Source organism: Scyliorhinus canicula, chromosome 1 (assembly GCF_902713615.1).
Source record: "Scyliorhinus canicula chromosome 1, sScyCan1.1, whole genome shotgun sequence".
In the NCBI taxonomy this organism is placed as follows: Eukaryota; Metazoa; Chordata; class Chondrichthyes; order Carcharhiniformes; family Scyliorhinidae; genus Scyliorhinus; species Scyliorhinus canicula.
The window spans coordinates 220,663,632-220,807,810 of record NC_052146.1 but is presented as its reverse complement, the minus strand read 5'-3'; the positions used below and the strand labels follow the sequence as shown (position 1 = coordinate 220,807,810).

Here is a 144,179-nt window from a genome sequence, read left to right as displayed (position 1 = left end):
GTATGAATATACACGTTTGCCTCTTGGAGTATCCTCTGCCTGCGCTACTTTTCAACGCATTATGGAGAGCATTTTGAGACGTTTACCGCGTGTTGCTGTTTACTTAGATGACTTTTTGATCACAGGGACGTCGGAGCAGGAACATTTAGAAAATTTGGAGGCTGTCCTTAGACACTTTTCGGAGGCTGGAGTGCGTTTACGTCGCACAAAGTGCGTTATTCAGGCGAAGGAAGTAGTCTACCTGGGTTATTGGGTGGACCGCGAAGATTTGCACCCCATCGCAGAGAAGGTGCGCGCAATTCAACAGGCCCCCGCCCCGACTGACACTTTGCGTCTTCGTTCGTTTCTCGGCCTCGTAAACTATTACGGAAAGTTCTTCCCCAATCTGCCAACTACACTGGCCCCGTTGCACCTTCTGCTAAAGAAGAATCACATCTGGGTTTGGGGTCAGCCGCAAGAAACCGCTTTCCGGCGGGTAAAACAACAATTGTCGTCGTCTGGGTTACGAACCCACTATGATCACATGTGATGCATCCCCGCATGGTATTGGGGCCGTCCTGACCCACAAGATGGAGAATGGGGCCGAGTGGCCGATAGATTTCGCCTCCCGCACACTGACTGCAGCGGGAAAAAAGTACGCGCAGATCGAGGAGGGGGGCCTGGCAGTGGTCTTTGCGGTGAAACGTTTCCACCAGTACGTGTATGGCGACCACTTCACTATCGTGACTGATCATAAGCCTCTCCTGGGACTTTTCAGAGAGGATAAGCCAATACCGCCCATTGCTTCCGCACGGATCCAGTGCTGGGCTTTGTTGCTCGCTGCATAAGAGTATTCTCTGGAGCACAAACCAGGAACCCAGATAGGGAATGCCGACGCACTGAGCCGATTGCCTTTATCGACCAGCCCCATGTCGACCCCCACGACCGGTGAGGTGGTTGCAACCCTAAATTTTATGGACACCTTGCCTGTCACGGCATCACAGATCCGTGAGTGAACCCAGACGGAGCCAGTCCTATCAAAGGTTCGGCACATAGTCCTGTATGGAGGGCAGCATAGACAGCTCCCAGGCGAGTTGCGGGCATTTTCCTCCAAGCTGTCCGAATTCAGCGTGGAAGACGGCATCCTTTTGTGGGGGACGCGTGTGATTGTCCCGGAAAAAGGACAGGAGCTGATACTGAGAGACTTGCACAATGGGCACCCAAGTGTGACCAAAATGAAAATGTTGGCCCGGAGTTATGTCTAGTGGCCAGGCCTCGACACCGACATTGAGAAGGTGGCCCAAAACTGCTCCATTTGCCAGGAGCATCAGAAGCTTCCGCCGGCCGCGCCCCTACATCACTGGGAATGGCCAGGGTGGCCTTGGGCACGCTTGCATGCGGATTTTGCCGGCCCTTTTCAAGGATCCATGTTCCTTCTATTAATCAACACCCAGTCTAAAAGGTTAGGGGTGCATAAGATGAGAGGCACAACGTCCTGCGCAACAATCGAGAAGATGCGTTTGTCTTTCAGTACACATGGCCTCCCCGAGGTGCTGGTCACGGACAATGGCACTCCATTCACAAGTGAGGAGTTTGCGAGGTTCATGAAGATGAACGGCATGCGCCATATCCGCACTGCCCCTTACCACCCGGCTTCAAATGGGTTGGCGGAGCGCGCAGTGCAGACATTCAAACGAGGCCTAAAGAAGCAGTCTTCCGGGTCGATGGACACGAGACTGGCTCGTGTTTTGTTTTCATATAGGACCACCCCCCATGCGGTGACTGGGGTAGCTCCCGCAGAACTCCTAATGGGCCGGAGACTTCACACCCGCCTTAGCATGGTTATCCCGGACATTCCCGCATACAAGAACGGCAGGGACATGGTTTTTCTCGGCATCGGCCGATTCGGCAGTTTACGCCCGGTGACCCAGTATTCGTTCGGAATTTTGCTGATGGTGCCCAGTGGGTCCCTGGCATAATCTTTCGCCAAACGGGCCCTATCTCTTACCAGGTGCAAGCCCAGAGTCATCTCCAGCGCAAACATGTAGACCATGTTCGGTCCAGAAGACTATCCCTTCCAAAGATTCCCCGCCCCAGGAGCTCATTTCTACAGCCACAGAGACCAGACACAATGGAAAGTATTCCTCACAATCTTCCTCTGGTGTCTCACTCAAAGCCTGCGCAGGCCGTGACAGAACCGCGTGGAGATAAAGACGCTGAGATGACGGAGGCAGCAGACTCTGACTCCGAGATGGAGACACAAGACACCTCAGAGGGGGAATCCCGGGACCCACAGGCCGTGGATGGACAACCGTTGTGCCATTCATCACGGAAGCGCCGGTCTCCATCTCGTTACATGCTGCCCAATCCAGCGCCTCGTGCAAATGGTGTCCGGTCTGCGGCAAAACGAGTCCGACGCCCTCCTTCGCCAGGGTCTTCGGTGGATTCCTTGGACTTTGGGGGGGAGGGATGTTATAACCTGCCTGCTTACCACTGGCTGGGGACTAACGACAATCCCACAATCCTATGGGAGTATGAGCTTCCCCAATGAGGGGGGCGGAGAAATCATTAGCAGACTCCTTGCATAAATAGAGCTGGCCAGTTTGGAACCAGCAGTGAGAGAGGAGTGAGCAGCAAGGGAAGTTGCTGCTGCTGTTGTGTGTGTGTGTTATTGTAAATAAATGTTAGTTCTTTGTATCCTGAAAACTCGTGCTGGATTCTTTGTGGCGCTCACAAAATCTCCCTTGGTTGTTCCTCCAATTGGGGGGGGGGGGTGCCAGGTTATGGAGAGCACAAGCAGCGACCACCATGAGGGACATTCACAAAGGTTATCCCAGATTCATCCCACAGAGCAGTCAAGGCAGCTAAACCTCATTTTTTTGAGCATACCAATTGCCTGCTCTCTGATAGCCCTGGCTGTTGCATGACTCTCAGCATATCAATACTCAGGTTCAGTTCCGAGACCTCAAACAGGTGTCAAGAGCCACTTCTTCAGTGGGTACCCTCTGCCCCCCCCCCCCCCCCCCCCAGCTGCCAGCCTTCCAAACATCCCCAGCACCTTAGAGCTCCTCAGGATGGACAAATGATGGTTGCTCTCTGAGTACCTTGCAGACAGCTACCTGGTAAACTGCTGGTGGTTGCAGACTATCTGGCTGCTAATTAAATGGTACCCGTTCCTATTACCAAAGGCTTCTGGCTGCTCTGCTGAGGCCTTTATGGCAACAGGGCTTCCATCAATGAGACTTTTTACCCTTGGAAAACTATCAATAGCCGCAAAGGTTTTTGTTCTTTTCATTTGTGTGGTGATAACCACTGTATGCATACTTGCAGTAGGAGATGTATGGCTGTACCTGTAATACAGGTTCCTCCGGTAAGCCCCTGCCGGCTAGCTCCGCCCACAGGGAGCTTGTGTATAAATATGCGTGTGAGTCACTCAGACCCTAGTCTTCAGTTGCAGCCGGAGGAATAGCATCACACAGCAATAAAGCCTCGATTGTACTTGTCTCTCATCTTTGACTGCAATTGTTGCGCCACAATTTGGCCATTGGGGAAGGTAATTCATTGATTTACACGTCAAAACATGGGTATCTGTAAACACATTACTAATACAGTGGTATGCTGCAAGCTGGGTTACACCACTCAGGTCTCCACACATTGCCTGAAATGACGGTGAAGCAAAAGGATTCAGTGCCACTCTGACTTTCAATGCCACGGGCATTGGATGGCCCCCACCCCACCCCAAACAGTTGGGCAAGATATCTGCAGCCATAATGACACACATAGATGTTACTGTGACTCTAGAAAGGCAAAGCCTTCTCAGGCACTGTCTCTTAGTTATTTACAGGTAAATCATGTGGATGCGGCCTCCATCTGCACCTCTGTGGCTACTGCCCTCAGCAGCCCCTTACTCCTCAGTAGGTAGGGTTCTCTCATGCAGTTGGTGTGGCTCCTGCCCATGTTCATTTGGCTTCCTCCTTAATTCTCCTCTCTTTCCCCACTGCAGGATCTATCTCCTACAGAATAAACTATGCCCAGAATGGACACAATATCAATGTTGCAGTAATCTTACATTGCAGTGTCTACCGTTTTGAATAGTGTTATGATCAACACCCCAAATGCTGTTTGGAGATTTACGCATTTTGAAGATTTGCAAATCAGCAGCCTCTCCTGCTAAAGTCAGACAGAGATCCACCTTTATGTCTGTCCTTGCAACGGACAGTGAGAGAAAATGAGGTATCCACCTGCCATGTTTCATGTGCTGGGAAAATGTTTCTAGCATCTGGGACTTATTTTTTCAGAGAATTTACAGTGCAGAAGGAGGCAATTCGGCCCATCGAGTCTGCACCGGCTCTTGGAAAGAGCACCCTACCCAAGTCCAGACTTCCACCCTATCCCCATAACCCAGTAAACCCACCCAACTCTAAGGGCAATTTTGGACACTAAGGGCAATTTAGCCTGGCCAATTCACCTAACCTGCACATCTTTGGACTGTGGGAGGAAACCGGAGCACCCGGAGGAAACACAGGGAGAAAGTGCAGACTCCGCACAGACAGTGACCCAAGCCGGGAATCGAACCTGGGACCGTGGAGCTGTGAAGCAATTGTGCCAACCACTATGCTACCGTGCTGCCCCGATTATTGCAGTCGATTAGACTGCTAATAAACGGAAACAAGTTCATTGCTTGATTCAAAATGACAGATGGGCTCCTGATTTAAGAGCTGACTCGCCCACATTGTTATTGCCGACTGGTATAATAATGTCAGGCTCACAAGCCGAAGTCATCACCCTGGATATTAATACAGCCCCGTTTTCAACACCGGAATATAATAAATATATTCCAAACATTTTCATGGATTGTTCTAACAAACATTATGCTCAGTTACAGCTCTCAAGACTCAACATTGGGTTCAACAACTTTAGACCTTTCTCCTCCACCTTGACCGCTTTTTAATATCCAAAACAATTTTTGCCCCAATGCAAAATAAACTACCCTCCGGAGCCGGGCCATCTGTCACTTGTTCTTAGGTTTTGCTTTCACTGAACTCTGACATTTATTTTCCCATGAACACATTCTGATACCTTACCTTTCTGCACTAACTAGCACATCCTCCTGCTTGTGGCTTACACATCTTTGCTGCAATCTCTCCTATCTCCCAACAACCACTGACCAACTCTACTCGAGCTACTCTACCCCCTTTTATACTGTGTGTGATCCATCATATTTCTCCCTCCCTTTGGCTCTGAGGAAGAGGCATACTGATTTGGAACAATAACTCTGGGCGTGATTTAACGGGAATGAAACAGAGTCCTCTGTCGGGCGTGTTTAGCCGGGTGTTTCCCAGCACTGGCAGTGCCGGGAATGACTCCATTATTAAACTCCGTTTCTGGGCCTTGCCGAGAAACAGCCCGCTGAGACCACACTGAGGCCCATTTATCGCATGATCGAGCTCGGCTCGCCAGTGCAGGAAGAGATTGGGAGGCCATTTTTAAATGGCTCCCCAATCTCTAGACACACCACCACGGCACCCGTGGGCCTGATCCCCAGCCCGGGCAAGATGCTACCTGGACACCTTGACATTGCCAGCCTGGCACACTGGCAGTACCAAGCTGGCATTTCCTGCGCAACGGGGATCGGGCACCAGGGTGCCCAGAGTAGGTGCGGGGGCTGTGGGTGGAGCCGAGGACCCCCTTAACGGTGAGTGGGGGCTTGGGGGGAATTTGTGGGGGGCGTATCAGGGGGTAGAGAGATCAGGAGGTCATTTAAAATGGCGTCCTGATCTCTACCCGCACTGAGGAGTTCTGGCGAGCGGAGCCAGAATGGGATTCAGTGTGGTCTCGGTCATTTGATAGCGTGGTGTTTCTCGATGCTCCACGCGCTGGAAAACACCCGGCTAATGCCACGTTATGGGATTTGTTATGGCAGTCTGGTAGATCACGCCCCAGGCTTCTTTGACATGTAACCACTTCAGTCCCAGCACACAAAGCATCCCAAATGAGTTTGATTTACATTGCTCCTACTACAATAACATGAATCATAATTTCATGTTATATTAAATATAATCATATAATTTCAGTCTATGCTGTGTGGAGTGTTATTTGGTCTCTGGATCTGATTTTATCTCTCAAAGTGTAGCCTTTCGTTTCCTGTCTGGAGTACCTTCTGAAAAACATAAGATTGGAGCATGAGAACTCGAAAATCAATGAGGCAAAGGCAGATTCCTTCTTGCTGAACATTCAAACTAAACCTGAGCTTAACAGGAGAGCAGCAGATCAACAAAGCTGGGTCAGAACCCAAGTTGAAGTTTACATTGCAATTTGGCACAACCTCGAACTATTCATAAAAACATTCATTGCTCCCTGTAAACCTTTGTAATAAATTTCTAGAATTCTGCAAAATTTCTCTCACAGTACAGGATAAAACATGTGAAGTTATTTATAATCTACTTGTGGTGATCGTAAAATAGTTGTGGCCTCACTTCGTGCATGGGCTTTTAAAATGTGGCACTTATGAGTTATAGGGAAAGCCCAGAGTTGGGTATCAGTATAACACGTCTTCTTTGGCCTTAAAATTCTTACAAATGTCTGAACTGCCGCATGTGGGTAGATTGTGATTTGTAATGTTGTTCATTCATTCCACAACTCACATCACGCCCCAAAGAGCATGTTTGTATCAACCCCGGCCTCCCACTGTACAGCGTAAGAAAGGTTTGAGTGGGCAGCTTTGGGCGGCATGGTGACGCAATGGTTAGCACTGCTGCCTCACGGAGCTGAGGACCTGGGTTCAATCCCGGCCCCGGGTCACTGTCCGTGTGGAGTCTGCACATTCTCCCTGTGTTTGCGTGGGTCTCACCTCCACGATAAAAAGATGTGCAGGGTAAGTGGATTGGCCACGTTAAATTTCTCCTTAATTGGAAAAAAACTAATTGGGTACTCTAAAATTTTAAAATAAAGATGGGCAGCTTTGAACTCGGTAATTTAGAGAAAGGCATCCATTCATTACTCTTCACTAATTATTATTTCTAAATACGCCAAACCAAATAAAGAGATTAAATCCGTAGCCATTTCGCCAAAAGGTAGAAACCTTTGTACAAATCAGCTATGATGCATTAAATATGGCCCTGAATTTCCTTGGCTCTATTGGAGCTGTGGAATCTGTTTGCATTATATTGTAACCTGTGTACTTTCTGATGGTGATTGTTGTCGATGTGGGGAGCTGCTATCAAGGTAGGCTTGATGAGCTGGTGCTGTGCACCATGTAGACTGTGCATGATACACAGTGGTTCAGGAGGTGAATACTGAGATCAGTGGCAGAGCAGGGACAATAATCAAACAGAATGCTTTTATCTGGCTCACTTTGATTCTGTCTAAGTGAGTGGTCAGTGTTTTATTATATTCCTAAATCAGTGATGGAGATGCTTTGAGGATTCATAGGATGAGCCACCCAGAGTTCCAGTCAGTGGTTGGCACTGCTGCCTCACAGCACCAGGGACCCGAATTCAATTCCGGCGTTGGATGACTTTGTGCTGAGTTTGCACGTTCTCCCCGTGTCTGCATGGGTTTCCTCCGGGTGCTCAGGTTTCCTCCCACAAGTCCAAAGATGTGCAGGTTGGGTGGATTGGCCATGCTAAATTGCCCCTTAGTGTCCAAAAGGTTAGGTGGGGTTACTGAGTTATGGGGATAGGGTCAGGGCATGGGATGAGACAGGGTGCTCTTTCTAAGGGCCGGTGCAGACTCGATGGGCCAAATGGCCTCCTTTGGCACTGTAGGGATTCTATGATTCTACCCAGCCTCTGCCTTTCTCTTGTACCATGGTATCGCTATGGTTACCTCTATTCTGGATTTAATAAAATTTTGAGACATAAACCCTACAGCGAGGATCCTCCATGACATGTTTTACGGCAGCGGAGGCGATCCACCAAGGGCCGGTGGTGGCATCTTCCAGTCCCGCCATTGTCTATAGAGTTTCCTGTTGCTCACACCCTCTGCCATCGGGGAACCTGTGGCTAGGGGCCACCAGTGGCAGGACCAGGGCATCCCGCCGGCTGGAACGGCAGGAAAATACCACCCTCTGCTTCTGGTCAGGGGTCACTCCCAAGAGGATTATCAAGGGGACTCGACAATAATGCTGACATTGAAGATCAAAGAGTGGCCTTGCACTTGGCCTTTTCGGAGATGGTAGTGACCTGGCACTCACATGAGATGAATGTTAATATTTCCCTGAAGAACCCCTGTGTTAATGCGGCGGATCCATGAGAATTGACCTCTGTCAACCACAGCCATTTTCCTTTGTGTGATGCATAACTACAGCCAATGATGGTGTCCTGCTTCATCCACACTGATCGGTTTGTTAGGGCTACTCATGTCTCGCTTGGTTGAAAGTGCTAAATGCAGCTAACCTCTCCTCTCTTTGGTTATATCCACAGAAATAACCTTCAGGTATCTTTCCGTTGATCAGTTCCATTACTCTCCAAAACATCTTACACTGAATTCCTTCCAGTGATAGCTGTCGGTCCCATGTTTATTCTTCTAAACGGAGTTGGATCTCTGCTATATTATATATAATCTATCTCTGGAGATAAGGATGTTGCATGGGCTGGAGAGTTTCAGTAATGAAGAGAGTGTGGTGATATGCATCCACACATAAATGTATATAGTTGTATCAATGTATAAAGTTGCATATCAGTGCATGTAACCAGTGGTATGACCTCCGACCAGCGGGTGGCGTCAGACATCCATCACGTGACTGGAGTGACCCGCCAGTTGGTGGCAGGATGTACAACAGGACAGCTGCACTTAGAGTACCTCACGAGGAATTCGAGCCACTTTGTCTGTACATGAATCTGTTAGTTATCTTTCCACGTGTTTGACAAGAAATTATCGTTCCAGTTAAACACATATATGTTTTGTGTTTATCCTTGTCAACAGTGGCACCACATAACACAGCAGAGAGATTGGTAAACTGGGATTTCCTTTCTTTGAGCAGAGGACACTGAGGGGTGACATGATTGAGATGTATAAAATTACATAGATAGAGTAGACAGGAAGAAACTTTTCCCCTTGGTGGAAGAATTAATGACCAGAGGGCATAGATTTAAGGTAAGGGGCTGGAGGTTTTGACGGGATGAGAGGGGAAAACATTTTCACCCAGAGGGTGGTGGGAGTCTGGAACTCATTGCCTGAAAGGGTGGTGGAGGCAGAGACCGTCATAACATTGAAGAAGTATTTAGATGTGCACTTGTGATGCCATGGGCCAAGTGCTGGAAAATGGGATTAGAATACTTAGATGGTTGTTTTTGACCAGCGATGGGCCGAAGGGCCTTTACTGTGCTGTAGCCTACTATGACTCTATGATAAGTTCGATCCTAGCCAAAAATGGTTCCACAAAATTGGTGGTATTATTGGAACTGTCAAGCTCACAGAATGATTTCTTCGACATTTCTTACTGTGGGGTAATGCAATGCCAGTGCTCTCGTCTTTTGGTGGGACATCCTCCCCAAGCAGAGCCAGCGAAAAGAAAAATTGAACAAAAAAATGAAGTGCAGACATCTGCACAGAGTAATGGATAAAAGGGAAAGGTGGAAAGATTTTTTAAAAATCTCGTTGTGGTGAAAAGTCTCATAGAAACATAGAAACATAGAATATAGGAGCAGGAGGAGGCCATTTGGCCCTTTGAGCTTGTTCCACCATTCGTTATGATCATCCAACTCAATAGCCTCAGCCTGCTTTCCCCCCATATCCTTTGATCCCATTCGCCTAAATGCTATATCTAGCTGCTTCTTGAAACATCCAGGGCGGAATTCTTTGGTCCGCCAGCCGCATTATCCGACGCGGCGCGTTCCACTGGCAGCGGGATTCTCCGTTCCCGTAGCCATCAAATGGGGATCTCCCATTATGGCCACCCCACGCCGTTGTAAAACCTGCAGGTGTGGGTGTGCTGGACCAGAGGACTCCGCCGATGGGGAAGTCTGCTGACAACGTTTTGGTCTCCACTATTTCCTGTGGTAAGAAATTCCACAGGCCGACCACTTTCTGGCTGAAGAAATTTCTCCTCATCTCAGTTCTAAATGGTTTAGCCCGTATCCTCAGACTGTGACTCCTGGTTCTGGACACACTCACCATCGGGAACATCCTTCCTGAATCTACCCTGTCTAATCCTATTATAAATTTATAGGTTTCTGTAAGGCCTCCCCCCTCATTCTTCTGAACTCCAGCGTGTACAATCCTAACCGACTCAACCTCTCCTCATACGTCAGTCCCACTATTCCAGGAATCAGTCCGGTAAGCCTTCACTGAACTCCCTTTAGAGCAAAAACACCCTTCCTCAGATAAGGAGACCAAAATTGTACACAATACACCAGGTGTGGCCTCACCAAGGCCCTGTATAATTGCAGCAAGAAACCACTGCAACTGTACTCGAATCCGCTCGCAATTAAGGTCAGCCTACCTTTTGCCTTCTTTACCGCCTGCTGCACCTGCATACTTACCTTCAGCGACTGGTGTACAAGGACACCCACGTTACGTTGCACATTCCTCTCTCCTAAATTATGCCCGTTCAGATAATAGTCTGCCTTCTCGCTTTTGCAACCAAAGTGGATAACCCCACATTTCTCCAAATTATACTGTATCTGCCGTTCATTTACCCACTCATTCAACTAGTCCAAATCACACTGAAGGATCTCTGCATCCTCCTCACAGCTCACCCTCCCATCCAAACTATGGAGATATTTTTCCAAACTGTGCAGCCTGTTGAGTAATTCTTTGTTTCTATTTTTTTTAGAAATGAAAAGTATTCATATTTGACCTAAGTATGTCCTTCTATTCAGATGGAAACTTGAACAGTAATCATTAAATGTCGTTGAATCAACAGCAATAAATTTTGTTTAGCGAGAAATGAGTTAAGTTACCAATTCAACTGAGTAAAAGACAGAAAGATTAAAATGAATAGTATGATTTGGTGACTCAATTTCCCATCGTTACTGGTGTATGTGCTAAGCAGAGACATGTGTGAATGATACAGTGTTGGGGAATCTGAAAGATGAGCTGGAGGTCTTGTGCGAGCTCTGATCGGCCCACTCATTCACGCTGAGTGTCTTTTCATTGTAAATCCAATTGGGAACCTTTGAGACCCGCAGCACTGGAAAATACAATTTCTTCGATCAACAATCCACCAATAAGTGATCTTTAATCAGGGTAACTTCCAAAGAAGTTTTCAATCTGCAAAGGGGGGTTTTGTGTATGAGACCTTGACATTTTGGTGGCACATGTAGCCAGTCTCACCGAAGAACATCCTTTGTTAAAGAGTTACTTACGGTATAATGTTTGCCCTCTGACTGGGGAAACCAGCGCAGTCTTAACAACAGAAGCAATTTTAAAATTACTCGGTCACCAAAAATCTCACTTTAACTTTGGCTGTTTCAAAACCACCTGCATTGCTCCAACTGCTGTGGGCTTAGGAGCCTGATCTCCATGACAACCTCTGATGCATAACTAAAGAATGTAATAAACAGCCATGTGCTTTGCCTACTGTGTAATTTTCCTGCGTTACTCAGTTATATTCAAGGTTTAGCATTACAGAAACCGTCAAAAAGCTGGGCTTTGGTTTATGGGCCCATTAAACTGCCTCAGAGGCTGAATATTCCTTCATCCTGAACTGACCTTACTGTAAACCACACTTTTCTTTCCAACATATATGTTCATCTTTTTTCCATATGCGGCCAGCAAGGGCCAAAGCATACCAAACAATGCATTTAAACAATTTGTACCACACTAACTTCAATAGTATTTCTCAAATCCACAACTCCACAGTCTGGACGGACAATGGCAGCAGTTGCAGCTATAGAATGTGGCAATTAGTGCAAAATGTTTTCATCGACGGGTTCCATGCCATACCGCTGGTGGGATAGCCTCTGATTTACCCACCCCGCCATCCCCTCAGTGCCGCAAGGCTACCCCACGGCACAGCAGCCAAACTTCGCTAGTCACCAGGAAGTGTTGGCTGCCAGGAAATCTGCCCCAGGTTTTCAGACACCTCCCTGGAGAGACTCCTGGATGCTGTGGAGGCCCGCTGTGATGTACTGTTCCCACGCTCAGGAAGGAACCCAACTGGCAAGGTCACCAACCCAGCATGGGCGGCGATAGCAGCGGTCTTGAGTGCCAACACCCTGCAGAAGAGGACGGGCATCCCGTGCCATGAAAGGATGCCAGGGTAAGTCACTATTCTCATCACTCACAACTCACACTTGCCACATTTCCACAAGGGTCACAACCACTGCCAGCTCAATGGACACCACCACTCGCTCTCCCACACACATTTTAATCTTCCCTGCGGACCTTGTCTTCATCGCCTCGCTGTCACAATCTGGTGAACCTTTCACATTGTCAGGTCCACAGCAGGCAGAGGCAGGGACGTTTCAGGGTCCTGGAGGTCGGAGGGTTGCTAGAGGTCAGGAATCTGCTGAGTGCCAGCCAGATGTTATGCCTCTGGATTCAGTCATGCCTCAGTTGCTGGGGCTCCAAAGGCAAACACTGTAAGATTAGGGAGAGTTGTCTGGTACACTCCTTGGATTGAAAGGCTGCATTGAGGAGTCCATCCACCTCATGTCTGAGGTGATTGTGCTGACAGTCCAACGCAATGAGGTTAACATAGCTGGGTTGGGGGCGGCTGTGGAGACCTCGGTCCAAGGTTGCTGTCCTGCACTGGCACATGACATGCACTCCATGGTGCAGGCACTTGCTGGAACCCACCAGTGTCAATCCCAGAGGAGGAAGCCATGGACACTGGAGCACCCACAGGGAGGAAGATCAGATGGTGCACAGCCTGGGGCCATCCACCCAGCTGACTCCAGGAGTGACTCGCCCATCCAAATCTAAACTTCCTCTGACCGCTTCAGCTCCAGCTCCAACTCCATTGACTGGAAAAGGTGGCACTGCCAGAAGCTTGAAAGCAGAATGGGGCCTCCAATGTCTTGGTCCTCCAGAGCAGTGCTTCTCAAAGTGTGGTGCACGTACCGGTGCCGGTACGCGAGCCATCGTCTGCCGGTACTTGGAGTGTTTCCAGAAAAGAAAGAGACAGTAATCCTGGATTGGCTTGTTTCGCTCACCAGTCCCTGGCACATTGAAAAAAAAAAACTGCCGGTCCGCCACATCAGATAGTTTGAGATGCACTGCTCCAGAGGACGCTCGCCAAGGTCATCATAGACAACAGGGCATGGCAGACAGCCCCCACCCCCACCCGACTTACTCACTCTTCCAACTTCTTTCATGGTGCAGGAGATACAAATGTCTTAGAATACGCATGAATAGATTCAAAAACAGCGGGCTGAATTCTCCAATTCTGAGGCCATGTTCCCCACGCCGGTGTGGCAACGGTGGCATTTTTGCGACAGAAACAATGGCATAAAATGGCAACATATCATCCATTTGGCCAGGGGCTAGCATGCCGGCAGCACTTGGCTCTAGCTGACGATGCAGCCCTGAGTATTGCCGGGTCTGTGGCCGTGCATGTGCATGGCGGCGGCCGCTCGCGGACCCGGCGCATAAAATAGTCCCCCCTACGGTCAACTCGCTCGCCCCAGACCACATCCCCACAGTGCCCCCAGCCCTCTCTCACTGTTACTGTCCCCACTGCTCCTCTCTCTCTGTTACTGTCCCCACTGCTCCTCTCTCTCTGTTACTGTCCCCACTGCTCCTCTCTCTCTGTTACTGTCCCCACTGCTCCTCTCTCTCTGTTACTGTCCCCACTGCTCCTCTCTCTCTGTTACTGTCCCCACTGCTCCTCTCTCTCTGTTACTGTCCCCACTGCCCCTCTCTCTCTGTTACTGTCCCCACTGCTCCTCTCTCTCTGTTACTGTCCCCACTGCTCCTCTCTCTCTGTTACTGTCCCCACTGCTCCTCTCTCTCTGTTACTGTCCCCACTGCTCCTCTCTCTCTGTTACTGTCCCCACTGCTCCTCTCTCTCTGTTACTGTCCCCACTGCTCCTCTCTCTCTGTTACTGTCCCCACTGCTCCTCTCTCTCTGTTACTGTCCCCACTGCTCCTCTCTCTCTGTTACTGTCCCCACTGCTCCTCTCTCTCTGTTACTGACCCCACTGCTCCTCTCTCACTGTTACCCCACTGCTCCTCTCTCACTGTTACTGTCCCCACTGCTACTCTCCCTCTGTTAATGGTCCCCGTGGACACTAACGCAAACGCCATCTGGAGTCTCTGTCTCCTCTTCAACAACCCCTTCTCCAGCGCTACTTGTACCTCCTGTCCACCCTCAAGATCTCATCTACCAGCCTTGCCCTCTCCTCCTGCTCCACCCTTTCTCTGCGCAGCCGAATCAAAACTACAGCCTTGAGTGCCTGCCAATGCGTGGCTGTGACCTCCCCATGTTGTTAAACGCCACATAGCCCGAATGGCAGCCCGCACCCGCTCGCACACCCCCTCATCCACCAACAGCCCACATCTAACCTCCATTACGGCCATTGGGCCTCCCCCTGACCCACCCACAAACCCACCCAATGCGGCACATGGTCAGAGATCACCATTGTCGAATACTCCGGGTTGGCCATCCCTGGCAGTAGCGCTTTGTCCATCACAAAAATATCAATCCTGGAATACACCCGGTGTACATGGCAGAAGTATGAAACTCCTTCGCCTCCGCCTCCCACACCTCCATGTGGCTTCCACCCCCATGCACTCCATGAACCCCCTTAGCACACAAGCTTCCGCCTACACCCTTGACAACTTTGGATTTGACTGGTCCAGACCCGGGCCGAGGACTGTATTGAGGTCACCCCCCCATAATCAACTGGTGTGTGTCCAAGTCTGGAATCATTCCCAACACCCACCTCAAAAACCCATATCATTCCAATTCGGAGCATAAACGGTTACCAGAACTACCGGCATCCCCTCCAGCTCCCCACAGACCGCCACACACCCACCCCCCGGATGGCCACACTGCTCCCCACCTCAAATGCCACCCTCTTGTTAATCAACACTGTCACTCTCCTCGTCTTTGTATCCAGCCTCGAGTGGAACATCTGCTCCCCCCTCCAACCTTTCCTCAGCCTCGGCTGATCCCCCAACTTCAGGTGTGTCTCCTGTAAAAACACCACATCCGCCTTCAGACTCCTCAAATGCCTAAACACACATGACTGTTTAACCGGCCCATTCAGTCCTCGCACGTTCCACGTGACCGGTTTGGTGAGGGGGCTACCCATCACCCCCCCTTCCCTGCCGATCAGTCATGTTTCTATTTGAGCCAGGCCCCGGCCCGCGTCACGCACCCCTCCAGACCCGCCCTCAGATGTCCGCCGCCATCTCTCCTTTCCCAACTGCGCCACACCAATCACATCCATATCTGTCTCCATACAAGGCCATCCAATCCTCATGCTCCCCCACCGCCTCCTCCGCCATCTCCATCATCAGGCCCTGAGCCTCCAACCTCTGTCCCTCTTTCTCAATTGCCGCCCTAAGTGGCTCCACCACCTTCACCATGTCTTCCGAAGCCTCCTTCAATCTGCTGCTGGCATTTTCCGTTTAAAAACTCCACCAGCTGCTCTGTCGACCACGAGGTGGGCAGCGCTGCCCCCTTGCCCTCCGCCATCTTCACCTGGAGCAACACGGAAACCTTCTTGCTCCAGCTGCTCTCTCTTTCTCGTGGCACTTCTATTTCTCTAATCCTAATCCATACATCAATCTCCCCAGAGGAGTATTACCTTCCCTGGGCACTCACACACCTTTTGCTTGGAGATTCCAATTACTTCAAGCTGTTGCAGGGTAGTGTGGTGCATTGGGAAGGTCTTGGTTCTCACTTCAAGGATTCTGCTCAAACTATTTGCTCCCAGTCATGAGTGATACAGATGCTATCCTTCTTGGCCTTCAGGAGGAAGAGGGGAGAAAGATTCTCAGCAAGAATCTATACCCACCCAGTGTCTCCCGGGAGAAATTCCCTGGGCTGGATTCTCCATCCTGCGGCTATGTCCACAGGATCTGTCTGGTCTTACGATCCTCCGCCCGGTGGGGGCTAGCAGCTGCGGATAAGTCCATGGCGGCCCTGCTGTGCAACATGACACTGGCTGTATGCGGAGCAGGCCTGACAAATACTGCCCCCTGTAACCAGCCTCGTCACCCCCGGACTACCCCCCCACAGGTTCCCCCAGCCCCCGCCAAAGCCCTCCCTGCCAGCAGAACAGCTCCCCCCCCCCCCCCCAGCCCCAACTGTGGTGGCGCTGGACTCAGTCCACAGCCACCATGTGAGGTCCTCGAGCGGTGTGAGCACACACGAGCCACGCCGTAGGGGACCCGACCCATCAAGGGCGGAGCATCGGGGGAGGGCCATCCATACGGCGTGCGGCGTACTTCCCAAGTACACCATTTTTGAGGGAGCGAAGCATCGCAAAAACAGGGTAAATGGGGATTCTCTGGCCAATTTCCGAATGCGATTTCGGTGTCAGTGACCGGAGAATCCAGACCCATACCTCAATCTGAGTGAGGAACAGTATGTAACGTCTCTATTTAACCAAGGAGGTGTTCACGGAAATGACCACCTTTGTGGGTAGACCTACATTCTCAGAGTAGGGTGAGGATACCATGGCCAGTGACTAGAGAGGTGACCATGGCCTAGAACTGCTCATCAGTTTCCTTCCAGGCTTGAGCAGGACATAACCAACATTTCAAAGAACAAAGAAAATTGCAGCACAGGAACAGGCCCTTCGGCCCTTCCAGCCTGCGCATATCCAGATCCTTTATATAAACCTGTCGCCTATTTTCCAAGGATCTACTTCACTCTGTTCCCTGCCCATTCATATATCTGTCTGGATGCATCTTAAATGATGCTATCATGCCCACCTCTACCACCTCTGCTGGCAAAGTGTTCCAGGCACCCACTACCCTCTGCGTTAAAAAACTTTACACGCACATTTCCCTTAAACTTTCCCCCTCTCACCTTGAAATTGTGACCCGTTGTAATTGGCACCCCCACTCTTGGAAAAAGCTTGTTGCTATCCACCCTGTCCGTACCTCTCATAATTTTGTAGACCTCAATCAGGTCCCCCCTCAACCTCCATCTTTCCAACGAAAACAATCCTAATCTACTCAACCTTTCTACATAGCTAGCACCCTCCATACCTGGCAACATCCTGGTGAACCTCCTCTGCACCCTCCCTAAAGCATCCACATCCTTCTGGTAATGTGGCGACCAGAACTGGACGCAGTATTCCAAATGTGGCCTAACCAAAGTCCTATACAACTGTAATATGACCTGCCAACTCTTGTACTCAATACCCTGTCCGCTGAAGGCAAGCATGCTGTATGCCTTCTTGACCACTCTATCGACCTGCGTTGCCACCTTCAGGGTACAATGGATCTGAACTCCCAGATCTCTCTGTACATCAATTTTCCCCAGGACTCTTCCATTGACCATATAGTCCGCTCTTGAATTGGATCTACCAAAATACATCACCTCGCATTTGCTTGGATTGAACTCCATCTGCCATTTCTCTGCCCAACTCTCCAATCTATCTATATTTTGCTGTATTCTCTGACAGTCCCCCTCGCTATTTGCAACTCCACCAATCTCAGTATCATCTGCAACTTGCTAATCAGACCATCAATACCTTCGTCCAGATCATTTATGTATATCACAAACAACAGTGGTCCGAGCACGGATCCCTATGGAAAACCATGAGTCATCTTTCTCCATTTTGAGACACTCCCTTCCACCACTACTCTCTGTCTCCTGTTGCCCAGCCAGTTCTTTCTCCATCTAGCTAGTACACCCTGAACCCCATGCGACTTCACTTTTTCCAACCTGCCATGGGAAACTTTACTGAAGTCCATGTATATGACATCTACAGCCCTTCCCTCATCAATTAACTTTGTCACTTCCTCAAATAATTCTATTAGGTTTGTAAGACATGACCTTCCCTGCACAAAACCATGCTGCCTATCACTGATAAGTCTATTTTCATCCAAATGCGAATAGATCCTATCCCTCAGTATCTTCTCCAACTCTTCAGTTTGCCATTCACCGTCATATACGGGATGTCAACTACACTCCATATGCAAAGAGGGGCGAATCCATTGTTTTCTCGATTTCCAGAAAGAAGCAGGCGGACCATGCACATGGCATTGTCCATGGCAGGCTTCCCCATTTTGCAGGCACTAGTTGAATGCACGCATGTCCTTTTGTGGGCACCACAAGTAAATTCAGAGATTTAATTCAGCTGCAATGTGTACCACTCCCTCCATGTGGCGCTGTTACGTGACCATGCTCAGTGCATCATGCACTAGCCTGGCAGCAGCAACATTGTTCCAGTCTTGTGGGGGAGAGAAAGATGTGTCACTGAGTATGTTGCAATGTGTTTAGGTGATGCATCTGTCATGACTGAATAGCAGACACTGAGGTGTGGGTGTGAGGTTTACAGCAATGCAAATGTGTGAACACAAGGTGAACCAATGAATGTGAGGTATGAGTCATGATTAACACCAACGACTGGAAAGTGAGTTAGTGCAATGGAGCACTGTGTAAGGTCATTGGTACAGCTGTAAGCATGTGATATTGGTAAGTGCATTCAATGGCCTTGACCCCTCATGTGAGGTCACGGAACCCTTGCGTTCAGTTCCTTAGGTTTACATCGCTGGCATAGGAACAGCACGGTAGCACAGCGGTTAGCACAGTTGCTATACAGCTCCAGGTTCCCAGGTTCGATTCCTGGCTTGGGTCACGGTTTGTGCAGACTCTGCACGTTCTCCCTGTGTCTGCGTGGGTTTCTTCCGGGTGCTCCGGTTTCCTCCCACAGTGCAGGTTAGGTGGATTGACTAAGCTAAAATTGATCCGAGTGTCCAAAAAATGTTAGGTGGGATTACGGTGATGGGGTGGAGGTATGGTATGAAGTAGGGTGCTGTTTCCAAGGGCCAGTGCTGACTCGACAGGCCAAATGGCCTCCTTCTGCACTGAAAATTCTATGATATGATGTCTATGATTGGCAACAATGGTTCTCTGCTCCCATTGCTTTCAACGTCTTTTGGAGGGCATTATATTTCCCCTCTAGAGGGGTAGACGACCGCTCTCCTCTTGTCCACTTCATGCATCAAGGTGTCCAGCTGCTGTGTTGGATAATCTTGGAGCCCACTCTCTGTCACATTGTGCCCTCTTTCCCAGGTAAAACCTTTTGTGACTTCCGAGCAGCTGATCAGTCAAAATGCAATTCCCCTTTGAGTGTTTCACACTGATTTCAAGCAGTTCATGCCAGCTTGAACCTGTGCTGGCCTCACGTGATTCTGTTTCTCTGCCTCAGAATCAGCTTGGCTGCATGCACAAATCATCGCGGAAATCTTTTGCCAATTCTTGCACTGCCTGCCTCGTCCTACCCTGCCAGATAGCCATTTAGGGATTAAAATTCACCTGTGGCAGTAGTGCGAAATGCATGTGCAGTAGTTAATCGGTTGTCTGAGTTGGGAAGCAAATCTGGCTTTCCCACTGGGTTCTCCTATTGGGAAGAGGATCCGGATCTGTTAAGTCCCAAGAGGCTTTCTTTAAAACATTTTTTCAACTTTACCTACAAGTTCAAGAGGAATAATAAAGTCCCAGGCTCCATGAGAAAAGATTAGGCCTCCCACACCCTGATGCTCCTGCCCCCACACTTTCCCCACTCCATCATGAGGCTTCCCTGAAATATGTTTCCCAAAACGTAACATGTGCGAGGATTGTTTGGGTCTTGGCAGAGCCTCCTGGCGCCCAACACACTTATTTTGGTCATTTGCCAGTACCCACCAGTTTCAGTGGGAAAAAGTTTCAGAACACGACTGTTATGGAAATCTTTGATGTGCAGATGCGGCATTGGACTGGGGTGGACACAGTAAGAAGTCTTGCAACACCAGGTTAAAGCCCAACAGGTTTGTTTGGAATGACTAGCTTTCGGAGCACTGCTCCTTCATCAGGTGAGTGAAGAGGTAGATTACACAAACACATATAGACAAATTCAATGATGCAAGATGATACTTTGAATGTGAGTCTTTGCAGGTAATTAAGTCTTTACAGGTCCAGACGGTGCGACCGGAGAGAGGGATAATAACAGGTTGAAGAGGTGTGAATTGTCTCAAGCTCAGTTGGTAGGATTTCGCAAGCCCAGGCCAGATGGTGGGGGTCAATGAATCAGTGAGACATGAATCCAAGGTCCCAGTTGAGGCCGTAGTCATGTGTGCGGAACTTCACTGTCAGTTTCTGCTCGGAGATTCTGCGTTGCTGCGCATCCTGAAGGCCGCCTTGAAGAACGCGTACCTGAATATCAGAGGCTGAATGCCCTTGACTGTTCCCTGACTGGAAGGGAGCATTCCTGTCTGGTGATTGTCGCACGATCTCCATTCATCTGTTGTCGCAGTGTCTGCATGGTCTCGCCACTGTACCACGCTCTGGCACATCCTTTCCTGCAGCATATGAGGTAGACAACGTTGGCCGAGTCGCAAGAGTATGTACTGTGTACCTGGTGGGTGGTGCTCTCACTTGTAATGGTGGTATTCATGTCGATGATCTGGCACATCTTGCAGAGATTGCCATTGCAGGGTTGTGTGGTCGCTGTTCTCCTGGAGGCTGGATAGTTTGCTGCAAACAATGGTCTGTTTGAGGTTGCGTGGTTGTTTGAAGGCAAGTAGTGGGGGTTTGGGGATCATGACTTTGGCAAGATGTTCGCCTTCATCGATGATGTGTTGAAGGCTCCGAAGAAGATGTTGTTGTTTCTCCGCTCCGGGGAAGTATTGGACGACGAAGGGTACTCTGTCGGTTGTGTCCCGTGTTTGACTTCTGAGGAGGTGGGTGCGGCTTTTTGCTGTGGCGCGTTGGAACTGTCGATCGATGAGTCGAGCGCCATATCCCGTTCTTACGAGGGCATCTTTCAGAGTCTGTAGATGTCTGTTGTGCTCCTTCTCGTCTGAGCAGATCCTGTGTATAAGGAGGTCTTGTCCATAGGGGATGGCTTCTTTAATGTGTTTAGGGTGGAAGCTGGAGAAGTGGAGCATCGTGAGGTTATCCATGGGCTTGCGGTAAAGCAAAGTGCTGAAGTGCCCGTCCTTGATGGAGATGAGTGTAATGGAGATGCCACCGATTTTGGAGAGTAGTCCATGGCGAGTCTGATGGTGGGATGGAATTTATTGATGTCATCGTGTAGTCGTTTCAGTGATTCTTCGCTGTGGGTCCAAAGGAAAATGATGTCATCGATGTATCTGGTTAATAGCCCTCTGTTGAAGGTCCTGTGCGGTGAAGAGGTCTTTGTAATGCTCTGTATTTTAACAGCAAATCTTTGCTATTTGTAGCTCTATCTGCATTAAAGGGTACAGGCAAGATGCTATCTCTATGTCCAGATCTTATCACATCTCTGGTCAACACCACACTGAGCCTAACTCTGGGTCTTGTGTCTTCATACATCACTGTGTTGGCATAACTGTACTCGTACAGAAGGCATACCAGACACGAATACTACAAAAATGGCCAAGGAACTGCAGACAAGGCCCTTGGGGTTAAAATTGGCTTGACCTCACACTGTCAAGATCAGGACAATTCTCTGCATATTTTGGCCCCTGCCTACCTGATTCCTGTCCTAAATTCAAATTGGGGCTTAAGTTTCTTTTCCTCTTCTGAGCAAGGAGCGTTCAACTCCTGTTGCATTCGCATGATCATAGGAAACAGGATGTTAACATGTAGGGCAGCTGAGGGCAGCTTATCTCTTCATCCTTTTTGGTTAGCTTTAAGTTTCTTGATACAACCAATTGAGCAGATATTCTCAAAGTTGAAGTGCAAAAAGAAAAGTAAAAGATTGGAATTGATTTTCATTTTGAAGGTACCGTGACATGTGGAGATAACATGCAGATTTGACCGGCTGAATCTGATGTTGAGATAGGACATGTGGGGAACATGTACATGCTGATTCAGTCCTTTCATTAGAGCCACAATCGGATTTTATATTCCTTTATTTTTATCGGTTGCCTCAGGGTTTTGACCAACACATGTGAAATTTCTATCACTATTCCATTTTAGTAAAATTATAATCTATATAGGCCCAATCCTAATTTCAAGCAGGTATCAGGCTCCCAAAAGGCTGCTGCTAGTGGGCAGCCCACTAAAGAATCAATGTGAGGCTTGAGCAATTTTAATTTCCAATCTCATTTTAATATGGGCGGCACGGTAGCACAATGGTTAGCACTGTTGCTTCACCGCTCAGGGTTCCAGGTTCGATTCCCAGCTTGGGTTACTGTCTGCGCTGAGCCTGCATGTTCTTTCCATGGCTGCATGGGTTTCCTCCGGGTGCTCCGGTTTCCTCCCACAGTCCAAAGATGTGCAGGTTAGGTGTATTGGCCAAAAAAAAGGTTAGATGGGGTTACTGGGTTACGGGGATAGGGTGGGGGCGTGGGCTTAAGTAGGGTGCTCTTTCCAAGGGCCAGTGCAGACTCGATGGGCCGAATGGCCTCCTTCTGCACTGTAAATTCTATGATTCTATGACAAACAGCTGCTAAATTGCGTCAGTTAACAGATAGTTCCACTTCACACCCACACTATTTGCCATGCAATTTTTGACAGGTGTCCAAAAGCCTGTTTACAGCAGGGATGCACGTTTTAGAGTAAAGTTGCGAAGCTGGGTGGGCAAGTTCAAAATCACCCCTTAGCCCCAATTTTAACTCACGTAAGGAGTTGTGCAGATCAGGAAAGCAGGAAATCATTTGGCCCTCTACAAAGCGAGGCCCAGAAGACTTTAATTCCCAAGCTTCACCTGTAAGACCCTTGTTAGTCTGCCATATAAACCTTTTGGGAAGTGTAAATTGGCCAGTGGCTGGGAGCAAGAACTTTAGCAACATTGTTGGAGACCCAATAGGAGAGTCCTCGGAGGTCAGCTGAGTGGTTAAAAGGGAGGGTTGGAGGCCATCATGGTTGGGAAAGATGAAGTCTAAAGTCTCCTTATGAGATGCAATACATTCAGTCCTGATCCACTAGAAAACAAGAAAATATCAAAACAAAATCTGAATTTTTCTTGATGTTTTTCTGGCCCCAGTTCAGTCCCATGTTTTACTATGCTGTGTGAAGGTCTAATTCTGGGTTAGAATTAAGAGGATACTACAACCTGAAGCTTGTCACACACACACACTTGGTCGGGTCCGAGTTGTGCATTATTATTATTTGTTTCTGTTTGTATAAAAAAATTATATTTTTATTTATTCGTTCATGAGATGTGGGTATCACTGGCTAGACCAGCATTTATTGCCCATCCCTGAGGGCATTTAAGAGTCAACCACATTGCTGTGGGTCTGGAGTCGCATGTAGGCCAGACCAGGTAAGGATGGCAGATTCCCTTCCCTAAAGGACATTAGTGAACCAGCTGAGTTTTTACGACAATCGGTCAATGGTTTCATGTCACCTTTAGATTTTTAATTGCAGTTTTTTTATTGAATTCAAACTTCACTATCTGGTGGGATTCGAACCTGGGTCCCCAGAGCATGACTCTGGGTCTCTGGGTTACTATCCAGCAACAAGAACACTGCCTCCCCTGTTTAAATGCCTATCTTAATTATTTACTGAAAAAGAGATAATTGAAACAATTCTTCCCATCAGCATCAGAACCTGTTTTCCCAACCCTGACCAGACGGAAAAAAAACACCCACCGACCTTCCTCTGATTTTTCTGGACTATCTTCCAATGGAGAATCCTGCAGATCTCAGCCAGTGCAGGAACCCTCGGAGGGAGCATCGGAGAGACTCCTCCGGAAGCTACGTGCTCTTTATATGGCACTTTCTACTAGCTTTTCCATAAACTGCCAACTGTTTAACTGGTCCAAAGCAGACGTTACGTGGGTAAGGAGGTGGGGGTGTGGGGGAGGGGGGGGGGCTGAATGGGAGTGCGGGAGGGGGGAGGGGTATAGGGGGTAAAGGTATAGGGTGGGTGAGATAAGTGGGTCTGGGAGTAGGGTGAATAAGGGGGCTAGAGTAGGTAAGGTAATTGGATACATGGATGACGTAGGTGTGCAAAGGGGTATATTGTGGCACGAGGTGGGGGTAAGGGGTGTGGTGGGGGGAATGTTTTTTCATTCATTTATGGGACATGGGCATCGCTGGCTGGGCCAGCATTTGTTGGCCATCCCTAATTGCCCTTGAGGGGACAGTTAAAAGACAACCACATTGCTGTGGGTCCGGAGTCACAGTTAAGGACAGCAGATTTCTTTCCCTAAAGGACATTAGTGAACCGGATGGATTATTATGACAATCGCCAATGGTTTTATGTTCATCATTAGACTTTTAATTCCAGGTTTTTTTAAATTGAATTCAAATTTCACCATCTGCAATGGTGGGATTCGAACCTGGGTTGCCGGAGCATTACTCTGGGTTTCTGGTTCACTAGTCCAGTGACAAAACCATTATGCCTCTGCCTCCCCCGAAGTGGGTAAGAGTGTAAAATGGGTGATGTAAGTGGGAAAGGGAGGATGGTGGTTAGAGGGGTAGGGTGGGTGATATAAGTGGATAAGGGGGTGTGGTGTGTAAGGAGACAAGATGGATAAGGTAAATGGATTAGAGAGGATGGTGAGTAAGGGGGTGGGATGGAAAGGTCAGTAGGTAAGGACCAGAGAACTATTGTCTCTCACTTTTGGGTTAATTCAAAAAGAATGCAGTGCCTAGCCAAGTTCCTTTTACTTTTTTAGAATTAAACAAAAGAGTGGAACCAATAATTCCCTGTTGCATTTGCCATGGCAATACCTCAACCAATCAGAATCGACTTGCCAGCCAATTAGCACCTTTTTCTCATGCAGTATAAACTATTCTCCCTTTCAAATTTGGCATTATTCTGACTGTCTTGATGAGTTCAAGATGAAAAGCTTTGACAGCATGCCTCTTTTCTCAGAAATACTCCTGTTCAGTACTATCAACCTACTATGTGTTCAATCTTGACTTTTTCAGCGTTACCAGTATTCCCCATTTTGGGCAAGGGATATGATTGTGAATCTTCTGTGGGACTGGTAATATCATGACAATATTAAATAAGTGATGACATCCTCTGTTATAGGAGGATTACCATTAACTGTCAAATGCTTTCAGAAAGTTAATTTCTCTTTGATATTGAAACCTATTTTGAATGGTGATAAGTCATAACTAACTGCATTTTGATATTTTTATTTTCCCAATAGTTAGTTTCCTTAGCACTGGAAAACTCCAAACAGGCACTCAGTCAGGTTGATGCTAAATTATAAAAGACACATATAGGATGGAAGAAATGACTGTGATAAACACTTTCAACCCACCACAGGAAGTGTTTGTAATAGGTATGTATTCCACAGCAGGGCTATTCGAGAGGAGGAAGCTTCATAGTAATGCCTTCGTTCTGATCTGCTCGGCAGGTCACACAATGGCAACTATGGCTTGTTGAATACAACCTGACACGAATAGTGAAGGGACTCTCCTTCCCCCACAAATACAACAACTAATAATAATAATCACTATTAGTGTCACAAGTGGGCTTAAATTAACACTGCAATGAAGTTACTGTGAAAAGTCCCTAATCACCACATTCTGGCACCTGTTTGGGTACACGGAAGGAGAATTCAGAATGTCCAATTCACCTGACAGCACGTCTTTCGGGACGTGTGGGAGGAAATCCACGCAGACACAGGGAGAACGTGCAGACTCCGCACAGACAGTGACCCAAGTGGGAATCGAACCTGGAACCCTGATGCTGTGAAGCCATAGTGCAAACCAATGTGCTATCGAACTGTTAGCTGCACTATGCTTACTTGAGGTTCGAAAATAGTTACTGAGTTCCAGGTGCAGTATGTTCCTATTGCTTTGCTTACCTATTAGTTTGTGTCCTCTCCATCAAAGGTGTTGACAGAGGTTGAAGTCTGAATTTGAAAACTGCTCCAAGCACCCGGGTTCCACAGGCAAGTGGTCATCCTTTCTGTTTCGGTCTTGGCAATGAGTGGCTGTTTCTCTGTGGAGGCAGAACAGTAAAGCTCATTGCTGTCTTTAACGAATTGACACACACACAGCCATGAAAGTCAATAAGGCCTGACGTGAGATTAACGTGAGGTTCCCCCAGTGCAGGCAGCATGCGACCTCCATTTATAAGGTTGCATGTGCAGCGCGAGCTCAGCTCTCTGATGAGTTCCAGCGCACTTCAGCACGGGATGAAAGATTGTGAAAGGTTAGGATGAGTTTAAGGTAGCCTGCACCACATTAAAGGGAGGTACATTTTGACTGGAGCAAGCTCTGGACGTGCTTGGCCAAAAGTTTCTGACCAGTGAGAATGTTGTCTCTGGTGCAGGTTCCAAGGTTCTTCAGCACACCACAGTAGGCCATGGTGCCAGAGGTGGACAGGAGAAGACATTTTCCATCTATAGTGCACCTGGAGACCTTGCAGGCAGATATTAGAAATAGCTCTCATGGTCAACACCAACTGTGTAATACTAAAGACCTGAATGCAATGCCATGAGACATTCAGTGACCTCGCACAAGTGTTCAAGCTCAGTAAATACACATTCAGATGCCATATCCCACCAACTACCCCACACAATTCACTGCACCACTCCTCCATCATTCACTCTCAAACAGTACGCACCAATCCCAACCCGTACCTCTCATTCATAGATTCACCTCATCCTTCCATACTTATCACTAGTGCAAAGCCTCACAGCTGGAACACACTGCCAATTACTCAACCATGACAAGCACATCACTCAAACACATTGCACCATGCTTATTGACACACTTCCCTCTCTTTGGTAGGGTAAGACACTGCACACACTCAGGCAACGAAACCAACTGGAGAGAGACACACAAGGCTCTATGTCTTCACCTTAATGAAAATAATGGTGCTTCCCATCATTGGAATGGGCATGACTGAGGCTGTGGCTAGTGGATGGGCTAAAAACATTGAAGCTGAAAGAAACAAAAAGGTTGATGTATTCCGCATGTCAGAGGTTTGCCATTGAGTAAGGAGTTCCAAAGAATGGGATAATGGGAATATTATTGAACTAGGAATTGAAAAGCAATAATGAATCAGTATTCCTCCATGTTGGATGACATTTGGAAGAAGCACAAAGGGTGGTAAGGGCACAGGATGTACACTGGATGGGGCTCCAGTGTCCATCGCCAATTTGACCTCAATATCACCTTTGCTGACAGAATTGATTGAATGCTGAAGAACCTGTCTGACAGACCAGGCCTGAGGCATGTAGTCAGAGAACCAACAAGAGGGGAAAAAAACCTACTTTATCTTCTCCTCACCAATCTACCTGTCTACCTGATACATCTGTACATGCCAGTTCTGTTAACAGTGACCACAAGGTCCTTGTGAAGATGAGATCCATCTTCACACTGAGGTCACTCTATTGTGTTGTGTGGCGCTACCACCATGCTAAATGGAATAGATTCATATGAGATCTAGCAGCTCAAAACAGGGCATCCATGAGCCGCTGTGAACTATCAACAGCAACAGGTTGTATGCAACCACAATCTGTAACCTCATGGCTTGACGCACCTCCGACTGTACCATCATCATCAACTCGGGTTCAATGAAGAATGTAGGAGGGCATGCCAGGAGCAGCATACCTAAAAATGTGATGCCAACCTAGTGAAACTTCAACAAGAACTCTGTGCTTGCTAAACAGTGGAAGCAGCATGTGACAGACAGAGCGACATAATCCTACAACTAGTGGATAGGATCACAGCTCTGCAGACTTGCCACATCCAGCTTTGAATGGCAGTAAGCAATTAAATAACTAATGGGAGGGGGATGTTCTACAAACATCCCCATTGTCATAGATGAGAGAGCACCTCACTGTAAAAGACAAGGGGCGGGATTCTCTGTTTCTGAAACTAAGTGTTGACGTTGAGGCAGAATTTTTGGGCTTTCACGACAGCAAAACTGTGGCCCAACGTGGACCGATTCAGCGACTGTTGAGGGTCTAGCATCAGGTCACATGGAACACAATCAATTCCAATGAAAAACGGTGCTGGATTCGTCGAGTCCGTGATTGACACTCGGGAGGCTGACAAGCTGCAGCCGCATATACACATTACAACCCCCACACACACTCAACCCAGCCAACAATACGGCACTGGTTGTGCTTGAGCGTGCCCATACAGCTGATGGGTCAGCTGGGGCCAGAGGGCACCTGGGGGGGTGGCCTGGAGGGACATTCATATGGCCTGTGGCCTTAAGTTCACAGTGGACCGTTAGCGGTGTGCACAACTGCATGGCTGCCTTGCAGACTGCGACTATGGTGTTCCGTGCCAGTCCACCCCGACCCCATAGCCCACCACCTGGCCACCCCCCGCTACTCTCCTCTGCCCTGGCAGAAGCCCCCCCCCCCCCCCCCCCCCCCCCCAGCCAGCGGCACAACTATCAGCACACTACGGCGATGTTGGACACTTTCCATACTCCCTCTCACTCCCTCAGTAGCCACGATGCCGGTTTTACAATTTTTAAAAGCACAAGTAAAACGCGCCGTTGGGAACTCGGCCAATCGGAGGCGGAGAATCGCGGAGGCCCCAGAGAATACCGGGTCAACCTCCTAATGACATGGAAATGGTGTGCACTGTATGTGCGTTCCGGACCGCATTGACGCAGCTGTCAAGGTGATGGAGAATTGTGATTTGGCATCAAATCGGCGCCCACATGATTTTGGCATCAGAACCTATTCTCCGCCCAATCTACTTTCACGATTTTGGCGTCAACTAATGGAGAATCGCGCACAAGGTTAATGCATTTGCAACAATTTTCAGCCAGAAGTGCCTAGTGAATTATCCATCCTTAAATCCCCAGCATCACAGATGCCAGTCTAAAGCCAGTTCAATTCAGTCCACGTGATATCAGCAAACAGTTGAAGGCAATGCATATGCAAAGGCTGTGGACTCAGACAACATCCAGTCTGTAGTCCTAAAGATCTGTGCTCCACACCTTGCTGCGCCCCTAGCCACTGCTACAGTTCAGTTGCAACACTGGCACCTACTCAACAATGTGGAAAATTTGCCCAAGTATTTTTTGTCCAATCCAATCTGGCCAATTACTGCCCATCGGTCTATTCTCGGTTATCGACAAAGGGACAGAAGTTGTTGTCAACAGTTCTATCAAGTGGCACTTGTACTGATGCTCAGTTTGGGTTCTGCCAGGGCCACTCAGCTCTGGACTTCATTAAAGCTTTGGTCCAAACAAGAGACAAAAGAGATGCATTCAAGAGATGAAAGCACAGTGACTGCTCTTGACATCAAGTCAGCATTTGACTGAGCGTGGTATCACAAAACCCTAACAAAATTGGAAATAATGGCAATCAGGGGACAATTATCTCAGCCCCAGGATATCTTTGCAGTAGCTCCTCAGGGTAGTGTCTTAGGCCCAACCTCCTTCAGCTGCTTCCCTCCATCATAAGATCAGAAGTGGGGATCTTACGGTAGCATGGGCAGCACAGTAGCATAGTGGTTAGCACTATGGCTTAACAGCCCCAGGGTCCCAGGTTCGATTCCCACTTAGGTCCCTGTCTGTGTGGAGTCTGCATATTCTCCCCGTGTCTGCGTGAGTTTTCTCCGAGTGCTCCGGTTTCCTCCCAAAGTCCAAAGATGTGCAGGTTAGGTGGATTGGCGATGCCAAATTGCCCTTAGGTTAGATGGGGTTGCAGGGTTACGGGGATAGGGTGGAGGTATGGGGTTAAGTGGGGTGCTCTTTCCAAGAGCCCGTGCAGACTCGATGGGCTGAATGGCTTCCTTCTGCACTGTAAATTCTATGATTCTATGCTGATCATTCTCCTCAAATACTGAGGCAGTCTGTTATTGCATCCAGCAAGATATGGATAACATTCAGACTTGGGTTGATAAGTGATTCATGACAAACGAGTGCCACACAATGACCATCTCTAAAAAGAGAGCGTCTAACCACCTTCCCATAATATTTACAGCATTATCATCACTGAATTCCTCACCATCAACCTTCAAAGCTACCATTGACCAAAACCTAACTGGACCAGCCATATAATTATTCAGTGAATGGGAGTTCTACAGTGAGTAACCCACCTTTTGCCTCTTCAAAGCCTGTCTACCATCTGCAAGGCACAAGCCAGGCACAAGTCAGGAGTGTAATGGAATAGAATCCACTTGCCTGGATGAGTGAAGTTTCAACAACAATCAAGAAACTCAATACTATCCAAGACAAAAGAGCCCATTGATCAGCATCCAATCCACCACATTAAATATTCACTCCCTCCATCGCCAATGCGCAGTAGCAGCAGTGTGTACCATCTACAAAATGCACTGCAGCAACTCAGCAGGCTCCTTCAACAGTACCTTCCAAACCCACAACCTCTGCCCTCTAGAATGACAAGGCCAACAGATGCATAGGAATGTGACCACTTGTAAATTCCCCGCCAAGCTACACACCATCCTGACTTGGAACTATGTTGCTAATACTTCACTGTAGCAGGGACAGAAACCTAGACACCCTTTCTAACAGCACTGTGGGTGTACCTACAACAGATGGACTGTGGCAACTCAACAAGACGGCTCATCAACACTTCAAGGAAAAGTAGGGGTGGGAAAAAATCCAGACCTTACCAATGATGCTCACATCCCATGGACAGATCCCATGAGAAAAAGAGCAATCTCCATTAATGCTGGGCCGAGTGCAATGGCACGTGCTCTCCTGCTAATGATGCCGCCTCCATCATGTTCCTGGCACTCCTAATGCTTGGCCCTCAACAATGCTGTAATGGCTACAGGCGTCCTTGTCGTGGGCCACACTCTTTCCTTCTCCAGCCTCCTGAATTCAACCAGCAGCTCTAATTGTACAACAAATGAATTGGGTGCCTCTTGTTCTGTTTTGGTAGAAGGCATACTGTTTCATTGATTGAGGTCTGGACCTCAAAATCATCCAACATTGGCTCCATAACCCTCCTGGTAAAATTCAGCTCATTGTCTGTTGCAGCCTGAACACTGCATGATGGTATGTGGTTCAAGGCCTAGGTCATCGTTCTAGCCAATGAAATCCTCAGCACACTGGGAGGCTGCAGGTCTGCCTGTAACTGTTGGTGGTTTCTGTGACAATCTCCTCAGTGAAAAGGAGATGTCGCATACCCCCCTCGCTGAGGATGAATAGGAGAATCACTCTCTGGATATGGCCTCCAGCTGAGAGCCCATCTGTCTCTCCGTCTTCAAGCAGCTTGTCTTCCTGTCTGTCACCCATTCTCTTTCTCCAATCTTGCTGCAAACCAAGAAACATCAGCATCTATGCCTGGGAGCAAGCAATATGAGCAGAACCCTCAAAGTTAGAACAAAGGCCTTCCCCATTTGTCATGCCACTTCCTGTGAGCTTCAGCAACTTAAAATTGCAGTACAAGCCTCCAAGCACTTCCACAAACTCAGCTGCAGCCAGCAGAAATCGATTAGAATTTCACCAGAAAGCAGATGACAAATCTTTTAAATGGTGTTGATGTAGGGGTCCTCCATGCTGCTGAATACAGGTTCAGCTCTCTGAGCTAACAAAGGAAGTTAGCTCCTGTGTTGATGTTGAAAATGGCACTGTTGATGTCAAACCAACTTTACACACTGTTCTGCCTGCTCTGCATACCCCCGACACAAACTCCCAGAAGAGCCAACCTAAAATTGACTCCAAAGTTTCCCTCGCTGGAAGTGTGCACATGTGACATGGATGCCATTTTAAATGTAGAATGGGCACTCAGCAATGGGCACTCAGCACCCTGAAAATACACACTACAGATCCAAATTTTGACATGGCCTCACATTCCCACTCCTCCCCCTCCTCCTTTTTCTTTAATTCTCTCTCTTTCAACTTAATCTATCTCTCTCTCTCTCCTCTCATATATCAGCTCTAACTCCATCATCCGCTCTCTGCAAAATCACCGTTGTCCATTTCACGATACAAGGTCTAATTTCACTCCAATATCCCTTTCTTTCTCTCGGCTACTCCTTCATCTCCGTCTCTATTCGATTTTCCTATTTTTCACCCACATCTCTATTCCTCTGTCTCTCACTCTTCCTTTCTCTCAGCCATATTCTCTCATCTTTCAATCTCCCCTCTCTTTCAACTCCATCTGTCGCCTCTCGCACTTGCTCTCTCACCCTTTCTTTCCTGTTCTCTTTCTCGCTCTCCCTTTCTGTCAGGCTATACCGCTCTCGCAATCCACATTCATTCCAGCTGCAATAGCTGAATAATGACCAGGGATTTGTTTTTTTCTCTCTCTCTCTCTCCCTCAGCAGCCCTGGGTTCATGTCATTCATAACTGAACACACCTTCAGATTTCACGGTCTGTGGCTATGATCATCAAAGGTGTGTGATCACTCCGCTCAGCACAAAATGTTCCATTTGCCTTGTAGGTGTATGCTATTGCAGTGGAACAGTAAGTGGCCACAAAACTGACGTCAATACCACCTGGATATTTCTTGGTATTTCCCCACTCGACTCGAACTTCAAATGAGATGCAAAATATTGTGATGTCATTATGTTGAAGTGGATGAGGAAGGGAAATCCTGGATAAAACTTGTAAATTTTAATCCTCTGCTGCAAAAGATTCACAAGTTTTAATATATCACACATCAATGGGTTGCAGACACATTTTGAGGAACTGATCAACTAAAGTTTGTCACTGAATAAACTAACTGCAGAGTGGTAACCACAAGCACCACACAGCCAAGGGAAAGAAGTCTGTCATGTTTTATGTCTACATGTTGTTAGTTTTCTTTTGCAGTTTAAAGGGGAGGCAAATGTGTTTGGCAAACCCATACTATTTTGACTGAGAAGGCAGCTGCGTCAGAAGATCACAATAACATAGGTAATGGAGGGTATTCAACCCATCATAATTCATTTGTTTGGTTAGATCCTACCACCCACGCACCCCTTCCCAAACCCACCACTCCTTATGGTAGTATTTCATTGTCTCTTAATTGATCGACGATTTTATCAGGAGCTTCACTCCACATCGTGTTGATTTAATTAAATTGAACTTTTTGATGGAATAATAGAGAGGTTGATGATGGGACTACAGATAATGTCGTCTATATGGATTTTAAGAAAATGTTTGATTAAGTGCTACATAAATAGGCATGGCGTCATGGTGGCACAGTGATTAGCACTGTTGCTTCACGGTGCGAGGGTCCCAGGGTTCGATTTCCGGCTCGGGTCACCGTCTGTGCGGAGTCTACACGTTCTCCCCGTGTCTGCGTGGGTTTCCTCCGGGTGCTCCGGTTTCGTCCCAAAGTCCAAAGATGTGCAGGTTAGGTAGATTGGCCATGTTAAATTGCTCTTAGTGTCCAAAAAAGGTTGGGTGGGTGTGCTGGGTTACGGGGATGGGGTGGAGGTGTGGGCTTGAGTAAGCTGCTCTTTTCAAGGACTGGTGCAGACCCGATGGGCCAAATGGCCTCCTTCTGCACTGTAAATTCCATTATTCTATGATTATATGAAATGATCTCTCATACACTTCATGCCAACCAATGGCCCCTCATACCCTCCATAAAATCCAAGCCTCATTATGCATTCTTGGCTGCGAGCTCAGGCATCCAATAGTCTTTTGAAACAGTTGCATCCAAGGGAAGCCATTGTTTGATCAACAGCCTTTTCTCTTTAGATCTATTTCTCAATTATTCAATATGTATTTACATGTGGTGTGAGTACTTGCAGTTCTGCAATTGATACTGTATAGGTCTGGCTGAATGACATATTATAGGGTTGTAGTAAAAGCAGTTTTTGAATAAAGTTATAAATTAATTACTTTTTGTGACGTTTTTTCACACATCATTGTTACTATATTAAGACAGAAAGGGGAATAAGAAAGAGGAATAAGAAATCAAGGGCCAGAATCAAACAGGCCACAGTGAAAAATAATGGGAACTGGACAAGTCACGTTAAAAAGACAAGCCTCAAGGCTTTGTGCCTTAATGTGCGGAGCATTCACAACAAGTGATTGAATTCAATGCGCAAATAGATGTAAACTTGTATGATACAGTTAACGGCTAGAGACGGGAAGGGCCCAGCGCCCCAAATGGAGGTTGGACGGTGCCTTACTAGCTGACAAGGCCTTCAGCGAAAGGATAGCGCGGGCCATAGCGGAGTACACTGAGATCAACCAAAACGGGGAGGTCTCACCCTCCACGTTCTGGGAAGCGCTTAAGGCCGTACTAAGAGGGGAAATCATAGCCTACAAAGCGCAAAGAGATAGGGAGGAAAGGGTGGCTAGGCAGAAGCTGGTCGACTCCATACTGGAGGTAGACCATAAATACTCCGAGGCCCCGACCGTAGAACTCCTGGCGGAGAGGAAAGAATTACAAAGGAACTTTGACCTGCTCTCCACCAGGAAAGCAGTACACCAACTCCGCCAGGCACGCGGGGCCCTATACGAACACGGAGACAAAGCCAGCCGCCTGTTGGCCCACCAGCTGAGAAAGCAGGCAGCCAGCAGAGAAATTGCGCAAATCAGAGATACCAGAGGCACGTTGGAAACAGAACCAGAGAGGATTAACAAAACCTTCAAGGCCTTCTACCAAGAGCTGTACACCTCAGAGCCCCCAACGGGGAAGGCTGGGATGAACCGGTTTCTTGACGGACTGGACATACCAGTTGTGGGAGAGGGCAGAAAACGGGATCTGGAAGCACCACTAGCACTGGGAGAGATCATGGACAGCATTAGCTCCATGCAGGCGGGGAAGGCGCCGGGACCGGACGGATTCCCGGCGGACTTCTACAAAAAATTTGCGACAGCGCTGGCCCCGCACCTGCGGGAGATGTTCACAGACTCGCTAGCTAGGGGCACATTGCCACCCACGTTAGCACAGGCCTCAATCTCGCTGATACCTAAGAAAGACAAAGACCCAACGGAATGTGGGTCATACAGACCCATATCTCTGCTGAATGCAGACGCCAAAATACTGGCCAAAATCCTAGCCAAGAGGCTAGAAGACTGTGTACCTGAGGTGGTCACAGAGGACCAGACGGGCTTTGTCAAAGGTAGACAGCTTACCGCGAACATCAGGCGCCTGCTGAACGTGATAATGACCCCCTCCGGGGAGAGAACACAAGAGGTGATCGTCTCCCTGGACGCAGAAAAGGCCTTCGACAGAGTCGAGTGGAAATACCTCATAGAGGTACTGGAGCGGTTCGGGCTTGGAACAGGGTACACCGCTTGGGTAAAGCTCCTGTACAACGCTCCCATGGCGAGTGTACAGACCAACAATACCAACTCCCAATACTTCCAGCTGCACAGGGGCACCAGACAAGGATGCCCACTGTCCCCGCTGCTGTTCGCACTAGCAATTGAACCGCTAGCAATCGCGCTCAGGGCAGCAAAAAATTGGAGGGGGATCCGAAGGGGAGGTAGAGAGCACAGAGTCTCACTCTATGCGGATGATCTGCTCCTCTATATCTCGGACCCACAAAGCAGCATGGACGGAATCATCGCGCTCCTGAAAGAGTTTGGAGCCTTCTCGGGCTACAAACTCAACATGAGCAAAAGTGAGATCTTCCCAGTACACCCGCAAGGGGGGGGGGGGGGGGGGCAGCACTAAAGGGGCTGCCGTTCAATCAAGCCCGACATAAATTCCGCTACCTGGGGATCCAAATAGCCCATGACTGGAAAGGGATCCACAAATGGAACCTCACCAGCCTGACGGAGGAAGTTAAAAAGGACCTGCAAAGATGGAACACACTCCCGCTCTCCCTCGCGGGGAGAGTTCAGACGATCAAAATGAACGTACTGCCCAGGTTCCTCTTCCTGTTTAGATCCATTCCGATCTACATCCCCAAGGCCTTTTTCAAAGCGCTGGACAAACTCATCATGGCGTTCGTATGGGGGGGTAAAAATGCTAGGATCCCAAAGAAGGTCTTACAAAAAACAAAAACCAGGGGAGGGCTAGCCCTCCCGAATCTACAATTCTACCACTGGGCAGCAACAGCCGAGCGAGTAAGGGGATGGATCCAGGAGCCAGAGGCTGAGTGGGTGCGTGCGGAGGAGGCCTCCTGCATGGGAACCTCCCTCCAGGCCCTCGCCACGGCAGCACTCCCATCCCCACCCAAAAAACACTCCAGCAGCCCAGTGGTGACAGCCACCCTCCAATCCTGGAACCAACTGCGGCAGCAACTTGGCCTGACCAAAATGTCGAACAGGGCTCCCATCTGCAACAACCATAGGTTCACACCAGCACTGACTGACGCCACCTTCAAAAGGTGGAGGCAGGACGGGGGGACACTGACAGTCAGGGACCTATACACGGACGACAGGATCGCAACACTGGACGAACTGACAGAGAAATTTCAGCTAGCTGGGGGGAACGAGCTACGGTACCTGCAGCTCAAAAACTTCCTACGAAAGGAGACAAGGACGTACCCACAACCGCCACGACAGACACTACTGGAAGACCTACTGGACGCAAGTATCCTAGAGAAAGGGAACTGTAGTGACATGTATGACCGACTGGTAGATAGGGACGACACCGTACTGGACGCAACAAGGAGGAAATGGGAGGACGACCTGGGGATGGAGATAGGGTGGGGACTCTGGAGCGAAGCACTGCATAGGGTCAACTCCACCTCCACGTGCGCAAGGCTCAGCCTGACGCAACTAAAAGTGGTACATAGAGCCCACTTAACAAGAACCCGTATGAGTAGGTTCTTCCCGGAGGTGGAAGACAGATGTGAACGGTGCCAAAGAGGCCCGGCCAACCACGCCCACATGTTCTGGTCTTGCCCCAGACTCGTGGAGTACTGGACAGCCTTCTTCGAGGTTATGTCCAAAGTGGTGGGAGTGAGGGTGGAGCCATGCCCGATAGTGGCGGTCTTCGGGGTTTCAGAACAGCCAGATCTATTCCTGGGGAGGAGGGCGGACGCCCTTGCCTTTGCCTCCCTGATCGCCCGCCGTAGAATCCTGTTTGGCTGGCGGTCAGCAGCACCGCCCAGAGCTGCGGACTGGCTGTCCGACCTCTCGGAATCTCTCCAAATGGAGAAAATCAAATTTGCCATCCGAGGGTCGGACGACGGCTTCCACAGAACGTGGGAGCCATTCATGCAACTGTTCCGGGACCTATTTGTGGCCAATGTACAAGAGGAAGAATAGTCGGGGGAAGGTAGCGGGAGGGGGGGGGGGGGCTACAGGTTCGGTACGTGGGTTCGATGGCTAGCTGAGGCCCAAAACCAAACTAAATAAACATGTTGAGGGGGGGGGGGGGGGGGGGGCGGGCGCAGTTACCACTACGAAGATGCTTACCTGTAAATATGTATGTTAATTTTTGCGTGTTTGTTTGTTTTTTTTTGTTCTTTTTCTCTCCTAACAATTTGTAATTTGTTCAATATAAAATATGAAAACTGAATAAAAACATTTATAAAAAAAAATGATACAGTTAAGATTACAGAGAAATGGCTGCAGAGTGACCAGGGATGGGACTGAACATTCAGGGGTATTCAGTGTTTAGGAAGGACAGAAAAAAGGAAAAGTTGGTGCAGTTGCATTGCTGGTTAAAGAGTAAATTAATGCAATAATTTGCATGGGCAGCACGGTAGCACAAGTGGCTGGCACTGTGGCTTCACAGCGCCAGGGTCCCAGGTCCGATTCCCCACTGGGTCACTGTCTGTGTGGAGTCTGCACGTTCTCCCCCTGTCTGCGTGGGTTTCCGCCGGGTGCTCTGGTTTCCTCCCAGAGTCCAAAGACGTGCACGTTAGGTGGATTGGCCATGCTAAATTTCCCTTAATGTCCAAAAAGGTTAGGAGGGGTTATTGGGTTACGGGGATAGGGTGGAAGTGAGGACTTAAGTGGGTCGGTGCAGACTCAATGGGTAGAATAACCTATTTCTACACTATGTTCTATGTTCAATAATGAGGAAGGATATTGGGCGAAATTCTCCGACCCCCAGCAGGGTCGGAGAATTGCCTGGGGCAGCCGAAAATCCCGCCCCCACCGTGGCAGAGATTCTCCGCCACCCGGGAAGTGGCGGCGGCGGAATCACGCCACTCCGCTCGGCGAGGCCCCTGCGGCAATTCTCCGGCCCGCGATGGGCCGAAGTCCCGCCGCTGGGAGGCCTCTCCCGCCGCCGAGGTTTGAACCACCTCTGGAATGGCGGGATCAGCGGCGCGAGCGGGCCCCGGGGTCCTGGGTGGGCACGGGGCGATCGGACCCCGGGGGGTGCCCCCACGGTGGCCAGGCCCGCGATCGGGGCCCCCCGCTCAGGCTCCGGGCCAGTGCCCTGGGGTGCACTCTTTCTCCCTCCCCTGCGGCCACGGCCTCCGCCATGGCGGAAGCGGAAGAGAAACCCACATCGCGCATGCGCCGGTGGTGACGTCAGCGGCAGCTGGCCGCTGACGTCACCGCCGACGCATGCGCCGACCGCCGAAAGCCTTTCGGCCAGCCCTGCTGCCGGGCGGCGGGCTTGAAAGGCCGCTGGCGCCGGTTTTTTGCGCCAGTCTTCTGGTGCCAACCGCTCCGGCGCGGGGTTGGCCCCCAAAGGTGTGGAGAATTCCCCACCTTTGGGGAGGCCCGACCCCGGAGTGGTTGGCGCCACTCCCCTATGCCGGGACCCCCCGTCACGCCGGGTAGGGGAGAATCCCGCCCATTAGCTCCAACAATGTGGAATCTGTATGGGTAGAGCCAAGAAACACCAAGGAGCAGAAAACAGATATTTTCTCTTTAGGTAAGCATGCCAAACTGGGAAATATCCCAGATCCTGCTCCCGGCCTCGAGAGTGAAAATCCAGCCTGACATTTTTGCTGTAGTCTACTATAATGATGCAGAGGGTGCAGATGGTAAACATAAGATAGGTTTATTTACGAGTATATAAAGGGTCCGCAGAACACAGCATCTCATTCCCAGTGTAATCTGAGCTGGGCGGGCGTCTCTCACCAGGCTCTATTCTCGGCCTGCTTTTAACCTCTGCTCATAACAAGCCTCAGGTGGTAGGCCTCCACCCCCTACCTGGAGAGCTCGTCCTCCACAAGTCCCATGGGGAGATCAATGAAGGTTTTCCCATGGTCCTCATGGGAGTTATGTCATCTACGAACATGTAGCGTGATCAGATTTTCAAAACAGGGACCCACTTACCTGCTCCCAGTAGTATTGAGTTTCACATTAACCGAGTCTGAGAGTCTGCGTGATCGTGCCCTTCCTGTGTAATAAAGAGCAATTTCTCGCTGGTCCCTTCACTCAGCACTTGAACCAGGCGGTGCACCACCTCGGCCATCAGCGAGCTCACAGATGGTAAGAGATGCTGCCGTTCACCACATCTGGGCAAGTGGCCCAACATGAGCGCTCCTGAGTTCAAGTCCAGATGGGGCTTCCTTCCTTGGGTTCAGCTGTCAAACATCGTGGAGTTCCCCCTCCCCACCACTACTCCACACCTGCTGTCCATTCTAGTTGCATTAGTGTTTTTACCCCATCTGTTTCTGCTCCTAAATATAGAATTTACTTTCACCATAATCTGTTCCTTTTGCATACTTGCAAAAACTCTTGCAATCTGCTTTTAAAATTTATCAATTTCTTGGTGACCCTTTGCTAAATTTTTAAGTCCTCCCAACCATCTCAAACACCAAGGGTCTTCACATTACTGGCTCCCTCGCCGTCTGATTCGGCAGAATCATGCCTCAGTCTCTCTCCACAAACAAGAGGAAGCAGCTTTTAAACCCTCCCATACCACTCACTCCCAGTCGACACACCAGCAGGGCAGCTCACTGACCCACTCCTTGGTTTGGCAATGCCAACCTGGCCAGGCTTCTCAATGCTGTGGATAAGAGGGGGAGTCAGAAGACCAGCAGCAGGGTTAGCAATGCCACCTGGGAGGCAATGGCATTGGCTGTCAATGCGGGCAGCATGACCAGGAGAACCGCCATCCAATGTCAGAAGAATAGTGGAGAACCTACCAAGCGATTTTTCACAGTGCTCAGCAAAGGTTTATACCGGGGTGGGCAAACTTTTCCGTGCAAGGGCCACATTCAGAAATTCACAATTTTAAAGGGCCGCATAGTATATTAAGTAAAATAATTAATATTTAAAATAGCCAAAATAAAAGGTTTTTAAAGAAAAAAAAGCAATTAATTTTTATTAATTAATATTTTAAAGTAGAAACTTTACATGAAACACATTTATTTGAAAAACAAAGTAACTCAGTTTAAAGAAAAAAAAGCAATTAATTTTATTAATTAATATTTTAAAGTAGAAACTTCACATGAAACACATGTTGTGCTGAGCAATGATCACCCTACTCAAGTCAACGTATCCACCCTATACCAGTAACCCAACAGCCCCCCCATTAACCTTAAAATTAAAAAAAATAAAACAAATAAAAAAAAAAAAAAAAAAATTTTTTATGACTTGATCTTGGTGGGCTGCATAAAGACCTTTGGCGGGCCGCATGCGGCCCACGGGCTGTAGTTTTCCCACCCCTGGTTTATACCAACAAAAAGGAAGGACGGTAGAAAGAGGGAAAATCGACCGTGGATCTAAGGAAATAAGGGAGAGTATCAAATTGAAGGAAAAAGCATACAAAGTGGCAAAGATTAGTGGGAGACTTGAGGACTGGGAAATCTTTAAGGGGCAACAGAAAGCTACTAAAAAAGCTATAAAGAAGAGTAAGATAAATTATGAGAGTAAACTTGCTCAGAATATAAAAACAGATAGTAAAAGTTTCGACAAATATATTAAACAAAAAAGAGTGGCTAAGGTAAATATTGGTCCTTTAGAGGATGAGAAGGGAGATTTAAAATTGGGAGATTAGGAAATGACTGAGGAACTGAACAGATTCTTTGGGTCGGTCTTCACAGTGGAAGACACAAATAACATACCAGTGACTGATAGAAATGAGGCTATGACAGGTGAGGACCTTGAGATGATTGTTATCACTAAGGAGGTAGTGATGGACAAGCTAATGGGGCTAAAGGTAGACAATTCTCCTGGCCCTGATGGAATGCATCCCAGAGTGCTAAAAGAGATGGCTAGGGAAATTGCAGATGCACTAGTGATAATTTACCGAAATTCACTAGACTCTGGGGTGGTCCCGGTGGATTGGAAATTAGCAAACGTGACACCACTGTTTAAAAAAGGAGGTAGGCAGAAAGCAGGAAATTATAGGCCAGTGAGCTTAACTTCTGTAGTAGGGAAGATGCTGGCATCTATCATCAAGGATGAAATAGCGAGGCAGCTGGATGGAAATTGTCCCATTGGGCAGACACAGCATGGGTTCATAAAGGGCAGGTCATGCCTAACTAATGTAGTGGAATTTTTTGAGGACATTACCAGTGCAGTAGATAACGGGGAGCCAATAGATGTGGTATATCTGGATTTTAAGAAAGCATTTGACAAGGTGCCACACAAAAGGTTGCTGCATAAGATAAAGATGCATGGCATTAAGGGTAAAGTAGTAGCATGGATAGATGATTGGTTAATTAATAGAAAGCAGGGCAGCACGGTGGCGCAGTGGGTTAGCCCTGTTGCCTCATGGCGCCGAGGTCCCAGGTTCGAATCCCGGCTCTGGGTCACTGTCTGTGTGGAGTTTGCACATTCTCCCCGTGTTTGCGTGGGTTTCGCCCCCACAACCCAAAGATGTGCAGAGTAGGTGGATTGGCCGCACTAAATTGCCCCTTAATTGGAAAAATGAATTGGGTATTCTAAATTTAAAAAAAAAAAAAAAAAATTAATAGAAAGCAAAGAGTGTGGATTAATGGGTGTTTCTCTGGTTGGCAATCAGTAGCTAGTGGTATCCCTCAGGGATCAGTGTTGGGCCCACAATTGTTCACAATTTACACAGATGATTTGGAGTTGGGGACCAAGGGCAACGTGTCCAAGTTTGCAGACGACACTAAGATGAGTGGTAAAGCAAAAAGTGCAGAGGATACTGGAAGTCTGCAGAGGGATTTGGATCAGTTAAGTGAATGGGCTACGGTCTGGCAGATGGAATACAATGTTGACAAATGTGAGGTTATCCAATTTGGTAGGAATAACAGCAAAAGTGATTATTATTTAAATGATAAAATATTAAAGCATGCCGCTGTGCGGAGAGACCTGGGTGTGCTAGTGCATGAGTCACAAAAAGCTGGTTTGCAGGTGCAACAGGTGATTAAGAAGACAAATGGAATTTTGTCCTTCACTGCTAGAGGGATGGAGTTCAAGATTAGGGAGGTTATGCTGCAATTGTATAAGGTGTTAGTGAGGCCACACCTGGGGTATTGTGTTCAGTTTTGGTCTCCTTACCTGAGAAAGGACATACTGGCACTGGAGGGTGTGCAGAGGAGATTCACTAGGTTAATCTCAAAGCTGAAGGAGTTGGATTACGAGGAGAGGTTGAGTAGACTGGGACTGTACTTGGTGGAATTTAGAAGAATGAGGGGGGATCTTATAGAAACATATAAAATTATGAAGGGAGTAGATAGGATAGTTGCGGGCAGGTTGTTTCCACTGGCGGGTGAAAGCAGAACTAGGGGACATAGCCTCAAAATAAGGGGAAGTAGATTTAGGACTGAGTTTAGGAGGAACTTCTTCATCCAAAGGGTTGTGAATCTATGGAATTCCTTGCCCAGTGAAGTAATAGAGGCTCCTTCATTAAATGTTTTTAAGATAAAGATAGATAGTTTTTTGAAGAATAAAGGGATTAAGGGTTATGGTGTTCGGGCCGGAAAGTGGAGCTGAGTCCACAAAAGATCAGCCATGATCTCATTGAATGGCGGAGCAGGCTCGAGGGGCCAGATGGCCTACTCCTGCTCCTAGTTCTTATGTTAGAACATAGAACATAGGACAGTACAGCACAGAACAGGCCCTTCGGCCCTCGATGTTGTGCCGAGTAATGATCACCCTACTCAAACCCACGTATCCACCCTATACCCGTAACCCAACCCCCTTAACCCTACTTTTTAGGACACTACGGGCAATTTAGCATGGCCAATCCACCTAACCCACACATCTTTGGACTGTGGGAGGAAACCAGAGCACCCGGAGGAAACCCACGCACACACGGGTCTTATGTAATCCCAGCGACCTTCCTCCACAGAGCTGCAAGGGTAAGTTACACATCTCTCCTGGCATCAGTTGTGCCTCAAATTCCCAAACCTCCCGCTCCACAATTCATTGGCTGAAACCTCGAAACCTCCCCACATCCGATCTTCGTGCTTGTTTCTCAGAATGCCCTGGCACCCACCAGCACTACCCCTTCATGTCCATGTGCGGTTCCCCACAATGTCACCTTCTATAGCCCCTCCCCCCGAGCCATCAAGCGTACAGCTCACAATGCCCTCTCTTTATCCCCGCAGGGGTAGATAGCCCACAGTAAGAAAGAAAGGGCCAAGGCGGAGGTGCGGAATACCAGAGAACCGAGTCCTTACTCCCTATGAGGAACAAACCCTGGAGAACGCGGGTTTACCTCAGTACAGAGCAGTCCCCGACAGCGAGGTTGGTCTGATGCCACAGAGGTGAGGATCCACTGCCTCTTCACCCAGATGGCCTGTCTCAAGTGAGTTGTTCATGTCAGACAAAATGATCCTTCCCTCTCACTGACCACATGCCCATTCTCTCACAGGACCTCCATCTGATGGGGCCCGGCCATCTGGAGCTGTCCTGCACTCTGTCAAAGCCTGCTTCTCGCGTATGCGCAAAACACTGTTTCGTCGGTTCGCGTCTTCTCGGGAACTGCGCATGTGCGGTCCTTGCGCAAGATGGCTGCCAATCAAAATTGCCGTTTGCTTCTGTTGCAAGCCTACCTTTCCCTCGTGGTGAGTATAGGCGCCAGGTTTACCAATTTCTGTTGTGCTCACCTCGCAGTTATCAAGTTTCAAACTTGTCCAGGACTGTCTGGAAGTCTCTCTTGTCCTGCCCTTTGGAGTACTTGAAGGAGTTGAAGATTTCTGTTGCACTTTCACCCGCAATGGTGAGTAGAAGATCTATCTTCTCAGCATCGGCCATACCATCGAGGTTGGATGCTACCATGTAAATCTCAAATCTCTGCTTGAATGCACGGCAGTTGGCCCGAGATTGCCGTGGTATCTGAGCTGCTGAGGAACCAGAATCTCGATCATCTTGCCTGGGTGCTGTTGCTGGTAGTCACGGATCTTACTGAGTTGAACTATATAAATTCAACAGGCACTACTGGTACCATGTTGTGTTATGTACTCTGGGATAACACAGGCTGCAACTCGATGCAGCTTTGAAGTAAGTTCAATGTGACTTATTGAACTATTAGCACAGTTCTCTATGAGTTTGACTCTCCTGCTAATCTTGCTCTAGTAACTCAGTCTAACTAACTAGTCTGCTCTAAGCCATGTGGTGGGTGTGATGCTTCTGATCTTCCCCTGTCCTACTCTCTAAGTGTCGCCTGTGGAAAGAGACAGAGCATGTGTGCCCTGTCCTTATATATGGGTTGTGTAATGCCCCCTTGTGGTAGTGTCACCTCTGGGTGTCTTGACTGCCCATTGGTCGTGTCCTATTCTATGTGTTCATTAGCTGCATGTCATGACGTCTCTGGTGCTCCCTCTAGTGTTTACTTAGTCATAGTGTATTTACATTAACCCCTTGTGTATTTACAGTGATGCATATTGTGGTGAATGAGATTCACACGGTATTATAATCTGTATATATGTATCAATATTGTAAGTGCAGTTGCACTACCTGACCACCAGGGGGAGTAGCTATGGGAGTACTCGAGAGTTTGTACTGGGCTCCTCCCTTGGCTCTGCCCAGGACTCCTCCCCCTGGAGCTGCTGTATCAAGATCCGTGCCACAGGGTCAGCCAGCCAGTTCACCGAAAGTTCAACGGCTAACAGGCTGGCTCTGTTGTAAGTATATTAACACCGCTATTCTAATCCTACAAGCACGTGTCCGTAGAATTGTTGGTTCCAACAATTTAATATAGTTACGAAACAGTCGAAGTAAATCATGGAAGCAGCCCTCAAGCCTAGAACTTGACCCGCAGGATGCAGAGGCTAAGGAAATTTTTTCCCACTGGCTGAGATGTTTTAAAGCCTACCTGGCAGAAGCCAGCACCGCCGGAACAACGGAGGAACAAAAACTCAGCCTACTGCACGCGAGGGTAAGCCACAGAATCTCCACACAGCTAAATCCGGCCGGTTCTTACACCGCAGCGCTGGCGATATTGGACAAAATGTACGTTAGGCCCATTAACGAGGTTTATGCACGCTACGTGTTTACGACTCGCCGTCAGCGGCCTACAGAAACGCTAGCCGAGTTTGTACGGGAGCTGAACAATCTTTCCAATGACTGTAATTATCAAGCCGTTACCGTGGCTGAACATAGGGAGCTTGCTGTGCGGGACGTTTTCGTAGCGGGCCTTAGATCTAACTATGTGCGCCAAAGACTGCCAGAAAAGGGAGCCCAGGACTTAGATACTACTGTGGAGGCTGCTACCACTATGGAAGTCTCCTTCCACAGCCTCATGTCGTTTCCCGCGGACCCCGCGACCTCATCGTGGACCCCCGACCAACAATCCCCCCTTTTGCTATTCCATGCCCCGATATGACCTCCCACACAGTCATTAGGGCCCTGCATAGTGTCTTCACCCTGTTCGGTTTCCCCAGCTACGTGCACAGCAGCCGGGGTTCGTCCTTTATGAGCGACGAGCTGCGTCAGTACCTGCTCGACAAGGGCATCGCCTCGAGCAGGACTACCAGCTACAACCCCAGGGGGAACGGGCAGGTGGAGAGGGAGAATGCGATGGTCTGGAAGACCGTCCTACTGACCCTCCGTCTAGAAAACTCCAAGTCTCCCAATGGCAAGAAGTCCTCCCAGACGCGCTCCACGCAATCAGATCCCTCCTCTGTACAGCTACAAATCAAACCCCTCACGAGCGACTCTTCATTTTTTCTAGGGGCACTACCACGGGAGTCTCACTTCCGGCGTGGCTGAGGACACCAGGCCCGGTCCTCCTGAGGAAGCACGTCAGGGGACACAAAACTGACCCCTTGTTGAAAAGGTGCACCTCCTCCATTCCAACCCCCAGTACGCATTTGTGGAGTTCCCGGATGGTCGCCAGGACACAGTATCCCTTCGGGACCTGGCACCCGCTGGATCCAGCCCCCCCCTACCCCCACTGAGGAACCCCTTACCCCGTTCCCTACGTTGCCGCCCCCTCGCGCCCCCGATTCTGCAAGCTCGCCCCACCGGTTCCACGCGCCAGAACCAGCCCGCCCCCAGCGCCCCCAGTCTCCGGTCGAGCCAAAGGTGTATGAAGTTTGGACGAGACCCGCCCCGGAGTCTGCCATCGTACCCCAGCTCTCAACACCCACACAGCCACCGCAAGAGGCTGCAACCCCGGTGCTCCGCAGATCGAAACAAACAATTCGTCCACCGGACAGACTAACTCTGTGAGCCACCACCCCCGCCGGACTTGATTTTTTTCACAGGGGGGAATGTGGTGAATGAGATTCACACGGTATTATAATCTGTATATATGTATCAATATTGTAAGTGCAGTTGCACTACCTGACCACCAGGGGGAGTAGCTATGGGAGTACTCAAGAGTTTGTACTGGGCTCCTCCCTTGGCTCCGCCCAGGACTCCTCCCCCTGGAGCTGCTGAATAAAGATCCGTGCCACAGGGTCAGCCAGCCAGTTCACCGAAAGTTCAACGGCTAACAGGCTGGCTCTGTTGTAAGTATATTAAAACCGCTATTCTAATCCTACAAGCACATGTCCGTAGAATTGTTGGTTCCAACACATATCACCACACCCATCTGTATCTCTTACTTGCACAGAAACTAATGTAGGAAGGTGGCATCCTGTGTACTTTATGTCAGAGGTGTGTGTGTACATCTTGCACCCATTCTGAACTTTTGGTTAGCCACATAGCACCTAAAAAACAGACACTGCAAAAACAGATCATTTATTCCCCACTCTCTTTTTGTCATATTTTACCAACTAAGATGATCCATGGATGAACCAGCAATCTAGGCATTATTATGACTTGGTTTGGCTGGTAGAATGCGTTTAGCAGTTTGTAAAACAATTTTTACAAAGTTATTGACCCATTTTTGTCCAATAATTAGCCTCATAGTTCACATTAAACCAAATGCTGTACAACATTGCAAATTACTAATTCAGGATCACAAACACAAACTGAAACACAAAGTTCAGTAGTGCTGTAGTTGCTGTGCGGGACGTTTTCGTAGCGGGCCTTAGATCTAACTATGTGCGCCAAAGACTGCCAGAAAAGGGGGCCCAGGACTTAGATACTACTGTGGAGGCTGCTACCAAAAGTTCAGCTAATGGATGAATAAAAGTTATCACAAAAGTCTAGAGCTTGAATGTAATGATTAAAATTACTCCCATAGCAAGCCTGCTCTTTAATTAACTTCATCTTGCTGCGGGTTAGTTGCAATGTCGTTGCTTCCAATGTAACTATCCTCATTCCTCACAGTTCATGTTTGTCTATTTCTTAATATTGATCTTGACAAATTTTTTAAAAGTAGTTTGGTTAATCAGTGTCAGCTTAAACCACGTCTGCCTTTCATTTGCCCCAATTTGGGAATAAATGGTCTGATTTGTGAGGCAGTAGAAAGCCCTGTAAAGTTACACTTGAGTGTCAAGACAACAATCATGGAATCAACTAGCAGAGCCCTTGGATAATGTCATATCTGGTTTGGTCAAATGCATCACGTCCCAAAGAAAAGCAACAAACATTCAGGTTATATATTATTAGCCTTATCTTGACAAATACATGGATAGGATGGGTGTAGAGGGATACGACACTAGGAAGTGCTGAGGGTTTTGGCCAAGGGTGGCATCATGACCGGGAATGGCTTGGAGGGCCGAAGGGCCTGTTCCTGTGCTGTATTGTTCTTTGTTTTCCTTCAGGTACCATGTCCTACGAGGGCACTGGCAGCTGTGGATTGGTGCATGATTATGCTTGGCAAAGTGCTGCATGGTTTGCCATTTCCGCTTGTCATCAGGCATTTTGGAAGGATGCACAGGCTGATCATCAACCTATTTGGTCATGTTATGAACCCACTTTCCGTGGGCATTTCTGACCCAGAGGTAGGGACACTGCACCACAAGGTCTCTCACCTAAACTCTCCAACAGCAGCAAGAATAAAGAATCTGATTTCAAAATGTAATTAGGATGACCTTGTTGCAATATCCTCATAGGCAATTCACTCTTAAGAAACAATTTCTCCACCTGCTTTTTGAAGTAAAATCGGAAATGCGTGCATAAAAAATATTTGCAATCTTGCAACAAGTAAAAGGCAATCTCCCACTTGCCCCTGCCCCAATTGATTTATGTTGTTCTTTCATGTTTTGCTGAAGTATTTAACAACTTTGAATCTTCTTAGGATTTTTTTTATTGCCCAAAACCCAAATAGCTATTTGTAAATGTCACAAGGAAGTGAAGTGAGAGAATTTGATGGTAGAGTGGGCAGCGCGGTTGATGCAGTACAAAGAGAGGGGAATACCCTGGATACAGGTGAGATTGCAAAGTAAAAGATTGGTGCAACATTTGCAATTCTTAACTGGAAATATCCAAGTCTCCAGATATTTGTATATCACTGACACAATGCAAATTGAAATCCGCACTGCAGGAAGCAGAGTGAGTGGAACGGCATTCATTCCAATCGGATGCATTGCTTCTACATAACAAGATTCTGCTGCTGCTCATCATCACTCCCACCTGAAACCACTCTGGCTGTTTATGTTAATGAGATGCCTTCAGTCAGCTGGCCTATGACCTGACATTGACATATCTGGCTTCCATCCCACACAACTGGATACATTCTTCTATTTTTCTGACAGCTTTGGTTCAGTGCTAATAGAGCCGAGTCAGAAAGTTGTGGATTTAAGACCTACTCCAAGCACTTGAACATATAACTTAAGCTGACACTAAGTACAACACCGAGAGAAGGCTGCACTGTTATGTGAAATGTGTGTTTTAGATGAGATGTTAAAACAAAGCCCGATTTATTCTCTCAGGTGGATGGTGTCATTAAAAAAAACAAATTGTTCAACTGTCCTTTTATTGACTTTACGGAAGATCTTAGGCACGGTGGCACAGTGGTTAGCACTGCTGCCTTCACAGCGCCAGGAACCTGGGTTCAATTTGGGTAACTGTCTGTGTGGAGTTTGTACTTTCTTCCTGTGTCTGCATGGGTTTCCTCCGGGTGCTCTGGTTTCCTCCCACAGTCTCAACGATGTGAAGGTCAGATGGATTGGCCATGATAAATTATCCCTTAGTACCCAAAGTTTAGGTGGAGATGTGGGATTACAGGGATAGGGCAGGGGAGGGAGGTGGGCCTGGGTAGGGTGCCCTTTAAGAGGGTCAATGTGCACTTGATGGGTCGAATGGCCTCCTTCTGCTCTATAGGAATTCTGTGATTCTATGGACTCCAATTTGTCTTGTCCATACAAATTGTATATTTTTAAGTTCTTGGATGTTAGCTAGTGTCAGCAACCTTTGCCTCAAGAGAGCTAGACCAAAGCTCCAAACGAAGATTCGGCCCCAAAGGTCTGAATATATTGAATGTTGGAGACGACACAACCCTCTGGGATAGACAATCGCAATGAATCACAACCTTCTGATTGAAGACGATTCTCCTCATCTTGGTGATCGGCCCCTTATTCTGAGACCATGCCCCCATGTTCTAGATTCCTCAGCCTGGGGAAAAGACCTCCCAGTATACACGCTGTCAAACCCTTTCAGAATCTCATGGGCGGGATTCTCCGTCGGCCGACGCCGGAATCGGGAAACGCGTTTGGGCGGAGAATGGGTTTTCACGCCGAAATCGTGGAAGGTGCAGGGTTCACGTCAAATCACAATTCTCCGGGTCCTCCACAGCAGCGTCAAGGCTTTCCAGAATGCACGTACACTAAATGCCGTTGGATATCATTAGCAGGTCTGACCCAGTATTACTTGGGGCCTCCATGATACTCTGCCTCCATTGGACCGAGTTCCCGACGGCGTGAAACAGGCGCCGTGGCTGCTGAGGGAGAGTGAGGGGGTACAGAAAGTGTCCACAAAGTGTCCAACATTACCATAGTTTGCTGACAGTCATGCCACGGGCCGGGGGGGGGGGGGGGGGGGGGTGGAGGGGGGGGGGGCTTCTGCCAGGGCCAGGGGAGTAGCGGGGGATGGGCAGGAGGTGGGCTGCGGGGTTGGGGTGGATGGGCATGGAGCACCATTGCCACGGCCTATAAGGCAGCCATGCAGCTGTGCACTGGTTGCCCATTGTGAACTTAAGGCTACAGGTTGTATGGGTGTCCCCCCCCTAGGTGCCCTTTGACCCCAGTCGACCCCTCAGTGGGATGTGCGCGCTCCGACGCAGCTAGTGCCATGTTGTTGGCTGGGATAAGGGTGTGTGGGGAATGAAGTGTGTATGTGCGGCTGCAGCTTGTCAACCTCCTGAGTATCAATAATGCACCCAGCGAATCCAGCACCGTTTCTCATTGGAATCGACTGTGTTCCACGTGGCACCGATGCTAGCCCCTCCATGGTAGCTGAATCAGTCCAGGTGCCGTGCCAGTTTTGCTGACATGGAACTCCACAAATCCTGCCACGCATCAACACTTCAGGAATGGAGAATCCAGCAGCATATGTTCCATTTAGATCATCGCTGATTATTCTGAATTCCAGAGAGTACAAGCCCAATTATTCAGCTTCTGATCCCAGGAAACAATTTAGTGAACTTTTCCTGTGCCACCTCCAAGGCGAGTATATCTTTTTCAGAGATGAATACTGCGCAGTATTCTTGGTATGGTCTCACTGGTGCCCTGTACCATTATAGCAAGATGTCCTTATAATACAGCCCCCTTGCATTAAAAGCCAGCTGTAATTCAGCTTCCGAGTTACATACTGATGGAACCATCAATTCACCAGACACGTGTTTCCGATGTGAATCTAGGCTTTAATCAGCTTACTTCAGAGCCAGCCTGTTACCTGTCGATGAACCCGTAGTGAACTCAGGCTGACTCTGGACAAGGGTATTTATACAGCTGCACTAGGGGGAGGAGTCATGGGCGGAGCCAAGGGTGGAGCCCAGTACAAGTTCCTGAGTACTCCCAGAGCTACTCCCATTAGTGGTAGGATAGCGCTACTGCGCTTACAACAACAGTGTGAATTAACATATATACATCTATATTACATTCACCACACATACTACGTATCTTTATGCTAACTTTTTGTGTTCCATGTGCAGCTACATTCAAGTTTCTCTGAATATGAATATTTAGAAGTTACATGCCATTTAAAAAATTCAGCTTTTTAATTTTGTGTTACTTTGCCCTACTCCACAGCATACTCTGGTGATCTACCCGGCTTGCAACGCCTCACGAGATTCAATGTTGCAATGTTAATCCCACCCAAAATGGCGGAATTGCTTTTTCACAAATCTGCATATTAGAGCGAGACAGCTAACCTCACTGTAATGTGGAGATTCCTGAGGTACCTGAGGCTTTGGGATTCAACCCTGTTTGCCTCAAAGAGCTTGGGTGAGTGCTGTTTAGCACCGGTCCCCACAACCTGGGACCAGACAGAGTGCACTCTTGGGGGGTCTCCAAGGGAATCAGAGGCCCCGCGCTGCATGCCCTTTGGGCAGGGTGGTGCCCTGGCACTGCCACCTGGGCATTGACCTGGCACTGTCCAGGTGGCATTGTCAGCTGGCATGGGCATTGCCAAGGTGGCACTGCCAAAGTGCCCAGCTGGCATTTTTGTGTGTGTGTGTGATTGGGCTGGGGTTGCCTAGTGTAAGGGGATCAGGGGTTATGGGGAGAAGGCAGGAGAATGGGGATGAGAAAATATCAGCCATGATTGAATGGTGGAGCAGACTCAATGGGCCGAGTGGCCTAATTCTGCTCCTATGTCTTATGGTGAGGGCCCTCCCATAGTGAGTTTGCGCTGGGAGGGAGGACGGGGATTGTTTTGGTGGCCTCCGAGAGTCGGGACGCCATTTAAAAATAGCGTCCCAATCTCTCGCTACATTGGGGAGTTCCAGCGAGTGGAGCTCCCCACTGTACAAAACAGGGCTATGTTCTGCCTCAGCTGTACATTCCCCGTTCAGACCCCTTATTCAACGTGAGTCGCATAGACGGAAACACGTGGCTAAACGTGCTTGCTCGGGGACTTTGTTCCCTTTTGGGAGAATCATGCCCTCTATCTGCCATCTTGTTGCCCATTCATTTATCTTGTCAATATCTCCTTGTTGCTTCTTTGTGTCCTTCACACAGCTTACTGGGAACAGCCGCTTTGAAGAGCTGAAAGGTCTATTCCTGTTCCGGTGATCAGATACAAGTCATTTTTCTCTTTACAGAGGAAACAGACCCTTGCCAATATGTTTGGAACAATGCCCTCACCGTTTGAGACTTACCAACCTGAGCTCAGAGCTAAACTGCATGGAGCTAACAGTAAGAATGATGACCGAACACAGGGAACTCTTCTTGTTCATTGACATTTTAGTGATTGCCAAATCAAAGTATGTGTTTTCAGTTTCCTCCATTTTAGGAAAATCAATCATGTTGCTTTCTTTCAAGAAATATATATCAAAGACCGGAATGAATAAAAGAGCATTGATGTAGCAGTTTCCTACACAATCTGTTAGTTTGAAGTGCAGTCACTGCTATTACACAAGTAAACACTACAGTTGTTTGTTTTCGCAAACAGCAGAGCATTCAACCCGTTTTCTGGTCGTGGAAGAAATGTTAGCCAAGGCACCTACTCTTCTACAAAACTGTGCTCCATGGTCTTTAGTGCCATCGGAAAAGGCAAATCAAACCTTAGTTTAATGTGTTATCTAAAGGATAGTAACTGTGACAATGCAGCACTCTTTCGGAACTGCACTGCATTTCTTGCTTAAATTTTTTTTTTAAAATTTAGATTACCCAATTATTTTTTCCAATTAAGGGGCAATTTAGCGTGGCCAATCCACCTACTCTGCACATTTTTGGGTTGTGGGGGCGAAACCCACGCAGACACGGGAAGAATGTGCAAACTCCACATGGACAGTGACCCAGAGCCGGGATCGAACCTGGGACCTCAGCGCCGTGAGACAGCTGTGCTAACCACTAGGCCACCGTTTCTTGCTTAAATTGTATACTCTCCTGAAGTGTGTCCACAATCCATACCTAAAAAAAACCAGCCAAAACTATGACATGCATTTGTATAGTGGGGGGAATTTTCCTCCTTCCCCCGTTCTCAGCAGGCAGGAAAGCTGGAGAGCGTGGAGAATTCAACCAGAGTCCTACAACAGCTTTTATACTGGAGGAATTTCCCATTGAGATTGTCCCCGCCCCCTCATAGAATCCCTACAGTGCAGAAGGAGGCCAATCGGCCCATCGAGTCTGCACTGACCCTCTGAAAGAGTACCCTACCTAGGTCCACTCCCTACCTTATCCCGATAATCCCGTTACCCCACCTAATTTTTGGGCCACTGCCAATGACATAATGGGGTTCCCACCATGAAAGGTTACATTTCCATGTCATTAGCGGGCCTGCCTGCTGTGTCATCCCCTCGTGTAGGTAAATACCCCTCGCCAGCATGACGTCACGCCAACAAGGCTTACAATAGGTCTTGATAAATGGAGACCTGGTAAAGAGCAGCAGCTGGGGATGCACAAGTAAGTACAGCCCCCGGGTGGGAGAGGGCCATCCAGACACTGCTGTGGAGAGCTTACATTGGAGAGGCTCAGGGTGGGGATTCCCTGGAAGAGGTGTTCCCTTGGGGAGGGAGTTTCCAGGGGAGGGAGATCAGTCAGAAGCTAAGATTGTTGGTGGGGTGGGCTCTGACATCATGGGTCCCACACCTTCCCTTTTTTCCCCTGTGTTCTAAATAACTGCAGCAAAACCCGGCAAGGCAACTGGTGGGCTGCCCTCTGCTTTTCCCACCAGAGGCAACACTTAGAAGGAAAACTGAAACGTTCTGTCCAGTGTCTTTTATGTAACAAATTGGCCCGTTGTATTTGAAACAAGAATAGAAAGCAAGGGCGGGATTCTCCCAGCCCTGGGCAGGGCCGGAGAATCCCCGCGACCAGGCAACGCTACCCCGACGCCAGCCGTCTGCGGAGAATCGTTCCCATTGGCGCCGGCGTGTTTGGCATGGCACCAGTCACAGGCCGCTCTTCGTGCCCCCCCTCCCCGCAATTCTCCGGAACGGATGGGCCAAGCAGTCGTAAAAGAAAAAGAGGTCCCGCCGGCGCGTTGAAGGGTCGGTGGGCGGCCTGTGGGAGGGGAGGGGTCGTCCGACATCTGGGGGGCCTCCGATATGGCCTGGCCCGCGATCGAGGCCCACCGACAGGTGGGCCGGCCTCCCTGACTGAGGGCCTCCTTTCCTACGCACCGGCCCCTGCAGCCCTGCGCCATGTTGCGTTGGGGCTGGCATGTTGAAGGAGGCCACTGCGCATGCTCGGATCCCGTAACGCAAAGTTCGTGCTGGGATCGGCAGTTGGAGTGGGGTGAACCGCCCCAGCACCGTCGGGGCCAGACTTAGTCCTGGCAGCAGCCCGTTCACGCTGTCGTAAAACGCGAGGGCGTTCACGACGGCGTGGACGCTGCCACGTATTGGAGAATCCCGCCCCATGTGTCCAAGTGTCAGGTTTAAAGAAAGGTAGGAAGAGATGTGGGATGGAGGGTAGGTTTAAGGTAGCAGCTGAAAAGGTTCCAGTTCTAGTAGAGGGAGAGAAGACACATTTGGTGGAGTGAGGTTACAAGCAGGTGTGTTGCAGGATGTAATAACCTGCCTCACACATCAACCGCGTGGTCGTGAACTCGGCCCATTGGGGGCGGAGCATCGGAGGGCCTTCAGGTGACGTCCTGAGGCGGTCCCAACGGCCTGCAGTGAGCTCTGCGATGATGCTGTTTTGGAAAGGGCGGAACATGCGCAACCTGCATAAAACAGACACTACCCCTGATTCAGTCGTAAAAATACATTCTCCGCTTGATTACCGATTACAAAATGGAGTATCCCCGCCCATGGTCTAAGAAACGGGGAATCCACCCAGTATGTTTTCTAGAAGTAGTTAGATATAGCTCCTAGGGCTAAAGGGATCAAAGGATAAGGAAGAAAGCGGGAACAGGCCACTGAGTTGGATGATCAGTCATGATCATAATGAAAGGCAGAGCGGGCTCGATTGGGCAATCGGCCTCCTCCTGCTCCAATGCCCTGTACTATCCCTCCCCGAACACCCTGCCCCTCCCCGGACACCCTGCACCTCCCCGAACACCCTGCACAATCCCTCCCCGGACACCCTGCACTATCTCTCACCGGACACCCTGCACTATCCCTCCCCGGACACCCTGCCCCTCCCCAGACACCCTGCACTATCCCTCCCCGGACACCCTGCCCCTCCCCGGACACCCTGCACCTCCCCGAACACCCTGCACAATCCATCCCCGGACACCCTGCCCCTCCCCGCACACCCTGCCCCTCCCCGGACACCCTGCCCCTCCCCGGACACCCTGCCCCTCCCCGGACACCCTGCACTATCCCTCCCCGGACACCCTGCCCCTCCCCGGACACCCTGCCCCTCCCCGGACACCCTGCCCCTCCCCGGACACCCCGCCCCTCCCCGAACACCCTGCAATATCCCTCCCCAGACACCCTGCCCCTCCCCGAACACCCTGCCCCTCCCCAGACACCCTGCCCCTCCCCGGACACCCTGCCCCTCCCCGGGCACCCTGCCCCTCCCCGGACACCCTGCCCCTCCCCGGACACCCTGCACTATCCCTCCCCGGACACCCTGCCCCTCCCCGGACACCCTGCCCCTCCCCGGACACCCTGCCCCTGCCCGGACACCCTGCCCCTCCCCGAACACCCTGCCCCTCCTCGGACACCCTGCCCCTCCCCGGACACCCTGCCCCTGCCCGGACACCCTGCCCCTCCCCGAACACCCTGCCCCTCCCCAGACACCCTGCCCCTCCCCAGACACCCTGCCCCTCCCCAGACACCCTGCCCCTCCCCGGGCACCCTGCCCCTCCCCGGACACCCTGTCCCTCCCCGGACACCCTGCCCCTCCCCGGACACCCAGCACTATCCCTCCCCGGACACCCTGCCCCTCCCCGGACACCCTGCACTATCCCTCCCCGGACACCCTGCACTATCCCTCCCCGGACACCCTGCCCCTCCCCGACACCCTGCACTATCCCTCCCCGGATACCCTGCCCCTCCCTGGACACCCTGCACTATCTCTGCCCGGACACCCTGCCCCTCCCCGGACAACCTGCCCCTCCCCCGACACCCTGCCCCTCCCCGGACACCATGCCCCTCCCCGGACACCCTGCCCCTCCCCAGACACCCTGCCCCTCCCCAGACACCCTGCCCCTCCCCAGACACCCTGCCCCTCCCCGGACACCCTGCCCCTCCCCAGACACCCTGACCCTCCCCGGACACCCTGCCCCTCCCCAGACACTCTGCCCCTCCCCGGACACCCTGCCCCTCCCCAGACACCCTGACCCTCCCCGGACACCCTGCCCCTCCCCAGACACTCTGCCCCTCCCCGGACACCCTGCCCCTCCCCGGACACCCTGCCCCTCCCCGGACACCCTGCCCCTCCCCGGACACCCTGCCCCTCCCCGGACACACTGCACTATCTCTCCCCGGACACCCTGCCCCTCCCCGGACACCCTGCCCCTCCCCGGACACCCTGCACTATCCCTCCCCGGACACCCTGCCCCTCCCCGGCACCCTGCACTATCCCTCCCCGGACACCCTGCCCCTCCCCGGACACCCTTCCCCTCCCCGGACACCCTGCCCCTCCCCGGGCACCCTGCACTATCCCTCCCCGGGCACCCTGCCCCTCCCCAGACACCCTGCACTATCCCTCCCCAGACACCCTGCCCCTCCCCAGACACCCTGCCCCTCCCCGGACACCCTGCCCCTCCCCTGACACCCTGCCCCTCCCCAGACACCCTGCCACGCCCCGGACACCCTGCCCCTCCCCGGACACCCTGCCCCTCCCCGGACGCCCTGCCCCTACCCGGACACCCTGCCCCTCCCCGGACACCCTGCCCCTCCCCGGACACCCTGCCCCTCCCCGGGCACCTTGCACTATCCCTCCCCGGACACCCTGCCCCTCCCCGGACACCCTGCACTATCCCTCCCCGGACGCCCTGCCCCTACCCGGACACCCTGCCCCTCCCCGGACACCCTGCCCCTCCCCGGACACCCTGCACTATCCCTCCCCGGACACCCTGCCCCTCCCCGGACACCCTGCCCCTCCCCGGACACCCTGCCCCTCCCCGGCACCCTGCCGCGCCCCGGACACCCTGCACTATCCCTCCCCGGACACCCTGCACTAATGATGGGGTAACACTGCAGAAGGTTAACTGACACTTCATATGTTGCAACTCGGGGCGTCATGGTGGTGCAGTGGTTAGCACTGCTGTCTCATGTTGCCGTGGACCTGGGTTCGATCCCTGCTCCGGGTCACTGTCCATGTGGAGTTTGCACATTCTTCCCATGTCTGGGTGGGTCTCACCCCCACAACCCACAGGTGAGCAGGGTAGATGGATTGGCCACGCTAAATTGTCCGTTAATTGGAAAAAAAAGAATTGTAAATGTTTTTTTTTAAATGTTGCAACTGTGCCTATAGTATAAATGACCATAAACAGATATTTCATAGAAAATGTTTTTTAAAAGAAAGGTGGGAGGAACTGAATGAAGTTAGCAAGCATTTAAAAAAATGTAACATTCACTTATGACAAACACACTGCGCTGAATCTGCTGAATACGTCAATATCAAACCCACCCTGAAAGTAACAGGAATGAGTAAGAATACATATCTAATGATGGTCACATTATTTTACAAATAATCAGTATAATTCCAGTAAGCATCAGAATCTGTGCTGTCTGAGAAGTACATTTTTCTCTTTATTCTTATGGGATGTGGGCACCAGCATTTGTTGCCCATCCCGAATTGCCCTTGAACTGGCTAACTTGTAGGCTATTTCCGAGTGCAGCTAACCACATTGCTGTGGTTCTGAGTCACATGTAAGCCAGACCAGATTTCCTTCCCGAAAGCACTTTAGTGAACAGATGGATTTTTACAACCGTTGATGATAGTTGTCATGGTCACTATTCCAGATTTTCCATGGTGGCATTTGAACACATATTCCCAGAGCAATAGCCCGGCCCTCGTGATTACACATTACCATTACATCATCATCCCTCCTTATAGCGCCATTGTGTTCAACTGTAAATTAAACTTTAATGTTACTTAGTGTTGTGCTCATAAAATAAGGACACTTTCCATCCTATCAGTCTTGGCTGCATCTCAAACCAGGGCCTAGATGAGACAGGTCAGTGTCAAATCTATAGAGAATAAATCATAAAAAAGGAAATGTGCAGTGCGCTATGTCAAATCTTTCACATTAGAGGGGTGTCAAATTCAACTGCATTCCCAGTAATTCTCAATATTCTTTGTTTCTTTCTGTAAGGAAACACTGAAAAGTCTTCCATTGATCTTCCATTGGTCATTGGTTTCCACATTGGTTTTTCCACTGGTCTTCTGATGCTACATGGCCTGTAGTTTTCATTGAGGGGTTTTGCTGCTGCTATGACTGTAGTAACATCGCTATCTCAGTAGCTGTCTCCTGCAATGTGGATGAGGGAAAATCTCCTGTCCATGTGGTGATAGGGTGGGGAGGTAAAAATGGAAAGAAGAATTTACAAAAACCAGATTGACATTTCATTTCATAGATTTTGCATTTCATAGAATTTACAGTGCAGAAGGAGGCCATTCGGCCCATCGAGTCTGCACCGGCTCCTGGAAAGAGCACCCTACCTAAGGTCAACACCTCCACCCTATCCCCATAACCCAACCCATCACTAAGGGCAATTTTGGTCACTAAGGGTAATTTATCATGGCCAATCCACCTAACCTGCACATCTTTTGGACTGTGGGACGAAACCGGAGCACCCGGAGGAAACCCACGCGCACACGGGGAGGATGTGCAGACTCCGCACAGACAGTGACCCAAGCCAGAATCGAACCTGGGACCCTGGAGCTGTGAAGCGATTGTGCTATCCACAATGCTACCGTGCTGCCCGTGCGGCCAACATTCTTGTGTTGACCTTCAGGTGGCTGAACAATACTCTCGGAAACAAATATCTTGCTGGTTTGACATAGTATCGCATGTGTCTGACAATCTCTCAATTAGGATTTGTTTGTGCTCACCGCTCTCACAGAGAGCAAGGGAGAAATAGATTTGAGAAGGATGACATCACAGAGTAAAATCAATAATTCTTATATTTCAGGATTTTATAATGCAATACAGTATAGCTGCTAATGCACATTTTGGTTTTATTAGCTAACAATGTGTGAGGTAAAATATGTCTTTTTAATTCAGAAAAGACACATGCCAAGGGTTAGAGAAACAAGGCTGATCTGAGTTATATTTATAAATCACTCCTCTTGTATGTGCAGACAGTTCGATTATCGCTTGGGTCACTGTCTGTGCGGAGTCTGCACGTTCTCCCTGTGTCTGCGTTCCTCCGGGTGCTCTGGTTTCCTCCCACAAGTCCCGCAAGACGTGCTGTCAGGTGAATTGGACATTTTGAATTCTCCCTCAGGTATACCCGAACAGCTGCCGGAGTGTGGCGACTCGGGGATTTTCACAATAACTTTATTGCAGTGTTAATGCAAGCCTACATGTGACAATAATAAAGATTATTAATATTGCTGGTTTGACATAACTAAGTTATTCAGGTAACTATATTGACAGCACAGTGGCACAATGTTTAGCACTGCTGCCTCACAGCACCAGGGACCCAGGTTTGATTCCAGCCTTGGGTGACTGACTGTGTGGAGTTTACACACTCTCTCTAAGTCTGCCGTGGGGTTGCTCCAGATGCTCTGGTTTCCTCCCAGCGTTAAAAGATGTCCAGCTTTGGTGGATTGGCCATGCTAAATTACCCCTTGATATGCAGGTTATGGGGATAGGGCAGGGGGGCGGGCCACGGGAAGGTGCTTTTTTGGAGGGTCGATGGGCTGAATGGCCTCCTTCTGCACTGTAGGGATGCTATAGATTCTTCAATGGATATGAGCATATGAATTAGCAGCAGGAATAGATCACTCCTTGCCACTCCTTTCAAAACAATTATTCTAAAAGCTGAAGATCAGGATCCTCTATTTGTCTGAATGAGAAACAAGAAATAAGAAACAGGGCCGGGATTCTCCCCTACCCGGCGGGGCGGGGGGTCCTGGCGTGTTGGAGTGGCGTGAACCACTCCGGCGTCGGGCTGCCCCAAAGGTGTGGAATTCTCCGCATCTTTAGGGGCCAAGCCCTAACATTGAGGGGCTAGGCCCGCGCCGGAGTGGTTGCCGCCCCACCGGCTGGCGGGAACGGCCTTTGACGCCACACCAGCCGGGGCCGAAGGGACTTCGCCGGCCGGCGGAAGTCCGCACATGCGCCGGAGTGTCAGCGGCTGCTGATGTTATCCCCGCACATGCGCTGGGGAAGAGGTCACTTCCGCCTCCGCCATCGTGAAGACTATGGCAAAGGCGGGTGGAAAAGAGTGCCCCCATGGCACAGGCCCACCCGCCGATCGGTGGGCCCTGATTGCGGGCCAGGCCACCGTGGGGCCAGTGGGACCAGCATGACAGCGGCGGGACTTCGGCCCATGGCGGGCCGGAGAATCGCCGGGGGGGGGGGCCCGCCGACAGGCGCGGCGTGATTCCCACCCCCGCTGAATCTCTGGTGCCGGAGACTTCGGTACACGGCGGGGCCGGGATTGACGCCGGCCCCCGGCGATTCTCCGACCCGGCGGGGAGTCAGAGAATCCATCCCAGGATAACTGAAGTCAATACTGGCTCCTGAAGTTAGTAACTAGAAGTTAAATTGGTGGTGGTGAGGGGGGGTGGGGGGTGGTGGGGGGGTGAGTAGTAGTTATTTTCAACTAAAATCGATTTAATTTCTCTGGGAATTGTTTTGTAAATCTAATTGTAGCATAAAAAACGTAATTTACCTAGATTCTATTTTTATATCATTCTGGTTTTCACAAAATGCCAACGACTGTTGAAGTCACTGCCTGACTGTGAGCCTTGGGTTACATAGCTGGTTTCTCCCCTTCCACCTACTTTGACTGTCAAATGTGGGTTGGCTGCTTCAACAAGTAGAAAACATGCTATTACTCACAGACTACTCAGTTAGTGTTATTATGTGTGGGGTTTTTGTTGAACCTTTCGAATCTTCCAGTTTCCCTGAATCTACTGTTGGTAGCTGAGATTCACTTTCAGATTGTCTCTCTGACCAGCATTTTCTCCAATGGTAACGAACACTCAGGCTAATTTTGATGGGGAAGGTATATAACTAAAAAGTAACAGGAATGAGTAAGTATTAGTAAATGTTTAGCTTACCAAACAACGAGTGCAGTTACAGTAATGTCGATATGGTCAGTCTTTTTTTAATTGATTGCAATTATAGAGCCTTGGTTCTTACTCCAACAAACAATCAATGCATTCCTTGGAAAAATCAGCCAAAGGTCTCACAGCCCCACTGTCCCACTCCTGGAAGGGCTGGCTTACAGGAAACCCGGTCTGTTCCCACTCCCTGGTGTTTAATAAAGACCCATTGGGGAGTGACTGGGAAATTCCCCAGATAGTTTTGGTCAGATGTTTAATTCGGTTAAATATCAACTAAGTGGCAATTTAACCTTTCTCTTCGTTTTACAGCCAGCACACAGATTTCCTGAAATGTGTGGATATTGTCAGGGTACACAAGGCAAGAGCACAGTGTGAGGTCATTGATCAATGAATTTGACAGGCTAGAAAGTGTTTAAATAGAGAAATATAAACGCTGCGGCCATGCCAATGGGCGAGCCTTGTACACAGCACCTGTGTTGAGAGCGGGAGTTACCTGATTACAGGACAGGAACAACTTTTTGGAAGTCATTTACATATAAACATAGAAACGTAGAAAATAGAAGCAGGAAGAGGCCATTCGGCCCTTCGAGCTTGCCCTGCAATTCATTATGATCATGGCTGATCATCAAGTTCAGACCCTGATCCCACCTTACCCCCCACATCCCTTGGTACCTTTAGCCCGAGAGCATACCTAATCCCTTCTTGAAATTACACAATGTTTTGGCCTCAACCACTTTCTGTGGTAGCTAATTCCATAGATTCACCACTCACTGGGTGAAGAAATTTCTCCTCATATCAGTCTTGAAAGGCTGACCCCTTATCCTCAAACTATGACCCCTCGTTCTGGACACCCCCACCATCGGGAACTTTCTTTCTGAATCTACCCTGTCTAATAGAGTCAGAGTCAGAGTGGTTTATAGCATGGAAACAGGCCCTTCGGCCCAACTTGTCCATGCTGCTGAGTTTTTACCACTGAGCTGGTCCCAATTGCCTGCATTTGGCCCATATATATACCCTCTATACCCATATAACTGTCTAAATGCTTTTTAAAAGACAAAATTTTACCTGCTTCTACTACTTCCTCTGGCAGCTCGTTCCAGGCATTCACCACCCTGTGTGAAAAAAATGCCCCTATGGACCCTTTTATATCTCTCCCCTCCCAACTTAAACCTACGGCCTCTAGTTCTTGACTCCTCTACCTTTGGGAAAATATGTTGACTATCGACCTTATCTATGTCCCTCATTATTTTATAGACCTCCATAAGTCACCCCTAAGCCTCCTACGCTCCAGGGAAAAAGGTTTCAGTCTATCTAACCTCTCCTTATAACTTAGACCATCAAGTCCCGGTGGCGTCCTAGTAAATCTTTTCTGCACTTTTTTAACAATACCCTTTCTATAATAGGGTGACCAGAACTGTACAAGGTATTCCAAGTGTGGCCTTACTAATGTCTTGTACAACTTCAACAAGACATTCCAACTCCTGTATTAAATGTTCTGACCCATGAAACCAAGCATGCCGAATGCCTTCTTCACCACCCTGTCCACCTGTAACTCCACTTTCAAAGAGCTATGAACCTGTACTCCTGGATCTCTTTGTTGTATAACTCTCCCTAACATTCTACCATTAACTGAGTAGGTCCTTCCCAATTCGATCTACCAAAGTGCATCACCTCACATGTATCCAAAATAAACTCCATTTGCCATTCATCGGCCCACTGGTCCAATTGATCAAGATCCCATTGCGATCCTAGATAACCTTCTTCACTGTCGAGTAACCTTGGTGTCATCTGCAAATTTACTAACCATGCCTCCTCAATGCTCATCCAAATAATTAATATAAATAACAAATATGGACCCAACACTGATCCCTGAGGCACATCGCTGGTCACAGGCCTCCAGTTTGAAAAACAACTCTCTACACCACCCTTTGTCTTCTGTCGTCAAGCCAATTTTGTATCCAATTGGCTACATCACCCTGGATCCCGTGAGATTTAACTTTATACAACAACCTATCAAGTGGTACTTTGTCAAAGGCCTTGCTAGAGTCCATGTAGGCAACATCGACTACACTGCCCTCATCTACCTTCTTGGTTACCCGTTCAAAAAACTCAATCAGATTCATGAGACATGATTTACCACTCACAAAACCATGATGACTGTCCCTAATTAGTCCTTGCCTCTCCAAATGCCTGTAGATCCTGTCTCTCAGAATTCCTTTTAACAACTTACCCAGCATAGACGTTAGGCTCACCGATCTGTAGTTCCCAGGCTTTCCCCTACAGCCCTTCTTAAACAAAGGCACAACATTTGCTACTCTCCAATCTTCAGACACCTCACCTGTGGTTGTCGATGATTCAAATATTTCTGCTAGGGGACCCAAATTTCCTCCCTAGCCTCCCACAACGTCCTGGGATACATTTCATCTGGTCCCAGGGATTTATCTATCTTGATGCGCTTTAAGATTTCCAGTACCTCCTTCTCTGTAATATGTACACTCCTCAAGGCATCACTATTTATTTCCCCAAGTTCCCTAACATCCATGCCTTTCTCAACAGTAAATACCAATGAGAAATATTCATTTAGGATCTCATCCATCTCTTGTGGATCCGCACATAGATGACCTTGTAGATCCTTAAGAGGACCTACTCTCTCCTTAGTTACACTTTTGCCCTTTATGTATAAGTCTTTGCATTCTCCTTCGCCCTTTCTGCCAAAGCAATCTCATGTCCCCTTTTTACACTTCCGATTTCTCTCTGCACCAGGGAGATAACATACCATCCTGGAGTCTCATTTGCGTCCGCAGAAATGTCTGTCTATTCCCGTTACCATTGAATCCCCTATCACTATAGCTCTGCCACTCTTTTTCCTGCCTTCCTGCGCAGCAGAGCCAGCCACGGTGTCATGAACCTGGCTGCTGCCGCCTTCCCCTAGTGAGCCATCTCCCCCGACAGTATCCAAAACGGTGTATCTGTTTTGGAGGGACTTGACCACAGGGGACCCCTGCACTGCCTTCCTACTCTTCCTCTGTTTGGTGGTCACCCATTTCCTATCTCCCTCAGTAATTTTTAACTGCTTTGTGACCACCTCACAGAGCATGTCAACCATGACTTCCTCAGCATCGTGGATGCTCCAAAGTGAATCTATCCGCAGCTCCAGAGCCATCAAGTGGTCTAACAGGAGGTGTAGTTGGACACATTTCTTACACGTGAAGGACACATAATTCCCACATCACACAAGAGAAGCATGACACAGGTCTGGGATCTCCTGCCATGACTTAATCCTTAAGTTAACTTACAACAACTACAATGCCAAGAGAAAAAGAGAAAAAAGAAAAGAAAAATGACATACCAGTCAACAGTCGATCACTTACCTGCTGGCTCTGACATCACGATTCAATTCTTTCTACCTCTCACTTGCCCTCGAGTCTCCCTCGTAGGCCCACCTCTCCACTCCTCCCGATGATGAGCACCTCTTTCCACTCAGCTCCGAATTCCCACTCAGCTCCAAATTCTCAATACCTTCACTCTGGCTGAATCTCACTCTGACTGACTGGTCATTCGCAAGCTCTCCGCCCCTGTCAGCATTTTGTAAATATCTATAAGATCCCCTCTCACTCTGCTAAACTCCAATGAATATAATGCTAACCAATTTGATTTATCTTGGACTTTATTTATCTTGCTGTAAATAAAATCTGCTCTCAATTGCAGAATGGGAACAGCTTATGCCGCCGTTATATGGATTCCTGAAGAAGCACAGAAGAATCAGCAATACCAACATTGTCAACAAGAACCTTCGCCGCTGCCACATGCCACTGCACAGAACAGGGGATGGAGCTGCAAAGAGGGGCATACTCTCCAGTAAGATCGACTGAGCAACAGTGCGTCAAGAGGCTCAAACTCTCACAGGTTGCTGCTGATGTATGCAACCTCTTGGGACAAGGAGAGCGATCTCGCACAAAGGTTTCTAAGTGTCATTTGTGGCAGGCTTTACTGGGAGTTACCCACCAAATATGCCGGCGAGTTCCCCACCACTATCTAACCACATTTAGTCAATTTTTCTGCACCCTGGGGAGTTTCTCACTGGTTTAGCCGACACTTCGTACTATTTTCATCGCTGGGCAACTTGCTGGCCAGACCGGCTCCTCAAAGATCGGGCTGCCTGCCAGATTGACAGTGTCAAGGTGCCCACATTCCTATCCCTGACCACCCAGGGGTCTCCGATGGCCCACGGGACCACCCCCCCCCCCCCCCCCCCCCCCCCCCGGTGCCCTTCCGCCTGGTCCATGTTTGTGTGGACCAGTACTGAACAGTGCCTGGCTGCGGTCTCCCTGGGGAGACTGGTAGATCCTGGGAGGCCGGTAGGTCCTGGGTGAGCTCGCTTAAATAGGTTTATCTTAAATAGCGAGGAGAGGAGAGGGTTCATTTGAAACAGCACGGAGAGAGAGGCCAGAGTTTATTTCAAAAAGCGCGGAGAGAGAGGAGAGAGTTTGGGCGGGATTCTCCCGTACCCGGCGGGGCGGGGGTTCCCGGCGGGACGGAGTGGCGTCAACCACTCCGGCATTGGCCTGCCCCAAAGGTGCAGAATCCTCCGCTGGCTGGCGTGGAAGGCCTTTGGCGCCACACCAGCCGGGGCCGAAAGGACTCCGCCGGCTGGCGAGAGGCCGCGCATGCGCGGGTGCGTCAGCGACTGCTGACGTCATCCCCGCACATGCGCAGGAAGCTGACACAGCCGAAGCGTAGGAAAAGAGTGCCCCCACGGTACAGGCCCGCCCACGGATCGGTGGGCCCCAATCGCGGGCCAGGCCACCAGGGGGGCCAGATCCCCCGGGGCCAGATTGCCCGCGCCCTCCCCCCCAGGACCCCGGAGCCCGCCCACACCGCCAGGTCCCGCCAGTCAGGGACCTAGTCTGGTCCACGCCAGCGGGACCAGCAAAAAACCAGCGGGACTTCAGCCCATCGCGGGCCGGAGCCTTTGGGCAGCCCCGGGGCCCATTGAGTCGCACTGGTCCCTGCCATTCTCCGGGGCGGGCGGCACGACTCACGCCTCGCCGACTTGGAGGGCCGGAGAATTCGGCGGCCGGTGGGGGCGGGATTCACTCCGACCCCCGCCCTTTATTTCAAAAAGCACAGAGAGCGAGGCAAGAGTTAATTTAAATAGCGCGGAGAGAGAGAGGGGAGAGTTAATTTTAAATATCATCCCGGCCACAGTCATCTCCAACCACGAGGGGTCGGAGAGGAATTTTCCCAGAATTTCTTCCCATATTGGCCGTGGGATTTTTCGCCTCTTCTGGAGATCACCTGTTTTGGATCCGGGGGTGGAGATTAGTCTGCAGGATTTGTAGGAGAGCACTGCAAAATTAATTAATAAATTAGTTAACTAGGCAGGTGATGTACTGTGGCTGCATGTTGTGGGAACTGGCAGATCGCATCGCGAGTTGCAGTGACCACATCTGCAGCAAGTATTGGTTGCTGGAGGAGTTTCGGCTCAGAATTGATGAGCTGGAATGTGAGTTTCGGACATTGCGGCACATCCTGGAGGAGGGAAGAGTTACCCAGATGCTTTGTTTCAGGAGGAGGTCACACCCTGTAGATTAAGTACCTCAAAGTCGGTCAGTGGCCAGGAACAGCAGGGTGTGATGACTGCAAGGAGGCAGGTAGAGGGAGCCTGAATTGAGGAACGGAGGAGCCTCAGCTCTTGACCTTGTCCAACAGGTATAGGGTACTTGCTCCCTGTGAGGATGAGGAAAAGGGCTGTAGAGAGGATGAGCTAGACGACCACTGCACCGTGGTACAGGAGGCCATTTAAATGGGGAGAGCAAAAAGACAAGTGGCAGTTGTAGGGGATTCTATAATTAGGGGGATTGATAGCATCCTGTGTAAGCAGGATCGAGATTCCCGCATGGTGTTTTGCCTGCCCGGTGCCAGGGTGAGGGACATCGCTAACTGGTTTGAAAGGATATTGGAGTGGGAGGGGGAGGATCCAGTTGTTGTGGTCCATGTTTGGACAAACAACATAGGCAAGACTAGGAAAGAGGATATGTTGGGAGATTGTCAAGCTCTAGGAACTAAATTAAAGAACAGGTCCTCAAGCGTTATAATCTCGGGATTACTACCCACGTGCGAATTAGCATAGGGATGAGAAAATTAGGGAAGTAAACACATGGCTAAAGGGTTGATGAGGAGAAGAGGGGTTCCATTTCATGGGGCACTGGCATCAATATTGTAACAGGAGGGATCTGTACTGTTGGGATTGTCTTCATTCAAACCAATCTAGGACCAGTGTTCCGACAGAAAGGATACATAGGGTGATCACAAAGACATTAAACTATCAAGTGGGGGGAAGGGAAGGGTAAACCTGTGGAAGAGTAATGGTTAATGGGATGCACAGCAGCAAGTTAGCACGTAGGGAGGTGGGTTCAACTACAGGGAAAATTATGAAAAATGTTAAAGGAAAAGAGAGCTCAGGAGATGTAATTAATGGAGGTGTTAGGATTCAAAAAGAAGGTTAAAAAAAACTTTACCTGAATGGTCTTAGCATTTGAAACAAGGTAAATGAGTTGATGGCACAAATCACCGTGAATGAGTATAATTTAGTGGCCATTACAAAGAATTGGTTGCAAGGTGGTCATGACTAGGAGTTAAATATCCAGGGGTATCAGACTATTCCGAAGGACAGAAAGGAAGGTAAGGGAGGTGGTTGTAACTCTGATATTTAAGGATGACATCAGGGTGATAGTGAGAGATGATATGGAGAAAAAGGTTGAATCCATTTGGGTGGAAATTAGAAACAGCAAGGAGAAAAGGTCACTGATAGGCGTAATAACATCATGGTGGGGCAGGCAATAAACAAAGAAATAACTGATTCATGTAAAACTGCTACGGCAATTATCTTGGGGGATTTTAATCTACATGTCGATTGGTCAAACAAATTCAATCAAGGCAGCCTTGAAGAGGAGGTCATAGAATGTATCCATGATCGTTTCCTAGAACAGTATGTAATGGAACCTATGAGGCAGGAAGCGATCCTAGATCTGATCCTGTGTAATGAGACAGGATTGATTAATGATCTCGTAGTTAGGGATCCTCTCGGAAGGAGTGATCATAGTATGGTTTAATTTAAAATACAGATGGAGGGTGAGAAGGTAAAATCCAATACCAGTGTCTTGTGCTTAAACAAAGGAGACTACAACAGAATGAGGGAGGAGTTGGCTAAGGTCGACTGGGAGCAAAGATTTTATGACGGGACAATTGAGGAACAGTGGAGGACTTTTAAAGTGATTTTCACAGTGCTCAGTAAATGTATATAACAATGAAAAGAAAGGACTGTAGATAAGGGATAATCGGCCATGGATATCTAAGGAAATAAGGAAGCACGCAAAATGTCAACGATAAGTTGGAAACTAGAGGATTGGGCAAACTTTAAAGGTCAACAGAAAATCATGAAAAAAGCTATAAAGAAAATTAAGCTAGATTAGGAGAATAAACTAGCTCAGATTATAAAAACATGTAACAAAAGTCTCTACAAATATATAAAATGAAAAAGAGTGGCTAAGGTAGACATTGGCCCTTTAGAAGATGAGAAGAGGGATTTAATATTGGGAAATGAGGAAATGGCTGAGGCATTGAACAGGTATTTTGTGTTGGTCTTCACAGTGGAAGACAGGTGAGGGTCTAATACAATCATTATCGCTAAGGAGGTAGCATTGGGCAAGCTAATGGGGTTAATGGTAGTCAAGTCTCCTGGCCCTGATGGAATGCATCCCAGGGTACTAAAAGAGATGGCGGGGGAAATAGCAAATGCACTCGTGGTAATTTACCAAAATTAACTGGACTCTGGGGCAGTTTGGGTAGATTAGAAAACAACAAATGTGACGCCACTGTTTAAAAAAGGAAGTTGACAAAAGGCAGGTAACTATCGGCTAGTTAGCTCAACTTCTCCAGTGGGGAAAATGCTTGATAGAAATTGTCCCATTGGGAAGATGCAGCATGGGTTCATGAAAGGCAGGTCATGTTTAACTAATTTATTGAAACTCTTTGAGGACATTACAAGCGCGGTGGACAACGGGGAACCGGTGGATGTGGTGTACTGGATTTCCAGAAGGTATTCGACATGGTGCCACACAAAAGGTTGTTGCATAAGATAAGGGTGCACGGCATTATGGGTAATGTATTACCATGGATAGAGGATTGGTTAACTAACAGAAAGCAAAGGGTGGGGATAAATGCGTGCTTTTCTGGTTGGCAATCAGTGGTTAGTGGTGTGCCTCAGGGATCAGTTTTGGGACTGCAAGGGCGGAATTCTCCGCTCCCCACCCCAGGTGGGAGAATCGCGGGAAGGCCGGGCGACTCGCGACACGCCCCCCTGGCACCCCCCCGCGATTCTCCCACTCCCCGCTCGTAAGAATCGCGCTCGCCGCCCAGAATGGGCCGAGTGGCCTGCCGTTCCCGACCGGTTCACGATGGCGGCAACCACACCTGGTCGCTGCCGTCGTGAACATGGGCGCCAAAGTGCCGTTTGAAGCTTGTGGGGGGCGTAGAGGGGTGTGAGCACCACGGCCGTGCTCGGGAGGGGACTGGCCCACGATCGGTGCCCACCGATCGTCGGGCCGGTGTCTCAAAGCGACGCACTCTTTCCCCTCCGCCGCCCCGCAAGATCAAGCCAGCGGAGGGGAAGACGGCAAATGCACATGCGCGGGTTGGAGCCGTCAGCCGTCGTGACGTCAGCCGCGCATGCGCGGGTTGGAGCCGGCCAACCTGCGCATGCGCGGCTGACGTCACATAGGCACCGCCGTCGCATCATTCTCGGCGCGCCGCCTTGTCGCAAGCGTCAAGGCCAGGCGGCCGAGATTTACGGAGCGCTGCTCCTAGCCCCCCCGGGTGGGGGTGAATAAGGTGAGAGGAGCGGCCCCCGAGGCCGTCGTGAAACTCGGCCGAGTTCACGACGGCCTTACCATTTATCGCGGGAGCGGAGAATTCCGCCCTTATTTATAATTTATATAAATGATTTGAAGTTGGGGACCAAGTGGAATGTGTCAAAGTTTGCAGATGACACTAAGATGAGAACCAAGTATGCAGAGAACACTTAATCTATTTATATCCCTCTGCAGACGTTCTGTGAGTGGGCAAGAGTCTAGCAGATGGAGTTCAATGTTGGTGAATGTGAAAATCATCCATTTTGGTCGGAATAACAGCAAAATGGACTATTATTTAAATGGTAAAAAATTGCCGCACGCTGCTGTGCAGTGGGACTTGGGTGTCCTTGTGCATGAATCGCAAAAAGTTGGTTTGCAGGTGCAGCAGGTATTTAAGAAGGCAAGTAGAATTTTGTCCTTCATTGCTAGAGGGATGGAGTTAAAAACAGGGAAATTATGTTGCAGCGGTTTCGGATGCTGGTAAGGCCATACCTGGAGTACTGTGTACAGTTTTGGTCTCCTTACTTGAGAGAGGATGTACTAACACTGGAGGGGGTGCAGAGGAGATTCACTATGTTGATTCCGGAGTTGAGAGGATTGGCTTATTAGGAGAGACTGAGTAGACTGGGGCTATACTCATTGGAATTGAGAAGAATGAAGGGGGATCTTATAGAAATATATAAAATTATGAAGGGAATAGTTGAGATAGAAGCAGGGAGTTTGTTTCCACTGGCCGGTGAAACTGGAACGAGGGGGCATAGCCCCAAAATACAGGGGAGCAGATTTAGAACTGAGTTGAGGAGAAATTTCTTCACCCAGAGGGTGTGAATCTGTGGAATTACCTGCCCAGTGAAGCAGTTGGGACTACCTTGTTGAATGTTTTTAAGGCAAAGATAGATAGTTTTTTGAAGAATAAAGGAATAAAGGGCTATGATGTTCAGGCGGGAAAGTGGAACTAAGTCCACAAACTGTCAACCATGATTATTGTTCATGATTTATGAACAGTAAAGGGTGGGTGCCCGTGGATGGTTTCCCCTTGGATGAACCACCACACCCAGAATTATTTTCATCACTGGGAGCTTTACTCGCTTGCCAGACTGGCTCCTCAGAGATTGGACCATCATTTTTAAAGGGTGCCCTGATCTCTAAGTGGGCTTGAGGGTCCCGCACACCCCCTACCCATGGGCAATGTTGCCCCCTCACACATATGGGAAATACCCCTCACCCCCTAAAGTGATGAGGCCCCAAAATGGGGCTCCTTTTGAGGCCTTCCTGCACCCTCTTTCGGGGCCAACCCCTTCCAGGATCCCAATCCTTCAACTCCTCCCCCCCAACCTTCCAACCTTCAGAGGCCCCTTCATACCCATCCTGCATCCCCCCCCCCCCACCCTCCATTTGCCCCTCCACCCTTCTTTCATGGGCATGGTGCCCCACAGGCCCTGACCCTTGGCCATGCCATCATGGCAGTGCTCCTGCCGGCTTTACAATGCCACACGCGCACCTTGGCAGTGCCAGGTTCGCAGTGCCATGGTGCTCACAAGGAGGAGGGCCAGGTGGCTACCCTGCCCTGTCCCTGACCACCCAGAAGCCTCTAATGGCCCGGGAGACCACCAGCTCCTTTTCCGCCTCAGAAAATGGTTCCCGTTTGGGAGCAACACGGCCAGAAGACCGTGTCCAAGGTCTCCTTCAAAGGAAGCCAGATGGGCAGGCATGGCCAATGGCGATCACAGCCTGAATATCTTCACATCCAGCTCCTTTCTGGGAGCTGCTGGGAACATCTACAGATGTTCACAATCTGCTACTCACAAGTCCATCTCCCATTTTAGCCAGTCAGACACAGCGCTCTTTTGCAGCAATGACAGGATTTCCAATTGGGGAATCATACACTGCACAGGTGTGGTAATCAAGGTGCTGTGAGAAAATAGTGGAAAATTAATTGACCAGAAGAGATTCCACTCTCATTTATGACAAGTTGAGGTTTATTATGCATTTACATACACAATTTCCTGAAAGTGGCTGTGGCTTCTACATCCTGTGCCAATTTAGTTTATTACACCTTCAGGTAGATCAAGTGGATGACCTCTTGGAGATAAGTTGTGCTGTCTGAGGAGATGACGTATGATACCTGTCAGGACATCTGTCAGTGATGCCAAGGATGCTAAGGAGAAGGACAGCAGGAGCCACATCACCTCATTGGGTGAAAATTGGATTTAGATGCTTTTAAAGATTGAGGAGCATCTTTGAGTTTGCACCACCAAAGTCCTTCAGAGTGGTGATGTCTTAAACTTTTAAACTTCACCTCTAGCACTCACGGATTATATGTAGTTTCTTAACGTTAACACAATAGTTCCCATTAAACACCACTTTAAATAAACATGCAGTTCTCATTCCACTTACACAGGAGGGTGAACATCATGGGCGCGATTCTCCAAGCCCCGTGCCGGGCCGGAGAATCGCTGCAACCGCGCCATGATGCCCCGACGCTGGTGCGTGATTCTCCGAGGTGCGGAAAATCGGCGCCATTTGCGCCGGTGCGTTTGATGCGGTGCTGGCCGTGGGCCGCTGGAATTGGTGGATGGGCCCGGATGGGCCGAGCGACCGTGCGGAAAAAGCAGACCCCGGCCGGCGCCGTTCACCCCTAGTTGCTGCTGGCGGGGACTCTGCGCGGGAGGCGGGGCAGGGAAAATCGCTCCTTCACCGGGGGGTGCCTCCGATGGGATCTGGCCCACGATCGGGGCCCACGAATCGGCGGGCTGACCTCTCCACTGTATTCAGAACAGCATTCTCTCTCTCTCTCTCTCTCTCTGTCTGAGCTCCGCCCAGCCCCTCAATCAAAGGTTCTCTGCTGGGAGTTCCTGGCTTGAACCCATTATCGTTATCTCAGCTGTTTGATTGCCCACTTCCTTTTATGCAAAAGAACAGAGTCATGCTATTGAGATGCAGCTAACCTCTCAGTGATGGACAAAGGGGCCATCAGACTCTGTAATGGGCTAACGGCTGGACAAGGATAGCCAGGCTCAGTGATTCACTGGCTTTGCAGCTATCTCAGGTTTCTGTAAAGTGCAGGGTGCAAGAGGCTGCACCCATGTGGCTATACAGGTGTGGTAAAACACATTATCGTGTTCATTGTATTACAGTCACTGTGCTGTGTTGTACCTGCCTGGGCTTGTCCAGGCTGGCTCGCCTGTGGCTCCTCCCCTTGGGGCTTCCAGTTTGAGTCCAGAGGCAGGAAACTTGCTGTTTAGTGTATTAAAGCCTCAGTTACATTTATCACTCGTCATCTATTATTGATGGTGTATCAATTTAATACACTAAAGATGGACTCTTCACTCAAGATGAACTCCTCACTCAAGCCTGATCGCTTGCACCTGAACCCACAAGCAGCTGAAGCTACAGAGACATTTGAACACTGGCTAAACTGCTTCAAGGCCTACCTCGCATCTTTCAACGAAGACTTCACGGACCTCCAGAAGAAGCAGGTCCTCCACGCACGGGTGAGCCCAAGAGTCTTTAACCTCATCAGGGACTTCAAAGGGCCCCTCCCCTCCACTGACTGTACCATGTACTTCCTCAACATCGTTGATGAGTACTCCAGATTCCCCTTTGCCATCCCCTGCTCTGACATGACCTCTGCTTCCGTTATCAAGGCCCCGCACAGCCTTTTCACCCTGTTTGGGTTCCCTGTCTATATCCACAGTGATCGGTGTTATAATATCCACTCATGCACGGTAGCATTGTGGCTAGCACAATCGCTTCACAGCTCCAAGGTCCCAGGTTCGATTCCGGCTTGGATCACTGTCTGTGCGGAGTCTGCACATCCACCCCGTGTGTGCGTGGCTTTCCTCCGGGTGCTCCGGTTTCCTCCCACAGTCCAAAGATGTGCAGGTTAGGTGGATTGGCCATGATAAATTGCCCTTAGTGTCCAAAATTGCCCTTAGTGTTGGGTGGGGTTACTGGGTTATGGGGATAGGGTGGAGTTGTTGACCTTGGGTAGGGTGCTCTTTCCAAGAGCCGGTGCAGACTCGATGGGATGAATGGCCTCCTTCTGCACTGTAAATTCTATGATTAATATGATGAGATGCAGACAGTTGGTGTAGAGCTGTCTGTCATCTGCAGCTGACAGTAGGGGGGCATGCCCATCACTCCATGGACTCAGCTGTCTTGGCATCCTGGTGGGCTCGGTCCACATTGAAATGGATGTATTGTGCCACCTGAGCATATAGAGCCTCCGTGATGGCACAGGTATATCTGTGTACCATGGCCTGTGAGATCCCGGACAGCTCCCCACTCGGCGCCTGGAAGGACCCCGTGGCATGAAATTTCAGGGCCACCGTCACCTTGACGGCCACCGGGAGCGGGTGTCCTCCCCCCATACCCCCGTGGTCCCAGGTGTGCCATGATCTGGCAGATATGTCGCACTGTCTCTCTGTTCAGCCAGAGTCTTCGACGGCATGCCCGGTCCGGCAGGTCCTCAAATGACAGGTGGTGCCAGTAAACACAAGGCCTCATGTGGCGCCTCCTTTGCACCTCCTCCTCTTTGGCCTGTTGGCTCTGCATCCTGAGCGACTGCCTACTGTTCCTCTGGGCACGCTCCGCTGCTGTTGTTGCAGACTCCTCCTCCTCGAGCAGCTCCGGCCGCAGTGCATCCCCCAGGGTTGTGGCAATGAGCAGGAAGGCCACCATTGCTGGTTGAATTCCAATATCCTTTGCCTGCAGGGGGTGAAAGGCTGACACTTTAGCCTGGTGTGTAACCCATGCCCGACCAGGTCCAATGGTGGTCCCGGGTGGCTCTGAGGGCTCTGCCTCCTGTCATAATATCCGCTCATGTCTATCATGAGATGCAGACAGGCAGTGATTGACACACAGGATAACCAATGAACACACACGACACAGAACAACCAATCACCAGACAGGACACCACCACTATAAAGCCCACAGGGCATTAAGGCTCTCCCTCTCTCACAGGACACGGCCAGGGAGATAGTCACAGTGCACAGGCCAATGAACACCATCACCATGTGATAGAGAGCTGGTCTGGTCAAGCCAGTAGGAGGTTATCAGTTAGGTTAATAGAGTGTCAACCCACAGCAGATTATGTACAGCAATCAACAGCTTCAATAAAACGGCGTTGGACCATCTCCTGTGTTGGAAGCCTGTTTCTCATTTTACTGCATCCAGTTGCAGTCGATGTTAGACCAACACAGATAACACATCATGGTACCAGGGAGCTATTAACTCCAACGAACCTACCTCGAGTGAATCTGCAACGACCAGCACGCAGCCATCAGCAGCATGGAAAAGATCCAACCTCCTCCGCAACTCCAAATCTCCGGAAACCTCGGTGCCAACTGGAAAGTCTTCAAACAGAAGTTCCTCCTGTATATCGAGGCCTCCGACCTCGAGACAGCATCGGATGCCCGAAAGATCGCGCTGTTCCTGTGGACTGCGGGGGACCACGCCATCCACATCTATAACTCGCTCACGTTTGCCGATGGCGAAGACAAGACGTAGTTCAAGACGAGGTTCTGCTGAAATTCGACAGCCACTGCGACATTGAGGTGAATGAGAGCTTTGAACGATATATCTTCCAACAGAGGCTTCAGGGTAAGGATGAACCTTTTCAGTCCTTCCTGACCCATCTCCGCATCCTAGCGCAGTCATGTAATTATGACTCGACGGCTGATTCCATGACCCGGGATCAGATCGTTTTCGGGGTCCAGTCCGACTCCCTGCGGGAGCAGCTCCTCAAAATCAAATAATTGACCCTCTCCGTCACCATCGAAACGTGTGTTGTCCATGAGCATGCCAGGAATCGTTACTATAGCAAAAATGCAAGGCCTGAGCATCGAGGAGAGTGGCCGTTTCGCGTGCTTTTCCTGGGTCCCTATGCATGCGCGCCATGACCAGGTGGACGACGAGGCCAAAGGCACCGATGCGCATGTGTGAACGTCAGCCGACCGCGATGGCGCACAAAACGCACTGATGTCAGCGTCATGACGTGTCCAAATTGTGGTTCCACCCATTTAAAGCGGCAATATCCAGCCAAAGGAAGGTGATGGTGTGGAAAGTCTGGGCACTACGCAGCCTTATGCAGGTCCGCTCCACCGACCAACAGCCAGCAATCCCAGCTGCAGCACAGATGTGTCCGCTGTGTACAACAAGGCATGCAGGATTCTGATCCCGACAGCCCAACGGACTCCGATGCTGACTGCCTCTAGTCTCCATACTGGGTGGGCATAATCACTACGTGTGAGCTGGCCTCCACCGTGCCTGCAAACCGCCTTTCAATCCTCACTGTGGATCCTGACGACGAGTGGTGTGCTGTCGTCATGGTTAACCAAATTCACATCCGATTCAAATTGGACACTGGCGCATCTGCAATCCTCATATCACAGTCGGACCTCGACAGTATCCGAGACCAACCTCGCAGTCTTCCACCAGCCTGCCAGCTCCTTGACTACAATGGCAATGCCATAGCTGCCAGTGTATCGTGTCAGCTAGGTGTATCTCACAAGGCAATCAAAGTGACGTTATGATTCGAGATCGTCCGGCCTGACAAGGCATCCCTGCTCGGTGCTCGCGCATGCAAACTCCTAAATCTGGTCCAGCGTGTCCATACCATGTCCTCGACACCGGCGACTGCCTCGCCCAATGTAAATCTCCAGGCCGAGATAGACGACATTCTCACGCGATAGCACAACGTGTTTGATGGAATGGGCACGCTCCCATATCGTTACAAGATATTGCTCAAACCGAATGCCATCCCAGTCATCTACGCACCGCGCCGGGTGCCGGCCCCTCTCAAGGATCGTCTGAAATCGCAGCTACGAGAGCTACAAGACCAGGGTATCATCTCAACGGTCATGGAACCAACAGACTGGGTCAGCTCCATGGTCTGTGTCAAGAAGCCCTCTGGTGAACTCCGTATTTGCATTGATCCCAAAGACCTGAATCGCAACATCATGCGCGAGCACTACCTGATCCCAAAGCGTGAAGAGTTAACCTGTGAGATGGCTCATGCCAAATTCTTTACTAAGCTGGATGCCTCCCGTGGGTTCTGGCAGATACAGCTGGACGAGTCCAGTCGGAAGCTGTGCATGTTTAACACTCCATTTGGCAGGTATTGCTACAACCCCATGCCTTTTGGTATCATATCAGCTTCCGAAGTATTTCATCGCATAATGGAGCAAATGATGGAGGGCATCGAGGGGGTGCAAGTCTATGTGGACGACGTGATCATCTGGTCCACGACGCCCGAGGATCACATTGCTCGCCTCAAACATGTTTTCCAGAGGATACATGAAAACGGCCTCCAGCTCAACAGGGCCAAATGCTCATTTGGTAGGTCCGCTATCAAGTTTCTGCGTGACCACATTTCACAACAGGGTGTGCAACCTGATGCAGACAAGGTGCTGGCAATCAATGCCATGAAGACCCCAGAGGACAAAAAGGCGGTCCTCCGTTTCCTCGGGATGGTGAATTTTCTCGGGAAATTCATTCCCAACATGGCATCCCACACCACAGCACTCCGGCATCTCGTAAAAAAGTCGACAGTGTTCCAGTGGCTTCCCGCACATTATGTGGAGTGGCTTGAGCTGAAGGCGAAGCTCACCACAGCCCCAGTACTGGCATTCTTTGACCCAACCAAGGATACCAAGATATCCACAGACACAAACAAAGACGGCATTGGGGTGGTTCTCCTTCAGCAAGATGACTCCTCATCCTGGGATCCAGTGGCATACGCTTCCAGGGCCAGGAATCCGACCGAACAACGGTATGCCCAGATCGAAAAGGAGTGCTTGGGTCTCCTGACAGGAATAGTCAGGTTTCATAACTACATATACGGCCTGCCAAATTTAACGGTGGAAACAGATCACAGGCCTTTAGTCCACATAATCCAGAAGGATTTAAATGACATGACACCTCGGCTGCAGCGAATTCTTCTTCGTCTCCGCCGATATGACTTTGAACTCGTCTACACACCGGGTAAGGAGCTGATCGTCGCGGATGCCCTATCCCGATCCATCACCATGCCGTGTGAACAGGGCGACTTCTTCGCCACATTGAAGCACAGGTGCAGCTGTGTGCCAGCAACTTCCCAGCCACTGATGAATGAGTTATACAAATACGCGAAGAAACTGCCAAAGATCCGCTACTGCAGCGCGTGATGAAGCACCTCGCCCATGGCTGGCAAAAGGAGCAGTGCCCCCAGTTCTTCAACATTAAGGACGAGCTGACGGTTGTTGAGGGGATCCTTTAACTAGATAGAATCGTCATTCCCCAAAGCATGCAAAACATGGTGCTCAGATAGATCCATGAGGGTCACCTGGAGTCAAGAGATATCGATGCAGAGCTTGGCAGGCAGTTTACTGGCCTGGCATCAGCCAGGACATTGCCAACACAGTCCTCAACTGCACAACATGCCAGAAGTTTCAACCAGCTCAGCCCAAGGAAATGCTGCAACAGCACGAGATTGTGACCTCTCCGTGGTCCAAGGTGGGGATAGACCTCTTTCACGCCAATGGGCGTGATTACGTGCTCCTGGTCGACTACTTCTCCAGCTACCCGGGAGTGGTGAAACTATCGGACCTCACGTCCACGTCCGTCATCAAAGCCTGCAAAGAGACGTTTGCTAGGCATGGGATACCACTCACGGTAATGAGTGACAACGGTCCATGTTTCTACAGCCAAGAGTGGTCCGACTTTGCACGATCCGACCATTTTAGTCACATCACCTCCAGTCCCCATTACCCGCAATCAAACGGGAAGGCTGAGAAAGGGGTCCATATTGTCAAGCGGTTGCTGTGCAAGGCTGCAGACTCAGCCTCGGATTTCAACCTGGCGCTATTGGCATACAGGGCAACCCCTCTGTCGACTGGTTTGTCTCCGGTGCAGTTGCTCATGAACCGCAACCTGAGGACGACTATTCCAGCCATCCATGTACCAGACCTTGACCACCTCACGGTGCTGCAGAAGGTGCAGCGATCCAGGGACCAGCAAAAGATCACGTATGATGCTCATGCCAAGGATCTGCCTGCGCTGGCTCCAGCAGATGTTGTTCGCGTTCAGCTGACGGAGGGAGGTTGGTCAGCCTCAGCTGTTGTCGTCAGACAGGCTGCTCCCAGGTCTTTTGTTGTCCAAATGGCTGATGGCTTCATTTTACGGCGTAACAGGAGGGCGCTGCGTAAAGTTCCCTGCCCATCAGCCAACCGCACTTCTCCACATGTCATCATCCCTCCTCCGGACGTCTTGCACCATGAGGCCATCGATTTGGCAGTAATCCCGCCTGTCCACAAGGGCACCAAGATGGCAGCCATCCCGCCTGTCCAAGTGCCGGCGTCCCCCCCTCCACCTCTGCGGTGATCGACAAGAATTCATCACCCACCACAAAGACTGAATCTATAGACTTAAATCTTGTAAATATTGTTCAGTTTGCTCTGTATCTGCACGATAGACACCTTCCCATGTACATATGTTCATTCATTCCCCACTTGTACAAAGTTATGCATGCATATACAGACACGTTCCAAAATTTATTTTAAATGGGGAGATGTTCTATAGTGTAGGTCAGATAGGCTTCAGGTGGTTTCACAGGTCGGCGCAACATCGAGGGCCGAAGGGCCCGTACTGCGCTGTAATGTTCTATGTTCTATGTTCTATGTCATAATATCCACTCATGTATATCATGAGATGCAGACGGGCAATGATTGACACACAGGATAACCAATGAACACACACGACACAGAACAACCAATCGTCAGACAGGATACCACCACTATAAAGCCCACAGGGCATTAAGGCTCTCCCTCTCTCACAGGACACGGCCAGGGAGATAGTCGCAGTGCACAGGCCAATGAACATCATCACCACGTGGTAGAGAGCTAGTCTGGTCAAGCCAGTAGGAGGTTATCAGTTAGGTTAATAGAGTGTCAACCCACAGCAGATTATGTACAGCAATCAACAGGTTCAATAAAACAGTGTTGGACCATCTCCTGTGTCGGAAGCCTGTTTCTCATTTTACTGCAGTCAGTTGCAGTCGATGTTAGACCAACACAGATAACACATCAATCGGGGCTCCTCCTTTATGAGCGGCGAGATGCATCAGTTCCAGCTCGGCAAAGGCATTGCCTCCAGCAGGACAACCAGCTATAACCCCCGGGGAAACGGACAGGTGGAGAGGGAGAACGCGATGGTCTGGAAGGCCGTCCTCCTGGCCCTACGGTCGAAAATCTCCCAGTCTCCCGCTGGCAGGAGGTCCTCCCCGATGCGCTCCACTCCATCCGGTCGCTTCTATGTACAGCCACTAACCAGACTCCTTCTGATCGTATGTTTGCCTTTCCCAGGAAGTCCACCTCCAGGGTCTCGCTTCCGTCCTGGCTGACAGTCCTGGGGCCCGTTCTTCTCCGCAAGCATGCAAGGAGCCATAAAACTAACCTCCTCGTCGAGAAGGTCCTGCTGCTCCATGCGAACCCCCAATATGCCTACGTGACACACCCGGACGGGCGGCAGGACACGGTCTCCCTTCGGGATTTGGCTCCTGCAGGCTCCCCGGCAACAATCACCACCACACCCCACCCTACACCGTCTTCCCCCACCTCCACCCACCTCCCTCACAAACTGACTCCCACAGGCCCACCGAGGACAAGCACCACCACCCCCGCCCATACACCGCCCCGTCCCCCCTCCCCCTTCACCGACTCAACAGCTGCCTGAAGAAGATGACAACATGCTCTCGGACACGCAGGTCTCGACGCCGATGCCAACACCACAGCCAGGACTGAGGTGGTCACAGCGGAATATCAAAGCCCCCGATAGACTTGACCTTTAACACCACTTCACCCCGCGCCGGACTTTTTTAAACAGGGGGTGAATGTGGTAAACCACGTTATTGTGTTCATTGTATTATATTCACTGTGCTGTGCTGTACATTCCTGGGCTTGTCCAGCTGGCTCAGCCTGTGACTCCTCCCCTCGGGGCTTCTGTATAAAAGTGGCAAGTCTCCGCCTCCAGACCCAGTTCGGGTCCAAACGGCGGCTTGCTGTTTAGTGTGTTAAAGCCTCAGTTACGTTTATCACCCATCGTCTATTATTGATGGTGTATCAACAGGCTCCCTGGGAGCAGTCCCTAATGTTTATAAACCACAAGGGCTACCATTCTATCAACGTGCAACTGATGTAACCACCGTGACCACTTCCTGGATATATGTGCACATTACCCGGGAGTTGCTATGATTCCTACATCCTCAGTCACTCCCAGGTGCATGGGACTCAAGGAGCCAGAACATCTGCAGAGATGGTTGCTGGGGTATAAGGGCAAACCAGATAAATACTGGCTGATGACTCCAGTGTATCGCTCTCAGTCACGGACCGTGTAGAGATATAACAATGCTCATACCTCCATGCACTCCCATATAGAGCGGACCATAAGACATCTGAAGATGTGATTCAGATACCCGGAAGGCTCCGGTGACTCTCTGGAAAATAGACCGGAGAGGATTTTCCACATGATCGCAGTTTTCTGGGCACTTCACAATCTGACTATGCAAAGAGGTGAGTCCTTGCCAGAGGGTGAATTGAAGGAGGATGAGATCTCATCAGAAGATGAAGGTGTGGTGGTCCAGGAAGCTCAGGGGACTGCTGAGGGTCAGTATGAGCACACTGATGCCATGGGGGAGGGAAGACGAGCCCATGATATTTTAATACCTGACAGCTTCTAGGAGGAGTAAAGCTAAGTCAGGTCACCTGGAGACATCTCTCCTAGCCCTCCAAGCCACTCCCTGTCATCTCAGGGGATAGCAAACCATCACTGACAGGATTAATCCTGTGTTCACACTTGGGTGTTCTGAGTTCATGACTCTCTGGAATTTGATCTTAGCTGCAGCCATCGTTGATCCACTAATGTGCTCGCACTATCAACTTAAAGTCTAGTGAGGACCAACAGCAACATGAGACTATTGGCTCTTCTCTGAATATTCATGTCTTGTGTTCGGACATTAACAGTGAGAAGTCCCAGATGCCACTACAGTATCATTGCTGGTGAGCTGCCTTCAACCATTGGTGTCCCTTGAGGAATAAGGATTCAAAACACTCCCATCATACACTTCTAATGGAGGTTTAAGCACATACCTCCCTGACAACACACAAGGCTGCAGGGACTAGATGCACCAACATTAACATCACACGAATGTTAATCTTAAAATGGGGCACTCTGGCTCAGAGTGAGGTTGACTGAACTTCAAGATAAGAGGGTTCCAAAGAGCAAAACCAAGGGTGAAGGCAGCTTGTTGACTGCTACTTCCTGGTGCCTGTGATGACCTTGGCAGATGTCCTCTAGTGGCCCAAGCCGTGGAGGTGCCTAGCCTTATAAGGGCTCAGAGGCAGAAGTACCCTCAACAACTGTGCCAGCTGGAGGGGTGCAGGCAGAGGTGACTCTGAGCAGCTGCACATCCTTTGAGAGTCCTGAGCGGAAGCTCCCGGGGTGTCCAGGTGATGCTCATCCTCCCTGTGGGTAGTAGAGGCCACCAACATGACTCCTTCAAGAGAAGGGGCACCTGGAAGGAGATCAAGCTGCCTCCACCCCATGTCAACTACATTCCGACGGTGCCCACCAGAGATTCTGGTCATGGAGTGCAGGACTGAGTACAAATCTGGCAGAACCTGCTGAACAAAGGTCTCCATGGTGATTACCAAACTTCCCATGTGGTCGTGGTTATTACATGTTCCATCAGACAGAACACAGACGGACTCCCCCATCATTTGTTCTAATCTGCTGAGCGACTGCCGAGTCTTTGCCTGATGATCCTCTGCCTGTGGTTATATCTTCAGCATTGAGTTGGCAGCCGCTTCGAGAGGCACATCATCTGACTCAGCCTGAGCAGGCGGCTGGTTACAAGCAGCTCTCAAAGTGTTGGATACCTGGGTTGTCCCTTCTGCTGATGGATGTGTGTGATCCATGAAGAGATTAGCCATTTGAGTATGTTCTGCCATGCTGGAGGGAGGTGAGAGAGGACTTTCCCTGGTTGGTGGAGGGTGGGGATGAGCGCTGTAGTGGTTTATCATGGGCCCTCTTGTCTTCCATCATGCTCTGGGAGCTCAGACTGCTGATCAGCTGTGTTGATGTCCTCGATCTGCTTGTGCCTGCAAGAAATAAATTAAAGTTTTACTGGATGAGCTGAAGCTATGTCAGTGTCCATTTGACTCATTGTAATTGTCAGGATTTGATGAAGTGATGGAGTTGAGAGTCATACAGTACTAGGTTGTTGGCAGAGGCCAATCTCGAGTCATCACAGAAGCGATCCCCAGCCTCCCCAGCAAGATTTGTAGCAGCCTCCTCAAATTCGATGAGGGCAATGACCTCACCCTTCCCTCCCTCAGCCTGGGCTCACTCACATTTGTTGTACGACAGCCTGGCTAATATGAAGAGCAAAGAAAGGCAAGTGATCAGAGGCAATGGAGTAGAGGTTGGGTATGATGCATGTCTCCTGCATGTGGTGAGTTCTCACCAGAAGGGATGGAGGATGGAAAGCGAGCAACATGATAGATGGGATGGTGGTGATGTGAATGTGTCCGTGAGAGAATGAGTGCCGATATGTGTCCCTCGCTAATGGATTTTTGAGATCCGTGAAGAGAGTAGCTGCTTGAGTACATGATGCCATGATGAACGATTGATACTGGAGGGAGTTGGGAGAGGACTTAACCTGGGAGAGCAGATAAAATCATTCATCCACTTTCTGCATTGCATGGTGCTTCTGGCACAGTTGCCAGCTGCACTGACCTTTGGGGAAACAACTTCCCAGGCCAGAGAGGTGAGGTTGCCGCAGGAGAATGGAGAATTCCACCTTTAGTATCTGTTCTTCTGGATTACTCCTAGATCCTTACATTTCTAACTAAAGCAAAGGATCAATATCTGTGAACTACAGAGAGCCACATGTTTCAACAAGGTCACTGAATGCTCCGTTCACCACAAAAATAGCATTTGTCATCGGCTGACCAGTGACTAACTGTACTGTCACTTTCAAATAAGTGGTTCTGTGTCAGAAAAGTTTAGTCAGAATACAACTGAACTTTCACAGAGTGAGTCAGAATTGGAGGAGGAGCAGCAATGGTCGGTCAATCAGGCAGCCTCTTCTTGTATACCAGTTTTCCACTTAGAGCTGCCATTTCCATAATTGGTTTATGAAAGCCTCTCAGCTTCCCTTCATCAAACCCCAATGATTTATTCACTGAGACACAGAGTAGCGGAGAAAAATCAAGTCACTCTCCTGTGTCAAAACAATTTATTAAATCCTGACAATGATGCCCCAGTCCCCTCAAGTTTCTCTCTCAGATACACCTCATCCTGACTTGGACCTATGTCCCTGTTCCTTCATTGTCACTGGTGAACATCCTAGACTTTCCTCCCTAGCAGCACTCTGGGTTTGCCTACATCACATTAGAACTACAGCAATTCAAGAAGGTGGTTCACGATGGGCCGCCCTCTCAAGGGCAATTGGGAATGAGGAACAAACGCTGGCCGTGCCTGCCATGCTCACCGCCCATTAACAAATAAAAGTATATATAACCTTTCACATGATGTGGGTATCCCAATGTATGCTTGAGGAAGCTTGAAATCCACTTCAAATAGGATCACTATTTTATAGTTGAAAGCATCACCCTGCAATGTTGAGCTGGCATTACAAATTCTACAAGCTTCACAATGTATTTCACCATAGCTGCTTAACTGTTTGTTGACTTTGAGTGCACTGCAGTTGGGGGTAAACATTTACAATGTAATGCTCCCAGTGAAGAACTTCCTTTAGTGTTTGGAAATTGCTAGCCAATCATTCACATAGTTTGTATCCTTGCATTTTTAAAGGAATAAATTATTTGTGCATTGCAGCACCATGCTGCCATTTTGGCCCCTGGACAATGGTATTCATTTTTCCCTTAATCATCTTTTCCTCAGGCAGTCCCTCAGGATCAACGATGATTTGCTTCCACTCCAGTTCAATGGGTTCTGAGGTGGCTGAGAAGTCACGATCTGCACACTCTGTCACATGCAGGGCAAGAGATGCTTAGTAGTTGAGTTGTTTAGAGGTTTGTGCCTTGACTTCATCTCTGCACATTCCCAATGAAGTCGCACAATGTGTTCAGTACATTTCTGAATTAATCTTCTGCATTCTAGTCAGTCGTAAGCCAAGGCACTCCCATGAGTGGGAGGGATGTTTTGAGGACACCCCTAAAACATTTCCACTGACCTCCAGGGAGTATCCTGCTGCGACTGAGTGGAGCAGTTACTTTAGGATCTGGTGTCAGGCGTACAAGCGATGTGTCCTGCCCAGTGGAGTTGGTGTTGAGTGATTAACACCTTGATGCTGGACATGTTGACCTCAGTGACAACCTTTCTCACTGGATTTGGAGGATCTTGCGAAGACATTGCTGGTGCTACTTCTTCAGTGCTTTGATGTTTTGCTGTAGCTTGTCCAAAATTTCAGAACACATAATGCCCATAATGCAGAGCTGGTGGTAGCAATATTGTTTGAAAATCATGGGTTCCTGATCCTCTCAGAAACATGTGCATATAATCTGGTCTGGCACTTGAGTCCAACACTAAGGGAATGTCAGGTATATATATTATCTCAAGTCAGATATGTTATCAAAAGATTGTGAGAATCCCACCACACCATAGCCAGGGAGTACTCCTGGTGACCTGGTGAACATTTATCAATCAACCAACATCACTTTGGAACCATGCTTTTTGCAAATTGGATATTTCCCTACAGAGCAATGAAAACATTCCCAAACTGTTTCATTGGCTATGAAGTGCTTTGGAATGTCCCGATTGATGAATGCAAGTTTGCCCTTCTCTATTAACAAGGGTGATGTTGTAAAAGAAGGATATTAATCTCTGTTCTGCAACCTGAAGTATCCACAGTTTTGTAAATAACTGACACTATTATTACTTTCTTTTTCAAATGCAGTAGAATTGAAAAGTGAGTAGACTCGCAGCCTCCAGCACAGATTATTATTATTATGGAAGAAGATGATTATTCAGCCGACTGAGCTGGACTTTGTGGGGTGGCTGTGGGCCTGAAATCCACCAGAAAGCCAGCGGCAACCCTGCCTTAGCCATCTGCTGGAGCCCCGACCGTATTTAAGGCCCACCTTGCAGCTAATGAGTTGTCATCGGCTCCCATCGTTTAAAGAACAAGAATCCATCTCGAAGATAGTCTCAATCCCAGCATTCCCATTGAGAACGATGGTCATTGTTGGTGTAGCTCTCAGCCAAGAGAGAAAGCGATGGACGTCACCCTGATTGCGAGGTAAGCAGGGTCAGGTGTCAGCAAGCCCTGGTGTTAGGGGGAGGTTGTTGGTGAAGACACAAAGGTCGCCCATTGCCACGATAAGCAACTCTGTAACCCACAGACTGCCTGATTAGGAGAAAGCCCCAGCCCTCTACCCACTACTTGGCTCATGCAGATTCCATAAAATTCAGCCCATTGTGTGTGAGCAACCCAAGCCTGATCATATCACATTGTACTGTGCATGTGGTCCTGCATCTTCCTTTTTACATTTTTAACACATTTCCCGTAAATGTACATTATGAGAACAATGACTTAGGAATCGAAACTGGGGATCCCTGTTCATTACCGCCTTATCATAGGACAAGTATACGTTAAATGGGGAAGGAAGTATTGCAACAACAGAAACCTGCCATCTGTCTATAGTGAAAAATTGAAGATAAACAGCAGAGTGCTAGAAATGAGGAAATTCCAGGCAGCAGTAACGTTTGGTGAGGGGGATTCCATCGATGGGGAATTGATATTTAAGATTGTTAATAACTGGTAATATTATTTCTCAGCAATCAGCTGTTGATCACTTTGAACAAACACAACAATTAATTCTTTTGTAATAAAAAACAGAAAATGCTGGTCAAACCCAGCAGGACTGGCAGTTACGGTGGAGAGAGAAACAGAGTTAACATTACAAGTACATTACGGTAATATTACGGTAGCACAGTGGTTAGCACTGTGACTTCACAGCTCCAGGGTCCCTGGTTCGGTTCCCCGCTGGGTCACTGTCTGTGCGGAGTCTGCACGTTCTCCCTGCGTCTGCGTGGGTTTCCTCCCACAGTCCAAAGACATGCAGGTTAGGTGGATTGGCCATGATAAATTGCTCTTCGTGACCAAAAAGTTTAGGAGGGGTTATTGGGTTATTGGGTTACGGGGCTAGGGTGGAAGTGAGGGCTTACGGGTTGGTGCAGACTAGATGGGCCGAATGGCCTCCTTCTGCACTCTATGTTCTATGTAAGTCCATATGACTCTTCTACAGAATATTTGTGTGTCTCCCTAGCAAATATCAGCAGGCCCAAGCTTGCTTGTGAATGCTTCATTCAGTGAGGTCATTATGATTGTTCCAACACATTAGCAGTGGTGCAGTGGTAATGTCATTGGACTTGTGCTCTAGAGGCCCAGGCTAATGCTCCGGGGAACATGGGTTCAAATCCCACCACAGCAAATGGTAGTATTTAAATTCAATTCATAAATCTGGAATATAAAGCGAGTCTCAGTAATGGTGACCATGAAACTCTCTTTGAATGTTGTAAAAACACACCTGGTTGACCAAGGAAATCTACAGCCCTGGACCTGGTCTGACTCCAAACTCCAGGCCCACCAACAATGCCGTCTAAAATTGCCGAGAAGCCACTCAGTTCAAATGCTATTGGGAATGGCCATCAAAAGGGCGGCACGGTGGTTACCACTGCTGCCTACGCCGCTGAGGACCCGGGTTCGATCCTGGCCCCGGGCCACTGACCGTGTGGAGTTTGCACATTCTCCCTGTATCTGCCTGGGTTTCACCCCCTCAAACCCAAAGATGTACAGGGTTGGTGGATTGGACACACTAAATTGCCCCTTAATTGGAAATAAAAACTGATTGGGTACTCTAAATTTATTTTAAAAAAGGAATGAGCATCAAATGCGAGCCTGGCCAGCGAATCCCACATCCCATGAAAGATAAAAAGGTTTTCGTTAAGCTCAAGATAAATTGTCCTAACCTCTGTCCATCTAGCCCATTCTCCTTCTAACCCAATCTGAGCTTCTCCCCATATAAATCACATAATCTGCCCATAGAGGCTGTTCGAGTCTATCCCCAGACAAGTTACCCAAACCTGAGTTAGGCCAAAGCAAACTACAAAGCTGGAGGGTCCTCTCCAGGATGCAGGCCTGGGCAAATGGTATGAAAAACCCGAGTTGTCCAAGCATTGAGGCCCCCATCTCTGCATTGCTAGTGTCCTACGGGCAGCATGAAATCTTTATTTTTTAGTACCAGCTCTGCAACGGGAGTTGCTGGAAACCTGCCTGATAGATGACTCCACTCACTTTTTTAGTTCGGGCTCACTCCGTTTGCCTTATTCTCTCCTGAGACCCCGACAAGGTGGTAGGGCTACTTATCCATAACTGGGGTTCTGGTAAATGGGCAACAGGGCACAATCACACTAAATCGCCCCTTAATACCTCCGAGTCCCCTGTAGTTTGGCCTGGATACACAAGGTAACCTATGTCACCATGGGGAGGCACTTTATAGGGCTCGCTGATGAATCAAAGAATCATAGAATTTACAGTGCAGAAGGAGGCTATTCGGCCCATCGAGTCTGCACAGGCCCTTGGAAACAGCACCTTTTAAAAAAAATTTTAGAGTACCCAATTAATTTTTTTCCAATTAAGGGGCAATTTAGCGTGGCCAATCCACCTAACCTGCACACCTTTGGGTTGTGGGGGTGAAACCCCCGCAGACACGGGGAGAATGTGCAAACTCCACACGGACAGTGACCCAGTGCCGGGATCCGAACACGGATCCTCAGCGCTGAACTCCCAGTGCTAACCACTGCACCACCGTGCTGCCCTGAAAGAGCACCCTACCTAAGCCCACACCTCTACTCCATCCCCACACCTCCAACCTATCCCCGTAACTCCACCTAACCTTTTTTGGACACTAAGGGCAATTTATCATGGCCAATCCACCTAACCCTGGACATCTTTGGACTGTGGGAGGAAACCGGAGCACCCGGAGGAAACCCACGCACACACGGGGAGAACGTGCAGACTCCGCACTGATAGTGACCCAAGCCGAGAATCGAACCTGCGACCCTGGCGCTGTGAAGCCATAGTGCTAACCACTATGCTACCGTGCTGCCCAAGAGACTATGTACTGGCAGGAGAGGCATATGCACTTGATTCTCTTTTTACAATAGTTTACTGTTTTCCAGAAGTGAGAGCAGACACAAAGCTGGGCGGGAGGGTGAGCTGTGAGGAGGATGCAGAGATGTTTCAGTCTGATTTGAACAAGTTGAGTGAGTGGGCAAATGCATGGCAGATGTAATACAGTGTGGGTGAATGCAAAGTTATCCACTTTGGTAGCAAAAGCAGGAAGGCTGATTATCATCTGAATGTCTATAGATTGAGAGGCGGGAATGTGTCACGGACCTGGGTGTCCTTGTGCACCAGTCACTGAAGGTAAGCATGCAGATGCAGCAGGTGGTAAAGAAGACTAATGGAATGTTGGCCTTCATAGTGAGAGGATTAGAGTACAGTTTTGGAGATGTCTTTCTGCAATTATACAGGGCCTTGGTGAGACCACACCTGGAATATTGTGCGCAGTTTGGCCTGGTTATCTGACAAAGAATGTTCTTGCTGTGGAGAGAATGAACCCAAGGTTAACCAGATTGCTTCCTGGAATGATCGGACTGACATTTGAGGAGAGATTAGTCGGTTGGGTTTATGTTTACTGGAGTTCAGAGGGGGGGGGGGGGGGGGGGGGGGGGGGTTATTTAAACCTACATAATTCTAACAGGACTAGACAGGGTAGATGGCTGAAGTATGTTCCTGATGACGGGAAGTCCAGAACCAGAGGTCACAGGCAGAGAATATGGGGTAGGCCATTTAGGACAGAGATGAGGGGAAATTTCTTCACCCAGAGAGTGGTGAGCCTATGGAATTTCCTACCACAGAAAGCAGCTGAGGCCAGAATGTTTTCAAGAAGAAGTTAAAGGATAATGTGGTGTAGTAATTCAATGGTGGGGATGGGGGAAGCGGGAGCAGGTTACTGAGCTGGAAGTTCAGCTGTGATCATAATGAATGGCAGAACAGGCTTGAAAGGCCGAATAGCCTCCTGCAGCTCCTAATTTCTATGTTTCTAAAATAAGAAAAGCAGACTGACTATGACGTATCAGACACACACACAGTTGGCTGAACCAATCTTTATATAAACTACCATTATCATTTGAGAAGTGGCTTCTTGATTGGACTGATAGGCCGGTATTCTCCAGCCGTGGTGGGTGGGACTCTCTGGTGCTGCCGGCAGCGCACCCCCGCCCGCAGGTTTCCTGGCGGAGTGTGGTGGCTTCAATGGGAATTCCCATTGACCGCAGGGGGGAGCAGAGAATCCCGTCGCTGAGAAACACTCGGCTGAGAGGCCGGAGAATCCCGCCCATAATATTGCCTGTCATTTGAAATTAAATATCCGGGATGGGATGCTCTGATCCTGAGGCTAAGGGTGGGATTCTCTCAGCCCAGGGCCGGGCCGGAGAATCCCCGCCACCAGCATGAATCGCGTCACACCACCCCGATGCCGGCCACGCGATTCTCTGCAGAATCGGTGCCATTGGCGTTGGCGTAATTGGCGCAGCGCCGGTTGGGGGCAACTCTACGCAGCCGGCCTGCCGATTCTCGCCCCAGGATGGCCGTCGTAAAAAAGCTGAGTCCCACCGGCGCCATCCACACCTCCTCTCAGCCGGTGGGAACTCGCCGTGGAAGGGTCGGGGGGGAGGACTGTGGGGGTGGGGTCTGACCCCGGGGGGCCTCCGATGTGGCCTGGCCCGTGATCGGAGCCCACCGATCAGCGGTCCAGCCTCTCTGGCTGAGGGCCTACTTTCTTCCACGCCGGCCGCTGTAGTCCTGCGCCATGTTGCGTCGGGACCAGTTCGTTGAAGGAAGCCACCACGCATGCGCGCATTGGCACCGGTGTCACTGCGCATGTGCGGATCCCGTGGTGCCCATTTGACGCCGGGATCAGCAGCTGGAGTGGCGTGAACCACTCCTGTGCAGTGCTGGCCCTCCGTAGGGGCCAGAATTGTTGATCCTGAGGCCGTGTTTACGCTGTCAAGAAACACAACGGCGATTCCGACGGCGTCAACACTTAGCCTCAGGATCCCAGAATCCCGCCCTAAGTGTTGATGCCGTCGGAAACGCCATCGCGTTTCCCGACGGCGTCAACATGGCCTCAGGATCAGCAATTCCAGCCCCTACAGGGGGCCAGCACGGCACTGGAACGGCCCTCAATGCTCCAGCTGCTGATCCTGGCATCACCTCGGCGTCGAGGGGTACGCGCATGCGCAATAGCACCGGCGCCAACGTGCGCATGTACAGTGGCCCCTTCTCCACGCGGGCCCCAACACAAAATGGCGTGTGGCTACAGGGGCCGGCGCAGACGAAAAGAGGCCCCCAGCCCGAGAGGCCGGCCCGCCAATCGGTGGGCCCCGATCGCGGGCAGGGCCACAACAGAGGCCTCCCCGCCCCGGGATCAGACCCCCCCTCCCCCCCTCAGGCCGCACCCAGACCCTTCCACACCCCGAGGTCCCGCCGGCGCTGTTCTAACCTGCTCCTTGCCGGCGGGCCCTCGGTGCGGGATTTTTGTTACGGCCTGCTGGGCCCATCCCGGGCGGGGGGGGGGGGGGGGGGGGGCTGCGTAGAGGCCCCCGACTGGCAGCGCACCACTTACGCCGGCCACAATGGGGTCGATTCTCCGCTCTGCGGGAAATAGCATCCCGGCGCCGGGACGGCGTGGCGTGATTCGCGCCGATCGTGTGATTCTCCGGCCCAACCCGGAGAGAATGCCCCCCCCCCCCCCCCCCCCCCATTTATTGTATGTTTTGTTAAACTCAGTTAGTTATCTGTAGGGGTCAGATCATTGGGCAAGTTTCTCTGACCCCCCGCCAGGTCAGAGAATCCCCGGGGGGGGGGGGCGTTGCAAATCCCGTCCCGCCGCCCCGGCGTCAGCTGCCGTACTCTCCGGCTCCGTTTTCCGGGCAGTGGCGGGATTCCCGCCACGCTGGTCAGGGGCCATAGGCAGCGGCATCCCCGACGATTCTCGGGTGCTCGATGGACCGAGCAGCTGCCCATTTTTGGCCAGTCCCGCCAGCATGAATCACTCAACGCACGCCCTGGCAGGACCTGGCAGGTGAGTATACATGGGCAGTCCTCAGAGGGATGCGGGGGGGGTCCGAATCTGGGGGGGCCCCCCAATGGCCTTGTCCGCGATCGGGGCCCACTGCTCTGCTGGCGGGCTTGTCCCGTGTGGGCACTTCTTCCTTCCGCGCCGGGCCCCTGTATGGCTCCGCCATATTGCTCTGGGCCGGCACGGAGAAGAGAACCCCCGCGCATGCGCAAAAATTCACCAGCCGCTCCGCTCATTCGCGGAATCATGCCGGCAGTTCTGCGCATGCGTGACTCATGCCGTCCCCTCTGCCCCGGCGGGGAAGACGGCAACCGTGCATGCGCGGGTGACGTCATTTACGCGACACCGGCCCCGTCATTTATGCGGCGCCGCTTTTTACGCGACGCCAAGGCCCAGCGCGCGTAAAAGACGTTACCCCGCTAGCCCCCCAGGGGCGGGAGAATAGGGGGCTGGGAGCGGGCTCCGACGCCGGAGTGAAACACTCCGGGTTTCACTCCAGGGGCTGGATTCTCCCCTACCCGGCGTGACGGAGGGTGCCGGCGTAGGGGAGTGGCGCCAACCACTCAGGGGTCGCGCCTCCCCAAAGGTGGGGAATTCTCCCCACCTTTGGGGGCCAGCCCCGTGCCGGAGCAGTTTGCACCAGAAGACTGTCGCAAACACCCGGCGCCGTCGGACGCGGGGCTGGCCGAAAGGCTTTCGGCGGTCGGCGCATGCGCCGGCAGTGACGTCAGCGGCAGCTGGCCGCTGACGTCACTGCCGGCGCATGCGCGATGCGGGGTTCTCCTCCGCGTCCACCATGGCGGAGGCCGTGGCGGAGCGGAAGGAGAAAGAGTGCCCCCACGGCACTGCCCCGCAGAGTGAGCGGGGGGCCCCGATCGCGGGCCAGGCCTCCGTGGGGGCACCCCCCTCGGGTCCGATCGCCCCCTGTCCCCCCAGGACCCCGGGGGCCTGCTCGCGCCGCTGAGCCCGCCGCCACCAAGGTGGTTTAAACCTCGGCGGCGGGAGAAGGCCTCCCAGCGGCGGGACTTCGGCCCATCCGGTCCGGAGATTTGAGGTAAGTTTTTTAAAAAATGAAATCCCGCCGGCGCCAGCTGTTTTCACAGGCTGCCGGCGGGATTTGCACAACGCCGGTTTATGACCGGCGGGAGAATTGAAAAACCTGCGGGAGCGGAAATAACGCCGCTTCCCGCCTATTCTCCGACCCTGCGTGGGGTCGGAGAATTTCGCCCCTGGGTCGGGACTTTGTCTCCCTTTGGAAGAATTGCGCCCCTTATTCTCAAACTGTGTCCCTGGTTCCAGTCTCTCCCACAAGTGGAAACATTCCTGCCAGTATCTACCCCATCAAATCCCTCACAATCTCATGTCTCACCTGTCAAGATGGATAAATTCTTTCCGTAAATCTCCCCACCCCTCTACCTCGATTGAATCCATAAAATCACTACAGTGCAGAAGGGGGCCATTTGGCCCATCAATTCTGCAATGACCCTCTAAAAGAGCACCCTACCTAGGCCCACTCCCCTATCCTATCCCCATAAACCTGCGCATTGATCATGACCAACCAATCCACCTAACCTGCACATCTTTGGACTGTGGGAGGAAACCGGAGTACCGAAGGAAACCCACGCAGACACAGGAAGAACGTACAGACTCCGCACAGTTATCCAGGGTCGGAATATAACCCGGGTCCCTGGCATTCATGCTAACGGCTGTGCCACCGTGCTGTCCTCTATCCACTGTGCAAATGTGCCACCTGTCTCCACGTTTCCTTAAACTCTATGGGCGGGATTCTCCCACAATTGGCGGGATGGCCCGACGCCGGCGGCAATAACGACGTGACCCACTCCGGCGTTGGGCCAACTGGAAGTTGCGGAATCCTCCGTTCTTCCGGGGACTAGGCCGATGCCAGAGGGTTGGCGCTGCGCCAACCAGCGGCAAAGGGCCGGCGCATGCGCAGAACCGCCGGTGTGGTTCCGTGCATGCGCAGGCCAGCTGGCGGGTTTCTGTGCATGCGCAGGGGGGTTCTTCTCCACGCCAGCCATGGCGGAGCCCTACAGAGGCTGGCGCGGAAGAAAGGTGTGCCCTCACGGTACAGGCCTACCCGCAGATTGGTGGGCCCCGATCACGGGCCAGGCCACCGTGGGGGGCCCCCCCCGGGGCCGGATCCCCCTGCGCCCCCGAGGACTCCACGAGACGACCTACCAGCCATGTGGGACCATGTCCCTTTCACGCTGGCGGGACTGGCCAGGAACTGATGGCCGCTCGGTCCATCGGGGCCCAGAGAATTGGCGGGGGGGCCACTACCAACAGCCCCTGACCGGTGTGGCATAAACCCTGCCCCTGCCCGAAAACCGGCACTGGAGAATATGGCAGCCGGCGTCGGAGTAGCGGGGCGGTATTCCCGCCGCCCCCCGGGGATTCTCCGACCCGGCGGGGGGTTTGGAGAATCCCGCCCATACCTCTTTGACCATCTGCTCAAATATCTCATCATGTGACTTGGTGAAGCACTTGGGGATGTTTTACGAAGTTAAAGGCATTATATGTATTCAGGATATCGGTGGTAGGTGAGAGATATGGTACCATGGGCATTGTGATTCGTGTCATTCTTCAAAGATGAATTGGAGAAAGTGTGAGAAGCATAAGAAATACAGAATAATTAATGTAAAAAAAATGACTCACCTTAGTTGTTTGAGAAAATGGACCTCAGCAAATAGTTAGGGTTGGGGTTGAATTGGGATGATTTTACGTTTGGATAAGATACTAGTGATTGGCAGGAGGAGGGCTTGTGCTGCCCACTCAGACTTGCTGATGAGAGGTCCTAGCCAGCTAGGCCTCATTCCAATACAACTATCTAGCTGCGATTGCTAACCCTGTTTGTGCATGGGGAAGAGTTGGGCTTGGGTTCCAATAACTCCAAGCTGTAAATTTCCTCCTTTGGGACAAGCAGTGATTGTCGGATCCAGGAAAACCATTCAAGGTGATCAGTGTTCTGCGTTTGAGTGTGCATGCCACATACTCTTTTAATTTGTACATTAAAATTGCGGAAGGTTTCCTCTCTATATCACTGGAGCCTGAAAATATTCTATAGACAGGTTCCTGCCTGAAAGCCGTGGACGTCTGGGGCTTCTGTGCACATGACCCAGGAGAATGGCAGTGGGCAAAACATAGCAGGAAATGGTGGTAAGTTATTCGCTGTGATTTTTGTGTCATGATGTGGAACAAACATGTTGGACTTTAACCTAGTGTTGTAAGACTTCTTACTATTTTTGTGTCAGACAGAGTAAAATAAACCCTCCCTCAATCTCCCACATATCCTGTTTTACTATTCTGAAGTCCATGTGCATTACTGTTGTGGCCATCTAAAATGGCCGCCTGCAAAGATCGATGGGAAATTTGGCCAAGCCTGAACACAGACAGGCTGCAGCCTGCAAATTTACAAAAGCTACAGCTCAGACATATGCAGAAACTAACACGGGAGAAAGGCCATTAAAAGGTCTTCCCAGGACAATGGGCTCCAGGTAGAAATTGACAATAAGTGGCAGACACAGCGGCACCTGCTTTCTTTATTTGGGAAGGCCTACTTCCCTGGACACTAACGGTCATGGCCGACCGGGACCCACCCAGCCATCAAGGTGTCTGCCCCCATTTGGTCAGGATCGATCAGGGTGATCAAGACCCTATAAATCCATTGGACCTTCACCTTGGACCACCTAAAAGGGTGCAAAAACCAGAGGGATAAAAGGTGCTGCGTAGCGCACCACTCGGTCTCTGGACTACAGCTCGCGACTGCAGCTTCGACAGCCAAAAACAATGGTGAGAAGAGCACCATCCACACCATCCACAGAGGGACCAGCACAGAGGACACAGACGACCAACAATAAGAACTCCAGCACTGCCAGACTACCAGATCTCAGATAAGGCCTTATCTGCCCTGCACTTGCCAGTCACCTGGAAGTTAAGTTAAGGTTGTTTTTAGTATATTAGTTTATAGTCCAATGTGCATGACCATGCGATTGATTAAGTAATTAACCTAGTGTATGTTAATAAACAATTATTGTACTAAACAACTTGTGTGATCATTTATTCACCGTGTACGGGTTAAACACACACTGTGGTTTATAAAGGCACAACAGTGTAATCATTTTTACACTGTTATTTTACCAATTGCTTATTTCAGTGCATGAACTAAAACTATAGAAACAGTGTCATGATAAGGAGATATTAGGAACTTGGGTCCACAAATGGGGTCCAAGATGCAGCAGGCAAAGCTGCTAATTATGATATAATGTATAAAATCAGGCATGCGGCCTCCTGGGCATGAACCTGATTGCGCAACTGGACGTGGGGGGAGGGAGGGGGGAGGCAAAATCCCAAACTGAAATCTCACCTGTGAACCAATTCAAGTGATACATTTAGTGAGCATCAAGGACAGGTTTCCCTCCATCTCAAACCGAGCTAACCTCCTGGCCTCCATCTTGACATGATATTCCCCACCCCACTCTTTCCAAGTGAAGGACATCCTGGAGGACCAGAGATGGATGTGAAGAATAAAAAGGAAGCGTATTATCTAAATGGTGAGAGATTGAAGAGCTCTGAGATGCAGCAGGATCTGGGTGTCTTAGTGCATGAATCACAATAGGTTAGTGTGCAGGTACAACAAGTAATTGGCAAAGCTGATAAAATGTTATAGCTTATGCGAGGGGAATTCTGCCTCAGTTTTATAGAGCATTGGTGAAACCATAGATGGGAGTATTGTGCACAGTATTGGTCTCCTATTTAATGAAAGATGTAAATGCTTTGGAAGCAGTTCAGAGAAGGTTTACCAGACACGACAAACTCCAAAGATTTTGGCTGATTCTTCAATTTGCTTCAGCATCCAGCATCCACCATGGATTATCTCGTATCCCACTCTTTCTCTCCTCACGTGTCCCTTTAAGTCACCTGCCACCATTCATTTGTCTTGGCATCGATTGTATTGCATTGTCTGTTTGTTCACAGAATTTGTCTTTCTTCTTTAATCCGCTCTGAGGTACATAATAATAATAATCTTTATTATTGTCACAAGTAGGCTTACATTAACACGGCAATGAAGTTATTGTGAAAAGCCCTAGTCGCCACATTCCAGCGCCTGTTCGGGTACACGGTGGGAGAATTCGGAATGTTCAATTCACCTAACAGCACATCTTTCAGGACCTGTGGGAGGAAACCGGAGCACCCGGAGGAAACCCACGCAGACACAGGGAGAACGTGCAGACACCGCACAGACAGTGACCCAAGCCGGGAATCAAACCTGGGACCCTGGCGCTGTGAAGGAGCAGTGCTAACCACTGTGCTACCGTGCCGCCCGTAACAACTGACCACGTTCACATTTCACCCATGATTTCTACCTTTACTTTGATCATTCTTTCACTGATTCTATCCGCTGCCAGAATTTAATCCTTTATTTCCTGATTTAGTACTTTTCCAACATTTTCCCAATCTGTTTATGGTAGTAAAGTTTAATCCGTTAACAGTTTCTCTTGCTTTGCTACCCTTCCACTTGCTGGAGACCCAGAATATATACTCCTTTTCTCACCATCAGGTCAGTTGCTTCACTGCTTCTCTCTGTCAGGCCATCATCATTTAGTTCTATTTTAATTTGGATTTTATCACCTTTTCAGCTCATTTTTTGCTTTCTTATTTTGTCATCCTTTGGTAGGCTATATTAGGGGTACCGCGGTACCTCGGTGGGATGTCCCTTATACTGCAGTATGAGTGGTAGAACCTGCCTGCTGGTTCCGCCCAGCAGGCGGAGCATAAGAGTCTGTGTTTCACCTACAGCAGTCATTCTGTAGCGGAGCTGCTGGGGTAACTACTTGTTCATTAAAGCCTTCAATTGGACTACAATCTCACTTCAGTAGTGATTTATCGTGCATCAATTTAATGAACAGGTAGTTACCCCAGCAGCTCCGGGGCACAAGACATCCTGCTTGATCGACTCTGGGAGCATGGAGAGCTTCATCCATCCCAATACGGTAAGACACTGCTCCCTCGCTGTACACCCGATTAAACAAAAGATCTCCCTGGCCTTTGGGTCCCACTCTGTGGAGATCCGGGGGTACTGCATAGCCAACCTCACGGTCCAGGGCGTGGAGTTCAATCACTTCCGACTCTACGTCCTCCCCCATCTTTGCGCTGCCACACTCCTGGGACTGGACTTCCAGTGTAACATGCAAAGTTTAAAGTTCAAATTCGGCGGCCCCATACCCCCCTCACTGTCTGCGGCCTCGCGACCCTCAAGGTCGACCCGGCTTCCCTGTTTGCAAACCTTACCCCCGATTGCAAACCCGTCGCCATAGGAGCAGACGGTACAGTGCCCAGGACCGGACCTTCATTAGGTCGGAAGTCCAACGGTTACTAAAGGAAGGCATTATCGAGGCCAGCAACAGTCCCTGGAGAGCTCAGGTTGTGGTTGTAAAGACCGGGGAGAAACATACGATGGTCATAGATTCCAGTCAGACCATCAACAGGTATACGCAGCTCGACACGTACCCTCTCCCCCGCATACCTGAAATGGTCAACCAGATAGCGCAATACAAGGTTTTCTCCACAGTAGGCCTTAAATCAGCCTACCACCAGCTCCCCATTCGCCCGGACGATCGCAAGTACACTGCATTTGAAGCAGATGGGCGGCTCTACCACTTTCTAAGTGTTCCTTTTGGTGTCACAAATGGGGTCTCGGTCTTCCAACGGGAGATGGACCGAATGGTTGACCGGTACGGTCTGCGGGCCATGTTCCCGTACCTCGACAATGTCACTATCTGCGACCACGACCAGCAGGACCACGACACCAACCTCCACAAAAATCCTTAACTTAACCTATAACAAGGACAAATGCGTGTTTAGCACCGATTGCCTAGCCATCCTCGGCTACGTAGTGCATGATGGAGTCATTAAAGCCCTCCACAGCATCATTACCCTGTTCGGTTTCCCCGCCTACATCCATAGCGATAGGGGGTCCTCCTTCATGAGTGAAGAGCTGCGTCAATTCCTACTCAGCAAGGGCATTGCCTCCAGCAGGACGACCAGTTACAACCCCTGGGGAAATGGGCAGGTAGAGAGGGAGAATGGGACAGTGTGGAAGGCCGTCCTACTGGCCCAACGGTCCAAGAATCTCCCAGTGTCCCGACGGCAGGAGGTCCTCCCCGATGCACTTCACTCCATCCGATCACGACTGTGCACTACAACCAACGAAACACCTCATGAACATCTCCTTGCCTTCTCTAGGAAGTCCTCCTCGGGGACCTCACTCCCAACATGGCTGGCAGCCCCCGGACCCGTCCTACTCCGCCAACACGTATGTGCCCACAAGTCGGACCCACTGGTCGAGAGGGTACATCTCCTCCATGCTAACCCCCAGTACACCTATGTGGCGCACCCCGATGGCCGACAAGACACGGTCTCCCTCTGGGATCTGGCACCCACTGGATCTCCCCCTCCCCCCCCCCCCCCCCCCCCCCCCCCCCCCACCGACCAACCCCAACCATTTTTTCACCGCCGCACACCACCGCAGCCCCCTTCCCAGGAGGATCCGTCCTCCCACTGGCCCCATCCGGATGCGATGAAGCTGAAGATGACACTCTCCCAGAGCCACGGATGCCTGAGCCGACGCCAGCATCAACGCCGGGACTGCGACGATCGCAGAGGACGACCAGGGCCCCCGACCGGCTGATAGTTTCATTGTAAAATGAACTTGTAAATAATTGTCTGTAAATATGTGTGTTGCATGTAAAGGCACCGAAGGGCACCGCTATAACCTCTACCACTGTAAAAGCAAGGCCACCACCCCCGCCAGGCTCTTTTTTAAACGGGGGGTGAATGTGGTAGGCTATATTAGGGATATCGCGGTACCTAGGTGGGATGTACCTTATACTGTAGTATGAGTGGTAAAACCTGCCTGCTGGTTCCGCCCAGCAGGCGGAGCATAAGAGTCTGTGTTCCACTCACAGCAGTCGTTCTGTACCGGAGCTGCTGGGGTAACTACTTGTTCATTAAAGCCTTCAATTGGACTAAAATCTCGCTTCAGTAGTGATTTATCGTGCATCACATCTTTTTTCAGAAGATAGTAACCCTTGTCTATTCCTCACACACTTCGGGCAAGGACCCTTCACATCCCGTGCAGGGTAAGCCCTCTAATGGGTGTCATTTCCATTCATATAAATCATTTGGATTAGGCAGCCTTGTGCCCACCCTGCCGCTAACCCACCCCAAGTATCTGGGCATGAATCCAGCAACAACAATGTGGCTGGGTTGATGACTTAGATACTATGGAATTTTAAAATGATTTCAATTGTCACCCTGAACTTCTTCTACCACGCAAAAGTTCCATTGCAGCGTAGCCTCTCAACACAACCTTATCAAGTCTGGTTCTTTGCTTGAGAAATGCAAGATTAATCCCACTCCCTCCTCCAGCCCTGTGCTTTTTACATTTGTTTTTAGACGTGACAAACACGCAACCCTGGTTACCCTGTGAGTCAGTAACATAATGTGGGTGGAGTTCGATGTAGGCCAGACTATATGGAGGCGTTAGCTTTCAACTGTATAAACTTTAAGCTTCAAAATTCCATCTCTAAACCCAACTACACCTATTTAGCTCTCTCCTCCTTTAAGTTGCTTCTTGAGCTCTACTTTCTGCCTGTCCTAACATCTCCTATTCTGGCCATGTTAATGGTTTTTCATGAACACTCATTTGATGCATCTTGGACATTTTATTTTGCTGGAAGTGTTATATAAATGTGCACTATTGTTATTAAGTCCCTTCCTGAAGGGCATGAGACAAGTAGCTTGGTTTTTGTATCAACCTGGAGCTTCAACAATCATTTTGAGAAATTATCACATTGATTGAATCCCAATTCAACTTACCTCAGTGAGATTTGAACCCAGAACCACTAGGTTACCGCACTTATGTCACCCCTTGCTTCAAATGTTTGGGCCAAATTTCACAAAGGTTCATTTTTAAGAACAGGGGTCGTGAGTCATGGGGCAGGATTCACCGTTCCTGAGACTAAGGGCTGGATTCACCGGTTTTGAGCCTAAGTGCGGAGGATCTGTGGCATTTTACATTTTAAAAAATTGGCGGCGCCCCCTCACCAATCCTGCGAGCGGTGAGGGGCTAGCAGCCGCATAAAACTCCCAGCTCCCACGATAAAAACAGCTGGAGAATTGTCGGGTCCCACGATAAAAACGGCTGGAGAATGGGCGGGTCCCACGATAAAAACGGCTGGAGAATGGGCGGGTCCCACGATAAAAACGGCTGGAGAATGGGCGGGTCCCACGATAAAAACGGCTGGAGAATTGTCGGGTCCCACGATAAAAACGGCTGGAGAATGGGCGGGTCCCACGATAAAAACGGCTGGAGAATGGGAGGCTGACGGCCTGCAGCGGCCGTGCCCTAAAACAGGGCGGTGGCCGTGTGCGGACCCGGCCTACCAGACAGTGCCCCCCAGCCACTCCTGGCCGCCCACTGGCCACCCACCAGTCCCCCCCAGCCTTCACGGAAGCACCCCCAGCCAGCAGCACGACTCCCAGCCCGACTGTGGAGGCACTGGATGCGGTCGGGAACTCAGTCCATCAGGGATGGAGCATCGGGGGAAGGCCTTCAGGTGTTGCGCTAAGGCTGTCCCAACAGAGTGCGATGCAATGACGCCATTTTGGAGGGGGCAGAGCGTACAAATCCTGTGTCAAACAGGTACCGCCCCTGATTTCGGCATCAAAAGGGATTCCCCGTTCAATCACCCAATTACGAAGTTGCTGTCGGGGAATGGTGAATCACGCCCATGATCTATTCATGTCTGTTTGCTTTGCTGCAGATAGCGCCCCAAAATCTCTACTTGGCAGACTAAGGGCGCAATTTAACCACTGCATTGCACCCCGAGCAGATCTGGGCGGGAAATAAATAGTGGGAAAGACCAAAGTGGGGATTCACGGAGGGCGTGAATCCATTTGCTATCTAACCGGCTTACTCCCGATGGCAAATTCTGGATCATGCACAAATATGTCAAGCGTATCATTAACCCTCATTTGCATTAATTTGCATTTCATTAGCAAGATTGAAGTTGAATACAATGGCCTTCCAGGAATTAACCGCAATAAATCATGCAGCCATCATTTAGTACTCCTTTTCAAAAACATGAAGTGGCGCAATGACTACTGAGGGCAATGAGGAGGTGAGTAGCCATTTCCATTTTTCAGCTTGCAGCTCTAAGTCATTGGAGTTGCTGCTCCAGTGCTCGGGGGTGGGTGGGTATGGGATCCCTCGGGTGGTTGGGTTGGGTCCGAGGGCGGAATGGTTCTAGGTCAGGTGTCGTCCCTGGGTTGGGGGGTGAGGGGAGGGGCTTCTCAGCCACCCGGCCTTCAAGCCATCTCGAAATATTGTGAATACCCATAACAGGGGCAACTACAGCTGCTGCCTGTCTGTCCAACCAAACACTTCCAGGATAGAACCCTGCTCTTGCTTCCATGCGGATTTGCCAGATAATGGGCGGGATTCAAATCATGAAGTTCCACGAGATCATGTTAGATCTCACGAGGCGTGGTGAGCCGGGTAGATCCCGGAAGAGGGATCTCTTGGAATCCGCTGGCCGCATCGCTCTTTGGGCGTAATCATACCCCTGGTCTCCATAAGGGACATGCGGTGGTCACTTGTACCAATATTGTTATGGACAGAGATCTGCCTGGATGTGGGATGATGATGGGGAAGGTGCCTAGGACATTGGCTGTCAGATATGATTCTTGATTTTATTTATTTAAGTTTCCCAGCTGCCATGGTAGGCATTGAACTCACAATGCCAGACCATTAGTCTAGATCTCTGAAGTTCTAGTTCTGCAACAGGACCACTATACTAATCACTTTGTCAATACTGTTTAATTTAAAGAGGTCGGCCAATTTGTTCCTATATTCCCATTTAACCTGGATTGGATCAATTAAGATGTTTTGTTGAAATATATGAAAAATGGCACATCACAAGTAAAATATGAAAATAACATTGTGGACATGGTGGAATCCCTATTAATTTCATGTTATTTTTCCATACACTGTGTGATATCTATATAATATTTATGACTCTTTAGCAAACTGTACAAATTCATGCTACATAACAAGGACAAGAACTTTCCTGACACCAACTCTCACTTTTTAATTGGGGGTTCCTAGAAAATGTCCTCTCGGAGTGGAGTGGGGGGCTCCAAGGATATTCTCAAACACTCCCAGATTCATGAGTATCAAAGCTGCCTGCTGTAGTTCCCCTGTCTCTGCAGCTAATCCAAGTGTTTTTGTCTTTGTTAGCAACTAGTGTCATTCTTAAAAGAATGAAAGGTTACCATTACATCTCACTTTTTCCATTCGTCACAGGGTGCTTGCCTTATATGGAAGGAGGAAGCTGTTTCTCAGCTTTGAAACTATACAGTAAAAAGCCGTGATGCTGCTTCCTGTCTATGCTGAGTATTTCCACCTGCCCACAGTCCCTTTATATAGACCATGTGGTACAGTTGTACTGTTTAGTTTCTCCCTGTTTGCTTGATGGATTAGTAGCTCTATGTGATGGCAGTAATTTTAAATGCAGTTTGCTTGAAGTAAAGGAACGCTGGATGGCACGCTAATCTTCACAGGTAAGCATCATATTTACTTTAACTTCGTTTTCAATTTACAAGATAATAACTCAAAAAGCTGGTAAAATTAAAAGCAGAGTACATGGTACACGTGTGGTTGTTTCTGACTGATTTGCCTGCTTCCAGGTTAGGTAGTAACTGTAACCTCATCCAGCCTTACTGCACCTGACACCTCTGTGCTACTGGAGTCCTGGCCTCTTACACATTCCCTATTTTAATCCTTTCCCATTGGTGGCCATGCTTCAGCTGTTTGGAAATAACACTGGAATTACCTCGCAACTTTCCTCTTTTTTTCAAATGTTCCTTCAAACCTTCCTCTTTGACCAAGCTTGTAGCCATTTGTCCTAATATCTCCTGATGTGGCTCAGTGTCTTATTTTGTTTGAAGTATTTGTGTAGCACCTTGAATAATTTACAATGTTAAATGTGTTCTGTAAATGCAATTTGTTGGTGTTTCTGTTGAAATGATGTGATTCATGTTGAAATGTTTAAGAAATGGGATATTGGCTGGGGTTACTGGATTATGGGGATAGGGCTGAAGTAGGGTGCTCTTTCCAAGATCCAGTGCAGACTCGATGGGCTGAATGGCCTCCTTCTGCACTGTAAATTCTATGATTCGATGAAATGCCCACCTGAATTTAGATTTTGACTTGATTTGGTTTGATTTGATTTGATTTATTGTCACACGTACCGAAGTACAGTGACAAGTATTTTTCTGCGACCGGGGGAACGTATACAGTACGTACATAGTAGACAAAAAGAATAATCAACAGAGAACATTGACAAATGGTACATCGACAAACAGTGATTGGTTACAGTGCGGAACAAGGGGCCAAACAAAGCAAATACATGAGCAAGAGCAGCATAGGGCATTGTGAATAGTGTTCTTACAGATCAGTCCAAGGGGATATATTCTCTGCTGTTCGTAATTTCAAAGGGCTGTTTTATGGATGTACCTGCAGGAGTAGCAGCTTGAGTCTTGATAGTATAACATCCAGTACAATGTGTCTCAATGTGAACTTTATTCTAATTCCCCTCCAAATTACTCACTATCCTGACTTGGGACTATACTGCTGTTCCTTCACTGTTGCTGGGTCAAAATCCTGGAACTCCTTTCCTAACAGAACTGTGGGTGTTCCTACAGCAATGCAGTGGTTCAAGAAGGTAGCTCACTCCCACTTTCTCAAGAACAATTGGCGCTGGGCTGGCCTTGCCAGTGAAAATGAAATGAATGAAAATGAAAATGAAATGAAATGAAATGAAAAATGAAATGAAAATGAAATGAAATGAAAATGAAAATCGCTTATTGTCACGAGTAGGCTTCAATGAAGTTACTGTGAAAAGCCCCTAGTCGCCACATTCCGGCGCCTGTCCGGGGAGGCTGGTACGGGAATCGAACCGTGCTGCTGGCCTGCCTTGGTCTGCTTTAAAAGCCAGCGATTTAGCCTGGTGAGCTAAACCAGCCCCTCCAGTGATGCTCATTCTCCATGAAAGAATACAACAAATTGCAATGTGTCATTCCGTCAGATTGAAAGCCGATTGATGCACCAACCTGGGTAGATTGTCCACTGACGGATTTCGATTCCTTGTCTTTAGATACAAGAAGCAAAAGAGAAAGGAGAGACGAACTTGACATCACTGACAGTACTAATGAAGGTTTTAAGTCATTCTGCTTTGGTAAGTTATGGGGTTATGTATATAATCAGATTGCTGAGTTGCTTCAGGTTAAATTCTAATTCTAAGTTTATGCTGAATGCTATATGTGTCTTGAATTAGAACATAAAACATAGAACAGTACAGCACAGAACAGGCCCTTCGGCCCTCGATGTTGTGCCGAGCAATGATCACCCTACTCAAACCCACGTATCCACTCTACACCCGTAACCCAACAACCCCCCCCCCAACCTTACTTTTAAGGACACTACGGGCAATTTAGCATGGCCAATCCACCTAACCCGCACATCTTTGGACTGTGGTAACTCTGTTGGAATTCTGTTGGTAACTCTGGCAAAGAATATGAGTTAACAAATAGCTTGGAGGATATTATTTGTAAAGCTTTTACAGTAATCGAAGGGTCATTCTGAATTATCAGATAAAAGGAAGCGACAGAATATACAGCCTATTTGGAACATGTTCAAAACCTTGACCCCTACATTTTAAAATACTGGTTAATTTTCTTCTCATCAGATGATTGGGCATCTGCTGTTTCTTTTCTAGTAAAAGAAAAATGAGAGAAAATGTCTTTGCAAAAAGTGACCCTTAAATACAAGTGACGATTGTAAAAGCTGTGTTGCTGCAAATGTAATTGGTTAGAATGGGTGCATAAGTCTTCAGCTCCATGGTCTCTTCTAAGCTGACGGATGGGCATTTAGTAGTAGACATATGTATGTATGTGTAACAAAAACAGAAAATACTGGGCAATTCCAGCAGGTATGACAGCATCTGCTGAGAGCGAAGGGAGCTAACATTTCGACAAAGCTTTGACAACGCGTCATCCAGACTCGAAAAGTTAGCTCCCTTCTCTCTCCACAGATGCTGTCAGACCTGCTGTGATTGTCCAGTATTTTCTGTTTTTGTTTTAAGATTCCAGCATCAGCAATAATATGTATGTATGCGTGTGTTTTGACTGTTATAGGTGCGTTTGTAGTTGTGGGTGTATAATATGTGTGCATATGTAATCGTATGTATGTTTTTGTGGGGGTATAATGGTGTTCATGTGTGCAGGATGTGTACTAGCATGTATAAGGTCTAGTAGTGTGGATATATGCACGTGTGACAACTGTTCTGTTAATAACTCATGTGTTTGTATGGCGAGATAAATGGAGGACAGAAATGAAATAATGCAGAAGAAGATACTAGTGCGAGTAGAAGTGTAGAAATATTTCTATCCACGTTCAATCCCGATTAATTTGTTTCTTACTTATTTTTGACAGCCCAAAACACTAACTAGAAGTAACATGGAACCAGCCACTGAGGTGGTGAAGAGAGAGCTGCAAGAATCAGCAGAGATGGTGAGTAATCAGGGGAATGAAATGCCATTCGGATTCTTGTAGTAGCCTGGGATGCCGAAAATGTGGTTTAATCATAGTTTCAGATTTTTTGTGTGGTGAAAACATGCAATAATTTTAATATTATTACTGATTTTACAACGGAGGATTGGAAACATCTAGGTAAATTTTAGCTTGTTCTAATTAGACAGTTTTAGATTTCACTTGTTAGTTCTTATTATGTTTACTAATTTTTTTAATGTTGTGTTGGGTGGGACTAAATTGTCACAGTTGTACTGCTGGGCGTGACAGTTTTATATCAGTAACCATTTTTTGTTTTTATCTCCAGGGAGATGCCCAGAACTACCAATTGGTATTGTCAAACAGCGACGACTTGTCAACTTCCCTGATTGGTGAGTTTGAAAACAAACCAGCACATTCTCCCGCCAGATGTACCAGTCTGTGGTTTTGCCTGCTGCTTTTTTTGCTGGTGCAAGCAAAAACTAAATTATTTATAAAGCACCACGCCTCATCAACCTCCTCCTTTCAGCATGTAAAATCATAATGGAAAACATTTTGAATCTAATACTAAGAGATTAGTCGGCATATGTTTTCAAATTAGTTTGTTTAAAAGTAGAATATATTTTAATGATTGCTGATGATAGAATTTTGATTCTTAAAAGAGAATTTAGGAAATATTCAATGTTATATTTTATTTGTTCTGGTGAAAGTATGTACATTCCTCAGGTTACTTTCTCCCTATGACCACTATGTTATTTTACCGTTGCTAAGCTTGTAGCTGGGCTGCCCCCTTTAGAGGGAAAATTAATGGTGTAGAGTCAGCGTCTTGGTAGAAGTTCCCGTGTTTTTCTTTTCAAATGGAAGGTGATCCAAACTGAACTTCAAAATGAAGATTTTTTTTTACATTTTGAATTTTGTTATGAGGATCCAAGTTCAGCTGTTGGTTTAATCTACAAATGATTCGGAAGTTACCAAACTGCAATGTTGGGAAATGTTTCAGTGTTCAGTTTGGAATGTGTTAACCTGCAATGTAGATCTTACCTCTGATTGTTTCAAAATGCAGAGGATGTAGGAAATATGAAAAGGGAAACAGTACTTTGAAGCTGTGGCAAGTATCCTAACCTCACTATGTGCTCTTGTAGGTGATGAATGCCCTTTTACCAGTGAAATGAACCAGCTCCACAAACCAGCCAGACAACAAGCAAAGTGCGAGGTGTTGGCAGTCGACTTAGGGAGAAAACCTCCAAAGCCATCAGAGAAACCCCGGTGTCAATTCCCACTTAAACATCTCCCAGGTATGTTGGTGCAAAGTGCTTTTGGAAACTCTGCTAGAAATAGAGGGATACATCCTGCCATTCCAAAAATATGTTGCAAGTTTGAAAAATGCTTTTCGTACATTTCGTACATGAATTATGCAGTCTTTAATTTGCAAGTGCATTTCGGACCAAGCTCCAAATACCTTTCGAATGAAAGATCATCAAGCTGAAATGTTAACATTGTTTCTACCTCCAAAGATGCTGCCTACCCTACTGAGCATTTCCAGTCTAGCATGTTTGTTTTTAATTCCAGGTTTGCAGCACCTGCACAATTTTGCTTTTGTGGCACACTGTCTTTGTTGTAAACAGCATGTAAGGGGGTGCAAGTGCTAACATTGCTTTGCACGGCTCCTCAGCAGCTGAGAGGCTTGCACCCACATTGCTGGGACCCCTACAGAATTTCCCTGTTTTATTTTGGCCCCTGAGTACATATGCTTTTATCAACATGCAGATACTTCGGTACATTTGAAGCCAATACTTTGATGGATAAAATTGTACTTTGTATACTTTCCTGTTATTTTCATTGAAGTATGAACAATGTTTTTTTTTCATTCTCCTTCTCCAGATGAAGTAGAAGCTGGTTTGAAGAAGAAAAGCAAAATAAAAACACTTTGGCATCTCCGCAAAAACTCAACACAGAGGGAATCCATCTCTTCACACAATAGTGGTCTTTTCAATCGGCACCTTAAAGATATCTGTGACCAAGATGACACACTCGCTGAGCCAATTCTTGTAAGTACACAGGCAGGCTTTTTGGCTAATAGAAAGAGTTGGAGTTTAACACATAGTGAACAGTGAAACAAAACAAAACTGGCTAAGCTAACACATATTCTAGCCATGATGTGGAGATGCCGGCGTTGGACTGGGGTGAGCACAGTAAGAAGTCTTACAACACCAGGTTAAAGTCCAACAGGTTTGTTTCAAACACGAGCTTTCGGAGCACGGCTCCTTCTTCAGGTGAAGAAGGAGCCGTGCTCCGAAAGCTCGTGTTTGAAACAAACCTGTTGGACTTTAACCTGGTGTTGTAAGACATATTCTAGCCTCATTGTTCCAAGTTGGTGTCTGTATACCTGGGCTAGTCATGTCAAGTGCATAATGCTTCGTGGTAGTGATCTGTAGATGCTCAATTGACTTTTTTCCTTCTGATGTAAACTTTTTTACAAAGGAAATTTAGTGAAAGCGTTTGAAAAGAGATCACTGTTTTCCAGCATAGAATAGATTCAGGAATTTAGAGATCCAGTTAAGAGTGAGGAATTGCAAACGGAAAGCTGTTTTCGCGGAATAATGAAGAACTTTGCTTTTGTGTTTTATTTTACTTTAGAGTATCCTGACTGTCCTGTTCAAGAAAGGGCCCTCGTTTGTCGGAATATTCCGGAAGTCTGCAAATGTCAAGGCGTGTAAGGAATTAATTGGGAAACTAAACGCAGCAAGAGAAGTCACCCTGGAGGAGGAGCCTGTCATCCTGTTGGCTGTAGTTTTAAAGGTAGGTCAGTGCTCTGATGAGGCGCTGGACTGGGCAGCAGCAACGCAGCACTTCAATTTCAATTATTTTTCCATACCAGCGTCACCATGACTAATTTGAAATATGTGTTATATCCTATTGCAGGATTTTCTACGTCATATTCCAGGTAGTTTGCTGATAACAGAATTGTATGACAGCTGGATGGCAGCCATGGAAAAGGAGAATATTAATGAAAGAACTGCAGAGATCAAACAGTAGGTATCACGCTGTAGCAAGGAGTTGGCTGAGGGCCTCCGATTTGCTGAAATGTTGTTTGTTTGAGTAGCATTTATGTTCTGAAATGTCCTTGTTGGACCATGATACTGTAGTAATCCAGGAGACATGAAGATAAAGGTTAAACCAAATTTAATTTAACTCAAAAGTAAAGCCCCACCTGCGACATACAACACTAGTGTCCCAACCCGGAACTAACAGAACTCCCAGTCCAGGTCTGGAACGGTATATAAAAGGCTTGATAACAAATCCCAGCAGGACAGGCCTCCGCCCATTACCATGGGAACTCGTACTCCACAAGCACCACAGAGAAATCAATGAGTGATCCATCATGATCCTCATGAGGGTTATCACGGATACCAAATTGCTTTTCAAGTTGAGATCAAGAATATATTTAAAATATTGTATGCAGCATGGACTTAGTGTAACAGTGGTACTTCTGTAATACTGATGCTATTAAACAGTGTCGATTGGCTTAAATCAGAGTAACAGTAAATCAGACACAGATGAATATGTAGCAAATATAAAAAGCTAAGAAAATGGTTAGGGAACTTAATGGCTTTGGAAATATAGAATATGCTGCACAACTACTTATTATAAACCAGCCTATCTTCTAGCATACACTGAGCACCATCAGGGAGATAAGATAACTTTAAATATTTTGGCAAAATAAATAATTAAATATAAAGGCGAGTATGAGCACTGTCTTTTTTCAATCAGTCACAAGTAACCAATAAAGAGAACTGTTCTAGGTGTTAGAGTAATGAATAGGTCTCTAAATAAGGATATATGATAGCTCTGCATGTGATATGAGATATTCTGCCAAACTTTGAAAATTGTGACGTTGTCTCTATTCAAACTGGTCACAAGACAATGAAAGACATACTGGGGGATTTCTCAATGGAAGTTTAGAGAAGTGCTGTTTTGTTGGGGAAGTATTTGATTGAGTAAGCAAAGTTTCAGCCTGCAACTAACCTAACTGGAAATTTTTATATTTTCCCTTAGGCTTCTGACAAAACTTCCGAGCCACAACTGCCTCTTACTTCACTATTTGTTTTGTGTGCTGTACTACATCAATAAACATTCTGAAGTGAACAAGATGGATGCCCACAATCTCGCTGTCTGCATCGGCCCAAATATGCTGTGGCCCAACAAACCTGTGGCATCTGAATTGGAGATAGAAGTCCATGCAAGGGTAAATATACTGTGTGATTTTGACCTGGGAATTCTAGATGTATAAAATAAAGGCTATGATACAGTAAGGCATTAAGTACTTTGAGATTACCGATAATTAGGTTCAATGGCCAACAAATAGCCATTCTAGTTGACATTTTAATATGAATCCCTTGAGGTACTTTTTTCCCCCTCCAACCACAGTTGGTCAGAAGATTTGGAATTCCCCGAATTGGTAGAATGTTAATAGCAGTCTGAGTGTTACACTTCTCATAACAAGATCACAATAATCAAACTTCTAGACACCTCTCTGAACACTTCTTGGCCGACCCTTAAGCTCTTTTAATTATGAATTTCCTTTCCCTCTACAAAGCAACTTGTCAATAGCCCAGTATAAATGCAGAAGATTATTGTTGCTTGTTCATTGTGTTCATGTAATACCATAAATGTCAATTGTTACCATGGGACATTATAAATAATTCACTTTTGATTAGTCACCTTTTTGACAATTTAGAAATTTTAACAATCAAAGACAATGGTATCTAAAGTCTATGCAACGTGCACAAAGCTCCTTTTTAAAATAGCATTGCCAAGGAGATGTGAGACTTAAGAAAGTTTCAATTGGAATTTTCACATTTGTTCTGAATTATGATTCTGGTATGATTATCAAGTCTGAGCAAATCTGTTTTCATCATAGGTTGTGAATTTGATGCAGTTTCTAATCGAGAACTGTTGTCTAATATTTGGAGATGATATAACCACACTCCTGGGCAGACCGGTGAAAGGACATACCGATAACACAGGTAAGCAGAACATGCGTTGACTGATTCTAAGACATGCAAAACATTTCATAATCGATAGGTTACATCTCAAGTATAGTCATTATTATATAATATAGGCAAGCATACTAGCCAGTTTGTATGCAAGTTCCCATAAACAGCAAACTGGGATATTTATATTGTGTTTCCTGATGGATCAACTTGGCCAGGACTTTGGGGAAACGCTTCATTTTTCAGATGAAGGAATACCAAGGCTAGAATTGTATTCCATACCCAACCCCTGCTGGGTTCTGAGGCCAAAGAGGGGAGTGTGAAATTACATGGACAGGATTAGTTCTAGCTTCCCGCCCACCCTGAGCTGGTTGCGATTTTAGGCTGGGTAAGGCAGGACCTCGGAAAGGCCCATCGACCTCTGGTCCTGCTCCACGACCCCCCCCACCCCGACCTCTGCCCTGAGACTCCCATCACTCCCCGGGTGATCCCCCCAGATGTTCTTCACCCTTCCTGCCATGGGACCCCTGCCACTTACCTGTCCTCCAGGTCCTGGGACTTAGTTCCAGGCAGCTTCTGGCAGTGTCTCTTCTGACCACTGCAGCACTGTTTCTGGAGGGACTTAAGATCTGCTGGCCAATAAGATTGGCCGGCAGCTCTCCAAGGCAGGACTTACTCCTAAGGGAGGGGCAGAACTCTTGCCTTATGCAAATCAAAGCTCATTAGGGTATAATATGGCATCAGAGCTACAGGAGTCGGCAGGTGCAAGCCCCCACCATCCTGAAAAGCCCAAGGGGATCATTTACATCCTCCCAAGCAGCAGGCTGGTTTAACATCTCACCTCAAAGATGCCTTTTGTACCCATGTACTGCTAAAAATACAAGATCCCATGACCATCTGACTCAGAGGCAAGAGAGCTACCAGCTAAACCAAGCTGACATAATGTGCTTATATAGCAAATTGACGTCATTGCATTACTGAAGAATTGTTGCTCTCCATGTGACAGACGATGCAAATAGACTGCCATTCTGAAATCTTGCAAATAAGATTTCAAAGGCTTTACATGCTGTGGCATTTTGGTTCAAAGTTCCCATGACTGTTCAGGATAGACAGTCTTGAAATCAAAAATGTTAGTGGGTACCCAGAGTAGGCCACAAAATATAACTGAAATGTTTGCATCTTTGTTTACAGATATATCTTCTCAGCAAAATGATTCTGCCTATGACAGTACTGATCAGGATGATTGGAAAGATGTATGCGATGAAAAAAGGCGGCGTGCAAACTCCAGCTGTTATCAACCAATGAGAAGCAATGGAGGGCTGAGAATGGATGGAAAGCCAGATGGTCAAATGGACATTGAAGCTGGAGACTGCACTACAGCCTCTTGTAGCACTGAATCAATGGATGCTACCAACAGAGCATCCTTGAGTCCTGAGGCAACATGCCTGCCAGCATTCATGTTTGGACGTTATGCTAAGAGGATCAACAGACGCTGCTCAGAACCAATATTAGGTATTGCCTTCAGTCCTAAAAAGATCAACCAGCAGGAATTATTAGCAAGGAGCCATGATGATTGTTCAATCGCATCCGATGGCCTGGAATTTAATCATCAAACAATGCAAAAACAGACATCTGAGGAAAGCTTTGCAAGATATCGGCTTAGCAGCAGAAGGCCAGCCAACCTTAATGTCAGCTCGCATTCCGAACTTTCCACAGCCTCCTCCTCCAAGGCTTCTTCGAGTTCTTCTTTGGCTAGCTCATATTCAAACCTGTCAGAGAATTCTGTTTTTGCCAGCTCTCCACTTGTTTCCCCAACTTGTTCCAGTCAGGACAGTTCCGCCTTTTCAGAATATCCGTCAAAACATCCGACAAATTCCATTCACGTTCCTGATAACAATGTGAAACCCATGAAGCAAGAAGCTAAGAAGTCCCTGAAGAAGACTCAAAGCTGGGGCCCTACAAGGACATTTAGCTTAAATAAAGGATCCTGCCAGGAAAACGTTTTGAAAGAAAGCCTCCTCGCTTGTGAGACAGTCCTTGAGGACCAAGACAATGTAAACGATACTGGCAGGTACAGGACTCGCCTAATTTCCGTTGATGAGGTCTTTCAGCGAATTGATAGCAAAAGACGTTGCAGCCCACCTTCTTATAATAAAGCTATTGAAGAAAATAATCCGTCTGTTGCTACGATGAAAGGAATGACAGTGAAAAATATGAGAAGATTGTCTCAATTGGAAGAAGCCAAGAAATACCAACATCACATTGCTGCTGGGCAGAAGAATAGGCCCTGTTCTTTAACAGAGGAACTGCTCTATTCACCATGCCAAAATAACTTCATCAGCAATTCTGATTCTTCTGATGCGCAGGCTCAACCTGTCAGTCAGTGCAAAGAGTTGCATGACAATTTTGAAAACCATTTGCACTGTTTGGGATTTGAAAAAAGACAATACAGGGGAAGAGCAATGTCTGAATCAGCAAGCAGGGGCAGATGCTTCAGACAAAACCTTGAGGACTATGAACAGATTTGGCAAGCTAAAGAATCTTGTGTGTAATATGAGCAACAAAAAAAACCATCATTCTTTCCATGCTCATGTTCAGTGAATGCACTAATGGAGTCTAAAAAGCTGTTTGTGATTTTCCGATGTTGTGACTTTTCAATTAGTTTAGGATTATGGAATAAAAATGGCACTGTAATATACAGTTTAGAGTCTTTGAAATTCCCTGGGGGGGGCATTTTTAACCTAATCTTCTGTGTGGGAAACAGGATCAGGTGGAGTGTTTATTTCACGCCCAACCCAAATCGGGGGGATCGGGGGGGGGGGCTGCGTTTGAACCTATTCTGCCAATGCGAAATCTGACAGGATTGGCTAAAATAGTGGTTTTACACTCTGCCCAATTTTACTGTTCATTGAAGCCAATGAATAATATTGGGATGTTTTTAAAATCAGCATGCCACATGATCCAATCAGTTTCCCATGCAGTAAATTGGGGAAAATCTGTATGATACAGTTACTACATGAAACTGTGGAACAGATTCAAAGCTTTTACTGAGAGCTATATTCGAAGTGATTTCACTGAGGATTGTACATGTTTACATAATAACGTGACATTCCTTGTAAATATTGTAGATGTGGAACATCAGAAGTCTTCCTGCATGTATTATATTTTGTAAAGAATTTCCACTTCTTCAACTTCTTTTCACTACAATAAAAAGTATATTTCCATTGGACACTGTTCCATTTGCATTATATTTTATTGTATTTGATTTTAAATGTCTTGCCCTGTAAAGGTACCCTAAGCACTTTAGGATGCTCCAGTCTTACAAGAATTCTGAAACCACCACCTGGGACTCAGATGATATGGGCACAATTTACTGGCCACGTCCTGCCTGAATCGGGATGGGACACGGACAGTAAATCCTGGGAGAGGCCTCTCCCAGGATTCCCGACGGTTGTTACGCCCTGTGAGATCTAACAAGATCTTGCGCTCTGGATCCTGCTCACTTAATTATGCCTACACCAGATCGAACCAGCCCCCGAGATCTATCAGCCTCACCAAGGATACCTTCGCTGTGCGCTGTTTAGCACTGGTCTCCGCAAACAGGGACCAGACAGAACAGCATTTGGGAGGTCTCCCAGGCGATCAGAGGCCCCCGGGTGGGTGGTCTCTGGGCAGCGTGGCATCCTGGCACTGCTGATGCCACCTGTACAACCTGTAAGTACCACCCTGGTGCGGCCAGGGTGTCCGGGTAGCACTGCTATGGAGTCAGACTGGGGATGCCAAGATGCCTGGGTGCCAGGAAACCCATGCCAGAGATGGGGCCTGGGCTGCCTTGCCCTTAAGAGGTGGAGTGAGGGGGGGGGGGGGGGGGGGGGGGGGCTCACGGATCCCGGAAGAGGTATGTTGGGTGAAGTCAGGGGGGCCGGGGGTGGGGGGGGGGGTCCGGAGGCTGTGGTAGAGTCCTTTACAAATGGTGCCCCGATCCGTGAGTAGTCTTCCTACACTGGTGAGCTGAGCTCATCAGTGTAGGAAATGACTAAAGTGTGGCTTCGTCGGAGCGTTCCTTGCCGAGACCAAAAAAACCGGCAAAGTGCCTTTGAATAGCGGGGTGTTTCTCGGCGCTACAGCCGCCCTTCTGCTCATCTAACCAGCCTGCCTATATAGAACTGTAATCTAAGGCCTTGCTCCTCACTATTTACCACACCACCAATCTTTGGGTCATCTGCAAACTTACTTATCATACCTCCTACATTTAGATCCAGATCATTAATGTAGACTACAAACAACAATGGACCCAGCACCGATCCCTGGACACAGGCTTTGAGTCACAGAAACAACTTTTAACCATCACCCTCTGCCTCCTACCACTAAGCCAGTTTTGGATCCAGTTTGCCCTGGATCCCATGGCTCTTGCCTTCTTCACAGCCTCCCATGTGGGACCTTGTCAAAACCTTACTAAAGTCCATGTTGACTACATTACCCTCATCTACACCCCCAGTCACCTCCTCAAAGAATTCAATTACATTTGCAAAACATGATCTCCCTTTGGCAAAACCATGCTGACTATCCTTGATTAATCCGTTCCTCTCCAAATGGAGATTAATTCTGTCCCTTGGAGTTTTTTCCAGTAGTTTCCCAACCACTGAAGTTAGACTCACTGGCCTGTAACTTCCTTGTTTATTCCTACATCGCTTCTTGAATGATGGCACCACATTAGCTGTCCTCCAGTCCTCTAGCACCTCTACTGTTGCCTGAGACGATTTGAATATTTTTGTCAGAGTCACTGCAATTTTCTCCCTTGCCTCTCACAGCAAACTGGGATAAGCCTCATCTGGCCCAGGGATTTATCCACTTTTAGGCTCATTAAAACTGTTAATACCTAATTCCTCTCAATGTTAAGTCGTTCAAGTAACTCACAATGCACCTCCCTAATTTCTATACCTGCATCATTCTTCTCCGTAGTGAACACAGATGCGAAGTATCCATTTAAAACCTCACTTATATCTTCCGTTTCCACACACAAATTGCCACGTTGGTCCCAAATGGGCCCTACTCTTAGAATCATAGAATCCCTACAGTGCAAAAAGAGGCCATTTGGCCCATTGAGTCTGCACCAAACCTTCGAATGAGAACTCTATTCATGTCCACTCCCCCGTCCATCCCATCCTATCCCCTTTATCCCATAACCTAATCTGCATATCCCTGGACACTAAGGAGCAATTTAGCATGGCCAATCCACCTAACCCGCACATCTTTGGACTACGAGGAAACTGGAGCACCCGGAGGAAACTCTTGCAGACACAGGGTGAACGTGCAGACTCCACACAGACTGTCACCTAAGGCCTGAATTGAACTCAGATTTCTGATGATGTGAGACAGCAGTGCTAACCACTGTGTCACTGTGCCACCTTGGTACTCTTACTCTGGTCAACCTCCTGCCCTTAATATACTTAGAAAATACCTTTGGATTTTCCTTTATTTTACCCTCCAGTTCTTTTTCATGCCCCTTCTTCGCTCTCCTTATTTCCTTAAGGAACCCCCTGCACTTTTTATACTCCACAAGAGCTTCCGCTGTTTTGAGCACTTGGCATCTGCCATAAGCGTCCCTTTTTTTTCCTTATCCAACCCTGGATATCCCTGCAATCCAGGATTCCCTGGACTTAAGGCTCCCACGCTTCACTATCATGGGAACATGTTTTCCATTTCCTTTTTGAATGAATCCCACTGCTCTGATGTACAGTTTCCTACAAGCAGCTGCTCCCAGTTAACTCTGGAGAGATCCTGTCCTATTTTATTAAAATTGCCCCTCCCCCAATTCAGAACATTAATTTCCCGCCTATCTTTGTCCCTTTCTATATCTACCTTAAATTTTACTCAGTTATGGTCACTGTTTCCAAAATGCTCCCCAACTGAAACTTCAACCATTTTCCCGGCTTTATTCCCTAAAACTAGATCCAGCACCGCTCCCTCCCTCATTGGATTTTCTCCACAAAAAACTCTCCTGGATGCATTTTAAGAACTCCGCTCCCTCTAAGCCTTTCACACTTTGACTATCTCTGTTAGTATTGGAGAAGTTGAAATCCCCTACTATTAGTACCCGAGTTTTCTTACAATTCTCAGAGATTTGCCTACATATCTGCCCTTCTATCTCTCCCTGGCTGTTGGAGGCTTCTGGTACACTCCCAGCAATGTGATCACCCCATTTTTGTTACTACGTTTTACATGTATGGCTTCATTTGAGGAACCTACTAAGATATTATCCCTGATTACTGCTGTGATGTTCTCCCTAATCAATAATGCAATTCCTCCTCTTTGACCTCCCCCTCTATCATGCCTGAAACCTCTATACCCTGGGATGTTCAGCTGCCAATCCTGCCCTTTTTTGATTTGATTTGATTTATTGTCACCTGTACCAAAGTACAGTGAAAAGTATTTTTCTGTGGCCGAAGAACGTACACAGTATGTACATAGTAGACAAAAAGAATAATCAACAGAGAACATTGACAAATGGCACATCAACAAAACAGTGATTGGTTACAGTGCGGAACAAGAGGCCAAATAAAGCAAATACATGAGCAAGAGCAGCATAGGGTGTTGTGAATAGTGTTCTTACAGGGAATAGATCAGTCTGAGGGAGAGTCGTTGAGAAGTCTTGTAGCTGTGTAGCTTCTTTGAACCAAGTTTCTGTGATTGAAATAGTCATAATTTCACGTGCTGATTAACACTCTGAGTTCATCATTCCTACCCGTCGGGCTCCTTGCATTGAAATAAATGCAGTTTGGCCTAATAGTCGTCCGATGTGCCCTATCATAACCCTGTCTGCTCTGCCCACTAGAATTACCTGTTTTATCCTCTATATTTGGCTCGATCTTCACACCCACTGTACTGTTACTTTGGATCCTATCCCCCTTTCAAATTAATTTAAACCCTGCCCTATTGCATGAATATCCCTGCTAGGATATTTGTCCCTCTCCAATTCAAGTGCAACTCATCCCGCCTATACATATCCCATCTGCCCAGAAGCAATCCAAATGATCCAAGTATCTAAAACTCTCCATCCTGCACCATCCCTCCAGCTACACGTTTATCTGACCTCTCCTCCTATTTCTATACTCACTCACCCTTGGCACAGGAAGTAATCCCAATATCACAACATTTGAGATCCTGGACGGCATTCTCCGGTCTCCGATGCTGAAACCCGTCCGGCGATTGACCTGAGAATCCACGTTGGCAGTGAAATCGGGGCGGTGCCGCTTTGGCGAGGCTCCAACCGAGTACGCTGCACACCCTATGGACTGCATCAGAACGTTTCCTGAGGCACTCCCCTGATGCTCCGCCCCCAACGGGTCATGTTCCCGACGGCGTGGGTCTCATAAGTTATTTTTTGTCGGGAACTCGGCGTGGCGGCTGCACACTGACTCCAACCAGCCACAGTCGGGGGAGAGCCGATCCTCGGTCAGGCTGGCGGGGGCTGGGGGCACTGATGGGTTGTCCAGTGGTGGCAAGCCTGGCCAAAGGGAGTCACTATTTGGCAGGCTGGTTCCATGCGCAGCTGGTGCCATGTTGCACGTGCGGCCGCTGCAGGCTACCGCCGTGCACATACGCGGCCACGGAACCAGCAATTCTCCGGCCGTATTGGCAGCTAGAGCTAGAGCTCTACGCTGCGTGCCTGCTAGCCCCCCCCCCCCCCCCAACCAGACAGGGGATCGGTGGCCATTTTACACCATTTTTCTGATCATAAAAGGCCACTGTTCTCACGCCAACGTCAGAACTAGGAGCAGGAGTAGGCAATTTAGCCTCCCGAGCTTAAACACCTTCAATGTGATCATGGCTGATCCCATCCTGGCCTCAACTCCACTGTTCTGCCTGTTCTCTATTACCCTTCAACCCATTACCAATTAAAAATCTGTCTAACTCCTCCTTAAATTTACTCATTGCCCCAGCAGCCACCGCACTCTGGATAGCGAATTCCACATATTCATGACCCTTTGGGGAAAGTAGTTACCTCTTATCCTGAAACTATGACCTCTTGTTCTAGAATGTCTCACAAGAAGAAGTATCCGCTCCACGTCTACTTTATCCACAACTTTTACATTTTTTACACCTCAATTTGATCTCCCCTCATTCTTCTAAACTTTAGAGAGCATAAACCTAAACGGTTCAATCTCTCTACATACGACAAACCCCTCATCTCTGGAATCAATCTAGTGAACCTCCTCTGAACTGCCTCCAATGCTAACAAGCAAAAGCACATATTAACTTAACCCAAAAAACTAAACTAAACCCCGTAACAGCCGACGGTGATTAACTCCTTAAAAAAGGAAATGAATGCCTGCCACCTCAGGGGTTAACCTTCCCCAAATGAATAAAAGGCATGAGGTCACCCAACCAAGCTGAGGCACTGGGTAGAGTAGGAGACCTCCACCCAAGCAGAACTCGTCTCGAGGCTAACAACGAGGCAAAGGCGAGGACGTCTGCCTTTACCCCCCTCTGAAGCACCAACAGGTCTGATACCCCAAAAATAGCCGGGTCCGAAGGGACTTCGCCAGCCGGCGTAAGTCCGCGCCTGCGCCGGAGCGTCAGCAGCTGCTGACGTCATCCCCGCGCATGCGCAGGGGATGGGTCACTTCCGCCTCACCTATGGTGAAGACCATGAAGGCAGAAGGAAAAGAGTGTGCCCACGGCACAGGCCCGCCCGCCGATCAATTGACCCCCTCACCGTGAACCTGACCTTCTTGAGGTACAAGAATTACATCAAATCACCCAGCCACAAAGTTGTGGGGGGGGGGGGTGGGGGGCAAATCACGTTCATATGTTTTGGTCCTGTCCAAAGCTGGAGGATTACTGGAAGAAGGATTACCCGATAGCAGGCCAGGCCACCGTGGGGACACCCCCCTGGGCCAGGTCGGCCCGAGTCCCCCTCCAGGACCCCGGAGCCCGCCCGCGCCGCCTGCTCCCGCCGGTAAGGTAGGTGGTTTGATTCACACCGGCGGGAGAGGGTTGTCAGCGGCGGCGGGGGGGGGGGGGGGGGGCTGCGGTCTGGCATTCCGCGATTCCCGCCCCCGCCAAATATCTGGTGGCGGAGAATTCGGGACACGGCGGGGGCGGGATTGACGCCCGCCCCCGGCAATTCTCTGACCTGGCCGGGGGGGGGAGGGGGGGGGGGGGGGGGATCGGAGAATCCCACCCCAGGAATCACCCAGTCACCATTAACGTATACAGTCCCCTTCCCCACAACCCTCCCAGCTTCCTCGCTAATGTTAGATGTGATCCATTTCTCGAAAGTGCAGAATGAATAACAACCATGAATTGTGGAACCCCTCCATCCTTCCTCTCAGTTCAAATGTAACCTTTTCAAGAGTCAAGAGTTCCAGCAGGTTCCCCCGCCACGCCAGGGCACAGGGTGGAGAGGTTGATCTTCATCCTAACAGGATTCGCCTTCGAGCGATCAACGAGGCAAAAGCTACAACATCTGCCTCCCCACCTGTTTCCAACCCTGGCCATCCGACACCCCGAATACGGCCTCCCGAGGGCCCAGGTCCAGTTTCACGTGCACCACTTTAGAGATTACCCTAAAAACCTCTTTCCAATAATCCTCCAGCTTTGGACAGGACCAAAACATATGAACGTGATTTGCCCCCCCCCACACCCAACAACATTGTGGCTGGGTGATTTGATGTAATCCTTGTACCTCAAGAAGATCAGGTTCACGGTGAGGGGGTCAATCGATGGATTCTATCGTAAATGGCAGCCATTTATATTGCACTTGAATTATCTGGCCACTGTTTAGTTGTTAGTGGGAGAGGGGGGGGGAGGGGGCAGGTGACTGAGGGAGGTACTGTTCTGGGTGACATTTCTGTTATTGGGATTGCAGGTACTGTTGTTGCTTGTATTTTTCTGATATATGTGTTGGTACTGTTGTGTCTTGTGAACCTTTTGATATAAAATGTTAAAATTTCAATTAAAATATTGTTGGGGTGAAAAAAAGAATTTAATGATGGGCGTTAATTCTATCCACCTAAGAAAATACTTTCAAGCACCGATCTGGAATAAACATAAGGATTGCCATCTATCCGTGCAAGAAAGTATCACATGTACTCAATACCACATGAAATCGTAGAGGCATTAAATTTATTTTAGACGCATTGCCAGACTCAGCGAAGCAGATCAGGAACTGGACCAATCGAGATCCACCTCTGTCCAACGTGAGGGAAAATACTTATAGGATGGGTAAATGAGCAAGTTTCCAAGGAAATCAAACCATTCTTTACACACAGGAATGAATTAAGTTGTCAGGATGGCATCATACTCTGAGGAGCAAGAGTAATCCTTCCTGTACCAGGCAGAGAGCTCATTCTTAACTGAACTGCCTGGTGCTCATCCTGGCATTTCTAGCAGTCGTGTGTGGCGGCCTAGTATTGATGCTGGTATAGAGAAGCTATCGTACCACTCCACAAAAGAAAAAGTACCACTCCACTAGCAGAACTGTTAATGAAACATCGCCTCAGAATGAGACTGAGCCTCGTGTTTCTAAATTTGCCAGTGAGGGTAGAGGCCAGCCAAAGTAATCAGAAAGAAAGCTAGGATTCACACTGTACGGTACGATCATTTATGGTAAATTATGGTAAATGATCATTGACGGTAAATTATCGTAAATGAAGCCACAGACCCAGTTGGATCCCAGGGATTATTATCTCTGAGACCATATCCCTTTCGTATCAAATGGTCGTGGAGGGACAGTTCATTGTAAACATGTGGATCTCTTGAGGAGTAGAGAGACGCTTCAGCAGTCAGTGTTGCCATGAAGAATTGTTTTTGAATCTTTAAGCATCGAAATACCTGATCAACTGGTTATCACCATAACTGGTGGCTCTGTGGAAGCATAGAGTGATGAATTGCCTGTGCCAGAAAAGGTACCCATTATTCCAGTTCCTGTTAATGTCGCTCCTGTGGAAGCATCTCAGACAACACAATTACGTCGATCTAAAAGAAACAGAAAATCTCCTCGAAGACTCAATTTATAATTGTCAACCTATGCATATAATACTTAGTTAATATTTTGGACTAAATTAATTAGTTTTTCAACATTGTATAATGGTCTTAAAGGGGGAGAGATGTGGTGATTGTCTCTTTAAGGGCAACACAGCAGAGTAAGGATCACATGGCCTGTGTGACTAATTGGGATTCAGTGTGGAATCACCCATTGATGAGAGAGTATTTTAGTTAAAGTAAGAATTGATATCGGAAGAAATAGATTTTGTGGGGTAAGAAAAAGCTACAATGATGGGATGCCGGACTTTCTTCACCCATACTCCATTCAGCAGCACAATGTCACCTCCTAGGTTAGGGGTCGGTATCCCATTTTTATCTGAAAAGGCTGTTACAAAAAAAAGAATAAAATATAAACTATGTAGAGCCATGAGACTTAGAAAAATAAAGAATAGGTACAAGAATACCTCGAGGAAAATATTGTTAATCAAGAATCTAAGAAATATTATGCAATTAACCCGTGCCTCACGGGGCCTCACGGTAGCATGGTGGTTAGCATCAATGCTTCACAGCTCCAGTGGTCCCAGGTTCGATTCCCGGCTGGGTCATTGTCTGTGTGGAGTCTGCACGTCCTCCCCGTTTGTGCGTGGGTTTCCTCCGGGTGCTCCGGTTTCCTCCCACAGTCCAAAGATGTGCGGGTTAGGTGGATTGGCCATGATAAATTGCCCGTAGTGTAAGGTTAATGGGGGGATTGTTGGGTTACCGGGTATACGGGTTACGTGGGTTTAAGTAGGGTGATCATTGCTCGGCACAACATCGAGGGCCGAAGGGCCTGTTCTGTGCTGTACTGTTCTATGTTCTATGTTCTAATACAGAAAATGAAATTGTTTTAACTTTTCTCTGCCTCTTATCAGAACGACTACTGTTTCTATTGAATTTCTTACACCCAATGCTGTATATAGGTCACACAAAAATCCAGATTTTATCTCAGGAATTGGAAAAATGATTAATTTTGCTTTCAAATTTGAATCTTGATTAACTTCGAATCTTAAATTTACTTTTAACTATATCAATTTTATTTCCTGTGGAATCATAACACATTTTCTTTCACAACTAAGATAGTTTTCCCCAAAGATTTGGAGCTTTGCTAATTTGCTGCATTGAAGTTAACTGCACTGTTTGATTTGAGCATGTTAAGGTAGAAAGTCAGTAAAAGATGCTGAATATGTCTAGGTCTTAGATTAATTAATGCAACGATGACATGAATCATAGAATCACAGAATTTACAGTGCAGAAGGAGGCCATTCGGCCCATCGAGTCTGCACCGGCCTTTGGGAAGAGCCTTACTTAAGCCCACGCCTCCACCCTATCCCTGTAACCCAGTAACCCGGCCATGGACAAATGGAAGGTTTTAATTTAGCTGCTGGGGTTGAATGAAGTGCATTGTAAGAAAGAATGAGTCCTCTTAAAATATTGCTCATTTTTATTTTTCAAGAACCAGATAGGATGACAACATTGATCACAAAATGTCACCACACAGGAGCTGCGAATGAGATGTTAAAGAGCTCAGTGCAGCTCTGGAGCAGCAGTTTGACCATTCCTGTCTTCTGTCAAACTCCATGAATGTTGCTGGGATCTTACTTGCTGGAATTGCTGGTAAGGTTAGATGTGCTGTGGGCAGCTGCGTGGTTCTTTGCCCCACTGTATGTCTGTCATGAAAAATACATAGAATTTTTTTGTATTTCAATTATTAATTGCATTGCTCCAAGAATAGAAATAGTGGTTAACCTTCCTGTGTAGTCACATGACTGAGCTTATAGTAGGCCAGATCTTGCAAGTTTGAATTGCATAACTAAGGGGAAGGAGAAATAATGTGCTCAGCTTTTGTAAATGTGTTTTGTAAACTGCAAAGTGACCATTGAATTCAGTGATATGAAGATAAAACAGATAGAAAACACTGCCAAATTATTGCTCAGGGACAGGAGTCTAGTCAATAGTAAAAAAGGAAGCTGGAGGTAAGATGGAACTCGTGATTGGGTTTTCTATGAAATTCAACCTGATAAGCACTTACCATGGCTTAGCACAAGTTTTGAAACACTTCCTGTGTCTTTCGTGAAGTTGAATCTTGTACAGTTTCAATTTGAAAAATGCAGCTACACAGTTGAGAACCTTTGGAAGGCTCCCTGCTCTGTTGAAATGCACAATTGTTAGTGAGTACTGTGGGTGTTAATACAGTGCTTTTTTTCTCGGTAACAAAGGGCGCGATTCTCCCGAGTCACGAAGACTCGGGAAGCTGGCGTCAAAAACGGGCGGGTTTGACGCCAGCCTCCGCCCCCCCGACCGGGAACCGATTCTGCTCCCCGGTCGGGGCTAGTACCGCGCGGCCGTGAACTCCGGCATCGCGGGCTTAACGAATTTCGTTAAGCCCGCTAGCCAGAGTTAGCGACGGCTGATGCGTCAGATGACGTCAGCCACGCATGCGCGGATTGGACGACTCCAACCCGCGTATGCGCGGATGACGTCATCACGCATATGCATGAAACCCGCGCATGCGCGGGCCGGTATGCCCCTCAGCTGCCCCGCGAATGGATACAGCGGGGCGGCGGAGGAAGAAAGAGTGCGCGGGGTAAGTACCCGCTGCCCGCGATTGGTGCCCACCGATCGCGGGCCCATGGCACCCTTGGCACGGCCGTGGTACTGCCGTGCCAATCGGTGCCATGGTTCCCCAGATCGGGACTTTACAGCCGTTTTTACAAGCGGTCAGACCAGGTGTGATTTACGTTCATAAAAACGGCCGTAAAGGCCTTGGAATTCGGCCCATCGGCCAGGGGTGAATAGCTGCTCGCCGTAAAAAAATGGCGGGCAGCGATTCATGTCGGGAGGCGGGCGTGGGGGGGGAGAATAGCGGGAGGGCGTCGGACCAGCGTGTCCGTAAAAATTTACGCCGCCCGCTATTCTCCGCCCCGTCGTGAGTGCGGAGAATCGCGCCCAAAGCTTTTAATTAGCATCACTGGGAGTCAGTAGTCTGTGGGTTCAATTCCCAACATGTGTAAATGGAGTAAACCATTCAGCACCAGGTGCCTGATTCGCTAATCAATTAGATTGTGGCCGATCAGTACCTCAGGTCAATTTGATTGCCTTTATTTGTTTAGATCAGTCCTAAACTCAAGGGAATGTGAATAAAGTTTAAGCTATGTGGTGAATGTGTAACCACTATAATTCACACTGTACATTACTGTATTCCTGTGGGCTCCATCTGTGAGCCGTTGCACGGCTTTGCCCACAGGGGGAGATGAGGAGCATGTACAGGGCTCCGCCCTTGGCTCCGCCCCCAGCAGGTAGTATAAGTGCTGCGGTCCTGCGAGTCCGCCCTCAGTTCAGCATAGTCGCAGGCAGGCTCAGTTGTAAGTCGATTAAAGCCACAGTTTACTTCAACTCGTGTCTCTGAATGAATTGATGGTCGCATCAAGCTACATGTCCAGAAAAGTTAAAACTTTTTTGCTCATATTATTCTATTAAATCTGTGCTGCAGCCTGTCCAAATTATATCTTTCCTCAGGTATGATGGCCAAATCTGAACACATGACTCCAAAGAGGGCCAACCAAGGTTCTACATACCTGAAGCATTACTTTCACATTTTTGTTTTTCAAACTTACTCTCGATAAGTTGGGCTTTTTTTGCTGACTTTTTATAACCACTCATTGCCTGGACACCAAATAAATTTTACTCCATAGTTCCCAGTTTTTCATGATCAAGTAAATATTCTGATTTGTTTTTTCTTGGATCCATGGTGAACTGCCAAGTTTGGCAGTTGGAAAGCTGAGTTTTGGGGCATGGGAGCCACCATTCGTAACCTACCAGCAGTCATTCAAATCGATATTTTTGAAAACGCAAAATACTGCAGATGGTGGAAATCTGAATTGAAAACGGAAAATGTTTTGTAAAAACTCAGCCAGTCTGGCAGCATCTGCGTAGAGAAACAGACTTAACATTTTGGGTTAACTCTTCTTCAGAGCACTTCAAATCGGGTTGACTGCCATCCAAACTTTGTGTACCCACATCATCTGCGTGATAGTGGTGCTAATGGTGCACCTTCTGGTGCTGCTGTGTGTTGCTGGTGAACTCGACACACAGCAAGAGCTTTGCTTGCAGACCATGTGGGACAGTCAGTTTACTCTCCTTAAGGAAAGGCTGCATCATAAAGGTAATATGCACAGAAAGATTGATGTAGTGCCGGCCACCCCTCCCCAATCTCCTTCTCTCAAACATGGAATAACCCCACCCCCACACAGATCAACCCCCTCCCCACGCAAAGATCTACCCCAATTCAACATTCCCCCCAGGCAACACCCCTTCCACACACCTCCCGCACAGCAACCCCCGCACAAGAGCCACACGGAAAATCCCCACGCAACACCCCCATGCAACACCCTGTGCAACAGCCGCACGGAAAATCCCCACGCAACACCCCCCCCCCCCCACACACAACACCCCTTCTATGCAACATCCCCCATGCAACATTCATCGCACAACTGCCACATGGAAAATCCCCACGGAAGACCACCAAGCAACAACCCCCACACAACACCCCCTACATGCAACACCTCCTCAATGCAAACCCACCAAGCAACAACCCCCACACAACACCCCCTACATGCAACACCTCCTCAATGCAAACCCACCAAGCAACAACCCCCACACAACACCCCCTACATGCAACACCTCCTCAATGCAAACCCACCAAGCAACAACCCCCACACAACACCCCCTACATGCAACACCTCCTCAATGCAAACCCTCCAAGCAACAACCACATGCAACACCCCAATGCAACACCGTTCCATGCAACAGCTCCCTCATGCAACACCGTTCCATGCAGCATCTCCCTCATGCAACACCGTGCTATGCAACACCCTCCATGCAACACCACCACACACAACATCCCCTCCGCCAAGCAATACCTCTCCCTCACAACACCTGTCCCACGCAACACACCTCCCTTGCAACACCCCTCCCATACAACATCTCCCCAGGCAACACCCCCCACATACACAACACCCCCCACACAAAACCCTCCCACACAACACCCCCCATGGAACACCACCCAACACAACACCCCCATGCAACATACACCCATGCAACAACCTCATGCAACACCCCCCATGCAACACCTCCCATGAAAGACCCCCATGCAACACCTCCCAAGCAACACCACCCATGCAACACCCCCATGCAACACTCCCCATGCAATACCCCCCATGCAACATCATCCCAAACACCCCATGCAACAAACTCTTAGCAACAACCCTTGCAATACACCTCATGCAACCCCCCCCCCCACACACACACACAACACCCCCCCCCCCACATGCAACAACTCCCCATGCAACACCATTCACACAAAACGCCTCTTCCCCAATTCATCCCCCTCCAGCACTGCCCCCTGGCACTTTTCCCAATGCTGCTCGGGTAGTGCCAGGCGGTATTGCTGGGAGGGCAGAGGATATGACCCTCTTCCTCCCGAGTGATGCACTCACCAGACCTCCTCTGATGGGTTCTGCTCGCCAAATGTACACAGTGGGAAATCTGTCGTGATTCACATTAGCGTGCCCTCACACCAATGTGAACAAATTATGTAATGGGGATAGGTTATGAGGCATAGAGGCCTGATAATGAGATTTAAATGTCTGCTAATGGGGATCCCAACGTTCAATGTTGGGTTTCCCATTACATCATTGTGAGAATTCCTGGGGGCAATCACAACGGCAAATCCCACTGGCATATATTTGGGCCTCTCACGGGATTTTCTGCTCCCACTGCCGATCCTGCTTGCCGAAAGCAGGAGCGGAAAATCCCCCCCCCCCCCCCCCCCACCACCTATTGTTCCATAGTGAGCAGAATTCCCTTAAGGACCAGCTTCGGAACAGATTCTCAGGAAGATTAATTCCCTGAGTTTGGCTCTGAGGATCTGCCAGTCATGCTGCAAGAATCAAATGACAGGTAGTCAACATCAGTGAATGCATCTTCATGTGACTTTTTTCTTACATTCTGCTTCTCTTAGATGTAAATGAACTAATCACACAAGAGGATTTGTGAAACAATAATGCGGTTTCTTTATTGGAAGATAAGACTATATACAGATAATGATCACTGTGTTCTATGTGTAGTACATCTGATTTCTACCACTGCTGCTTATAGGTCTCCTTCATGTCATGGGACTAATGCATTTTATCCTGTCGAGGTAGCTAATGATTGATGGCAGTTTAAGAGACAGTGCCTTAAATGTGTATGCAATACAAATCACAAATTTCTGGGGTTTTTTCTTACTAAAGGTTTAGCCTTAAAGAATCAAACTACTTACGTTAAAGCAGAATAAAATAATATTGTGTCTGCATGCTCTTTAACACAGAGGAATAAATTTACAAATCTCGGAAACATATTAGCAGTTTGCTTATTCATCCATGTTAGTCACGGAGATCATTGCTGGAAACTGCTGTACATTTTCAGAACTGCTGGTTTGGGTGTTTGTGTTGCATCTTAGACAGACTGTGTTCTAGTCACAATAAGTTGTTTCTCGTTTTAGTACTGTTCTGAATTGGCATCTGTTCCATCACACTGTCATTTCATTTGGTGTTTGTACTTGATAAGACCTTGGTACTAGGTATCTGCTGACGACTTCTGCTGGATTCCATGTATCATCAGTTGGGTGTTGTACTTGTGTTATGTACTCTGGGATAACACAGGCTGCAACTGGATGCAGCTTTAACCAAAAGATACTCCAGACCTTGAAGTTCGTTCAATCTGATTTATTGAACCAGTAGCGCAGTTAGCACAGTTCTCTATGAGTTCGACTCTCTGCTAACCTAAGTGTGGTTACTCTGTCTGACTGAGCCAGACTAGCTCTTAGCCACGTGCTGGAGGTGTGATACTGAACATACACCCTGACTCACTCTGTAGATGTTCATTAGTGGAAAGAGGCGGAGTTTGAGCGCCTCGTGCTGTTATAGTGAGATACCACCCCTGAGTGTCCTGCCTGATCATTGGTCATGTCCTGTTCTCTGTGTTCATTAGCTGCCTGGCTGTGCCTGTCTGTATATCATTATCTGCATGTCTGCATATCATGACAGTACTCAAACTTTCTCTCCAATGTTCAGGATGGATAATTTATTAGTAATAGGCGCATTTCACCTTCCCCCTATTTTGCGTGTAATGCCCCACATGCTCCTGGGAGTACTGATACATGATGACTGGGGAGGTTAGTTCACACTTGTCTGCTGAAAATCAATTCTGCACTGGCTCTGCAGTAGCTTGAAGATCAGGATGGGTATGTGTATTGAGTTCATATACAGCCTATTGGCTGATGATCTGCATTACGGAATTAGGTGGTCTTACCCCAGTGTAAGCAATGCGTTTCCAATGGCGATCCTTGTGGTCTGTGGCCCTTGTCAATGGCTTGACAATGCCAAAAATGCTGACCAAGAACTGAGGCAAGGAATACTGCTAACATATATTCAAGGAAGAGGTGAAATTTACAACCATGAATTGAAGGAAGAAAAGAGATGAATAATATGAAAAGAGATGAATAATAATCTATCTGTTGGATAGATTCCACTTTTAACTTTGTCCCGCTTTGTTCAACCAGCGTCCATTCTGTTCTTGACTCTGCCGTAACCCATCGAGAAACGGAGTCACATTGGCCCCCTCAAATGGCTCTTCTCTTACCTTATTCAAGGTATACCTCAACTCCCATTTGCACATCTATTCAGTTCACGGAAGCAGCCAGAAAGGACGCGTAAGGAACTAAAGATTTATTCACAGGAGAATGAAGACGCTATGTACAGTAGTCCCAGAATGGACTGCCCATGCCCAGCCCACACTTGGCCCAGGGTTTTTAATATTCTGGTTTGCTCTGCCGCTGATGAGGGAGCTCCACCCCTCAGCAAGGAAGCTCGTACTCCATGAAACTCACGGGGGACCTAATTGGGGCGTCGTGTAGGTTACCACTCTCCATCCACATCTGCCCCCCCCCCCCCCTCCCCGTCCATCTGTCAGTCCGTCCGTCCGTCCATAAATGCATCTGACAAAGCAGGGTGCGGAGGAGGAGCCCTGCACCTCTTCGCCCATGACTGGTCTTCAGGAGACGCATTTCTGGCAACATCCAGTGGTGGTGCCTCCATCTCGGAGTCTGAATCCTCAGCTTCCGGCATCTTGACGTTGAAACCCCTGTGGAACAGCGCCTGTAGCAATGGCAGCATCAGGTTGTCTGGGGCTGCACAGGGTCCTCCAAAAAGGCATTGCACAATACGAAGCTCCTACTGCAGAGATGATCAAGGTGCCTATTTGACACCCAGTCCCACACACGAACCCTGTACAACTCTGTTGAACAGGACAGGGCATGATTGGTAGGGCAATGCCCCAGCTGCTGCTGTTCATGGCGTATTTTCCCACCAATAGCAGGTAACACTGGGCTGAGGCGAGTCTGAAGCTGACAACCTGTAAGAAGTTCTCCCGGTGCTACGCCAGTGGCGGCGTGCGGTGTGGTGCATTATCAGTAAAGGAAGTGCGCCAAACGCTTGTCGAGGGACCCCGTGGCCTGCTCGTTCATTCCACACCTGAATGTCTGGACCGCCCGTTCGGTCAAACCATTGGAAGCGGGATGATATGGGGCAGTGTGTATGTGGCGTACTCCATTGGTCCTCATGAAATTATTGAACTCCACACTAGTAAACGGCGTTCCGTTGTCAGAGAACAGTACCTCCGGAATGCCGTGTGGACTAAACGAGAGCCTGAGCTTTTCAACGGTCACCCTCACAGTTGTCGATGACATCCAGTGGACGTTCAGCCCTTTGAGTGGGTGTCGATAATAGGGTGGAAAATGGACCCCTGGAAAGGGCTGGAAAAATCTTTTTGGACAAGGGTGGTATCATGACCGGTACAGGCTTGGAGGGCCGAAGGGCCTCTTCCTGTGCTGTATTGTTCTTTGTTCTCTTTTAAATAGGCATGTCTAGGTGAGGAATTAAATTAGTATTTTGCATCTGTGTTCACCATGGAGAAGGATGTTGCAGGTATAGAAAGCAGGGAGGGGACTGCAATATAATTGAGCAGATCTGTATTGAGAGGGAGGGGGTGTTAATGATTCGAGCGGTTTAAAAATGGCCAATGCAAGATGAGATGCATGCCAGGCTGCTGTGTGAGGCAAGGGAGGAGATTGCAAGGGCACTGATGCTGTTTTCAAATCCTCCTGGCCACAGGAGACGTACCAGAGGTCAGCTAACATGGGACAATTATTCAAGAAGGAAATTGAGGGAAAACCTAATAAATACATGCCAGTGAATCTGTGGTGAATGTATTCATCATAATGCATGCATGATACCATAACCTGTAACCTATGACCTGGAAGTGGTGATATGAACTGCTTCCAGGTACTGTACTGTAACCCCGGTATGGCTCCGCCCACACCGGGACCATATATAGGCCGGCCTCTTGTGGGCGGCATCCGTCTGTACTACTGACTCTGGCTAGGCAAGTTCATGACTAATAAAGCCTACTGTTCACTTGCTCTCTCTGCCTCACTGTGAATTGAAGGTATATCAGAGTCTGACATCACTGGTAAGGAAATTATTGGAAAGAATTCTGAGGGACAGAATTGATCTCCACTTGGTGAGGCAAGGATTAATCAACGACAGTCAGCATGGCTTTGTCATGAGAGATGGGCTGGAATTCTCCGGCCGTTGCAATTCTTTTTTCCTGCCGGCAGCGCACCTGCGCCTCTGGGGTTCCCAGCAACATGGGGTGGCTTCAGTGGGAAATCCCATTGACAAGAGGTGGAAGCATAGAATCCCACCACTACAAAATGGCTGCTGCTGAGAAACAAGCAGCTGGGGGATTGGAGAATCCCCCCTCATGTCCAACAAATTTAATTGAATTGTTTGAGGAGATGACTAGGTGGGTCGATAAGGGCAGTGCAGTTGATGTAATCTACATAGACTTCAGTAAAGCTTTTGAAAAGTTCTGCATGGGAGACTGATCACGGAGGTAAAAGCCCATGGGATCCAGGACAATTTGAATCCAAAATTGGCTAAATCACAGGAGGCAGCTAGAGCTGGTCAAAGGTTGTTTTTGTGACTGGAAACTATGTCCAGTGATGTACCACAGGGATCAGTGCTGGATCCCTTGCTGTTTGTAGTGTACATTAATGATCTACACATGAAATTACAAGATATGATCAGTAGATTCATAGATTACCCAAATATTAGTGCTATGCTAAATAGTCAGGAGTAAAGCCTTAGATTAAAGAAAAATACGGACAGGCTGGTCAGATGGGAAATGAATTTAACTCTGAAAAGTACACGGTGATGCATTTTGGGAGGACGAACAAGGCAAGGGAATGTACAATCAATGCTAGGGCACTAGGAAGTACAGAGGACCAGGGGACCTTGAAGTACATATCCAAAAATCCCTGAAGGCAGCAGGACAGGTAGATAAGGCATACAGGATACTTGCCTTTAGTGGCTGAGGCATAGAATATAAGAGGAGGGAGGTTATGATGGAGCTGCATAAAATGGGTGTAAGACCACAGCTAGAGTAATGTGTACAGTTCTGGTCACCACATTATAGGAAGGATGTGATTGCACAATATGGGTGCAGAGCAGCTTCACCTGGGTGTTGCCAGGGCTGGAGCGATTTAGCTGTGAACAGAGGCTGGCTGGTCTGGGGCTGTTTTCCTTCGATCAGAAAAGGCTGAGAGTGGGACTTTATTGAGATGTAGAAAATTATGAGGGACATAGATAGGGTAAATAGGAAGAAACCTTTCTCCTTAGTAGAGTGGTCAATAACCAGGGGGCACAGATTTAGGTGCGATTCAGCAGCCTCGTCACATCAGGCTTGGTGTCAGGACAAGGCCATTGAATCTCGCGAGAGGCCTCCCTCGAGATTTCCGACGCTCGAAAAGTATCGCGAGATTCAACGGAATCTCGCAATGTGCCGTGATCTGGATCTCGCCCTCACTGGGTGAGATGTAGACCTGCATATTTAAATTAACTCAAGTCTGCTGAATAGCACCTTCAGGCCAGAGGGGACTTGACGGAAAACTTTTTCATCCAGAGGATGAGAATATGGAACTCACTGCCTCAGAGGGTGGTAGAGACTGGAACCATTAGAACATTTACAAAGTTGGTGGTGAGCTTCCCTCTTGAACCACTGAAGTCCATGTTATGTAAGTATCTCCTACACTGGCCAAGACCCCAAATGGGCTTCTCCCCACTATGTGTGACAGTTGGGTGTCTACCTCAGGTACTTTCTTTAACCCTCAGGTCTCCAGAAAAACCTAGATATTAAGTGAAGTCCTCTGTGCACAGACCTTTAGCATGAGGAGGGGTAACACCACTGCAACAACTCATGTCGGAGCTTGGTTAGGGTTAGGTGTCAGATGTCTCGGTGGGAGAGCATTTCAGTGACAGTGACCACAACCCCTTGACCTTTACCATAGTCATGGAGAGGGATAGGAACAGACAGTATGGGAGGTATTTAACTGGGGAGGGGAAATTATACTGCTATTAGACAGGAGCTGAGGAGCATAAAGTGGGAACAATTGTTCTTGGGGAAATGCACAACAGTAATGTGGGGGTTGTTTAATGAGCACTTGCTGCGAGTGCTAGATAGTTTTGCCCCATTGAGACAAGGAAGGAATGGTAAGGTGAAGGAGCCTTGGATGACAAGAGAAGTGGAGCTTCTAGTCAAGAGGAAGCAGGAAGCTTACGTAAGGTTGAGGGAGCAAGGATCTGACTCGGCTCTAGAGGGTTACAAGGTAGCCAGGAAGGAACTCAAAAAAGAACTGAGGAGAGCTAGAAGGGGGCATGAAAAAGCCCTGGCGGGAAGGATTAGGGAAAACCCCAAGGTGTTCTACACTTATGTGAGAAATAAGAGGATGATCAGAGTGAGAGTAGTGCCGATCAGGGATAGTGGAGGGAACTTGTGTCTAGAGTCTGAGGAGATGGGGGAGGCCCTAAATGAATATTTTGCTTCAGTATTCACTAGAGAGAGGGATCTTGTTGCTCATGAGAACAGTGTGAACCAGGTTAATAGACTCGAACAGGTTGATATTAAGAAGGAGGATGTGCTGGAAATTTTGAAAAGCATCTGGATGGATACGTCCCCTGGGCCTGATGGGATATACCCAAGGTTACTGCGGGAAGCAAGGGAGGAGATTGCTGCGCCATTGGCGATGACCTTTGCGCCCTCCCACTCCACTGGAGTAGTACCGGATGATTGAAGGGAGGCGAATGTTGTTCCCCTGTTCAAGAAAGGGAATAGAGATACCCCTGGGAATTATAGACCCATCAATCTTACGTCTGTGGTGAGCAAAATATTGGAAAGGATTCTGAGAGATAGGATTTATGATTATTTAGAAAAACATAGTTTGATTAAAGATAGTCAGCGTGGCTTTGTGAGGGGCAGATCATGCCTCACAAGCCTCATTGAATTCTTTGAGGATGTGACGAGACACATTGATGAAGGTCGGGCAGTGGATGTGGTGTATATGGATTTCAGTAAGGCATTTGATAAGGTTCCCCATGGTAGGATCATTCAGAAAGTTAGAGGCATGGGTGCAGAAAAAATGGAAGCTTTTGCTGCAGGAGGAGGCTCTGTCACTCCTCGGAAGACTAAACCACTGCTTTTAGAATTTGGACCACATCAACTGATGGCATCAATATGGATAGGTTTGGTAACGCAAGCCCTTTAAGTCCATTAAAAATGGCTTTTATAGCCGGTGTGCAGGTGCTGCAACAGCCGCCGCTGGAGCAACAGGTAACAATGGGATACAGGGAAATTTGGCTGCCTGGATACAGAATTGGCTGGCCAAAAGAGCAAAGCGAGTGGTTGTGGATGGGAAGTACTTCGCCTGGAAGCCGGTGACCAGTTGTATCCCACAGGGATCTGTTCTGGGACCTCTGCTCTTTGTGGTTTTTATAAATGACTTGGATGAGGAAGTGGAAGAGTGGGCTAGAAAGTTTGCTGATGACACAAAGGTCAGTGGAGTTGTAGATAGTGTCGAGAGCTGTTGCAGGTTACAACAGGACGTTGACAGGATGCAGAGCTGGGCTGAGAAGTGGCAGATGGAGTTCAACGTTGATAACTGTGAAGTGATTCATTTTGGAAGGTCGAATTTGAATGCTGAATACAAGGTTAAAGGCAGGGTTCTCGGAAGTGTGGAGGAACAGAGGGATCTTGGTGTACATAGATCCCTCAAAATTGCCACCCAGGTTGATACGGTTGTTAAGAAGGCATAAGGTGTGTTTGCTTTCATTAACAGGGGGATTGAGTTTAAGAGCCGTGAGGTTTTGCTGCAGCTTTATAAAACCCTAGTTAGACCACACTTGGAATATTATGTCCAGTTCTGGTCGCCTCATTATAGGAAGGATGTGGATGCTTTGGAGAGGGTACAGAGGAGATTTACCAGGATGCTGCCTGGACTGGAGGCATGTCTTATGAAGAAAGGTTGAGGGAGCTAGGGCTTTTCTCACTGAAGAAGGAAGAGAGGTGACTTGATAGAGGTGTACAAGGTGATGAGATGCATGGATAGAGTGGATAGCCAGAGACATTTCCCCAGGGCAGAAATGGCTGCCACTAGGGGACATAATTTTAAAGTGATTGGAGGAAGGTATAGGGGAGATGTCAGAGGTATGTTCTTTACACAGAGAGTGGTGGGTGCGTGGAATGCACTGCCAGCAGAGGTGGTGGAGTCAGAGTCATTAGGGACATTTAAGCGACTCTTAGGCAGGCACATAGACAGCAGTAAATTGAAGGGGTGTAAGTTAGGTTGATCTTAGATTAGGATAAATGGTCGGCACAACATCGTGGGCTGAAGGGCCTGTACTGTGCTGTACTGTTCCATGTTCTAAGTGTCCTGGTGCGCTCTGAAACCTTTGGCCTTTGTCTCGGATGCAGTACATCTGCTAGATGTGTCAGTGAAAGCTGATAGAAAGCCTTGGAATTCACGGAATGGGGAACTCATCATGGAAAGAGTTAACTCATGAGCATCAATCAGTGGCACCAGCGTACATCACAACCATGTAACTGGGCATACTGGCCTGTCCATCAGCTAACAAACGTTAATAGGCAAGTGGATTCTTCCTGTGGCCTAGTGATATGGTAATTGAACTGGTAATTCACCAACCCAGGGCAATGCTCTGCGGTCCCGAGCATGCACCCCACCATAATGGATGGTCAAATTTGAATTCAATAAAATCTTCCAGTGGCAGGCTTGAGTGAACTTCTAATCCACGAACCGAGAGCAATGTTCTGGGGTTCCAGGTTTGAATCAATGGTTAAGTCTGAATTTGAAAATAAACCTCCTGTGGCAGGCATGGGTAATCTCATTCCTATCAAGCCTTCATGTTAAAGTTAACAGGATCAGGTAACATCGCTGAGAGTCCCCCACATCCCAAGGTTTTGGCACCTACAAGTCTTGCATTGTGGGCACCCACCCACTCAGCCCAGTGCCAGGCCCCCTTAAGATTGCAGAGGCCCTTCAGCTGTGGATTGTAACGTCTGGGTGGGTGAGACTTGTTAATGGCTTCATTGTCCACTTATTGAAAATGTACGTTCCCCTTGATTATGGGGCCAAATCATACCCCCCCCCCTCTCAAAATCATGTTCATGGCGCACTCCCCCCACCCCCAAAGCTGCCTCCCACCCCCACCCCTGCTGAAGAACATAGCCTTTGCCCGCCCATGATTTATTAACATACTGAAATGTCACTGGCGGGGGAGCAGGCAAAAATATGAAATGAGATCTCGCCAGCCAGCGGGATTCACGGAGTTTGACTCTCGCAATATTTTGCGCCCACATCACCGTTTGCACTCAAAGGGAACAAGGGCACAAAATCTCGGCCGTATAGTATAATGCAAGTAAGTTCCCGTGAACTGGTATAAAACACTGGTTCGGCTTCAGCTGGATTACTGAGTCCAATCCTGGGCACCATACTTTAGGAAGGAGCGGGTGCAGAAAAGATTGGGAGAATGGTTTGAGAGATCAAGCACTTCCGTTCTGTGGATAGATTGGAGAAATTGGGAATGTTCTCCTTGGAGAAAGCTGAAGCGGGATTTGATAGAGATATTGAAAATCAGGAGGGATTTGAACCCTCATGGTTTAGGGAGTAACTGTTTCCATTGGTGGAAATGTTGAGAATCAAAGGTCACAGATTTAAGGTGAATGGCAAAAGGAGGCGAAGAAAATATTTTTACAAAGTGTTTAGGACGTTGAGTGACAAGACAGCACCTGCACCAAGAGATGGGGTCTGATAAATGTTTAGGTTTCAGTGGTCCTCATCGGTTTGACGTACAGCTTCTTACACATCGGAACAAAGTTTCAGCTCAGCATTTTCAAGGAGTTATGAGAGGATGTACGTTTCAAGACTCCCACAGTTAAGCTGTGGAGATCCATCTCTTGGTAATAGTGAAAGCCAATTTTACTGAGGCAGTTTCGTTTATTTTCTTTCATGTAACATCTGCACATGCAGCTGGTGTATCGCTGTTTTTTTAAATAAACTTCAAAACATTGTGCATTTGTGATTTATATTTGCCACTTATAATTTCTGTAGCTTGCACTGGCCGTGAGAGAAGATGCATTTAAGACAACATGATTTCAAGGTGACTCAGCTCTATTGAGAAAGTGTGCCAGCAGCTTTAAAGTTGTACACAGTGCTTATTAATGCTCCTCCCCTTGACCACCGGATCACACTTTCCTTGGGAAGGGAGAGAGCCTGAGGGGTACACTCCCTAGAAAATGATCATTTACAAGTAACATTCCAGAAATAGCTGTGATTCAGGAAATGGAAGAGAGGGAGGAACTCAGAAAAATGACATTGAGTCATAGAGTGATAGAGCCTGCAGGCCATTCAGCCCACCATGTCTCTGCCGACCATCACATATCAATCTGTTGTAATTCCATTTACCACCACTTGGTCCAAAGCCTACTATGCCTTGGTGATTTAATTGCTCGTCCAGATGCTTCTTAACTGTTGTGAGCGTATCTGCCTCCACCACCCTCTCAGGCAGCGTGTTCCATATTCCCACCACCCTCTGGGTGGCAGAATGTTCCCTCAGGCCCCCTCTAAACCACTTACCCCTCACCTTAAAGCCTGTACCCTCTGGTCTTAGACACCTCGCCATGGCGAAAAGATTCTTACCCTGTCTATCGGCTGAAGTAAAAAACTCCCCACTATTCTCAGAATTCCCCCGATACAAAAAGGGTCAATAAGACATTTTAAATGATGAACAGGGATTCTCACTCCCTGACTCCTATGCAGCCTTCAATGGGTGCTATTCGGGTCAATATATATTTTCAAGGTATCCCCCGGTATAACCCATATCTTCATAGAAGGTTTCATCTGCTTACCACTTAGTAGCATCGATCCTGGGTCCCGCATTGCCAAGTAAGTAAAGTAGACTTTGTAATAACCACTGTTTCCGGTTAAAGCTTTTAAGTTATTTTACTTTTTTTTTTCTTTTTTTTAAAGATGCAATCACTGCCTTTACAGAAATGTAAAAAGATCTTGCTTCTGGATTCTCCTGGTTGGTTGAAAAGACCTTCAGGTCCACCTTGGCAATCTCTCTTCTTTAACTTTTGGTCTTCCTCAGATGGATTCGCTGTTCTGCTCGGTCTCTGTGTTCTATCCATCCCAGGTACCGAGCTATGAGAGCTGACTCTGATGGCTGTCCCCGATTTAAGGGTTTATATTCTCCTTCCAGCAGGTATTAAGTTTATATGGCATTATCGTAAACTAACTTTATTTTAATCTTGATTATTCAAGGTGCCTTTAATCTGAATTATTTCTAACACGACTATGTATTCATGTTGAGCATGACTTTATCTCATCAAACTCTGATTATATTTTTTCCCTTGTGATGTTCAAAAGTGCTTTCATCCAAAGGGGTGTTACATCTGGTTCCTGTCACTTATAAAGTTGCTTTATTACCAAATAGTGCCCTCAGCTTGTCAGAACTCTGACTCCAATTTGGGGTTAACATGTGTTCTCGTGGACATGTTGTCACCAGCTACCCATATTCAACTGATGCCAGCAGGATTTCACACCTAAGCATTTATCACCCAATTCAACTGAAGATCCTGACAATTCTTTTTTAGCTGCTTACTAAAATAATTAACTTCAAAGAAGGTGCAAAATATTGTTTTTCTTTCATGTAACTAAAAGTTCAATCTGCCTTGACTTGAAAGACAGGCATCAGTTTTACAGCTTGAATAGTCACAAGCTGTTTTCTTAACGTCTGTTTGATCAAGGCTATCTGCATTTCAAAACCTTCTTTTGCAGCTGCTGTTCACCCTTTGTGGGATTTTCCCCTACATTTTCTCATGTATCCTCAGGTCAGGTTTTGCCAGACGTCCATGTTTCAATTGACATATTTTCCCATTTTTACTTTACAAGGCGGAATTTAATGGAAATATTTCTAAGTTCATTTGTGGCGGGTTTTTCAGGGAGTTTCCTGCTGGCTCTGCCGGTGGATTCCCCACTGCTATCTCATGACACTTTGGGCGGGATTCTCCAGAAAGATTTCTAAGTCTGGTAGTCAACGGGAACTGCCGCGAGCTTCCCAGTGCTTGGCCCAGAGATACCAGTAACACAATACACCATTAATTGGTCCATTTAACAAGGCCCCACGAGCTTCACACTGCAAATGAAGGCTCGCCAGCTGATTCGCCGGGACCCTGCTTGCCAGCCACCGCCAACAAGGTCGAGCAGCACTTGCACAGATAACCCCACTAAGCTAGCAGCCATGGCACCAAGACGTCCAGCCCCATGGTTTGGACCTTGGGAGGCTCCTAGATGCTGTTGAGGCCATCAGATATCCTGTTCCCCCGAGGGTCCTGGAGAGGGTGAGCCACAGGGCAGCCAGTGCTGCCGGGGACAAAGTGGCAACGGCCGTCCGCTCAGGAAGCGTGACCAGGAGGACTGGCCTTCAGTGTCCCATGAAGGTCAATGACCTACACCGGGCCACACTCCAGCAGGTTCATAGACAATTAGAGGAGCGCCAGAAGCTACGGGCCCAGGAGATGTCGCTGGCAATGCATGGCATCAAGGCCAACACTGCTAGGGTGGCGACCACAGTGGAGAGCCTGGTGGGTGATGTCAACAGCATTACTGGAGGTGTCCAAGGCGCTGCGCAGTCGCTGACGGCCATGGCTGAATGTCCGACTCGCTTTGGGTTGTGACCCAGTACCAGGCTGACCTTGATGAGGTTCTGCGGGATATCTCCCGCTCTCAGATGGGCATGGCTGAGGCACTGCAGAGCTTGTCCCAGTCGCAGGTGGGCAATGGCGAGGCACTGCAGAGCTTAGCCGAGGGTGTCGACATGATGGTGCACATCATGGGGAGCCGCCAGGGCTGGCAGAGCCAGATGATGCAGGGGCAGCCGGGGCTCAAACCAGCTGCCCATCCATCCCAAGGTGAACCCCGAGGCTCTATGGGCACCGACCAGGAGGAGAGGGGGGGGGTGGGCTGTGTGCCAACCGGGACCCTCCCATGGAGTAGGGATGGTGGCCACCAGCTCCTCCGAGTTCCACCCCTCTGATAAGGCCATGTCTCACAGTCCTGTGAGGAGGAGGTACAAAGGAGGCCCCGTGTGTACCGTCAGCGCCTGTCATTCGAGGACCTGCCGGGCCGGGCATGCCGTCGAAGATTCTGGCTAAGCAGTGGGACAGTGTGACATCTCTGCCAGATCATCATGCAGCAGGCACTGCGGGAGAATGGGAAAGGACACCCACTCCCATTGCCAAGATGACGGTCGCCCTGAAATTTTACGCCACCAGGTCCTTCTAAGCGCCGAGTGGAGGCCTGTATGGGATCTCTCCCTATCACTAAACTGTGCCAACTGAACTAGTGTCTACTTTTCGGGCCTTACCGGCCCCATCCTAGGTCTAGGTGGATCCCCAGATTATACACCAGGAGTGGAGACGGCTTGCTGCGATTCCCACCCTGTGACCTGGGCCCGCTTTGGCGGCTGCCTTCTGGGGCAATTGGGCCTGGATGGACGCGCCTGCTGCTCGGCTGTCCCAGGTGGCGTGGTGCAGCCCTCTTCGGCCTGCTGATCTTGTGATGCGCCAGCGCAGGAGGGGGGAATTCAAGGTGCTGGTGTGTTTCGGCACCTCCCCTGCGGGAGTCACTGGCTTGGGCCCCATCATCGTCTCCTCCCGTGGGGTACCCGATGGCCCCGGGCAACTCCATGGGACGGGGTGCAAACGGAGCTATTCCCTGAAACTCCTCTGCCACCTGGCACTGCCAGCTCTGGAGGCCCGCTGTCGCCTCGACCAGCGTCTGCATGCTCGTGGCCATGGTGCACTGGGAGTGGACCACCTTCATCTGGGGCTGCGCCATATCACACTGTGACTGTGCTACCACCTTCTGGGTGTGTGCTACATCAGCCAGTCACTGTGCCATCTCCCTCTAGGGCCACCTCCCTCTGTGTCTGTGCCACGTCGGCCAGCACCTAGGCAATGCTGCCGTTCTCAGCCATGGCCCACTGTGACTGGGTCATGTTTAGAAGCGCCGCTGAAATGTCCAGGTGGATCTGGCATATGGCTGCCTGTGAGAGGGCAGCCTTGTCCTGGGCCTCGGCCAGCACCTGCACAGATTGCTCCAGGCCATGGACATGCTTATCTATGGCCGAAACCCTCGCTCTCAAGGCCTACATTGTGGACACCACCCATGCAGTATTGGCCTGGGTGGCACACATGGCTGGCACCACTTCCTGCTCCTGTACGCGGTTGGAATTGCCGACAACCCCTCATGTAATCCCTGGCTCTGTGACTGCATCTCCACAATCGATGGGACTGTCCGTTCCAGAAGCTCTAAACCCGTCTGGACGGCAGCTAGTTCCTGGGGTCCAGAGACAGGATGGTGATGGATCGACTGCGCAGCCTGGATGTTGTGTCGAGACATTTTAATGGACGACCGGTGGCATTTTATATTCAGTAGCCAACTGCTGCTCATGTCATGGGAGCCTTGCAGGTCACTGGTGTTCCTTGTTTTTCTTTTGTTCTTCATTTAGTCTATGATTGTAGGGAGTGGGCAATTATACGATAGATGCCATGTCATTGGGGTTTAATTATTTCACTGGTTGCAGCCCCTCCTGCCTCTGTGGCCTGGGAGTTGTTAGAACGAGGCACTGCCAGTGCTGGAGAGGGGGGGTGGTTTTCGCTTTCTTTCCCCCCTCCGCTACCCACTATGTCAGTAGGATTCCCAGCCTTTAACCTGCCCTGGTAGCCACAGTATTAATATGACTAGGCCAGTTCAGTTTCTAATCAATGGTAACCCCTAAGATGTTGATTTTGGGGAAACAGCGATGATAATGCCATTGAATGTCAAGGGTGATGGTTAGATCCTCTCTTGTAGGAGATGGTCATTGCCTGGCACCTGTGTGCCGTGAATGTAACTTGCCATTTATCAGCCCAAGCCTGGATATTGTCCAGATCTTGCTGTATTGGGCCATGGACTGCTTCATTATCTGAGGAGTTTCGAATGGTGCTGAACATTGTGCAGTTATCCACATCCCATCCCATCTTCTGACCTTATGATGGAAGGGAGGTCATTGATGAAGCAGCTGAAGATGGTTGGCCTTGGACACTACCCTGAGGAACTCCTGTAGTGATGTCCTGGAGCTGAGATGATTGACCTAAAACCACCACAACCATCTTCCTTTGTGTCAGGCATGATTCCAACCAGCAGAGAGTTTCCCCCTGATTCCTATCGACTCCAGATTTGCTGGAGCTCCTTGATGCCATATTTGGTCAAATGCTGCCTTGATGTCAAGGGCAGTCACTCTCACTTCATCTCTGGCATTCAGCTCTTTTGCGCCTGTTTGAGCCAAGGCTGTAATGAGGTCAGGAGCTGAGTGACCCTTGCGGAACCCAAACTGAGTGTCCGTAAGTAGGTTATTGCTGAGTAAGTGCCACTTAATATCACCGGTGACCCTCACAGAACAGGCCATCGAGGTGCTGCTGGTAGGCCGGGTGACCAGACGCCGGCAGCAGCAGCTTCTGCAAAGGCTCAAGGCAGCGGCCCATGTGCCGGACCCCACCCCTAACCCTGAGGACCTGGCCGCCCATCAGGCCAGAGTGAGACCCACAGGGGGAGGCCGGCAGCGGCTCAGGGTGTACAAACATCACAGT

At 48.8% G+C, this 144,179-nt stretch overlaps 1 protein-coding gene across 4 annotated transcripts; it reads left to right on the top strand.

Annotated features, from left to right (window-relative positions):
• Positions 1-82,930: 82,930 nt before the first annotated feature.
• On the top strand, positions 82,931-115,236 carry tagapb (T cell activation RhoGTPase activating protein b). 4 transcript variants are annotated; one of them, XM_038808227.1, is made up of 12 exons: positions 82,931-83,149; positions 86,114-86,452; positions 105,602-105,682; positions 106,939-107,016; positions 107,342-107,405; positions 108,156-108,308; positions 108,895-109,061; positions 109,651-109,812; positions 109,936-110,045; positions 111,070-111,259; positions 111,935-112,040; positions 113,199-115,236. In XM_038808227.1, exons 3-12 carry the CDS (start codon positions 105,656-105,658, stop codon positions 114,557-114,559), a joined length of 2,418 nt encoding a protein of 805 aa, XP_038664155.1. In that variant the 5' UTR covers positions 82,931-83,149; positions 86,114-86,452; positions 105,602-105,655; the 3' UTR covers positions 114,560-115,236. The 4 variants fall into 4 exon arrangements, with proteins under 4 accessions (XP_038664155.1, XP_038664136.1, XP_038664127.1 ...); XM_038808208.1 differs by having other exon boundaries at positions 86,111-86,452; XM_038808199.1 differs by lacking the exons at positions 82,931-83,149; positions 86,114-86,452 and adding an exon at positions 103,842-104,010.
• The last annotated feature ends 28,943 nt before the right edge of the window (positions 115,237-144,179 follow it).

Coding starts and splice junctions, on each gene's coding strand:
- tagapb (XM_038808227.1), top strand. CDS start 105,656: ATGAAGGTTTTAAGTCATTCTGCTTTG. Junction 105,683..106,938: donor TTTTAAGTCATTCTGCTTTG/GTAAGTTATGGG, acceptor TATTTTTGACAG/CCCAAAACACTAACTAGAAG. Junction 107,017..107,341: donor TGCAAGAATCAGCAGAGATG/GTGAGTAATCAG, acceptor TTTTATCTCCAG/GGAGATGCCCAGAACTACCA.